We start from the raw sequence: 143,820 nt of genomic DNA, 5'->3' as shown, positions 1-143,820 counted from the left end.
GTCAGGATTGGAGTTTTTGGAGTTTTAGGAGTTAGGAGTTTGGAGTTTTTGGAATTTGGAGTTTTTGGAGTTTGGAATTTTTGGAGTTTGGAGTTTGGAGTTTTTGGAATTTGGAGTTATTGGAGTTTGGAGTTTTTGGAGTTTGGAGTTTGGAGTTTTTGGAATTTGGAGTTTTTGGAGTTTGGAGTTTTTGGAGCTTGGAGTTAGGAGTTCGGAGTTTTGGGATTTTGGAGTTTTGAGCTTTGGCGCTGTTGGAGTTTGGTGTTTTTGGAGTTTTTTGAGTTAGGAGCTTTTGGAGCTTTTGGAGTTTGGAGTTTGGAGTTTTCAGTTTTTGAAGTTTTTGGAGTTTTAGGAGTTAGGAGTTTGGAGTTTTTGGAATTTGGAGTTTTTGGAGATTGGAGTTTGGAGTTTTTGGTGTTTGGAGTTAGAAGTTTGGAGATTTTGGATTTTGGAGTTTTGAGCTTTTGGAGTTTGGTGTTTTTGGAGTTTTTGGAGTTAGGAGTTTGGAGTTTTTGGAGTTTGGTGTTTGGAGTTTTTAGTTTTTGACGTTTGTGCAGTTTTTCAGGTTTGGAGTTTTGGGAGTTTTAGGAGTTAGGAGATTGGAGTTTTTGGAATTTGGAGTTTTTGGAGTTTGGAGTTTTTGGAGTTTGGAGTTTGGAGTTTTTGGAATTTGGAGTTTTTGGAGTTTGGAGTTTTTGGAGCTTGGAGTTAGGAGTTCGGAGTTTTTGGATTTTGGAGTTTTGAGCTTTGGCGCTGTTGGAGTTTGGTGTTTTTGGAGTTTTTGGAGTTTGGAGTTTTTGGAGTTAGGAGTTTGGAGTTTTTGGTGTTTGGAGTTAGAAGTTTGGAGATTTTGGAGTTTTGAGCTTTTGGAGTTTTTGGAGTTTGGTGTTTTTGGAGTTTTTGGAGTTTGGAGTTTTTGGAGTTAGGAGTTTGGAGTTTTGGAGTTCTAAGTTTTTGGAGTTTGGTGTTTGGAGTTTTTAGTTTTTGAAGTTTGTGAAGTTTTTCAGTTTTGGAGTTTTTGGAGTTTTGTGAGTTTGGAGTTTTTGGAGTTTTTGGAGTTTGGAGTTCGGAGTTTGGAGTGTTTGGATTTTGGAATTTTGAGCTTTTGGAGCTTTTGGAGATTGGTGTTTTTGGAGTTTTTGGAGTTTGGTGTTTTTGGAGTTTTTTGAGTATGGAGTTTTTGGGGTTAGCATTTTTTGGAGTTTGCAGTTAGGAGTTTGGAGTTTTTGGAGTTTGGAGTTTTTGGTGTTTTTGGAGTTAGGTGTTTTTGGAGTTTTTGGAGTTTGGAGTTCGGAGTTTGGAATTTTTGGAGTTTTGAGTTTTTGGAGTTAGGAGTTTGGAGTTTTTGGAGTTTGGGGTTTTTGGAGTTTTGGGATTTATTGGAGTTTGGAGTTTTTGGAGTTTGGAGTTTGGGGCCTAGAAATTCGCTATCGCCGCACCAGGTCATTAGCGCCCGAAATTTAGCGCTCGCCCGGATTCCCGTAGCGCCCGCCTGAAATTCAGTTGCGGTGCCCCAAGACAGAGCGGGCGCTATTGCAGGGTTTGGCCACCTCGCTTGGGGTGATGAAAGTCAATTTCAGGCGTCCAGCTGCCGCTGCGGCACCCGATGCGGTGCGGCAGGCTGGGGTACTGCAGGCCTCCTCCTTCTCTTAAGGAGGAGCTGCCTGCAGCCGTGAGATCGCCGCTGGATTCCCCCGGTAAATGAGCCCGGCACCACGGAGAAGTGCCGGGCTCGCGGGAGTCAGACACCAATGCCGCGGGGGGGTGGTCCAGGAGTCCAGGGAGGGAGGTGCGGCCAGGCACCCGCCGGGAAAGCGGCCGCCCGCCCCTCCACCTTTATGCGCCGGCCTCTCGGAGCTGCAAGGCCCCGTTTTTCAAACGCTGTTTGCGGCCGCTACGGGCGAGGCGGCTGCAACTGAATTTGGCCGTCGGCACGGAATCGCGTTGGAACTGGGGCGCTGCGCACACCAATGACGTCATCGGTGCCGGCGCAGCGCTACCGGCTAACGCCGATTTTAGGGACCAACTGAATTTCGGGCACTAAAAAACTTTCTGCGCAAACCACTCTTTAGCCAATAAGTGGGCGCAAACGCGACTGAATTTCTAGGCCTGGATTTTTTAGAGTTTGGAGTTTTTGGAGTTTTTGGAGTTAGGAGTTTGGAATTTTAGGAGATAGGAGTTTTTGGAGTTTATTGAGTTAGGAGTTAGGAATTTGGACTTTTTGGTGTTTGGAGTTAGGAGTTTGGAGTTTTTGGATTTTGGAGTTTTGAGCTTTTGGCATTTTTGGAGTTTGGTGGTTTTGGAGTTTTTGGAGTTCGGAATTTTTTGGAGTTGGGAGTTTGGAGTTTTTGGTGTTTGGAGTTAGGAGCTTGGAGATTTAGGATTTTGGAGTTTTGAGCTGTTGGAGGTTTTGAAGTTTGGAGTTTTTGGAATTTTTGGAGTTCAGAGTTTGGAGTGTTTGGATTATGGAGTTTTGAGCTTTTGGATTTTTTGGAGTTTGGTGTTTTTGGAGTTTTTGGAGTTAGGTGTTTTTGGAGTTTTTGGAGTTTGGAGCTCGGAGTTTGGAATTTTTGGAGTTTGGAGTTATGAGTTTTGTGTTTTTGGAGTTTGTAATTTTTGGAGTTTTTGGTGTTAGGAGTTTGGAGTTTTGGAGTTTTTGGAGTTTTTGGAGTTAGGAGATTTTGGAGTTTGGAGTTTTGAGCTTTTGGAGTTTTTGGAGTTTGGAATTTGGAGATTCTGGAGTTTTTGGAGTTTGGAGTTTTTGGAGTTTGGAGTTTGGAGTTTTTGGAGTTTGTAGTTTTTCTGTTTTTGGAGTTAGGAATTTGGAGATTTTGGAATTTTTGGAGTTTTTGGAGTTAGGAGTTTTTGGAGTTCGGAGTTTTTGGAGTTTTGGGAGTTTGGAGTTAGGAGTCTGGAGTTGCTGAGTTTGGAGCTTTTGGAGATTTTGGAGTTTTTGGAGATTGGAGTATTTGGAGTTAGAAGTTTGGAGTTTTTGGAGTTTGGAGTTTGGAGTTTTTGGAGTTTGGAGTTTGGAGTTTATAAAGTTTTTGGAGTTTCTCAGGTTTGGAGTTTTTGGAGTTAGGAGTTTTTGGAGTTTGGAGTTCTTAGTTTTTGGAGTTTTGTGAGTTTGGAGTTAAGAGTCTGGAGTTTTTGAGTTTGGAGTTAGGAGTTTGGAGTTTTTGGATTTTGGAGGTTTGAACTTTTGGCGTTTTTGGAGTTTGGTGTTTTTGGAGTTTTTGGAGTTTGGAATTTTTTGGAGTTGGGAGTTTGGCGTTTTTGGTGTTTGGAGTTCAGAGTTTGGAATGTTTGGAGTTAAGAGTTTGGAGATTTTGGATTTTGGAGATTTGAGCTATTGGATTTTTTGGAGTTTGGTGTTTTTGGAGTTTTTGGAATTAGGTGTTATTGGAGTTTTTGGAGTTTGGAGCTCGGAGTTTGGAGTTTTTGGAGTTTGGAGTTATGAGTTTTGTGTTTTTGGAGTTTGTAATTTTTGGAGTTTTTGTAGTTAGGAGTTTGGAGTTTTGGAGTTTTTGGAGTTAGGAGATTTTGGAGTTTTGAGCTTTTGGAGTTTTTGGAGTTTGGAATTCGGAGATTCTGGAGTTTTTGGAGTTTGTAGTTTTTGGAGTTTGGAGTTTGGAGTTTGGAGTTTTTGGAGTTTGTAGTTTTTCTGTTTTTGGAGTTAGGAGTTTGGAGATTTTGGAATTTTTGGAGTGTTTGGAGTTAGGAGTTTTTGGAGTTTGGAGTTTGGTGTTTTTGGAGTTTTGGGAGTTTGGAGTTAGGAGTCTGGAGTTGTTGAGTTTGGAGCTTTTGGAGATTTTGGAGTTTTTGGAGTTTGGAGTATTTGGAGTTAGAAGTTTGGAGTTTTTGGAGTTTGGAGTTTGGAGTTTTTGGAGTTTGGAGTTTATAAAGTTTTTGGAGTTTTTCAGGTTTGGAGTTTTTGGAGTTTTTGGAGTTAGGAGTTTTTGGAGTTTGGAGTTCTTCGTTTTTGGAGTTTTGTGAGTTTGGAGTTAAGAGTCTGGAGTTTTTGAGTTTGGAGTTAGGAGTTTGGAGTTTTTGGATTTTGGAGTTTTGAACTTTTGGCATTTTTGGAGTTTGGTGTTTTTGGAGTTTTTGGAGTTTGGAACTTTTTGGAGTTGGGAGTTTGGCGTTTTTGGTGTTTGGAGTTAAGAGTTTGGAGATTTTGGATTTTGGAGTTTTGAGCTGTTGGAGTTTGGAGTTTTTGGAATTTTTGGAGTTTAGAGTTCAGAGTTTGGAATGTTTGGATTTTGGAGTTTTGAGCTATTGGATTTTTTGGAGTTTGGTGTTTTTGGAGTTTTTGGAATTAGGTGTTATTGGAGTTTTTGGAGTTTGGAGCTCGGAGTTTGGAGTATTTGGAGTTTGGAGTTATGAGTTTTGTGTTTTTGGAGTTTGGAGTTTTTGGAGTTAGGAGTTTGGAGATTTTGGAGTTTTTGGAGTTTTTGGAGTTAGGAGATTTTGGAGTTTGGAGTTTTGAACTTTTGGAGTTTTTGGAGTTTGGAATTCAGAGATTCTGGAGTTTTTGGAGTTTGGAGTTTTTGGAGTTTGGAATTAGGAGTTTGCAGTTTTTGGAGTTTGTAGTTTTTGGAGTTTTTGGAGTTAGGAGTTTGGAGATTTTGGAATTTTTGGAGTTTTTGGAGTTAGGATTTTTTGGAGTTTGGAGTTAGGAGTCTGGAGTTTTGGAGTTTGGAGTTTGGAGCTTTTGGAGATTTTGGAGTTTTTGGAGTTTGGAGATTGGAGTATTTGGAGTTAGAAGTTTGGAATTTTTGGAGTTTTGAGTTTTTGGAGTTTTTGGAGGAATTGAGGTTTGGAGCATTTGGAGTTTTGGGGGTTAGGAGTTTGGAGTTTTTGGAGATAGGAATTTTTGGGGTTATTGGAGTTTGGAGTTTGGAATATTTGGAGTTTTGAGTTTTTGGAGTTTTTGGAGGTATTGAGGTTTGCAGCATTTGGAGTTTTGGGGGTTAGGAGTTTGGAATTTTTGGAAATAGGAATTTTTGGTGTTTTTGGAGTTTGGAATTAGAAGTTTAGAGTTTTCGGTGTTTGGAGTTAGGTGTTTGGAGTTTTTGGAGTTTGGAGTTTTGAGTTTTTGGAGTTTTTGGAGATTGGAGTTTTTGAAGTTTTTGTAGTTTTTCAGGTTTGGAGTTTATAGAGTTTGGAGTTTTTGGAGTTTTTGGAGTTTTGAGTTTTTGGAGTTTTTGGATTTAGGAGTTTGGAGTTTTTGGAGTTTTTTGAGTTAAGAGTTTTTGAAGCTTTTGGAGTTCATAATTTGGAGTTTGGAGTTTTGGGAGTTTTGGGAGTTTGGTGTGTTTGGAGTTTGGTGTTTGGAGTTTTGAGTTTTTGAAGTTTTTGGAGTTTGTCAGGTTTGGAGTTTTTGGAGTTTTTGCGGCTTGGAGTTTTTGGAGTTTCTGGTGTTTGGAGTTTTTGGAGTTTGGAGCTTGGAGTTTTTGGAGTTTGGAGATTTTGGAGTTTTAGGAGTTAGGAGTGTGGAATTTTTGGAATTTTTGGAGATAGGAGTTTTTGGCGTTTTTGGAGTTTGGAGTTACGAGTTTAGAGTTTTTGGAGTTTTTGGAGTTTGGAGTTTTTGAAGTTTTTGGAGTTTTTCAGGTTTGGAGTTTTTGGAGTTTGGAGTTTTTGGTGTTTTTGTAGTTCGGAGTTTTTAGAGTTTGGAGTTTGGAGTTTTTGGAGTTTTTTGAGTTAGGAGTTTTTGGAGCTTTTGGAGTTTGTGGTTTGTAGTTTTGAGTTTTTGAAGTTTTTGGAGATTGTCAAGTTTGGAGTTTTTGGAGTTTTTGGAGTTTGGATTTTTTGGAGTTTTTGGAGTTTGGAATTTTTTGGAGTTGGGAGTTTGGCGTTTTTGGTGTTTGGAGTTAAGAGTTTGGAGATTTTGGATTTTGGAGATTTGAGCTGTTGGAGATTTTGGAGTTTGGAGTTTTTGGAATTTTTGGAGTTTAGAGTTCAGAGTTTGGAATGTTTGGATTTTGGAGTTTTGAGCTATTGGATTTTTTGGAGTTTGGTGTTTTTGGAGTTTTTGGAATTAGGTGTTATTGGAGTTTTTGGAGTTTGGAGCTCGGAGTTTGGAGTTTTTGGAGTTGGAGTTATGAGTTTTGTGTTTTTGGAGTTTGTAATTTTTGGAGTTTTTGGAGTTAGGAGTTTGGAGTTTTGGAGTTTTTGGAGTTAGGAGATTTTGGAGTTTGGAGTTTTGAGCTTTTGGAGTTTTTGGAGTTTGGAATTCGGAGATTCTGGAGTTTTTGGAGTTTGGAGTTTTTGGAGTTTGGAGTTTTTGGAGTTTGTAGTTTTTCTGTTTTTGGAGTTAGGAGTTTGGAGATTTTGGAATTTTTGGAGTTTTTGGAGTTAGGAGTTTTTGGAGTTTGGAGTTTGGTGTTTTTGGAGTTTTGGGAGTTTGGAGTTAGGAGTCTGGAGTTGTTGAGTTTGGAGTTTGGAGATTTTGGAGTTTTTGGAGTTTGGAGTATTTGGAGTTAGAAGTTTGGAGTTTTTGGAGTTTGGAGTTTGGAGTTTTTGGAGTTTGGAGTTTATAAAGTTTTTGGAGTTTTTCAGGTTTGGAGTTTTTGGAGTTAGGAGTTTTTGGAGTTTGGAGTTCTTCGTTTTTGGAGTTTTTGTGTTTGGAGTTAGGAGTTTGGAGTTTTTGGATTTTGGAGTTTTGAACTTTTGGCATTTTTGGAGTTTGGTGTTTTTGGAGTTTTTGGAGTTTGGAACTTTTTGGAGTTGGGAGTTTGGCGTTTTTGGTGTTTGGAGTTAAGAGTTTGGAGATTTTGGATTTTGGAGTTTTGAGCTGTTGGAGTTTGGAGTTTTTGGAATTTTTGGAGTTTAGAGTTCAGAGTTTGGAATGTTTGGATTTTGGAGTTTTGAGCTATTGGATTTTTTGGAGTTTGGTGTTTTTGGAGTTTTTGGAATTAGGTGTTATTGGAGTTTTTGGAGTTTGGAGCTCGGAGTTTGGAGTATTTGGAGTTTGGAGTTATGAGTTTTGTGTTTTTGGAGTTTGGAGTTTTTGGAGTTAGGAGTTTGGAGATTTTGGAGTTTTTGGAGTTTTTGGAGTTAGGAGATTTTGGAGTTTGGAGTTTTGAACTTTTGGAGTTTTTGGAGTTTGGAATTCAGAGATTCTGGAGTTTTTGGAGTTTGGAGTTTTTGGAGTTTGGAATTAGGAGTTTGCAGTTTTTGGAGTTTGTAGTTTTTGGAGTTTTTGGAGTTAGGAGTTTGGAGATTTTGGAATTTTTGGAGTTTTTGGAGTTAGGATTTTTTGGAGTTTGGAGTTAGGAGTCTGGAGTTTTGGAGTTTGGAGTTTGGAGCTTTTGGAGATTTTGGAGTTTTTGGAGTTTGGAGATTGGAGTATTTGGAGTTAGAAGTTTGGAATTTTTGGAGTTTTGAGTTTTTGGAGTTTTTGGAGGAATTGAGGTTTGGAGCATTTGGAGTTTTGGGGGTTAGGAGTTTGGAGTTTTTGGAGATAGGAATTTTTGGGGTTATTGGAGTTTGGAGTTTGGAATATTTGGAGTTTTGAGTTTTTGGAGTTTTTGGAGGTATTGAGGTTTGCAGCATTTGGAGTTTTGGGGGTTAAGAGTTTGGAATTTTTGGAAATAGGAATTTTTGGTGTTTTTGGAGTTTGAATTAGAAGTTTAGAGTTTTCGGTGTTTGGAGTTAGGTGTTTGGAGTTTTGGGAGTTTGGAGTTTGGAGTTTTGAGTTTTTGGAGTTTTTGGAGATTGGAGTTTTTGAAGTTTTTGTAGTTTTTCAGGTTTGGAGTTTATAGAGTTTGGAGTTTTTGGAGTTTTTGGAGTTTTGAGTTTTTGGAGTTTTTGGATTTAGGAGTTTGGAGTTTTTGGAGTTTTTTGAGTTAAGAGTTTTTGAAGCTTTTGGAGTTCATAATTTGGAGTTTGGAGTTTTTGGAGTTTTGGGAGTTTGGTGTGTTTGGAGTTTGGTGTTTGGAGTTTTGAGTTTTTGAAGTTTTTGGAGTTTGTCAGGTTTGGAGTTTTTGGAGTTTTTGCGGCTTGGAGTTTCTGGTGTTTGGAGTTTTTGGAGTTTGGAGCTTGGAGTTTTTGAAGTTTTTGGAGTTTGGAGATTTTGGAGTTTTAGGAGTTAGGAGGGTGGAATTTTTGGAATTTTTGGAGATAGGAGTTTTTGGCGTTTTTGGAGTTTGGAGTTACGAGTTTAGAGTTTTTGGAGTTTTTGGAGTTTGGAGTTTTTGAAGTTTTTGGAGTTTGGAGTTTTTGGTGTTTTTGTAGTTCGGAGTTTTTAGAGTTTGGAGTTTTTGGAGTTTTTTGAGTTAGGAGTTTTTGGAGCTTTTGGAGTTTGTGGTTTGTAGTTTTGAGTTTTTGAAGTTTTTGGAGATTGTCAAGTTTGGAGTTTTTGGAGTTTTTGGAGTTTGGATTTTTTGGAGTTTTTGGAGTTTGGAGGTTTTGGACTTTGGAGTTTGGAGTTTTTGGAGTTTGGAGTTTGGAATTTTTGGAGTTTTGAGTTTTTGGAGTTTTTGGAGGTATTGAGGTTTGGAGCTTTTGGAGTTTTGGGGGTTAGGAGTTTGGAATTTTTGGAGATAGGAATTTTTGGTGTTTCTGTAGTTTGGAGTTTGGAATTTTTGGAGTTTTGAGCTTTTGGAGTTTTTGGAGGTATTGAGGTTTGGAGCTTTTGGAGTTTTGGGGGTTCGAAGTTTGGAATTTTTGGAGATAGGAATTTTTGTGTTTTTGTAGTTTGGAGTTTGGAATTTTTGGAGTTTTGAGTTTTTGGAGTTTTTGGAGGTATTGAGGTTTGGAGCTTTTGGAGTTTTGGGGGTTAGGAGTTTGGAATTTTTGGAGATAGGAATTTTTGGTGTTTTTGGAGTTTGGAATTAGAAGTTTAGAGTTTTTGGTGTTTGGAGTTAGGTGTTTGGAGTTTTTGGAGTTTGGAGTTTGGAGTTTTTGGAGTTTGAAGTTTTTGATGTTATTGTAGTTTTTCAGGTTTGGAGTTTATAGAGTTTGGAGTTTGGAATTTTTGGAGTTTTTTGAATTTTGAGTTTTTGGAGTTTTTGGATTTAGGAGTTTGGAGTTTTTGGAGTTAGGAGTTTTTGAAGCTTTTGGAGTTCGTAGTTTGGAGCTTTGAGTTTTTGGAGTTTTTGGAGCTTGGTGTGTTTGAAGTTTGGTGTTTGGAGTTTTGAGTTTTTGAAGTTTTTGGAGTTTGTCAGGTTTGGAGTTTTAGGAGTTTTTGCGGTTTGGAGTTTTTGGAGTTTTTTGTGTTTGGAGTTTTTGGAGTTTGGACCTTGGAATTTTTGGAGTTTTAGGAGTTTGGAGTTTTTGGAGTTTTTTGAATTTTGAGTTTTTGGAGTTTTTGGATTTAGGAGTTTGGAGTTTTTGGAGTTAGGAGTTTTTGAAGCTTTTGGAGTTCGTAGTTTGGAGCTTTGAGTTTTTGGAGTTTTTGGAGCTTGGTGTGTTTGGAGTTTGGTGTTTGGAGTTTTGAGTTTTTGAAGTTTTTGGAGTTTGTCAGGTTTGGAGTTTTAGGAGTTTTTGCGGTTTGGAGTTTTTGGAGTTTTTGGTGTTTGGAGTTTTTGGAGTTTGGACCTTGGAATTTTTGGAGTTTTTGGAGTTTGGAGATTTTGGAGTTTGGAGTTTTTGGAGTTTTTGGAGTTGGGAGTTTGCAGTTTTTGGTGTTTGGAGTTAGGAGCTTGGAGATTTTGGCTTTTGGAGTTTGGAGTTTTTGGAGTTTGGAGTTTTTGGAGGTATTGTGGTTTGGAGCTTTTGGAGTTTTGGGGGTTAGGAGTTTGGAATTTTTGGAGATAGGAATTTTTGGTGTTTTTGGAGTTTGGAATTAGAAGTTTAGAGTTTTTGGTGTTTGGAGTTAGGTGTTTGGAGGTTGGAGTTTGGAGTTTTTGGAGTTTGGAGTTTTTGAAGTTTTTGGAGTTTTTCAGGTTTCGAGTTTTTGGAGTTTTTCAGGTTTGGAGTTTATAGAGTTTGGAGTTTTTGGAGTTTTTGGAGTTTTGAGTTTTTGGAGTTTGTGGATTTAGGAGTTTGGAGTTTTTGGAGTTATTTGAGTTAGGAGTTTTTGAAGCTTTTGGAGTTCATAGTTTGGAGTTTGGAGTTTTTGGAGTTTGGTGTGTTTGGAGTTTGGAGTTTTGAGTTTTTGAAGTTTTTGGAGTTTGTCAGGTTTGGAGTTTTTGGAGTTTTTGCGGTTTGGAGTTTTTGGAGTTTCTGGTGTTTGAAGTTTTTGGAGTTTGGAGCTTGGAGTTTTTGGAGTTTTTGGAGTTTGGAGATTTTGGAGTTTTAGGAGTTAGGAGTGTGGAATTTTTGGAATTTTTGGAGATAGGAGGTTTTGGAGTTTTTGGAGTTTGGAGTTAGGAGTTTAGAGTTTTTGGTGTTTGGAGTTAGGTGTTTGGAGTTTTTGGAATTTGGAGTTTGGAGTTTTGAGTTTTTGGAGTTTTTGAAGTTTTTGGAGTTTTTCAGGTTTGGAGATTTTGGAGTTTTTGGAGTTTGGAGTTTTTGGTGTTTTTGTAGTTCGGAGTTTTTAGAGTTTGGAGTTTGGAGTTTTTGGAGTTTGGAGTTTTTGGAGTTTTTGGAGTTAGGAGTTTGGAGTTTTTTGAGTTAGGAGTTTTTGGAGCTTTTGGAGTTTGTGGTTTGGAGTTTTGAGTTTTTGAAGTTTTTGGAGTTTGTCAGGTTTGGAGTTTTTGGAGTTTTTGGAGGTATTGAGGTTCGGAGCTTTTGGAGTTTTGGGGGTTAGAAGTTTGGAATTTTTGGAGATAGGAATTTCTGGTGTTTTTGGAGTTTGGAGTTTGGAATTTTTGGAGTTTTGAGTTTTTGGAGTTTTTGGAGGTATTGAGGTTTGGAGCTTTTGGAGTTTTGGGGGTTAGGAGTTTGGAATTTTTGGAGATATTTTTTTTTGGTCTTTTTGGAGTTTGGAGTTTGGAATTTTTGGAGTTTTGAGCTTTTGGAGTTTTTGTAGGTATTGAGGTTTGGAGCTTTTGGAGTTTTGGGGGTTAGGAGTTTGGAATTTTTGGATATAGTAATTTTTGGTGTTTTTGGAGTTTGGAGTTTTTGGAGTTTTTGGAGTTTGGAGTTTTTGGAGGTATTGTGGTTTGGAGCTTTTGGAGTTTTGGGGGTTAGGAGTTTGGAATTTTTGGAGATAGGAATTTTTGGTGTTTTTGGAGTTTGGAATTAGAAGTTTAGAGTTTTTGGTGTTTGGAGTTAGGTGTTTGGAGTTTTTGGAGTTTGGAGTTTGGAGTTTTTGGAGTTTCTGGAGTTTGGAGTTTTTGAAGTTTTTGGAGTTTTTCAGGTTTCGAGTTTTTGGAGTTTTTCAGGTTTGGAGTTTATAGAGTTTGGAGTTTTTGGAGTTTTTGGAGTTTTGAGTTTTTGGAGTTTGTGGATTTAGGAGTTTGGAGTTTTTGGAGTTATTTGAGTTAGGAGTTTTTGAAGCTTTTGGAGTTCATAGTTTGGAGTTTGCAGTTTTTGGAGTTTGGTGTGTTTGGAGTTTGGAGTTTTGAGTTTTTGAAGTTTTTGGAGTTTGTCAGGTTTGGAGTTTTTGGAGTTTTTGCGGTTTGGAGTTTTTGGAGTTTCTGGTGTTTGAAGTTTTTGGAGTTTGGAGCTTGGAGTTTTTGGAGTTTTTGGAGTTTGGAGATTTTGGAATTTTAGGAGTTAGGAGTGTGGAATTTTTGGAATTTTTGGAGATAGGAGGTTTTGGAGTTTTTGGAGTTTGGAGTTAGGAGTTTAGAGTTTTTGGTGTTTGGAGTTTTTGGAATTTGGAGTTTGGAGTTTTGAGTTTTTGGAGTTTTTGAAGTTTTTGGAGTTTTTCAGGTTTGGAGTTTTTGGAGTTTTTGGAGTTTGGAGTTTTTGGTGTTTTTGTAGTTCGGAGTTTTTAGAGTTTGGAGTTTGGAGTTTTTGGAGTTTGGAGTTTTTGGAGTTTTTGGAGTTAGGAGTTTGGAGTTTTTGGAGTTTTTTGAGTTAGGAGTTTTTGGAGCTTTTGGTGTTTGTGGTTTGGAGTTTTGAGTTTTTGAAGTTTTTGGAGTTTGTCAGGTTTGGAGTTTTTGGAGTTTTTGGAGGTATTGAGGTTCGGAGCTTTTGGAGTTTTGGGGGTTAGAAGTTTGGAATTTTTGGAGATAGGAATTTCTGGTGTTTTTGGAGTTTTGAGTTTGGAATTTTTGGAGTTTTGAGTTTTTGGAGTTTTTGGAGGTATTGAGGTTTGGAGCTTTTGGAGTTTTGGGGGTTAGGAGTTTGGAATTTTTGGAGATATTTTTTTTTGGTGTTTTTGGAGTTTGGAGTTTGGAATTTTTGGAGTTTTGAGCTTTTGGAGTTTTTGTAGGTATTGAGGTTTGGAGCTTTTGGAGTTTTGGGGGTTAGGAGTTTGGAATTTTTGGATATAGTAATTTTTGGTGTTTTTGGAGTTTGGAGTTTGGAATTTTTTGAGTTTTTTGAGTTAGGAGTTTTTGGAGCTTTTGGAGTTTGTGGTTTGGAGTTTTGAGTTTTTGAAGTTTTTGGAGTTTGTCAGGTTTGGAGTTTTTGGAGTTTTTGGAGGTTTTGAGGTTTGGAGTTTTTGGAGCTTTGGGGGTCAGGAGTTTGGAATTTTTGGAGATAGGAGTTTTTGGAGTTTTTGGAGTTTGGAGTTCGGAGTTTAGAGTTTTTGGTGTTTGGAGTTAGGTGTTTGGAGTTTTTGGAATTTGGAGTTTGCAGTTTTGAGTTTTTGGAGTTTGAAGTTTTTGAAGTTTTTGGAGTTTTTCAGGTTTCGAGTTTTTGGAGTTATTGGAGTTTTTGGTGTTTGGAGTTCTTAGTTTTTGGAGTTTTGGGAGTTTGGAGTTAAGAGTCTGGAGTTTTTGCGTTTGAAGTTTGGAGCTTTAGGAGATTTTGGAGTTTTTGGAGGTTGGAGTTTGGAGTATTTGGAGTTAGGAGTTTGGAGTTCTTGGAGTTTGGAGTTTTTGGCGTTGGTGTTTTAGGAGTTTGGAGTTTGGAATTTTTGGAATTTTGAGTTTTTGGAGTTTTTGGAGGTTTTCAGGTTTTGAGTTTTTGGAGTTTTGCGGGTTAGGAGTTTGGAATTTTTGGAGATAGGAGCTTTTGGAGTTTTTGGAGTTTGGAGTTAGGAGTTCAGAGTTTTTGGTGTTTGGAGTTAGGTGTTTGGAGTTTTTGGACTTTGGAATTTGAAGTTTTGAGTTTTTGGAGTTTTGGAATTTGGAGTTTTTGGTGTTTTTCAGGTTTGGTGTTTTTGGAGTTTTTGGAGTTTGGGGTTTTTGGAGTTTTTGGAGTTCGGGGTTTTTAGAGTTTGGAGTTTTTGGAGTTTTTGGAGTTTGGAGTTTTTGGAGTTAGGATTTTGGAGGTTTTGGAGTTTTTTGAGTTAGGAGTTATTGGAGCTTTTGGAGTTTGTGGTTTGGAGCTTTGAGTTTTTGAAGTTTTTGAATTTTGTCAGGTTTCGATTTTTGGAGTTTTTGGAGTTTGGATTTTTTGGAGTTTTTGGAGTTTGGTCGTTTTGGAATTTGGAGTTTGGAATTTTTGGAGTTTGGAGTTTGGAATTTTCGGAGTTTTGAGTTTTTGGAGTTCGGAGTTTTTAGAGTTTGGAGTTTGGAGTTTTTGGAGTTTGGAGTTTTTGGAGTTAGGATTTTGGAGGTTTTGGAGTTTTTTGAGTTAGGAGTTATTGGAGCTTTTGGAGTTTGTGGCTTGGAGCTTTGAGTTTTTGAAGTTTTTGAATTTTGTCAGGTTTCGATTTTTGGACTTTTTGGAGTTTGGATTTTTTGGAGTTTTTGGAGTTTGGTCGTTTTGGAATTTGGAGTTTGGAGTTTTTGGAGTTTGGAGTTTGGAATTTTTGGAGTTTTGAGTTTTTGGAGTTTTTGGAGGTATTGAGGTTTGGAGCTTTTGGAGTTTTGGGGGTTAGGAGTTTGGAATTTTTGGAGATAGGAATTTTTGGTGTTTTTGGAGTTTGGAATTAGAAGTTTAGAGTTTTTGGTGTTTGGAGTTAGGTGTTTGGAGTTTTTGGAGTTTTGAGTTTTTGGAGTTTTTGGAGTTTTTGAAGTTTTTGGAGTTTTTCAGGTTTGGAGTTTATAGAGTTTGGAGTTTGGAGTTTTTGGAGTTTTGAGTTTTTGGAGTTTTTGGATTTAGGAGTTTGGAGTTTTTGGAGTTATTTGAGTTAGGAGTTTTTGAAGCTTTTGGAGTTCATAGTTTGGAGTTTGGAGTTTTTGGAGTTTGGTGTGTTTGGAGTTTGGTGTTTGGAGTTTTGAGTTTTTGAAGTTTTTGGAGTTTGTCAGGTTTGGAGTTTTTGGAGTTTTTGCGGTTTGGAGTTTTTGGAGTTTCTGGTGTTTGAAGTTTTTGGAGTTTGGAGCTTGGAGTTTTTGGAGTTTTTGGAGTTTGGAGATTTTGGAGTTTTAGGAGTTAGGAGTGTGGAATTTTTGGAATTTTTGGAGATAGGAGGTTTTGGAGTTTTTGGAGTTTGGAGTTAGGAGTTTAGAGTTTTTGGTGTTTGGAGTTAGGTGTTTGGAGTTTTTGGAATTTGGAGTTTGGAGTTTTGAGTTTTTGGAGTTTTTGGAGTTTTTCAGGTTTGGAGTTTTTGGAGTTTGGAGTTTTTGGAGTTTTTGGAGTTTGGAGTTTTTGGAGTTTTTGGAGTTTGGAGTTTTTGGAGTTTTTTGAGTTAGGAGTTTTTGGAGCTTTTGGAGTTTGTGGTTTGGAGTTTTGAGTTTTTGAAGTTTTTGGAGTTTGTCAGGTTTGGAGTTTTTGGAGGTATTGAGGTTCGGAGCTTTTGGAGTTTTGGGGGTTAGAAGTTTGGAATTTTTGGAGATAGGAATTTCTGGTGTTTTTGGAGTTTGGAATTTGGAATTTTTGGAGTTTTGAGTTTTTGGAGTTTTTGGAGGTATTGAGGTTTGGAGCTTTTGGAGTTTTGGAGGTTAGGAGTTTGGAATTTTTGGAGATATTTCTTTTTGGTGTTTTTGGAGTTTGGAGTTTGGAATTTTTGGAGTTTTGAGCTTTTGGAGTTTTTGGAGGTATTGAGGTTTGGAGTTTTGGGGGTTAGGAGTTTGGAATTTTTGGATATAGTAATTTTTGGTGTTTTTGGAGTTTGGAGTTTGGAATTTTTGGAGTTTGGAGCTTTTGGAGTTTTTTGAATTTTGAGTTTTTGGAGTTTTTGGATTTAGGAGTTTGGAGTTTTTGGAGTTAGGAGTTTTTGAAGCTTTTGGAGTTCGTAGTTTGGAGTTTTGAGTTTTTGGAGTTTTTGGAGTTTGGTGTTTGGAGTTTTGAGTTTTTGAAGTTTTTGGAGTTTGTCAGGTTTGGAGTTTTAGGAGTTTTTGTGGTTTGGAGTTTTTGGAGTTTTTGGTGTTTGGAATTTTTGGAGTTTGGACCTTGGAATTTTTGGAGTTTTTGGAGTTTGGAGATTTTGGAGTTTTAGGAGTTAGGAGTTTGGAGTTTTTGGAGTTTTTGGAGTTGGGAGTTTGCAGTTTTTGGTGTTTGGAGTTAGGAGTTTGGAGATTTTGGAGTTTTGAGCTTTTGGAGTTTTTGGATTTTGGAGTTCTTGGAGTTTTCTGAGTTAGGAGTTTTTGGAGCTTTTGGAGTTTGGAGTTTTGAGTTTTTGGAGTTTTTGGAGTTTGGAGTTTTTGGAGTTTGGAGTTTGGAGTTAGGAGTTTGGAGTTTTGGGATTTTGGAGTTTTGAGCTTTTGGAGTTTTTGGAGGTTTTGAGGTTTGGAGTTTTTGGAGCTTTGGGGGTCAGGAGTTTGGAATTTTTGGAGATAGGAGTTTTTGGAGTTTTTGGAGTTTGGAGTTAGGAGTTTAGAGTTTTTGGTGTTTGGAGTTAGGTGTTTGGAGTTTTTGGAATTTGGAGTTTTGAGTTTTTGGAGTTTTTGGAGTTTGGAGTTTTTGAAGTTTTTGGAGTTTTTCAGGTTTCGAGTTTTTGGAGTTTTTGGAGTTTGGAGTTCTTAGTTTTTGGAGTTTTGGGAGTTTGGAGTTAAGAGTCTAGGGGCTAGATTTTCAGTTGCTTGCGCCAGCAGTTAGCGCCTTAAGAGAAGTGATTTTCGGGTGCTATGCGTGTAGCGCCCGGGCGCAGCGCAGTTTGCGCCCCGCCCCAAATTAAGTTGCCCGTTAGCGCCGGTGCAAAGTTTAGCGGCCGCCCGGATGCGCGCGCAGAAAATGACATCACATCCTCGTGCAACGCCCTTTGGCCGCCCCGAATCCAAACTTCAGTCGGACCGCCCCATTGTGCGGCTGGCGTCCAGAGCGTTTGTAAAATGGAACGCAACAGACTCTGGGGAGCGCAAATTAAAGGGCACTCCGCATGCACTATAAACGGCAGTCTGCATGTGTTGTGTGGAAGGATCCAGTGTGTTGTTCTGAACGGTGTATTTATGTTTCCGGGCACCACCACCACCACCACCACCACCTCCTCCTCCTCCTCCTCCTCCTCCTCCTCCTCCTCCTCCTCCTCCTCCTCCCCACACTCTGCTTTTGAAAAGAACACATGCACCCTTCCCCTTTAAGAGCTCAGTGGCACCAGAGTGTCTGCCGTGCGCTGCGCCCGAGCTCGGGCGTTGCGCTCTGCACCGCCGGCTTAGCGCCTAAAGATAGTAGTGGAACGCCTCTTTTAGCGCTCCACCAACCTCTTAGGGCGAAGCCACTGAATTTCTGGCAACGGGGCGCTACTTTGGGGCGGGCGCTAACTTCGGGCGGGCGCTAAGGTTAGCGCCCCAAAACTGTCTATACTGAAAATCTAGCCCTAGAGTTTTTGAGTTTGAAGTTTGGAGCTTTAGGAGATTTTGGAGTTTTTGGAGTTTGGAGTTTGGAGTATTTGGAGTTAGGAGTTTGGAGTTTTTGGAGTTTGGTGTTTTAGGAGTTTGGAGTTTGGAATTTTTGGAATTTTGAGTTTTTGGAGTTTTTGGAGGTTTTCAGGTTTTGAGTTTTTGGAGTTTTGGGGGTTAGGAGTTTGGAACTTTTGGAGATAGGAGCTTTTGGAGTTTTTGGAGTTTGGAGTTAGGAGTTTAGAGTTTTTGGTGTTTGGAGTTAGGTGTTTGGAGTTTTTGGACTTTGGAGTTTGAAGTTTTGAGTTTTTGGAGTTTTGGAATTTGGAGTTTTTGGAGTTTTTCAGGTTTGGTGTTTTTGGAGTTTGGGGTTTTTGGAGTTTTTGGAGTTCGGAGTCTTTAGAGTTTGGAGTTTGGAGTATTTGGAGTTTGGAGTTTTTGGAGTTGTTGGAGTTAGGAGTTTGGAGGTTTTGGAGTTTTTTGAGTTAGGAGTTATTGGAGCTTTTGGAGTTTGTGCTTTGGAGTTTTGAGTTTTTGAAGTTTTTGAATTTTGTCAGGTTTGGATTTTTTGGAGTTTTTGGAGTTTGGAGGTTTTGGAGTTTGGAGTTTGGAGTTTGGAATTTTTGGAGTTTTGAGTTTTTGGAGTTTTTGGAGGTATTGAGGTTTGGAGCTTTTGGAGTTTTGGGGGTTAGGAGTTTGGAATTTTTGGAGATAGGAATTTTTGATGTTTTTGGAGTTTGGAATTAGAAGTTTAGAGTTTTTGGTGTTTGGAGTTAGGTGTTTGGAGTTTTTGGAGTTTGGAGTTTGGAGTTTTGAGTTTTTGGAGTTTTTGGAGTTTGGAGTTTTTGAAGTTTTTGGAGTTTTTCAGGTTTGGAGTTTATAGAGTTTGGAGTTTGGAGTTTTTGGAGTTTTTGGAGTTTGGAGTTTTTGGAGTTTTTGGATTTAGGAGTTTGGAGTTTTTGGAGTTATTTGAGTTAGGAGTTTTTGAAGCTTTTGGAGTTCAGGGTCAAGGATGTCACTGAACGGCTGCAGGGCATTCTGAAGGGGGGAGGGTGAACAGTCAGAGGTCGTGGTTCACATTGGTACCAAGGTCATGGGTAGAAAGCGGGATGAGGTCCTGCAACAAGAATTTAGGGAGCTAGGTAGCAGATTAAAAAGCAGGACCTCAAAGGTTGTAATCTCTGGATTGCTCCCGGTGCCATGTGGTAGTGATTATTATAGGAATAGGTGGATAGAGCAGATGAATGCGTGGCTGAAGAGTTGGTGCAGGAGGGAGGGCTTTAGTTTCCTGGATCACTGGCTCTGCTTCTGGGGAAGGTGGGACCTGTACAAGTCGGACGGTTTGCACATGAATCGGAACGGAACCAACGTCCTTGCAGGGAGGTTTGCTAGTACTGTTGGGGGGGGTTTAAATTAACTTGGCAGGGGGATGGGATACGGAGTGGAGCTATAGTAGGGTGTGATGCAGAGCCAAATATAGAAGAAAAAACAAGAGCCTGGAAGGCAGAGCAAATATGTAATGGCACAAGGGAGTATGACAAGGCTGGATGGCATTTATTTTAATGCAATGAGTCTTGCGAGTAAAGCAAATGAATTGAAGGTGTTGATGAACACATGGGAGTATGATATTGTTGCTATCACAGAGACATGGTTGAGGGAGGGGCAGGACTGGCAGCTCAGTATTCCAGGGTATAGAATCTTCAGGCAAGACAGAGGGGGGGTGTTAAAGAGGAGTGGGTGTTGCAATATTAATCAAGGAGTCAATTACTGCTGTAAGGAGGGATGATATCTTAGCAGGTTCTCAATGATTTATCTCCAGAAGGTTCCTGAACACCGGCACTAGACTGATTCGCCTGTCGTTCATTGGTTTACCACACGCTCCATTTTTAAACGAGGGGGTAACATTTGTAAATCCCCAGTCCTGTGGCACCACTCCCCTATCCAAGGAGGATTCAAAGATTGTGGCCAGAGCCTTCCTTCTCTCAGTAACCCAGGATGCATCCCATCCAGACCATGACACTTCCACTTTGAGCGCTGTCAACTGTTTCACTACATCCTCTTGGTCTATTTATATCCTGTCCAATTTCACTACCACCCTCTCCTTCACTGTAACATTGGCAGCATCCTCTTCTTTAGTGAAGGCAGATGCAAAGTACTCATTCAGTACCTCAGCCATGCCCACTGCATCCACCAGAAGATTGCACTTTTGGTCCTTAATCATTGCACCTTTCCGTTGACTCTCCTTTGAGGCTTTACATGTTTAAGAAAGATTTTAATGTTCCCTATTATATTTCCACTAATCTTTCCTCAGTTTTTCCGTGCCCCTCTTAGTTTGTTTTTGATTTCTCCCCTGTACTTTCTGTATTCAGCTTGATTCCCTACGGTGCTGCTGTTGTTGTCGTGTGTTTATTATACCAGAGTCTGCGTGTGTCAAACAGCAGATAACTCCATCTTACAAGGTCTCAAATTGGGTTGTAACTTAATGCCGGCGAATAACATCAACTTAAGTTTGGAGAAATTGCTGATCCGGGACTGAATCGCTTTCACATTTCCACAGTGGGGAAAGGGAAGGACGCTGACTGAGTTTTTTAGACACACAGTGGGACACGCGCACATGTGGAGAATTATAATTGTAAAACAGCAGTCAGATCAAACCAGTTATGTATTTGACATTTCCAGATATTGTAAGACCACTAAAGATATTGCGTCACCAATCTGCTTAAAGTTACACCACTGTTAATATTAGTGGAGCAGTGGTGAATGTCCTCGCCTCCTACAGTGCTCATTAGTCAAGTGCTGACACCATGAGCGATGTCCTCGGCTTTATTACAAGAGGAATAGCGAATAACAGCAAGGAAGTGATGTTAAACTGTTATAACAGACTGGTTAGGCCTCAGCTGGAGTATGGTTTTCAATTCTGGGCACCGCACTTTAGGAAGGATATCAAGGCCTTGGAGATGGTGCAGAAGAGATTTGAGAGAATTGTACTAAGGATCAGGGACTTCAGTTCTGGGGAGAGACTGGTTTGTTCTCTTTAGAGCAGAGTTGGTTAAACGAAGATTTTATAGAGCTGTTGAAACTCATGATTGGTTTTGATGAGTAAATAAGGAGGAACTGTTTCCATTGGCAGAAGGGTCAGTAACCAGACGACGCAGATTTAAAGTGAGTGGAAAAAGAGCCGCAGGCGAGGTGAGGTAACATTGTGTTACACAGCGAGTTAGTGAGATCTGGAATGCATTGCCCGAAAGGGTGGTGAGGTAACATTGTGTTACACAGTGAGTTAGTGAGATCTGGAATGCATTGTCCGAAAGGGCAGTGAGGTAACATTGTGTTACACAGCGAGTTAGTGAGATCTGGAATGCATTGCCCGAAAGGGTGGCGAGGTAACATTGTGTTACACTGCGAGTTAGTGAGATCTGGAATGCATTGTCCGAAAGGGTGGTGAGGTAACATTGTGTTACACTGCGAGTTAGTGAGATCTGGAATGCATTGTCCGAAAGGGTGGTGAGGTAACATTGTGTTACACAGCGAGTTAGTGAGATCTGGAATGCATTGCCCGAAAGGGTGGTGAGGTAACATTGTGTCACACAGTGAGTTAGTGAGATCTGGAATGCATTGTCCGAAAGGGTGGTGAGGTAACATTGTGTTACACAGCGAGTTAGTGAGATCTGGAATGCATTGCCCGAAAGGGTGGAGGAAGCAGATTCTGTTGTAACATTGAAAAGGGAATTGGATAAATACTTGAAGGGAAAACATTTACAGGGCTATGGGGAAAGAGAGGGACAGTGGTAATAATGGGATAGCTCTGCCAAAGAGTCAGTGTGATGGGCTGAATGACCTCCTGTGCTGTATCATATTATGGGTCTATGATGCAGCCTTGCCTAGTCAATGGAGGTGCCTGATGAGGCGATCTCGGCACCGAGATTTCAATCCACCAGCAAATCCCAAGAAGCAGGTATTGAAACAATCCAATCTGCCTCCAGCGCTACAGTAATCGGTTACTGTGCACCAGAAGCAGCCTCATCGGTTCAATATTGGCCAAACATATAGGTGTGGATAGAAAGACAAAAGTTAACCCATTGCTGGAGATTTGCGATCTGCGGTCAGGGAGCTAGGACAGGAAGCACATGAGGATCAGTTTTATGGGAGGGACAGTGGAGGCCATGACATGGAAAAGGATGCCAGATGAGACTATATCGAATGCTGTGGGAAGGTGAATGATGGACAAGGAAGGGTTACACACCATGGTCACAGTCACAGAGATTGGAGTTTGTGACAGTTCGGGGCAGATTAGATTTACATCGAAACTGCAGCAGAGAAACAGTCCATTCGGCTCTAGTGGTCTATGCTGTGTTTATACTCCACGGGAGCCTCCTCCCACTCTCATTACATCTTGACACCGTATCCACATATACGTTCGAGGGTGTTAGACTCGCGACACCAATATTAAATAACATTCAGAACGCCGGAGAACCCACCCTCCTGGAATGGATTGAGCGAGTTTGTCGCACTCCCCTCACTTCAGGAAAAAATGAGCTCATTCACGTTGGACCTAAAAAGGATCGATCAGAGAATGTTCTAAATGGTTAGAAGTTAGGAACTGTGGATGGGCAGAGAGAACGAGGGGTCCACGTAACCTTAACCGCAGAGCGAGGCCGTTCAGGGGTGATGTTAGAAGTTAGGAACTGTGGATGGGCAGAGAGAACGAGGGGTCCACGTAACCTTAACTGCAGAGCGAGGCCATTCAGGGGTGATGTTAGAAGTTAGGAACTGTGGATGGGCAGAGAGAACGAGGGGTCCACGTAACCTTAACCGCAGAGCGAGGCCGTTCAGGGATGATGTTAGAAGTTAGGAACTGTGGATGGGCAGAGAGAACGAGGGGTCCATGTAACCTTAACCACAGAGCTCGGCCATTCAGGGGTGATGTTAGAAGTTAGGAACTGTGGATGGGCAGAGAGAACTAGGGGTCCACGTAACCTTAACCGCAGAGCGAGGCCGTTCAGGGGTGATGTTACAAAGCATTTCTTCAGACACAGTGTAGTGGAAATCTGGAACACTCGCCCTCAAGAAGCTGTTGAGTTTCGGTCAATTGAAAATGACAAAACTGTGATTGATAGATTTGTGTTAGGCAATGGTATTTAGGGATATGGAACCAAGGCGGGGAGGTGGAGTTAAGATACAGCTCAGCCATGATCGAATTGAATGGAGGAACAAGCTGGAACGAATCAGTGGCCTACTCCTGTTCCGATGTTCCTGGGCCTCTATTTATAAAGCCAATGCTCCCATATACATTTCTAAAAGCCTTATCGTCCTGTCCTGCCACTGTCAAAGAGTTCTGTATCTATACCCCCAAGGGTTACTGTTCCTGCAACCCCTTTAAATTGTCCCAGTTGGTTTAAATTGCATCGCCTCATTCTTCCTTCCAAAATGCAGCATTTCACACTTCTCTGCATTAAACTTCACCGGCCATGTGTCTGCCCATTTCACCAGTGTCTCTCTATTTCCTCCTGAAGTCTTCTGCTGTCCTCCTCATGGTTTACGACTTTTCCGAGATTCGTGTCATCGACAAACTTTTAACTTATGCCCTGTATACCTAAGTCCATGTCACTAAAATACATCCAAAAGAGCAGCGGTCCTAATCCCGACCCCTGGGAACACTGTAAACTTCCCTCCAGTGTGAACAATATCGGTTCACAACTACTGTCTGTTTTCTGTCCCTTCACCAATTTAGTATCCACGCTGCCACTGCTCCTTTAATATCATTGGCTCCAATTTTGTTCACCAGTCTATTATGAGGTATTTTATCAAAGGCCTTCTGAAAGTCCAGAAACAGAACATCAACTTCACTACCTTCATCAACCCTCCTATTTTATCCATTAGCTCATTCAAGTCAGCCAGATTTGATTTGCCTTTAAATAAAATCCATTTTGTTTGTCGCTAATTAACCCATGTTAATTTTGTTTCAGAAATGTTGTCCCGAGGAGTTTCCTCAACACCGATGTTAAGCTGAGTCGCCTGTAGTTATTTGGTTTATCACTCTCCACTTTTTTGAACAGGGAAGTAACGTTTGCAACCCTCCAGTCCTCTGGCACCTTTCCCATATCTAAGGATTGGAAGATTGTGGCAGAGCGGGTGACATTTCTACTTTGAGCCCTGCCAACCATTTTAGTACATCGTCCTGATCGATTTATATCCTCTCCAATTTCTCTACCACCTCCTCCTTTACTGTACGATTGGCAGCATCCTCTCCTTTAGTGAATATGGATGCAAAGTGTTAATTTAGTACCTCAGCCATGTCCTCTGCTTCCACAAGATGATTGCCTTTTTGGTCCTTAATCGGCCTCACCTTTCCTTGGACTATTCTTTCACTATTTATATGTTTATAAAAGGCGTTAGTGTTCCCTATTATGTTACCACTAATCATTTCTCACACATTGTCCCTGCCCCTCTGTTGCTTTTGTGTGTTTATTGGACTAGTGGCAGCGTTAGTGAAACAGCAAAGTACTGAATTTTACAAAGTCTCAAACTGGTACTGAATTAACAGAATCGCTTTTGCATTTCCACAGTGGGGAAAGGAAAGGCCGCTGATTGATAGTTTCAATGGACGCACGTGCGCGGGCTCACACACAAATGGAGAATTATGATTGTAAAACAGCAGTCACATCTGTAATGATATCAGCAAATAGTGATGGTATTTGCCTGTTTGATTATGATGCCTTACCAGCATGTTTGCATGTATTGATTACTTATGCCTGACCAGCAGAGGGCATGTGACAGAGACAAGCAGTTTAGTTTGGTTTCAGTTTCGTTCTAGATGGATCACTAGCATGATGTCTCCTGTAAATGCTGTTAAAAGAGTTGAACATACTTTAGATTAAAAGACATTCTCTTTCATAAATGTCTCGTCATTGAACCCACAAAGAAATCAATACAACATCCACCACTTGTATATTCATGGTGTTTTATGAGATCCCAGAGCCAGCAGCTGCTGTACTGATGGGGGAGGAGGGACTTGGTATCATGTTTAACAAGGCAGCGTTCTTCTCATTTTAATATTTCCCTCAAACCCTCCATTAATATATTTGTTACAGAGCATCAGAGCCTGGGAACATCTGTCACCGCCATGGCTGAAGGTCCAGAGAGGGGAGAAGATCCAACATCTTCAACAAGAATGAGAATGGACACAGGTAGGCTCACAAAGCTCTTTAAAATACAATTTCTGCCCCGACAAAAGGTCCAGGTCTGTTGCCTGAACCTGCAGCTCACACAGGTCGAGGGAGTAGGACAGGGGCTGAGTAGAAAGAGGGAAGTGAGTGACCATCTAGAGGGATACTGCAGTCCCAGGTGGAAGGAAGCCCCTGAGTACTGGAACTGTCCAATAGATACCTGGTATTGGGGACTGTAAGGTGGAGAGAGACAGTGACTGAGGATCGCAGTCACAGGTGGAGGGAGCCCCTGAGTACTGGAACTGTCCAATAGATACCTGGTATTGGGGACTGTAAGGTGGAGAGAGACAGTGACTCAGAGGATCACAGTCACACGTGGAGGGGGCCCCTGAGTACTGGAACTGTCCAATAGATACCTGGTATTGGGGACTGTAAGGTGGACAGACTCTTCTGCAGCCCTGAGCAGGTCAGGTATGATTAGTTGCCTCCCTGGTGCCAGAGGGAAGAACATCCTGAAACGTATGGGACCGTCTCGGGGAAGCAAAGGGGAGCAGAAAATAGCCATGGTCAGAACCAATAACACGGACAGAAATACGTTTATAGAGGGACTATTGAGACTGAGGCATTAAACTAAGAAACCAGGCCTCAAGCTGTTGATGTCCGGATTGTTTTGCACTGGGCTGCTTAAGGAGGGTAATATGAGGCTGGTCATTGTGCGGCTGCAGGGTTGGAGCAGGGGGAAAGGTTTACAATCTTGGGGCACTAGAGTGAGTTCAGTCAGAAGGGAAAGGACGGCCGTGATCTGAACCGACCAACAACAATGGATTTACAGAAAAGGTGAATGGTGCAGTGGGAGGGTATCAGCTGATATGACTGGAGGATGGGGAATGTCCGGATCTGAGGCTAGAGTGCAGAATGACTAAAACTGTTGAAACAGGAACACTTGGGTAGGGATTTCCATGATGTTGACCCAGCGATGATGATGAACGGCGATATATGTCCAAGTCAGGATGGTGTGTGACTTGCAGGGGAAATGAGAGCCGGTGGTGTTCCCATGCACCTTTTGCCTTTATCATCCTGGGTGCTGTGATCGATTAACTATGAGACAGCACTCAGGTTTGAATGGAACTTGGGGCGAAACGATCCTGATTATAACATTTTGAGAAGACTGAAAATATATTTGTGGATGCCAATGTTACTAAAGATTTCTATGTCTGCGCTGGATGTTCCCTGGAGCTATGTTAAGATAGAATCTATATGTATACAGCTAAGGAATAGGAAGGGAAATAGCACATTTTGTGGTGGGTTTTGCAGGCTATCGAGCAGTGGAGATGAGATAGAGAGGGAGGACTGTGTTGTGAGCAAACTCCTGGAATCTGTATGGGAACCTGTGCAGGGAGACAGAAGAAAGGGAAGCAAGGATAGAAGCAAAAGACAGGAAGGAGAAAAGCAAAAGTGGCAGTCAGAGAAGGCAAGTGTTTAAATCAAACATGGCCACTGTAAATAATCATTCTAAAAGGTCTAAGAGTGTTAAAAAAACAAGCCTGAAGGCTTTGTGTCTTAATTCCTGGAGTGTATACGGGATGGTTTCCTGGACCTATTTGTCAAGGAACCAACTAGAGATCAGGCCATCTTAGACTGGGTATTATGTACTTAGAAAGGATTAATTAGCAATCTTGCTGTGCGAGGCCCCTTGGGGAGGAGCGATCATAATATGATAGAATTTTTTATTAAGATGGAGAGTGACCTATTTGACTCATAGTTTCCTTTATTTAAATTCAGGACCTTAGTCTATGATAGTATGAGGCGCGAGTTGGCTAGGATGGATTGGGGAATGTTACTTAAAGGGTTGACGGTGGATAGGCAATGGCAAACATTCAAAGACCGCATGGATGAACGACAGAATTTGTTCATCCCTATTTGGCATAAAAGTAAAACTAAAAAGGTGACTCAACCGTGGCTAACAAGGGAAATTACGGATAGCATAAGATCCAAGGAGAGGACATATAATTTGGCCAGAAAAAGCAGCAAACCTGAGGATTGGGAGCAGTTTAGGATTCAACAAAGGAGGACAAAGGGATTAATTAAGAAGGGGAAAATAGAGTATGAGAGTAAGCTTTCAGGGAACATAAAAACTGATTGTAAAAGCTTCTATAGATATGTGAAGGGAAAAAGACTGCTGAAGTCAAGCGTAGGTCCTTTGCAATCAGAATCAGGGGAATTTATAATGGGGAACAAAGAAATGGCACACCAATTAAATACATACTTTGGTTCTGTCTTCACAAAGGAGGACACAAATAACCTCCGAGATGTCGTGGAACATAGGGTCTAATGAGTGGGAGGAACTGAATTAAATCAGTATTTGTAGGGAAATGGTGTTAGGGATATTGATGGGATTGAAGGCCAATAAATCCCCAGGGCCTGATAATCTACATCCTAGTGTACTTAAGAAAGTGGCCCTAGAAAGAGTAGATGCATTGCTGGTCATCTTCCAAAATTCCATAGACTCTGGAACAGATTGCATGGATTGGAGGGTAGCTAAAGTAATTCAAAAAAGGTGGTAGAGACAAAAAGTGGAATTATAGACCGGTAAGCCTAACATCGGTATTCGGAAAAATGCTACAGGCCATTATTATAAAAGATGTAATAGCAGAGAACTTGGAAAACAGTGACAGGATCGGAAGAATTCAACATGGATTTACAAAAAGTAAATCATGCTTGACTAATCTACTGGATTTTTTTGAGGATGTAACTGGTAGAATAGATAAGGGAGAACCAGTGGATGTGGTGTATTTGGACTTTCAGAAGGTGTTCGATAAAGTCCCGCATAAGAGATTAGCATGTAAAGTTAAAGCACATGGGAATGGAGGTATGGTACTGACTTGGATAGAGAACTGCTTGGCAGACAGGAAGCAAAGAGTTGGAATAAACAGGTCTTTTTCTGAGTGGCAGGCAGTGACTAGTGGGGTACCGCAGGGATCGGTGCTAGCACCCCAGCTATTCACAATATATATTAATGAACTAGACAAGGGAACTAGATGTAATATCTCCAAGTTTGCAGACGACACAAAGCTGAGTGGGTGTGCGTGCTGTGAGGAGGATGCCGAGAAGCTCCAGTATGATTTGGACAGGTTGGGTGATTGGGCAGATGCATGGCAGGTGCAGCATAATGTGGATAAATGCAAGGTTATCCACTTTGGTGGCAAAAACAGGACGGCAGATTATTATGTGATTGGGAGAAGGGGAAGTGCAACGAGACCTGGGTGTCCTTGTGCATCAGTCGCTGAAGGTAAGTATGCAGGTGCAGCAGGCAGTTAAGAAGGCAAATGGTATGTTGGCCTTCGTAGCGAGAGGATTCGAGTACAGGAGCAAGGATGTCTTGCTGCAGTTGTACAGGGCCTTGGTGAGACCACATCTTGAGTATTGTGCGCAGTTTTGGCCATCTTATCTGAGGAAGGATGTTCTTGCCATGGAGGGAGTGCAGCGAAGATTCACTAGACTGCTACCTGGGATGGCAGGAATGACGTATGAGGAGAGATTGGGTCGATTGGGCTTATACTCGCTGGAGTTTAGAAGAATGTAAGGGGATCTCATTGAAACTTATAAAATTCTGACAGGACTAGACAGACTAGATGCAGGAAGGATGTCCCTGATGGCGTGGGAGTCCAGAACCAGGGGTCACAGTCTAAAGATAAGGGGTAAGCCATTTAGGACAGAGATGATGAGGAATTTCTTCACCCAGAGAGTGGTGAACCTGTGGAATTCTCTACCACAGAAAGCAGTTGTGGCCAATTCATTACATAGAAACATAGAAGATAGGAGCAGGAGTAGGCCATTCGGCCCCTCGAGCCTGCCCCGACCAGAGCGAACCTGCGTGGGAACACTGAGCATCGGCAGCAGTTAAAAGCGGCGGCAGTGAGTGAGGAGCAGCCCGACCAGAGCGGACCTGCGTGGGAACTGAGCATCGGCGGCAGTGAGTGAGGAGCAACCCGACCAGAGCGGGCCTGCGTGGGAACACTGAGCATCGGCGGCAGTTTGAAATCGGTGGCAGTGAGTGAGGAGAGGCCCGACTAGTTCAACAGCCGGGGAGAGAGATGAAAAGTAATCCAAGTGTGACGTCACCAGGAAGCAGGTAAGTGATTGGTTGGTGAGTATTTCTTTCTCCTTTACATTACAAACTTAAATTCTGCGGTTTATATTTTCTTGGGTCCCTGTGGTGTAGTGGGGACAGTTGGTAAATAAGCGCCCTAGAGTATATCTTTTACTGGTGGTATTGAATTAATTTAAATTAATTAAAGGGGTAAGTCATGCCAGGAGAGCCCAGCCCCATGTTATGCTCCTCTTGCTCTATGTGGGAATTCAGGGACGCTGCCAGTGTCCCTGACGACCACGTGTGCCAGAAATGCATCCAGCTGCAGCTACTAACGGGCCGTATGGAGGCGCTGGAGCTGCGGATGGATGGGTTGTGGAGCATTCACGATGCTGAGGGGGTCGTGGATTACACGTTTGAGTTGGTCACACCGCAGGGTAGGGCTGCACAAGCAGCAGGGAAATGGGTGACCACCAGCAAGAGAAGCAGGCAGGTAGTGCAGGAGACCCCTGTGGCCATCCCCCTTTCAAACAGGTATACCAGTTTGGATACTGTTGAGGGGGATGACTCACCAGGGGAGGGCGGCAGCAGCCAATTTCCTGGCACCAGGGATGCTTCTGCTCAGGAAGGGAGGAAAAAGAGTGGGAGAGCAATAGTGGTAGGGGATTCTATCGTAAGGGGAACATTTCTGTGGCCGTAGACATGACTCCAGGATGGTTTGTTGCCTCCCTGGTGCCAGGGTCAAGGATGTCACTGAACAGCTGCAGGGCATTCTGAGGGGGGAGGGTGAACAGGCAGAGGTCGTGGTTCACATTGGGACCAACGACATAGGTAGGAAGAGGGATGAGGTCCTGTGGCAAGAATTTAGGGAGCTAGGTAGCAGATTAAAGAGTAGGACCTCAATTGTTGTAATCTCCGGATTACTCCCAGTGCCACGTGCTAGTGAGTATAGGAATAGGAGGATAGAACAGATGAATGCGTGGCTAATGAGTTGGTGCAGGAGGGAGGGCTTTAGTTTCCTGGATCACTGGGCCTGCTTCTGGGGAAGGTGGGAGTTGTACAAGTCGGGCGGGTTGCACCTGAACCAGAGCGGGACAAATATCCTTGTGGGGAGGTTTGGTAGCACTGTTCGGGGGGGTTTAAACTAAAATGGCAGGGGGTTGGGAACCTGAGCAGGGAGACAGAGGAAAGGAAAACAGGGATAAAAGCAAAAGATAGGAAGGAGAAAAACAAAGTGGCATTCGGAGAAATCAACTGTTTAAATCAAACGTGGCCACAGTAAATAATAATTCTAGTAGGTCTAAGAGCGTTTAAGACACAAAGCCTTCAGGCTTGTTTTTTTTATGCGAGGAGCATTTGTAATAAGGTGGATGAATTGGCTGCACAAATAGCGGTAAACGAATATGATTTGGTTGGGATTACGGAAACATGGCTCAAGGATGGCCAAGACTGGGAACTCAACATCCAGGGGTATTCGATATTCAGGAAAGATAGGCAAAAAGGAAAGGGGGAAGGGGTAGCATTACTGGTTAAAGAAGGGATTAACACAATTGTAATGAAGGATATTGGCTCTGATGATGTGGAATCTGTATGGGTAGAATTGAGAAATACTAAGGGGACAAAAACATTAGTGGGAGTGGTATATAGACCTCCAAACAGTAAGGCGGAGGTTGGGGATGGCATTAAAAGGGAAATTAAAGAGTGCAATAAGGGCACAGCAGTCATCATGGGTGACTTTAATCTACATATAGATTGGGCCAACCAAATTAGTAACAATACAGTGGAGGAGGAATTCCTGGAGTGTTTACGGGATGGTTTCCTGGACCAATATGTTGAGGAACCAACCAGAGATCAGGCCATCTTAGACTGGGTATTATGTAATGAGAAAGGATTCATTAGCAATCTTGTTGTACAAGGCCCCTTGGGTCGGAGCGATCATAATATGATCGAATTCTTCATTAAGATGGAGAATGAAGTAGTTGATTCAGAGACAAGGGTCCTCAATCAATTTAAATAAAGGAAACTACGATGGTCTGAGAAGCGAGTTGGGGAGGATTGATTGGGGAATGGCACTCAAAGGGTTGACGGTGGATAGGCAATGGCAAACATTCAAAGACCGAATGGATGAGCTACAGAATTTGTTCATCCCAGTTTGGCATAAAAATAAAACAAGAAAGGTGACTCAACCGTGGCTAACAAGGGACATTAGGGATAGCATAAGATCCAAGGACAGGACATATAAATTGGCTAGAAAAAGCAATAATCCTGAGGATTGGGAGCAGTTTAGGAGTCAACAAAGGAGGACAAAGGGATTAATTAAGAAAGGGAAAATAGAATATGAGAGTAAGCTAGCGAGGAACATAAAAACTGACTGTAAAAGCTTTTATAGATATGTGAAGAGAAAAAGATTGGTGAAAACAAGCGTGGGTCCCTTACAGTCAGAATCAGGGGAATTTATAATGGGAAACAAGGAAATGGCGAGGATGTTTCTGATGGCCGGGGAGTCCAGAACCAGGGGTCATAGTCTAAGGATAAGGGGTAGGACATTTAGGACTGAAATGAGGAGGAATTTCTTCACCCAGAGAGTGGTGAACCTGTGGAATTCTCTGCCACAGGTGGTGGTGGAGGCCAGTTCATTAAATATATTCAAGAAAGAGTTGGATATATTTCTTGAGGCTAAAGGGATATGGGGAGAAGGCAGGGACAGGGTACTGAATTTGGATGATCAGCCATGATCTCATTGAATGGCGGAGCAGGCTCGAAGGGCCGAATGGCCTACTCCTGCTCCTATCTTCTATGCTTCAATGTGATCATGGCTGATCATCCAAATTCAGTACCCGGTCCCTGCTTTCTCCCCATACCCCTTGATCCCTTTAGCCTTAAGAAATATATCCAACTTCTTCTTGAATATATTTAATGAATTGGCGTCTACTGCCTTCTGTGGTAGAGAATTCCACAGGTTCACCACTCTCTGGGTGAAGAAATTCCTCCTCATTTCTGTCCTAAATGGCATACGCTTTATCCTTAGACTGTGTCCCCTGGTTCTGGACTCCCTGACCATCGGGAATATCCTTCCTGCATCTAGTCTGTCCAGTCCTGTCAGAATTTTGAGTTTCAATGAGATCCCCTCTCATTTTTCTAAACTCCAGCGAGTACAAGCCCAATCGACCCAATCTCTCCTCATACATCATTCCTGCCATCCCAGGTATCAGCCTGGTGAATCTTCGCTGAACTCCTTCCTCAGATAAGGCGACCAAACTGCACACAATACTCAAGATGTGGTCTCACCAAGGCCCTGTACAACTGCAGCAAGACATCCTTGTTCCTGTACTCCAACCCCCTCGCTACGAAGGCCAACATACCATTTGCCTTCTTAAATGCCTGCTGCACATGCATGCTTACCTTCAGCGACTGGTGCACAAGGACACCCAGGTCTCGTTGCACTTCCCCTTCGCCCAATCTATTGCCATTCAGATAATCTGCCTTCCTGTTTTTGCCACCAAAGTGGATAACCTCACATTTATCCACGTTATATTGCATCTGCCATGCTTCTGCCCAATCGCCCAACCAGTCCAAATCATCCTGGAATTTCTCAGCATCCTCCGCACAGCACACACGCCCACCCAGCTTTGTGTCATCTGCAAATTTGGAGATATTACATCTAGTTCCCTTGTCTACATCATTAATATATATTGTGAATAGCTGGGGGGTCCAAGGACTGAGCCATGCGGTACCCCACTAGTCACTGCCTGCCACTCGGAAAAAGACCCGTTTATTCCAACTCTTTGCTTTCTGTCTGCCAACCAGTTTTCTATCCAAGTCAATACCTTGCCCCCAATCCCATGTGCCTTAAATTTACACGCTAATCTCTTATTCGGGACCTTATCAAAAGCCTTCTGAAAGTCCAAATATACCACATCCACTGGTTCTCCCTTATCTATTTTACCAGTTACATCCTCAAAAAATTCCAGTAGATTAGTCAAGCACGATTTACCTTTTGTAAATCCATGTTGCCCTTGTCCAATCCTGTCACTGATTTCCAATTGCTCAGCTATTACATCCTTTATAATGGACTCTAGCATTTTCCCCACTACTGATGTCAGGCTTACCGGTCTATAATTCCCCGTTTTCTCCCTACCACCTTTTTTGAATAGTGGGGTAACATTAGCTACCCTCCAATCCATGGGTACTGTTCCAGATTCCATCGAATGTTGGAAGATGATCAGCAATGCATCTACTATTTCTAGGGCCACTTCCTTAAGTACCCTAGGATGTAGATTATCAGGCCCTGGGGATTTATCGGCCTTCAGTCCCATCAATTTCCTTAACACCATTTCCTTACAAATACTGATTTCTTTCAGTTCCTCCCATTCATCAGACCCTATGTTCCCTGACATCTCTGGGAGGTTATTTGTGTCCTCCTTTGTGAAGACAGAACCAAAATATGTATTTAGTTGGTCTGCTATTTCGTTGTTCCCCATTACAAATTCCCCTGATTTTGACTGCAAGGGACCTACGCTTGACTTCACCAATCTTTTTCTCTTCACATATCTATAAAAGCTTTTACAGTCAGTTTTTATGTTCCCTGAAAGCTTACTCTCATATTCTATTTTCCCCTTCTTAATTAATCCCTTTGTCCTCCTTTGTTGAATCCTAAACTGCTCCCAATCCTCAGGTTTACTGCTTTTTCTGGCCAATTTATATGTCTTCTCCTTGGATCTTACGCCATCCCTAATTTCCCTCGCTAGCCATGGTTGAGTCACTTTTTTTTAATGCCAAACTGGGATGAACAAATTCTGTAGTTCATCCATGCGGTCTTTAAATGCTTGCCATTGCCTATCCACCGTCAACCCTTTGAGTGACATTCCCCAATCAATCCTACCCATCTCGCGCCTCAGACCATCATAGTTTCCTTTATTTAAGTTTAGGACCCTAGTCTCTGAGTCAACTACTTCATTCTCCATCTTAATGAAGAATTATATCATATTATGTTCGCTCCGACCCAAGGGGCCTCGTACAACAAGATTGCTGATTAATTCTTTCTCATTACATAATACCCAGTCTAAGATGGCCTGATCTCTGGTTGGTTCCTCGACATATTGGTCCAGGAAAACATCCTGTAAACACTCCAGGAATTCCTCCTCCACAGTTTATTGTTACTAATTTGGTTAGCCCAATCTATATGTAGATTAAAGTCACCCATAATGACTGCTGTGCCCTTATTGCACGCTTCTCTAATTTCCATTTTAATGTCATCCCCAACCTCCGCAATACTGTTTGGAGGTCTATATACCACTCCCACTAACGTTTTCTGCCCCTTGGTATTTCTCAGTTCTACCCATACAGATTCCACATCATCAGAGCTAATATCCTTCCTTGCAATTGTGTTAATCCCTCCTTTAACCAACAATGCTACCCCACCTCCCTTTCCTTTTTGCCTGTCTTTCCTGAATATTGAATACCCCTGAATGTTGAGTTCCCAGTCTTGGCCATCCTTGAGCCACGTTTCCGTAATCACAATCAAATCCTATTCGTTTACCTCTATCTGTGCAGCTAATTTATCCACCTTATTCCGAATGCTCCTCGCATTAAGACAGAAAGTCTTCAGGCTTGTTTTTTTAATACTCCTATATAACTGATATAGTTCTTAAGGCTAAATGGATCAAGGGATATGGGGAGAAAGCAGGGACAGAGTACTGAATTTGGATGATCAGCCATGATCTCATTAAATGGCGGAACTGGCTCGAGGGGCCGAATGGTCTACTCCTGCTCCTATCTTTTATGTTTCTATGTCTATGTTTCTATGTCTATGTTTCTATGAAAGTATACTTCGTGAACATTTACTGATACAGGGGATGATCGGGCCAGCTGGAACCAATAAGCTGTCGATAAGTCGTGCTTGACAAATTTGCAAACAGAATTGACTTTATAGATTGAGGAATGTAGCATATGCGATGTATGTGCGTTTTCAGGAGGTGTTTGTTAATGTGGTTCTTTGTGTTCACAGATCCGAACTCAACAATCAATAAGTTCTTGACAAAGTGTGACGATTACCAGCTGTTCCAGTTGACGAAATTCTACCGGGACAGACTGGAACAGGCGGTTGAAGAGGGTGTGGAGGGACTCGGTCTCTGGTTAACAGGTGAGGACCATTTCAGTGGAGAAGAGTATCACGTAAGTGGGAGGGACACAGAATGAGTTTAGTTTATTCTAACATCACAGAACTGACAGAATATCCTAAAATAGGAACAAAGGAATTACTCGATGAGGTGTATGTAATTCCCCTCCTAACATCCTGATAATCGAATGCTACAATGATAATGGAGTTGTTGACTAATCGATCTCTATTAATTAATCTGCAACAGACCTGGACATGAGGTGAGGAAAACCCCAGAGGTGGAGAGCTTCCAGAGGTCAAAGGTCACCTGTTCCTCCCAAGCATGCTACACTTACCACATCTCGTATCTCAAATTACTCATATACTGCATCCCAAAATGTGATTTTCTGAAATTAATCTCTCTAATTTGCCGTTTAATGAATCAATATTAACTGCTTCCGCCATCTCCCTAGGGAGCCTGTTCCCCAGATTGCTCACTCGCTCACTGAAATGTTTTTCCACAGACCAGTTTTGAATTTACACTCCAAGCGCAGGCCGTGTTCTCTTATTGTAATATACTGGACAAAGTGAATCAGCAATCATATCACCTCTCAACTGTAGTGTATGTAACCGTTCCACCTTTAAGAGAACTATTTTAAGGGTTGCACTACTTTATCTTGGCTGCTGTATACTGTAATACCGGTGGTGACCACACCGGTATATAAGTGCTGTGTAATGATTTATTGGGCAGTTCTGCCCTGACCTTCAACCAGTAAAGACCTGTCACATTTTACTCTTGTGGTCTGTGTAGTAATTCTCAATATAACACACAGACTTAACAGTGGCAACGAGTTCGATCTTACCCTGCGGCAGAGATACATCTAAGGCAGTCTTAACGGGCGTCGAGAAGAGGCATCCGCCCTCATCATTCTGCTGAGAGAGGACTCGGGTCTGCAGAGCAAAGGAAGAAGGAAGAATTCTGACACGAAGCCTTCCATCAGCAACAGGCAGTGATCATCCCTTCTATCATGGTGGTGGGTAAGCCGATCAGCGACGGGAAGCAAGTCGGCCACGTTGACTGTGAGTAAGGAAGCTGACCGACAAACTATCTGGGTCACACTTCAGATAGCAAGGGTCCAGGTGAAGATGGAAGTGGACACCGGATCGGCGTTGACGGTCATGAATAAGCAAGATTACAAAAGGTTATTCACACATATTCCCCTATGGAATACGAAGATAGTATTAAAGACATACACGGGGCAAAGAGTATACCCCATCGGAAGGATAAAAGTCAAGGTGAGACACAAGGGCAAAGAGCACCAAGGAATGGACTTATATGTACTACCTGAGGGAGGTCCACCACTTCTGGGACGGGAGTGGATCAGGAAAATAAATATGGACTGGCACCCCCTAAAAGCAATGACGGAAAGTCCAGAAAATGAGCGGGAAGTCCTGAGGTGTCCAACGTGCAACAAAGTCTACAAACAAAGGGTGAAAAACCTGTTTCAGAAGCACGTGCTGCAGTGTGGAAACCAGACTTCACAGGAGGATGGTGACGGGTACAAAGCCCAGGATAATGATTCAAACAAAAGGAGGTACCCCCGACGCAGTGCCCGGGCCCGCTCAACTACAATTTTCAGGTTGACTCCCTTTTATGGTGGCAAGTCATATGGTGAAGAGGATTTTCCATTCTACCGAGATCTTTCGGAGAAGCAAAGAGGAGAGCAGCCAACTCAAGGGCAGGTAGACGGAGCCGATGATCCAAGCACGTCTTCTGACGAGGATATGGAATACTACTACAACTCCACCAGAACTGTCATCACGTCCGATCGCGAGGGAAGACTCGAGCCGTGCAGTTTCTTTGACGGCGAGGAAGATTGCCGCCTACCCAGGATCAGCTCAGACTCTGGAACTGATGATGGTAAGATCAGCCCAGGTGCAAAAGACAAGTCTAAAATGGACTTGCAGTCTAATGATGGAAAAACGAAGGAGAGCATAAATGCTTCAGGAGAGAACAAAGTATCAGAACAGAATTCCACTGAACAACAACAACATAGTTTGACAGAGAATCCTGAGCCTGTCCAGTCTACAGACATGCACATTTCTGAGGAACACTGGGCTCGAACTCAACTCAATTTCAAATTACAACAGCAATTAGAACAAATGATTTGCCGTTTTGAGCAAGAGATGAATGCAAAGAAAAAGTTCTTTGACACAGAGTGGGAGAATCTGGAAAGACAACAGAAGCAGCTGATTGAGAAAATGGAACAAGAACACACAAACCGTCTGCGCGATGAGGCCAAACGAATCAAAGCTGAGCAAGAAAGGAAATATGTCAAATTCATCGATCAGTTGAAAGCTAAGAAGAAAGAGCACCCTTTTGTGAGCAGTGTCAGCAGTAATAAGCCACTCAGGGAATTGGTGGCAGAGGCAAAAACTGAAGATGCTGCAGAGATCAAATTTGTTGCTGAAAGCGCTACTTCCAGAGCTTTGCTTCGAATTAAAGAATTGCCAGTTAAAATTGTGAAACCCTTAAGAGAGAAGATTGGCATGGAGAAACATCGTGTCAATTTCGAATGCAAGGTTTCCAGGCCAAATGCTGCTGTCAAGTGGTATTACAAAGACAAAGAGATTCATCCCAGTAATAAATATGAGATTGTGAGTGAAGATGTGTACAGGAAGCTCGTTATTAATAATGTCACTTTTGAAGATGAAGGCAACTACATGTGCGATGCCATAGATGACCAAAGCACAGCAAAGTTATATGTAGAAGAGCAATCAATTGCCATCATTAAACCCATATGTGATGTGGAAGTGACAGAGCCAAGTGACGCCATTCTTGAGTGTGAGCTTTCAGTTGCGGACGTGAAGCCTCCAAAATGGATACTAAATGGTGAAATTCTTCATGCTTCTGAAGATGTGGACATTGAGCATCGTGGCACTATTCATCGTCTCACTCTGAAACAAACAACTTGTAAGATGACCGGCTTGCTGCAGTTTATCGCAGGGAAATCAAAATCTGAGGCGAGGCTGACTATTAAAGAGCCTCCGTCAAAGGTAGTCAAAGAACTACAGAACATTACAGTGGAAGAGAAGCAGTCTGCTACTTTGAGCTATCACGCACGTGGTCCCTCCGAACTGAGCCAAATCAGGCTGGAAGTAGAAAAACTTCCCAAGGTACTCGAGCCTTTAGAAGTCAGCAATGCTGGTTCTGCAGTTACGAAAGTTCAAGCTGTTAAGTCCAGTGAAGGACTATTAGATGAGTCACCCCAGCAACAAGAAACTACTACACCACCGAGGCGTTATCCGGACCGAGTCAGGAGGCGCCGCCTCAGAGACTGAATCTGTGAACTGTTTGTACATGAAGTCGTGTATATATGTTATGATATTATGTTTAATGGGGAATATATATGTTTAAGCTAAAAAGGGAGGATTGTAGTGTATGTAACCGTTCCACCTTTAAGAGAACTATTTTAAGGGTTGCACTACTTTATCTTGGCTGCTGTATACTGTAATACCGGCGGTGACCACACCGGTATATAAGTGCTGTGTAGTGATTTATTGGACAGTTCCACCCTGACCTTCAACCAGTAAAGACCTGTTACATTTTACTCTTGTGGTCTGTGTAGTAATTCTCAATATAACACACAGACTTAACATCAACCCTTTCTCTTCCAGTTAGAACAGGCCGTGTTCTCTTATTGTAGTATATACTGGACAAAGTGAATCAGCGAACAAACCGCCCATCAACCTTTTCTCTTCCAGTGAGAACAGGCCCAATTTACACTAGCTCCTCCTAATCCAACCCTCCACTCTCGAAATCACTCTAGTTGCTCTCTTCATTAGATGTGATAACCTTTTTGTACTGAGGCTAGCAGAACTGTACACAGTATTCCAAGTGTGGTCGCAACAATGATTAATAGAGTAGCGGGATTATCTCACTGCATCTGCTTAACATTGATCTGTTAGCACATCCAACATCTGATTTTCTTTCCTCACTGCCACTGAGAATTGCTGCAATATCAAATATTGGAATCTGAGAATGTTACAGAATGGAGTTGGCAAAATATCAAAAATGGATAAAACTGCAAATATTGTGAAACTGAAACAATGATACGAAGAGGTGAAAATACCCAGCAGATCCGTCTGTATCTGTACAAAGAACAGGGGAAAGGTTCAGGAATAACACTTGTGGACTGAAAACAAAGGGAAACGGTTTTAGTGGGAATAGGAAAAGGAGAGACCAAAGGCAACAGACAGGAGTTAGAGGGAAGGCAATGAGCTGAGTGACCAGGAATCATCTTAATAGTAAATCAGGGAAATGTCAGATGACACAAAAAAATCCCCGCTGGGTGAAAGAAAAGACATTAAAAAACAGAAGAGCTCATATGGTGAAATATTGAGAGACAAAGAAAAGAAACGAGCCAAAAAAGCAGTGAGGGGATGGAAAAACCGGACTGTCCCCATTCAATACAGTTGAGTTGTTTGTTTTCTCCTCTGAGTCACCGAGGTTAATCCCAACCTCCTGCTCACTACACATTACCGTTAATATCCCACCTAGTCTAATCCCAACCTCCTGCTCACTGCCAATTACTGTTAATATCCCACCTAGTCAAACAATGGGAACACTCTGCGGGCGGAGGCCTACCTCGGGAGTAAATTTGTCCCTCTGAACAAACAGTGGGAACACTCTGCGGGCGGAGGCCTACCTCGGGAGTAAATTTGTCCCTCTGAACAAACAATGGAAACACTCTGCGGGCGGAGGCCTACCTCGGGAGTAAATTTGTCCCTCTGAACAAACAATGGGAACACTCTGCGGGCAGAGGCCTACCTCGGGAGTAAATTTGTCCCTCTGAACAAACAATGGGAACACTCTGCGGGCGGAGGCCTACCTCGGGAGTAAATTTGTCCCTCTGAACAAACAGTGGAAACACTCTGCGGGCGGAGGCCTACCTCGGGAGTAAATTTGTCCCTCTGAACAAACAATGGGAACAATCTGCGGGCGGAGGCCTACCTCGGGAGTAAATTTGTCCCTCTGAACAAACAATGGGAACAATCTGCGGGCGGAGGCCTACCTCGGGAGTAAATTTGTCCCTCTGAACAAACAATGGGAACACTCTGCGGGCGGAGGCCTACCTCGGGAGTAAATTTGTCCCTCTGAACAAACAGTGGAAACACTCTGCGGGCGGAGGCCTACCTCGGGAGTAAATTTGTCCCTCTGTACAAACAATGGGAACACTCTGCGGGCGGAGGCCTACCTCGGGAGTAAATTTGTCCCTCTGAACAAACAGTGGAAACACTCTGCGGGCGGAGGCCTACCTCGGGAGTAAATTTGTCCCTCTGAACAAACAATGGGAACACTCTGCGGGCGGAGGCCTACCTCGGGAGTAAATTTGTCCCTCTGAACAAACAATGGAAACACTCTGCGGGTGGAGGCCTACCTCGGGAGTAAATTTGTCCCTCTGAACAAACAGTGGAAACAATCTGCGGGCGGAGGCCTACCTCGGGAGTAAATTTGTCCCTCTGTACAAACAATGGGAACACTCTGCGGGCGGAGGCCTACCTCGGGAGTAAATTTGTCCCTCTGAACAAACAATGGAAACACTCTGCGGGCGGAGGCCTACCTCGGGAGTAAATTTGTCCCTCTGAACAAACAGTGGAAACACTCTGCGGGCGGAGGCCTACCTCGGGAGTAAATTTGTCCCTCTGAACAAACAATGGGAACACTCTGCGGGCGGAGGCCTACCTCGGGAGTAAATTTGTCCCTCTGAACAAACAATGGGAACACTCTGCGGGCGGAGGCCTACCTCGGGAGTAAATTTGTCCCTCTGAACAAACAATGGGAACACTCTGCGGGCGGAGGCCTACCTCGGGAGTAAATTTGTCCCTCTGAACAAACAATGGAAACACTCTGCGGGCGGAGGCCTACCTCGGGAGTAAATTTGTCCCTCTGAACAAACAGTGGAAACACTCTGCGGGCGGAGGCCTACCTCGGGAGTAAATTTGTCCCCTCTGAACAAACAATGGGAACACTCTGTGGGTGGAGGCCTACCTCGGGAGTAAATTTGTCCCTCTGAACAAACAATGGGAACACTCTGCGGGCGGAGGCCTACCTCGGGAGTAAATTTGTCCCTCTGAACAAACAGTGGGAACACTCTGCGGGCGGAGGCCTACCTCGGGAGTAAATTTGTCCCTCTGAACAAACAATGGAAACACTCTGCGGGCGGAGGTCTACCTCGGGAGTAAATTTGTCCCTCTGAACAAACAATGGAAACACTCTGCGGGCGGAGGCCTACCTCGGGAGTAAATTTGTCCCTCTGAACAGACAATGGGAACACTCTGCGGGCGGAGGCCTACCTCGGGAGTAAATTTGTCCCTCTGAACAAACAGTGGAAACAATCTGCGGTCGGAGGCCTACCTCGGGAGTAAATTTGTCCCTCTGAACAGACAATGGGAACACTCTGCGGGCGGAGGCCTACCTCGGGAGTAAATTTGTCCCCTCTGAACAAACAGTGGAAACAATCTGCGGTCGGAGGCCTACCTCGGGAGTAAATTTTATCCCCTATGTACAAACAGTGGAAACACTCTGCGGGCGGAGGCCTACCTCAGGAATACATTCCGACCCGTGAAATAATTCCGGAAGTACCCGCTGGGGTCCAGGCCATGAACAGTTCCGGTCTTGGCCCTCCAGGTGGTGGCAGTGTCAGGGCCCACAGATCCCAGTGACACAGGTGGTTCAGAACCATCCCTGGGATCTCATACACCTGGTTCTCCAATGACAAAGGAGGATTCCGTTTCAATCATTTATGAACGGAATCCCCTGATAAGCAATGGAATCCCCAAATAATTATAAATGTACAGAATAATAATAAATGTACTGAACTGCAATTTTATGCAAAAGATACTTCGTTGCAGCAACCTCAATAAAAATTTAATTTTTTGATAAATAATTTTAAACATCTTAATCCGGGTCAATATTTGCATAAACTCATTTGACATGTGTGCATAATTTTGGATTTTTAAATGTTTTATTTAAGCCTTATATAAACCATTATGCTGATGCAAGCAGGCGCTGTGCCTGCCTTTAGCAGCCATAAGAGATGCGTGGGCAATTGCTGGGCAGTTGTTGGGCAAATAGCCCAACTCTGCTCCAGCGATGCTCATTTTACAGGCAGTTCAGATGATCTGTCAAGGCGTAAATTGATGGATCGCAAGTTCCGGCTCCAAAAGTTGCAAGGACTTTCAAATGGATTACAGAGACGGTAATTTCAGGGCTATTTATTTCACCATGTGCATTCAGAATCTTGAAGACTTCCCTCAAATCCTCACTTAATCTTCTCGTAGTGGCATGAGCCCAGATTATCAAATCCCCTCAAACACATGGCGTACCGTGGCTGCAGTATGTACCATCTACAAGATGCATTGCAGCAAGTCGCCAAGGCTTCTTCGGCAGCACCTCCCAAACCCACAACCTAGAAGGACAAGGGCAGCAGGCACATGGGAACACCACCACCTCCAAGTTCCCCTCCAAGTCACACACCAGCCTGACTTAGAAATATATCGCCGATCCTTCATCGTCGCTGGGTCAAAATCCTGGAACTCCCTCCCCAACAGCACTCTGGGAGCACCTTCACCACACGGACTGCAGCGGTTCAAGAAGGTGGCTCACCACCACCTTCTCGAGGGCAACTAGGGATGGGCAATACATGCTTTGCCAGCGACGCCCACATCCCATGAACGAATTTTAAAAAAGTAACACGTAACTCCATTTCTGATAACATCCCAGTGAATCCGTAAGACTGTTTCCCATTTGTTAAAATGTCCTCCCTATAAATGGAGTTTACACTACTGGGTAAATGACCTCCTCCTGTGTTCTGGGGCTGGAGCCTCACTCCCCAGAGGAACATCAGGAAATTGAGCTCATTCAGTCTGCAAATGTTAATTAAATTTAGTGGATGAATTTCCGCTCCACTTTGGTTACAGAGAGAATGACTAGTATATCCTGCTTTGTCTTGGGTCCATTGTCTGGTTCTGTCTCTGTGAAGGGCCTTGGGACATTCTTCTACGTTAAAGCCGCTATATAAATAAAAGTTGTTGATGATAAAGGTCCTGATTACATGCTGCACGTGTGCCTGGGTTACTGCGGTTTCATACTGGCAGCGGGCGAGCAAAATAATGGTTGTCAAACATGTCTATCATTGACGGACATGTAATTGGATTTTTCATTTTTTTGGTCAATTTATGTGACCGATAAATCAACAGTGGTTGGTTGTTTCGATTAGTCGATGTAATTCCTCAGGTAGTTTTCTAGCAGCTTCCCTCAGTTCAAAATTGTCCCTTCCCTGCCACTCGAGTTCCGATTCGCTGCTGGTTTAGTTCTCAGTAAATCACAGTGTGACAGCAGGAAGTAAGAGTGAGAAACGAGTGCATCATATTGTCAATCAGGAATCTGATGTCATGTTGGACACTGAAGCACAGAGAATACTAATCCCATTAAACCTATTGCAGATTCTCGGTGATTCCTCACTCTCCGAGAACAATATTCCTGATTTCTATTTTCCTTTTATCTCATTTATTTCCTGTTGAGTGAATCAAGATGTTTACCGAATATTCAGCCCATGTTCAGAATGGATCAGTACCCGGCCCAGTGACTGCTTTCTGTGCTCAACAACTGGGAGATCCCATCACTGAGCAGATCCTTTCCTTCTCATTCTCAGTGTTTGTCTTTCACTCCGCTCCTCAATATATTCATTACTATTCTTTACAGGAAGTCACTGAGCTCGCGGAGAAGGGAAACCAGGCGGAAAGTTCCAAACTTCTCCTAACTCTGGTGATGGAGAAAGGCTCTGGGGCCCGAAGGGTGATGTGGGAATCCTTGGTGAAAATGCGCCACAGGTTACCAAAGCTGAACAAACTACTGAAAGAAATAGAGGAACTTGGTACGGTAACATCACCCACTGAATTCAGTGACAGATTCAAACACTGCCGATTTTATTATAATATCACCCAGATCTGAATTGATGAAAGTTCATTGTTTTAAACAGGTTCCGATCCATTTGATTACATGAACATCGCAGAAGGTTTATCCGAAATACCCAGTAACCTGAAAGGTAAGTGATGAAATGGGGAGTTCAAAACTTTTATTGAATTTCTGTAGATCAGGATCAGAAAAAGACAACATGGATTTACAAAAGGTAAATCATGCTTGACTAATCTACTGGAATTTTTTGAGGATGTAACTGGTAGAATAGATAAGGGAGAACCGGTGGATGTGATGTATTTGGACTTTCAGAAGACTTTCAATAAGGTCCTGCATAAGAGACTAGCGTGCAAAGTTAAGGCACATGGGATTGGGGGTAAGGTATTGACTTGGATAGAGAACTGGTTGGCAGACAGGAAGCAAAGAGTTGGAATAAATGGGTCTTTTTCCGAGTGGCAGGCAGTAACTAGTGGTGTACCGCAGGGATCGGTGCTAGGGCCCTGTTGTGTCGGTGTATAATAAGACACAGACTGCAGGAGAACGGTACAACAGGTGTTTACTAAACGTGGCTCACACTGGAACTGATCTGTACAGATTACTACTCAGTGCTATATACAGGTGTGGTCACTACCGGTACTGCAGTATACATGAGCTGTAAAACATAGTTCCCCCCTTAAAGGTATATACATTACAATTCCTCCCCTTTTAGATTAACAGTACCAGATGGGTTGTGGAGCATGCGCGATGCTGAGAGGCTCGTGGATACCACGTTTAGCGAGTTGTGCACGCCTCAGGGTAGGGCAGCACAGGGAGTGACCATCAGGCGGAGCAACAAAGGCAGGCAGGTAGTGCAGGGAACCCCTGCGGACATCCCCCTTTCAAACAGGTATACCGCTTTGGATACTGTTGAGGGGGATGACTCACCAGGGGAAGGCAGCAGCAGCCAACTTCCTGGCACTGGGGGTGCTCCTGCTGCCCAGGAGGGGGGGAAAAAGAGTGGGAGAGCAATAGTGGTAGGGGATTCTATAGTAAGGGGAACAGATAGGTGGTTCTGTGGCCGCAAACGTGACTCCAGGATGGTTTGTTGCCTCCCTGGTGCCAGGGTCAAGGATGTCACTGAGCGGCTGCAGGGCATTCTGGAGGGGGAGGGTGAACAGCCAGTGGTCGTGGTCCACATTGGTACCAACGACATAGGTAAAAAGAGGGATGAGGTCCTGCATCAAGAATTTAGGGAGCTAGGTAACAGATTAAAGGGCAGGACCTCAAAGGGTGTAATCTCTGGATTACTCCCAGTGCCACGTGCTAGTAAGTATAGGAATGGGAGGATAGAGCAGATGAATGCGTGGCTAAAGAGTTGGTGTAGGGGGGAGGGTTTTACTTTCCTGGATCACTGGGCCTGCTTCTGGGAAAGGTGGGACTTGTACAAGTCGGACGGGTTGCACCTGAACCAGAGCGGGACAAATATCCTTGCGGGGAGGTTTGCTAGCACTGTCGGGGGGGGTTTAAACTAACTTGGCAGGGGGATGGGATACAGGGGGGAGCTGAAGTAGGGGGGGATGTGCTGCCAATTATGGAGGAAAAAACAAGTCAGCTTGGTAGGCAGGGCAAATATATAAGGGCAAGGCTGGATGGCATCTATTTTAATGCAAGGAGCCTTGCAAATAAGGTGGATGAACTGAAGGTGTTGATAAACACATGGGTGTATGATATTGTTGCTATCACTGAGACATGGTTGAGGGAGGGGCAAGACTGGCAGCTCAATATTCCGGGGTACAGAATCTTCAGGCGAGACAGAGGGGGAGGTATAAGAGGAGGGGGTGTCGCAATATTAATTAAGGAGTCAATTACTGCAGTAAGGAGGGATGATATATTAGCTGGGTCCTCTAATGAGGCCATATGGGTGGAGCTTAAAAACAAAAAGGGGGCAAGCACTTTGCTGGGAGTGTACTATAGGCCTCCAAACAGTCAGGGGGAGATAGAGGAACAGATATGTAGGCAAATCTCAGAGAAATGTGCAAATAATAGGGTAATAATAATGGGGGATTTCAACTTCCCCAATATTAACTGGGATAGTCAGAGTGTGAAAGGCTCAGAGGGTGTAGAATTCTTAAAGTGCATCCAGGAGAGCTTTTTGAGCCAGCATGTAGAAAGTCCTACAAGAGAGGGGGCGGTACTGGACCTAATTCTAGGGAATGTGGCCGGCCAAGTGGAAAAAGTGCTAGTAGGTGAGCACTTTGGTGATAGTGACCATAATATGGTAAGATTTAAGGTGGTCATGGAAAAGGACAGGGATGGGCCGGAAATAAAGGTTCTAAATTGGGGGAAGGCTGATTTTAATAGGATAAGGCAGGATCTGGCCAAAATGGACTGGGATCAGCTACTTGTAGGAAAATCCGCATCGGAGCAATGGGAGGCTTTCAGAAGGGAGATTGAGATCATACAAGGGCAACATGTTCCCGTAAAGGTCAAGAGTGGTTCCAAAAACCACAGGGAACCGTGGATGTCAGGGGATATACGGGAATGGATTAGGAAAAAAAGGAGGGCTTTTGGTAGATACAAAAGGCTAAAGACGGAGGAAGCCCTAGAGGAGTACAAAAAGTGCAGGGGGATACTTAAAAAAGAAATTAGGAGATCAAGGAGGGGCCATGAAATAACACTGGCGAGCAAAATAAAGGAAAATCCGAAGATGTTTTATAAGTATATTAAGGGTAAAAGGATAACTAGGGAAAAAATAGGGCCCATTAGGGACAAAAGTGGCAATCTGTGTGTGGAGCCGGAAGATGTAGGAGGGGTTCTAAATGAATTTTTTGCATCTGTTTTCACTATGGAGAAGGACGATGTAGACATAGAAATAGGGCGGGGGGACTGTGATATGCTCGAACATATTAACATCGAGAGGGAGGAGGTATTGGCGGTTTTAGCTGGCCTAAAAATGGATAAATCCCCAGGCCCCGATGAAATGTACCCCAGGCTGCTGTGTGAGGCAAAGGAGGAGATTGCGGGGGCTCTAACACATATATTCAGGACCTCTCTGGCCACAGGGGATGTGCCAGAGGACTGGAGAACCGCTAATGTAGTACCATTATTCAAGAAGGGTAGTAGGGAAAAACCGGGGAACTACAGGCCAGTGAGCCTAACATCAGTGGTAGGAAAATTACTGGAAAAAATCCTGAGGGACAAAATTTGTCTCCACTTGGAGAGGCAAGGATTAATCAGGGATAGTCAACATGGCTTTGTCAAGGGAAGATCATGTCTGACTAATTTGATTGAATTTTTTGAGGGGGTGACTAGGTGTGTGGATGAGGGTAACGCAGTGGATGTGGTATACATGGATTTCAGTAAGGCCTTCGATAAAGTCCCGCACAGGAGACTGGTCAAGAAGGTAAGAGCCCATGGAATCCAGGGTGCCTTGGCACATTGGATACAAAACTGGCTTAGTGGCAGAAGGCAGAGGGTGATGGTCGAAGGTTGTTTTTGTGACTGGAAACCTGTGGCCAGTGGGGTACCACAGGGATCGGTGCTGGGTCCCTTGCTGTTTGTGGTCTACATTAATGACTTGGATATGAATGTAAAGGGTATGATCAGTAAATTCGCGGATGATACTAAAATTGGTAGGGTGGTAAATAGCGAGGAGGGTAGCCTCAGTCTGCAGAACGATATAGATGGGTTGGTCAGATGGGCGGAACAGTGGCAAATGGAATTTAACCCGGAAAAGTGCGAGGTGATGCACTTTGGGGGGTCTAACAAGGCAAGGGAATACACAATGAATGGTAAGACCCTAGGCAAGACGGAGGGTCAGAGGGATCTGGGTGTGCAGGTACACAGATCCCTGAAGGCGGCGGAACAGGTGGATAAGGTGGTAAAAAAGGCATATGGGATACTTGCCTTCATTAGCCGAGGCATAGAATATAAGAGCAAGGAGGTTATGATGGAGCTGTATAAAACACTGGTTAGGCCACAGCTGGAATACTGTGTGCAGTTCTGGTCGCCACACTACAGGAAAGATGTGATCGCGTTAGAGAGGGTGCAGAGGAGGTTCACCAGGATGTTACCAGGGCTGGAGCGCTTCAGCTATGAAGAGAGACTGGGCAGATTGGGTTTGTTTTCCTTGGAGCAGAGGAGGCTGAGGGGGGACATGATTGAGGTGTACAAAATTGTGAGGGGCATAGATAGGATGGATGCTGAGGAGCTTTTCCCCTTAGTAGAGGGGTCAATAACTAGGGGGCATAGATTCAAGGTAAAGGGAGGGAGGTTTAGAGGGGATTTGAGAAAGAACTTTTTCACCCAGAGGGTGGTTGGAGTCTGGAACTCACTGCCTGAAAGGGTTGTGGAGGCAGAAACCCTCACAACATTTAAGAAGCATTTGGATGAGCATTTGAAATGCCATAGCATACAAGGCTACGGGCCAAATGCTGGAATATGGGATTAGATTAGACAGGGCTTGATGGCCGGCATGGACACGATGGGCCGAAGGGCCTCTATCTGTGCTGTATTACTCTATGACTCTATGACTCTATAACACTCATTTAACAATTAAATATCAAACTAATTACAATTAACACTTTTAACATGCAACATTAGCTGAAAATAGTCTATTTATATATTCAGTCTTTGGGGAGGCTTCCTGATCCTTTCTGGATAGCGCCTTTCCCGAGTGTCTTGCTCTTGGTGCGGAGGCGATTCTGGCCCCCTGTCGTCGGTTGGTTCATCAGCTTCCGATGCTACTGTTTCTGGGGTAGATGCGACCTGTACGTCGGGTTCATCACCAGGTACGTATGGGTGAGGCATTGGGGTTGATTTGTTCCTGTGACTCTAGGATCTGGTCAGCATGGCGTCTCACGATGCTCTCCCCAACATCCACTGTGTACATTAGTGGGCCCTGCCGTGTGCATATCGTTCCTGGCTGCCATTTTTCTGTTCGGTAGTTGCGGGCCAAGACTGGTTGCCCTACATTGAAGCTCCTTGTTGGCTTCTCATGGATGTGCTGGAATTGCTTACTCTCAACATCTCTTCGTACGTTTGGTCTGAGCAAATCCAGGCGAGATCTTAACCTTCGGTTAAAGAACATCATGGCTGGGGCCTGGTTGGTGACTGCATGTGTCGCATTCCGGTAGGCGAACAGGAAATTGTCCACCTTGTGCTGCAGCGGAATGTTGTCATTGTACATAGCCTTTATTGCCTTCTTAAAGGTTTGTACGAACCTCTCAGCCAATCCATTTGTGGCTGGATGATACGGGGCGGATGTGTAATGCCTTACCCCATTCTTTTTCAAGAACCTCCGGAACTCTTCGGACACAAACTGTGGCCCGTTGTCGGAGCAAATCTGTTCTGGCAAGCCATTCCTGGCAAAAATGGTCCGTAGGACTGCAATAGTTTTCTCTGTGGTGGTGGAGGACATTTTGATGACCTCAGGCCATTTCGCGTGCGCATCTGCGGCTATTGAAAACATTGAGTCCATGAATGGACCAGCAAAATCAATATGCACCCATTGCCATGGAGATGAGGGCCACTCCCATGGGTGTAGAGGGGCCTGTGGTGGTGCATTTTGGACTTTCTGGCATCCTGAGCAGCTCTTGGTCAGGTCCTCAATGTGTTTATCGATTCCCGGCCACCACACAAGCCCTGGCTAGGCTTTTCATTTTTACCCCTCCCAGATGACCCTCATGAAGCTCATTGAGCACTCTATCCCTTAACTTGGGTGGAATTACCACTCGGGATCCACACATCAAGGTCCCCCGGCACACTGACAGCTGTTCTCTCCTTGTTGAGAATGCTGCCAACAGTGAGTCGCCATGTGCTGGCCATCCCTTCACCATCAAATCATATACCCGAGACAGTGTCGGGTCATTTCGGGTTTCCTTTTCGATACAAGCGTTAGTTACCGGTAGGTATTCAACTATAGTCGAATGGAATATTTCGACAGGATCCACTGCTGGTGCTTCCTCCGCAGTAGGCAGTGGCAGGCATGATAGCCCATCAGCATTTCCATGCTGTTTCGTGCCCTTATATTCAATCTCATAGTGGTGCGCCCCTAGAAAAAGTGACCATCTTTGTAGTCATTGCGCAGTCATCATCGGAACGCCCTTCTTCGGATTAAAAATGGAGACAAGAGGCTGCTGATCAGTCAGCAAGGTGAATTGCTGCCCGTGCAGATAGTGATTGAACTTTTTCACTCCCCACACTAGGCTGAGGGCCTCCCTGTCAATCTGGGCATAGTTACGCTCGGCTGAGGTTAGTGATCGTGACGCAAAGGCTATTGGCCTCTCTGAGCCGTCCGAGAATTTGTGCGACAGCACCGCTCCAATGCCGTAGGGTGACGCATCACATGCCAACCGAATTGGTAATGCCGGGTTGTAATGGGCCACTGCCTCTTTCGATGTGATTAGTGTTTTGCTCTTCTGGAAAGCTCGTCTACATTCGTCACTCCACTTCCATGGCACCCCAGTTTGCAGTAGGGTGTTCAGTGGATGTAGTATTGTAGACAAATTTGGCAAGAACTTATGGTAGTAGTTTACCAGCCCGAGGAACAACCTCAGTTGTGACACATTTTCCGGTGCTGGAGCCTTGACTACTGCCTCAATCTTCTCTGGGGACTTATGTAACCCCTCTTTATCGATAACGTGGCCACAATACGAGATCTGTTTTCTAAAAAAACTCGCATTTGGGGCGGTTAGCTCGGAGCCCATATCCCTGCAATCTAGTGAGCACCTGCTCCAGGTTGGCAAGGTGATCACTGTCATTTTCGCCCGTGACCAGGATGTCGTCCAAATAACACTGGGTCCCTGGGATCCCTTGCAGGACTTGTTCCATTGCCCTCTGCCAAATAGCCAGAGCTGATGCTACCCCGAATACCAGCCGGTTGTATTGGTAGAGACCTTTATGGGTGTTGATTGTGATGTATTTTTTTGATGCTTCTTCTACCTCCATTTGCAGATACGCCTGGGCCAGATCAATCTTAGTGAAGCGTTTTCCTCAGATAGCGAGGTGAAAATATCTTCAATCCGCGGAAGTGGATATTGTACGGTGTGAAGGACCGGGTTCACTGTTACCTTAAAGTCCCCACAGATGCGAACCTTCATTGGTTCCCCAGGCATGCTGCTCAATGACTTTTTCATCACAGGGACGATGGGTGTAGCCCACTCGCTCCAGTCTACCTTGGACAGTACACCTGAACATTCCAGACTCTCCAGCTCTGCTTCGACGGCTGGGCGGATTGCCTAAAAAATTTTGGGCTTGCATTTTCTTCAATTTTAATCGTCGCTGTCATGCCTTTTAGTGTTCTGAGTCCTTGCTGGAACACCACTTTTGCGTCAGTTAGGATCTTTGACAGTCGCCCAGGTGTGACGTCGTCATCCTTTTTGTCAGCCACAGTCAGTGCCTGTATGGAATGCCAATCCAGTTGTATTTTCCGGATCCATTCACGTCCCAGTAAAGGTGGTCCTCCATCTTGCAATACATACAGGTCTAGTTTTGGTGTTTCCTTACCGTTATATATAACGGTCACCCTTATTTTTCCTTTGGGGTAGACTTTTTGCCCCGTGTACATCTTCAAAATAATTTTTGTGTCTCTCAAGGGTATGTGTGAGAATAGCCGCTCGTAGTCCCGTCGGTTTATGACTGTTAGGGCTGATCCTGTGTCCAATTCCATCTTTACCTGGACTCCTGCTATCTTGAGAGTGACCCAAATGGTTCGGTGATCCTCCGTTGTGATCACATTATGTAGTTTCAGACAACTCGGTTCCCTGCTTTCGGAGTAGTTATCACTCTTTTGTTCGTCTGAACTATTCCCTGTCATCTTATGTACCTTCTTGTACTTTGCTTTGGTAGGTTTCTTATTGCTGGTTTTCTTTCCCGACCTGCAGACTCGTGCTATGTGTCCTACTTTTCCACACTGCCTGCACACTTTGTCTTTGAACCAGCAATCATTCCGGTCATGTGTTGTTCTGCCGCAGCAATAGCACTTCTCTGTTCTATATGACATTTCGTTTGTGCCATATTCTTGCGGTCTCTGTTGTATCTCTGCAGCGCCCCGTGCTGCTGCTTCATATGATACCGCAATGCTGAAAGCCTTTTCCAGCGTAAGGTCCTTTTCAGATAAAAGCCGTTTCTGGGTTCCTTCACTTTGAAGCCCACACACAAACTTGTCCCTTAAGGTATCTGCCAGTCCCGCTCCAAACTGGCAGTGTTTCGATAGTTTGCGCAGTTCTGTTAAATAATCAGCATTGCTTTCATCCTTATGCTGGTTCCGTTTGTGAAACTTGAATCTTTCTGCTATCAGCAGCGGTGTGGGGTTTAAATGTTCCTGTAGTATCGTTACTATGTCTTCAAAACTCTTTTCCATTGGCTTCATTGGGGTTACTAGATTTTGTAATAAACCATACGTCTTTGCACCCATTAAACTTAACAATACCAACGCTTTCTTGTCATCTGATACCTCATTTGCCTTGCAGTATACTTCTATTCGTTCGACATATGTAGTCCAATCTTCGACTTCATTGTCAAATGCGGTGATACTGCCACTCTTCAGCATTTGGGGTGTGGTTTAAAATGGCATCTCCCAATGGCTTAAAATGGCGTCTCCCATGCTTTCCTTCCTCCCCCGCTGCTGCCAACACCGCTCCCGGCGGTTCTCATGGCAATGGCAGCGCCCTGTAGGTTTCGCGCGCTTCTCCTGCGCTGCTGCCAACGCCGCTCTCGGCGGTCCTCGTGGCAATGGCGGCGCCTCGCGGGTTTCTGCGCGTCTCTCTCCCTCTCTTTGACGCTGCTCGGCCCCTGAGCACCGGCTGTGCCCTGTGCACTCTGCCCGCTCTCTCTCTCTCCCCTGTCGACGCTGCTCGGCCCTTTGCTGTGCCGCGCGGTCGGACTCTAGCCCGCCGCTGTCCGGGAAGGGTCTGCGCACTACCTGTTGCCAGCCCATTTTGCTGGACCACCTCGACTAGAAAGCCAAGCCTGGCTCTCAACAGCCTCCCCCGCAATTCTCGAGTCTCTGCTGGATGACTGGGCGGTTGCCCGTGGTCGACGCCCAAGTCTCTGGCCTTGACCTCCAATCCACTGATCTCCAGGAACGAATCCCCGGGAGGTGATGCAGAGTTGCAGGTAGGTTCGAACTTGCCTTGTCGCCAATGTTGTGTCTGTGTCTAATAAGACACAGACTGCGGAGAACGGTACAACAGGTGTTTACTCAACGTGGCTCACATTGGAACTGGTCTGTACAGATTACAACTCAGTGCTATATACAGGTGTGGTCACTGCCGGTACTGCAGTATACATGAGCTGTAAAAGATAGTTCCCCCCTTAAAGGTATATACATTACAGACCCCAGTTATTCACAACATATAATGATCTAGACGAGGGAACTAGATGTAATATCTCCAAGTTTGCAGGTGACACAAAGCTAGGTGGGCGTGTGTGCTGTGAGGAGGATGTCAGGAAACTCCAATACGATTTGGACAGGTTGGGCGATTGGGCAGATGCATAGCAGATGCAGCATAATGTGGATAAATGCGAGGTTATCCATGAAATGAAGAGTAGATTGCCTTTCAAAAGCTAGGCTTTATTAACCTTAAAAACCAGCAGCACATCTTAAGCACGCAGTCTCAACCAAAACTGTGGAGAACTGAATTTAAGATGGCCACCACAGATCACATGACATCAACTACCAATGAGTTTACAGCATATATCTCAAGGCAGGAAAACAGGCAACCAATTACAATGCTTCTTATAAAACAAGAATAATCACCACATTCACCCCTCCTTTTAAAATATACTTCAACCTAGGTAGCCTTTACAATTTACAATTAGTTATTTATGACTAAAACAATACATATATAATGTTTCAACAATTTTAAAATTTTACTATCAAATTATTTTAAAAGTCCATTTTTAATCGGTCAACCGGATATCTTGTTCGTGTCGACCTTCTTAACCTTGGTGAAGTTCCTTGCCCTCCCACACCAGGAGACACAGAAATATCTTCTGCAGGGAGGCTATCAATATCCCGATTATCAACAGTTTCCGGATTGGAAGTCCCATTAGAAGGTAAACTGGGAGGGTCATGAGAATTGTAAGTGTCTGCAATAGGATTGGAAATATTCGTAGTATCTGTGACGACATCAACATTATCTGAATTATGGCTATTGTTAATGTCCTCAGGAGAGGGCTGGCCACCACAAGGAGCTAAGTCTTTAACTAAAACCGTACTTTCTTTCCCATCTTGGAATCGAATGTGAGCATATTGGGAATTTGCCTCCAATAGCTCCACCTCCTGCACTAAAGGATCATACTTTGACAGTCTAACATGGCGTTGGAGCAGCACAGGTCCCTGCATAGTAAGCCATGAAGGTACCGAATATCCCGTAGTGGATCTCTGCGGATAGTTGAAGAGCCTTTCATGGGGAGTCACATTAGTAGCCGTTGAAAGCAATGATCTAATGGAATGCAGGGCATCAGGCAGTACCATTTCCCACTGTGTATTCTTAAGGTTCCGGGATGTCAAAGCCAACATAACTGCCTTCCAGATCACCCCATTGTATCGTTCGCACTGTCCATTACCCTGGAGATTATACGGGGTAGTTCTGCTAGTAGAAATTCCCCGACTCTGGAGGTATTCCTTCAACTGGGAAGACATAAAAGAACTTCCCTGATCCGAATGGATATACGCAGGCATCCCAAAGATGACAAAAAGCTGAGTCAGACATTTGATAACTGTAGCAGCTGATACATCTGCACAAGGAAAAGCAAAAGGAAACCTTGAAAACTCATCCACAACAGTAAATATATATCGATTCTGAGTCGTTGAAGGAAGAGGCCCCTTAAAATCAACGCTCAGACGTTCAAAGGGAGAAGTAGCCTTTATAAGATGAGCTTATTGAGGCTTAAAGAAATTCGGTTTACACCGAGCACAGACAGAGCATGACGAAGTCACCCGCTTGACATCTTCAACTGAAAAGGGCAAATTCTTACTGCGTACGAAGTGTATCATCCTCGTAACACCAGGATGGCACAAAGCATTATGAAGATTAATAAGCGTATCTCCGTGAATCACAGAACAATAAGCCCTCGACAGCGCATCAGCGGCAACATTATCCTTCCCCGGACGATAGACTATATCAAAATGGTAGCATGCCAACTCAATCCTCCACCTCATTATTTTATCATTCTTAATCTTTCCAAAATGTTTGACATCAAACATGAAGGACACAGATTTTTGGTCAGTTACTAACGTAAAATGTCGCCCAGATAAATAATGTCTCCATTTACGCAGTGCTTCTACTATTGCATACGCCTCTTTCTCTATTGATGAATGTCTCTTCTCACTACTGTTCAGAGTACGTGAGAAAAAGGCCACAGGTCTTCCATTTTGGTTCAGAGTAGCCCCAATTGCAAAATCGGAAGCGTCCGTCTCAATCACAAAGGGAACCTGCTCATCAATAGAATGCACAACTGCTCCAAGGATATCCTTTTTAAGATTATCAAAACACATCCTGGCCTCCCATGATAGAGGATATGCCGTAACCCGAATAAGGGGCCGGATCTTCTGCGAGAAGTTTGCAATCCAATTAGAATAATAAGAAAACAGTCCAACAACTCGTTGCAAAGCCTTAGAATTAGTAGGACAAGGTAAATCAATCAGTGGTCGCAGCCATTCTGGATCTGGTTTAATCTTGTTTCCCGAGGTAATATACCCCAGTAAATTTACCTCGGTGGTCGAAAAGATACACTTCTCTTTATTAAAAGTTAAGCCAGCTTTTTCCGCAGCTTGAAGGAATCTTTCTAAATTAGAATCATGCTCCACCCTTGATTTGCCACACGCCGTGATGTCATCTAAATATGAAAAGGTGTCAGAAAGAGAGTTATCACTTTTAAAAGCATCCATTGCCCATTGAAAACAGGCGACACCGTTAGTAACACCAAATGGTACTCGACAAAACTGATACAGCTTTCCGCCAGCCTCAAAGGCCGTATATGGTTGGTCCCTCTTAACGATAGGAATCTGATAAGCACTCTTTAGGTCAATAGTGCTAAAAACCTTATAATGAGATACTTTATTGATAAGCTCATCAATCTTAGGCAGGGGGAACGCATCTAATTGAGTATACCTGTTAATAGTTTGAGAGTAGTCTATCACCATTCGCTTCTTATGTCTCTCATTAGTGGTGACAACTACCTGTGCCCGCCAGGGCGAAAAACTAGGTTCAATGATTCCTTCCGATAAAAGACGTTCAACTTCAGAATTAATAAATTCTTTATCCTGACTGCTATACCTTCTTGACTTGGTAGCAATTGGCTTACAATCCGGCATCAAATTGGAAAAAAGTGATAATGGAGAAATGGATAAAGAAGTTAATCCACAAATAGACAAAGGTGGCTTAGTTCCTCCAAAAGAAAGACTGAGAGACTCATGTAATTGAAGCACATCATGACCAATCAAAATATCCGCACAGAGATTAGGCAGAACAGATAGGCGTATATCAGTATACGTATTACCTAGGAGAATTAATTTCACAAGGCAACAACCAGCTACTTGTGAGGTGAGAGTCGTCTGAGCCATACACACCTGATAAGTAACAGGCGAAATTTTCAAACGCTTCTCCCTCACAAACTGAAGACTTATAAAGCTCTCAGTACTGCCCGTATCTATAAGGGCCTTCACTTCTAACCCATTAACTTGGGCCATAACTATAGCTTTGTTTAGGCCATGGGCAAAGGTGGCAGAAACTGATGCAATAAACGCCCTAAAGGCTGAATGGTCGCAGAGGAGGCAACCGATTTGCAAACACGTGCGTAATGACCTCCCTTGCCGCATTTACTACACACAGCCTCCCGGGTGGGGCACTTCAGATGGGGGTGCCGGGCGTTCCCGCAAAAATAACACTTCTGAATCCTAGAGGCAACAGCTGCCGAAGTAGAAACTGTTTCAGAATCTGGTAAACCACTCCTATTAAGTCCACATAATTCCTTTTCATCCGGAACAGCCAAAACCACGGTCACAGGCCGATCAAAAAGAGCATAAGAATCCGAACTTCTCTGAGCCAAATCCAATGTAGAGGCTTGTTCAAAAGCACTCTTGAGATCCAAGGTTTTATTTTCTAATAACCGCTGACTAATTGATCTAGACAGTAATCCATTAATAAATGCATCCCGTACCGACTCTTCCTTATATTCTTCTGCAGACACAGCCTTATAATTACAGTTAGCACCAAGGCGCCAGAGTGCTTGTAAATAAGCATCCAAGGATTCTCCCGCCTGCTGCCTACGGGCAGATAAAAGGTGACGTGCAAATACCTCATTTTTGGGTTTAACAAAAAAAAATTCCAACGTAGCAATAGCCAATTCATAAGTTTCACAGTCCAAAATATCCGGAGCAATGTAGTTGATTAGTATATCCAACTTATTCAGAGATTGCTGATCCAACACACCCAAAAAGTTTTTAAATGTACGATACCAATGTTTCCATTGATCATTCACTCCTGCAGAATTAGGGTCAGCATTAAATCATTCCGGTTGAAGATATCATTCCATTATAGCAAACGGTTAATAAATTGAAATGAAGAGTAGATTGCCTTTCAAAAGCTAGGCTTTATTAACCTTAAAAAACCAGCAGCACATCTTAAGCACCCAGTCTCAACCAAAACTGTGGAGAACTGAATTTAAGATGGCCACCACAGATCACATGACATCAACTACCAATGAGTTTACAGCATATATCTCAAGGCAGGAAAACAGGCAACCAATTACAATGCTTCTTATAAAACAAGAATAATCACCACAATCCACTTCGGTGGCAAAAACAGGAAGGCAAATTATTATCTGACTGGCAATAGATTGGGAAAAGGGGAAGTGCAACGAGACCTGGGTGTCCTTGTGCACCAGTCGCTGAAGGTAAGCATGCAGGTGCAGCAGGCGGTTAAGAAGGCAAATGGTATGTTGGCCTTCATAGCAAGAGGATTCGCAAACAGGAGCAAGGATGTCTTGCTGCAATTGTACAGGGTCTTGGTGAGACCACACCGTGAGTATTGTGTGCAGTTTTGGTCGCCTTATCTGAGGAAGGATGTTCTTGCCATGGAGGGAGTGCAGCAAAGATTCACCAGACTGATAACTGGGATGGCAGGAATGACTTATGAAGAGAGATTGGGTCGATTGGGATTGTATTCGCCAGAGTATAGAAGAATGAGAGGGGATCTTATTGAAACTTATAAAATTCTAACAGGACCAGACAGACTAGATGCAGGAAGGATGTTCCTGATGGCGGGGGAGTCCAGAACCAGGGGTCACAGTCTAAGGATAAGGGGTAGGCCATTTAGGACAAAGATGAGGAGGAATTTCTTCACCCAGAGAGTGGTGAACCTGTGGAATTCTCTATCACAGAAGGCAGTTGAGGCCAATTCATTAAATATATTCAAGAAGGAGTTAGATATATTTCTTAAGGCTAAAGGGATCAAGGGATATGGGGAGAAATCAGGGACAGGATACTGAATTTGGATGATCAGCCATGATCTCATTAAATGGCGGAACAGGCTCGAGGGGCCGAATGGCCTATTCCTGCTCCTATCTTCTATGTTTCTATACTCACCTGGCAGGTTCCTGAAACCCTAATACACACCTGGCAGGATCCTGATACACTGTGAAACCCCATACACACCTGGCAGGATCCCGATACACTGTGAAACCCCATACACACCAGGCAGGATCCCGATACACTGTGAAACCCCATACACACCTGGCAGGATCCCAATACACTGTGAAACCCCATACACACCTGGCAGGATCCTGATACACTGGGAAACCCCATACACACCTAGAACATAAGAACATAAGAAATAGGAGCAGCAGTAGGCCAATCGGCCCCTCGAGCCTGCTCCGCCATTCAATAAGATCATGGCTGATCTGATCCTAACCGCCAATGCACTATCACAGAACCATCTCCTGAATCTAACAGAATTAGACACACGAAATAGGAGCAGGATCAGGCTACAGGGCCCCTGGGCCCGCTCCGCTACCCACAGGGCCATGACCGGTCCAAACCTAGACTCATGTCCAAATTCCTGCCCGCTCCCCGTAACCTTTAATTCCCTTTACTTCTAGGAAACTGTCTATTTCTGTTTTTTAAATTTATGTAATGATGTAGCTTCTACAGCTTTTTGGGGCAACATATTCCATGGACCTACCACCCTCTGAGTGAAGTAGATCCTCCTCATCTCAGTTTTGAATGAGCAGCCCCTAATTCTAAGACTATGCCCCCTAGTTCTAGTTTCACCCATCATCGGGAACATCTTCCCCGCATCCACCCGATCCAACCCCTTCACAATCTTATATGTTTCAATAAGATCGCCTCTCATTCTTCTGAACTCCAATGAGTAGAGTCCCAATCTACTCAACCTCTCCTCATATGTCCATCCCCTCATCCCCGGGATTAACCGAGTGAACCACCTTTGTGCTGACTCGAGAGCAAGTATGTCCTTTCTTAAGAATGGACACCAAAACTGTATGCAGTATTCCAGGTGCGGTCTCACCAATACCTTGTACAACTGAAGCAATACCTCCCTATTTTTATATTCTATCCCCCTAGCAATGAAAGCCAACATTCCATTGGCCTTCTTAATCATTTGCTGCACCTGCATACTAACCTTTTGAGTTTCGTGCACCAGGACCCCCAGATCTCTTTGTACTTCAGTACTTTCCAGTTTCTTGCCATTAAGATAATAACTTGCTCTACGATTTTTCCTGCCAAAGTGCATAACCTCACACTTTCCAGTATTGTATTCCATCTGCCAAATCTCTGCCCACTTACTTAGCCTGTCGATGTCCCCTTGCAGGTTTTTAATGTCCTCCTCACTCACTACTTTCCCTCCCATCTTGGTATCATCTGCAAACTTTGATATGTTACACTTGGTCCCCTCCTCCAAATCGTTAATATAGATTGTAAAGAGTTGGGGACCCAGCACTGACCCCTGCAGAACACCACTAGTTACTGATTGCCAGTCTGAGAATGAACCATTTACCCCAACTCTCTGCCTTCTGTTAGATAGCCAATCCTCTATCCATGCCAGAATATTACCCCCAATCCCGTGATTTTTTATCTTAAGCAATAATCTTTTGTGTGGCACCTTGTCAAATGCCTTTTGGAAGTCTAAATACACTACGTCCACTGGTTCCCCTTTATCCACCCTATACGTTACTTCCTCAAAGAACTCCAGCAAATTTGTCAAACATGACTTCCCCTTCATAAAACCATGCTGACTTTGTCCTATTAAATTATGATTATCCAAATGTCCTGTTACTGTCTCCTTAATAATGGACTCCAAAATTTTATCTGCCACAGATGTTAGGCTAACCGGTCTATAGTTTCCAGCCTTCTGTCCACTGCCCTTTTTAAATAAGGGTGTTATATTTGCAGTTTTCCAGTCTGCCGGGACCTTTGCCGAGTCCAGGGAGTTTTGGAAAATTAATACCAATGCATCCACAATCCCTACCGCCACTTCCCTCAAGACCCTAGGATGTAAGCCACCAGGTCCAGATGATTTATCTGCCTTGAGTCCCATTATTTTACTGAGTACCACTTCCTTAGTGACTTTGATCGTGTTTAGCTCCTCCCCCCCCCTTTAGCCCCCTGTTTGTCCAGTGTTGGGATATTCTTAGTCTCTTCTACTGTAAAGACTGATGTAAAATATTCATTGTGTTTTTGCCATCTCCATATTTCCCACCATTAATTTCCCAGTCTCATCCTCTAAGGGACCAACATTTACTTTAGCCACCCTTTTTCTTTTTATATAACTATAAAAACTCTTACTATCTGTTTTTATATTTTTTGCTAATTTACGTTCATAATCTATCTTCCCTTTCTTAATCAATCTTTTTGTTATTTTTTGCTGTCTTTTAAAGTTTTCCCAATCCTCTATCCTCCCACTAGATTTGGCTACCTTATATGCCCTTGTTTTTAGCCGAATACTATCCTTAATTTCTTTACTTAGCCACGGATGGCTGTCTTTTCTTTTACACCCTTTTCTTCTCAGTGGAATATATATTTTTTGGAAGTTGTAAAATAACTCCTTAAATGTACACCACTGATCATGTATCGTCTTACCCTTTAATCTATTTTCCCAATCCACTCTACTCAATTCCGCTCTCATACCTTCATAGTCTCCTTTATTCAAGCTTAGCACGCTTGTTTGAGATCCAACCTTCTCGCCCTCCAATTCAATATGAATTCAACCATGTTATGGTCACTCATTCCAAGGGGATCCTTTACTAGGACATTTTTAATTAATCCCGTCTCGTTACACAGGACCAGATCTAAGGTTGCTTGCCCCCTGGTCGGTTCAGTTACATACTGCTCAAGAAACCCATCTCTAATACACTCAATGAACTCATCCTCAAGGCAGCCCTGCCCAATTTGATTTGTCCAATTAATATGATAGTTAAAATCCCCCGTAATTACAGATGTTCCCTTATTACAAGCCTCAACTATTTCCTGATTGATACTCCGTCCAACAGAGTTGCCACTGTTTGGAGGCCTATAGACTACGCCCACTAGTGTTTTTTTCCCCTTATTATTCCTTACCTCCACCCAAACTGTTTCATTATCCAGATCTTTTGACCTAATATCATTTCTCTGTATTACAGTGATTCCTTCCTTTATTAACATAGCCACCCCACCTCCCCTTCCTTCCTGCCTGTCCTTCCTGATTGTTAAATAACCTGGTATGTTTAATTCCCAGGCATTGTCACCCTGCAGCCATGTTTCTGTAATGGCCACAAGATCATACCCATATGTAGTTATTTGTGCCATAAACTTGTCTATTTTGTTACGAATGCTACGTGCATTCAGATAGAGAACTTTCAAAGATGTTTTGTGACACTTAGTTCCTGCTTTTGCCCTTTTTATTACTTTACCTTTTACTCCATACCTTCTGCCCCTTCCTGACACGCTCTGGTTTTTAATTTCCCCACTGCTACCTAAGTCTATGACCTTCCCTGTTGTCATTTTTATTATTTGCTCTCTAGGAACCTCCCCCCCACTAGTTAGTTTAAAGCCCTCTCTACAGCCCTAGTTATATGATCCGCCAGGACTCTAGTCCCAGCACTGGCCAAGTGAAGCCCGTCCCGACAGAACAGCTCCCTCCTGCCCCAGTACTGGTGCCAGTGTCCCAGGAAGCAAAACCCATTTCTCCCACACCAGTCTTTGAGCCACGCATTTAACTCTCTAATTTTATTTGTCCTAGCCAAATTCGCTCGTGGCTCAGGTTACCCTTGTGATTCTGCTTTTTAATTTGGCCCCTAGCTGCTCAAACTCCCTCAGCAGAACCTCCTCCCTTGTCCTATCTATGTCATTGGTACCAACATGGACCACGACAACTGGATCCTCCCCCTCCCACTCCAAGTTTCTCTCCAGCCCAGAGGAGATGTCCTTAACCCTGGCACCAGGTAGGCAACACAGCCTTCGGGACTCTCGCTCTCGGCTGCAAAGAACTCTATCTATCCCCCTAACGATACTATCCCCTACCACTACAACATTTCTTTTAACTCCCCCCACTTGAATGGCCCCCTGCTCCACGGTGCTGTGGCCAGGTTGCTCATCCTCCCTGCAGTCCCTGCTCCTGTCCCCACAGGGAGTAAGAGCCTCGAACCTGTTGGACAAGTGCAAGGGCTGCGGCTCCTCCAACACTACCTCCTGGATCCCCGTACCTGCCTCACTTCTAGTCACACCATCCTGACCCTGGCCACGGACTACATCTGCATTAATTAATCTAATTGGTGTGACTACCTCATGATACACAGAGTCCAGGTAACTCTCCCCCTCCCTGATGTGTCTCAGTATTTGATCCTGATACACTGTGAAAGCCCATACACACCTGGCAGGATCCCGATACAGTGTGAAACCCCATACACACCTGGCAGGATCCTGATACACTGTGAAACCCCATACACACCTGGCAGTGTCCTGATACACTGTGAAACCCCATACACACCTGGCAGGATCCCGATACACTGTGAAACCCCATACACACCTGGCAGGATCCTGATACACTGTGAAACCCCATACACACCTGGCAGGATCCTGATACACTGTGAAACCCCATACACGCCTGGCAGGAGCCTGATACACTGTGAAACCCGATACACGCCTGGCAGGATCCTGATACACTGCGAAACCCCATACACGCCTGGCAGGATCCTGATACACTGTGAAACCCCATACACGCCTGGCAGGATCCTGATACAATGTGAAACCCCATACACACCTGGCAGGATCCTGATACACTGTGTAACCCCATACACACCTGGCAAAATCCTGATACACTGTGAAACCCCATACACACCTGTCAGGATCCTGATACACTGTGAAACCCCATACACACCTGGCAGGATCCTGATACACTGTGAAACCCCATACACACCTGGCAGGATCCCGATACACTGTGAAACCCCATACACACCTGGCAGGATCCTGATACACTGTGAAACCCCATACACACCTGGCAGGATCCTGATACACTGTGAAACCCCATACACGGTGGCATAGTGGTTAGCACTGTTGCCTCACAGCGCCAGGGACCCGGGTTCAAATCCGGCCTCGGGCGACTGTGTGGAGTTTGCACATTCTCCCCGTGTTTGCGTGGGTTTCCTCCGGGTGCTCCGGTTTCCTCCCACAGTCCAAAGGTGTGCGAGTTAGGTTGATTGGCAATGATAAATTGACCCTTAGTGTTAGGGGGATTAAATGCATGGGGTTACGGGGATAGGGTGGGATATGTGTTGGTGTTGGGGTTACGGGGATCGGGTGGGATATGTGTCGGTGCAGGCTCGATGGGCCGAAATGGCCTCTATCTGCACTGTGGGATTTCTGTGATTTTCTGTGATTTCTGTGACACCTGGCAGGATCCTGATACACTGTGAAACCCCATACACACCTGGCAGCTTCCTGATACACTGTGAAACCCCATACACACCTGGCAGGATCCTGATACACTGTGAAACCCCATACACACCTGGCAGGATCCTGATACACTGTGAAACCCCATACACACCTGGCAGGATCCCGATACACTGTGAAACCCCATGCACACCTGGCAGGATCCTGATACACTGAAACCCCATACACACCTGGCAGGATCCTGATACACTGGGAATCCCCATACACACCTGGCAGGATCCTGATACACTGTGAAACCCCATACACACCTGGCAGGATCTAGATACACTGTGAAAACCCATACACACCTGGCAGGATCCTGATACACTGTGAAAACCCATACACACCTGGCAGGATCCTGATACACTGTGAAACCCCATACACACCTGGCAGGATCCTGATACACTGGGAAACCCCATACACACCTGGCAGGATCCTGATACACTGTGAAACCCCATACACACCTGGCAGGATCCTGATACACTGTGAAACCCCATACACACCTGGCAGGATCCCAATACACTGTGAAACCCCATACACACCTGGCAGGATCCGGATACACTGTGGAACCATATACACACTTGGCAGGATCCTGATACCCTGTGAACCCCCATACACACCTGGCAGGATCCTGATACACTGTGAAACCCCTTACACACCTGGCAGGATCCTGATACACTGTGAAACCCCATACACACCTGGCAGGATCCTGATACACTGTGAAATCCCACACACACCTGGCAGGATCCTGATACACTGTGGAACCCCATACACACCTGGCAGGATCCTGATACACTGTGGAACCCCATCCACACCTGGCAGGATCCTGATACACTGTGAAACCCCATACACACCTGGCAGGATCCTGATACACTGTGAAACCATATACACAGTTGGCAGGATCCTGATACCCTGTGACACCCCATACACACCTGGCAGGATTCTGATACACTGTGAGACCCCATACACACCTGTCCAGCATACCATTTGCCTTCCGAATGGCTTGCTGCACCTGCACATTCACTTTCAGTGACTTATAAACAAGGACACCCAGGTCCCTTTGAGCATCTGCATTCCCCAATCTTTCACCATTTAGGAAATACTCTGCCTTTCTGTTTTTTCTGCCAAAGTTTATAACTTCACATTTATCTACATTATATTCCATCTGCCATGTTCTTGACCACTCACTGAGCCTGTCGAGATCCCCTTGAAGCCTCTTCACATCCTCTTCACAACTGAAACTGCCACCTAGCTTTGTATCATCAGCAAATTTGGAAATGTTACATTTAGTCCCCTCATCCAAATCATTGATATAGATTGTGAATAGCTGGGGCCCAAGAACCGATCCTTGCGGTACCCCACTAGTCACAGCCTGCCATCCTGAAAAAGACCCGTTTATCCCTACTCTATGTTTCTGTCTGTTAACCAATTCTCAATCTATGCTAGTATAGTACCCTAATTTTGCTCACCAACATCTTGTGTGGGACCTTATCAAAGGCCTTCTGAAAACCCAAATACACCACATCTGCCGGTTGCCCTTGTATACTCCACTAGTTACATCCTCAAAGATGACAACCAGTGCGTCCACTATCCCAATGGCCACCTCTTTCAAAACTTTAGGATGTAGGTCATCCGGTCCTTGAGATTTATCGCCTTTTAGTCGTATTAATTTTGCTAGTACTGTTTTTTTACTAATTCTTTAAGTTCTTCATTCTCGTCACACCCTTGGTTTTCTCGTATTTCTGGGAGGTTTTCTGTGTCCTCCTCCGTGAAGACAGGAACTAAATATTTATTTAATTTCTTTGCCATTTCCTCATTCCCCATTATAAATTCTCTCGTCTCTGAATATAAAGGACCTACATTTACCTTCGCCAGTCTTTTCCTTTTCACATACCTATAGAAGCTTTTACAATCTGTTTTTATATTTTTCGCTAGTTTGTGCTCATATTCCATTTTCCCTTTCTTTATCAATTTCTTCATCCCACTTTGCTGATTTCTAAAAGGATCCCAATCTTCAAGTTGACTGCTTTTTCTGGCAACTTTATAAGCTTCCTCCTTTGATTTAATACGAGCTTTAATTTCTTTTGTTAGCCATGATTGGATCACTTTTCCTTTTGGCTTTTTATGCCCCAGAGGAATATATGTTTGTTGTAAATTAGGCAGCATTCCCTTGAGTGTTAGCCATTGTATGTCCACCTTCATACCTTTCAGTGTAGTCTCCCAATCTACCATGGCCAACTCATCCCTCATGCCCTTGTAGTTTCCTCTGTTTAGATTGAAGACCTTAGTTTCAGATTGGACTACATCACTCTCAAACCTCATGTAAAATTCAGTCATCGAGTAATACAGCACAAAAAGAGGCCCATCGTGTCCGCACCGGCCATCAAGCCCAGTCTATTCTAATCCCAGTTTCAAGCACTTGTTCCGTAGCCTTGTATGCTATGGCGTTTCAAGTCCTCATCTAAATGCTTCTTGAATGTTGAGGGTTCCTGCCTCTACCGCCCTTTCAGGCAGTGAGTTCCAGATTCCAACCACCATCTGGGTGAAAAGGTTTTTCCTCAAATCCTCTCTAAACCTCCTGCCCCTTACCTTGAATCTATGCCCCCTTGTTATTGACCCCTCTACTAAGGGGAAAAGTTCCTTTCTACCTATGCCCCTCATAATTTTGTACACCTCAATCATGCCCCCCCTCAGCCTTCTCTGCTCTAAGGAAAACAACCCCAGCCTGTCCAGTCTCTCTTCATAGCTGAAGCGTTCCAGCCCAGGTAACACCCTGGTGAATCTCCTCTGCACCCTCTCTAATGCAATCACATCCTTCCTATAGTGTGGCAACCAGAACTGCACACAGTATTCCAGCTGTGGCCTAACCAACGTTTTGTACAGCTCCATCATAACCTCCCTGCTCTTGCCCTCATTAGCTGAGGCATAGAATATAAGTATCCCATATGCCTTTTTAACCACCTTATCTACCTGTCCTGCTGCCTTCAGGCATCTATGTACATGCACACCAAGATGCCTCTGATCCTCTGTCCTTCCTAGGGTCCTACCATTCATTGTGTATTCCTTTGCCTTGTTAGTCCTCCCAAAATGTAACATCTCACACTTTTCAGGGTTAAATTCCATTTGCCACTGTGCTGCCCATCTAACCAACCCATCTATATCGTCCTGTAGACTGAGGCTTCTCCCCTCGCTATTTACCACTCCACCAATTTTCGTGTCATCTGCGAACTTACTGATCATACCTCCTACATTCATATCTAAATCATTAATGTAGACCACAAACAGCAAAGGACCCAGCACCGATCCCTGCTGTACACCACTGGACACAGGCTTCCAGTCACAAAAACAACCTTCGACCATCACCCTCTGCCTCCTGCCACTAAGCCAATTTTGGACCCAACATGCCAAATTGCCCTGGATCCCATGGGCTCTTACCTTATTGACCAGTCTCCCATGTGGGACTTTGTCAAAAGCCTTACTGAAGTCCATGTAGACTACATCAACTGGACTGCCCTCATCCACACACCTAGTCACCTCCATCAAAAAATTCAATCAAATTGGTTAGACATGATCTCCCCCTGACAAAGCCATGCTGACTATCCCTGATTAATCCTTGCCTCTCCAAGTGGAGACTAATTCTGTCCCTCAGAATTTTTTCCAATAATTTCCCTACCACTGATGTTCGGCTCACTGGCCTGTAATTCCCTGGTTTATCCCTACTACTACCCTTCTTGAATAATGGTACTACGTTAGCTGTTCTCCAGTCCTCTGGCACCTCCCCTGTGGTCAGAGAGGTTCTGAAAATTTGTGTCAGAGCCCCTGCAATCTCCTCCCTTGCCTCACACAGCAGCCTGGGATACATCTCATCTGGGCCTGGGGGTTTATCCACTTTTAAGCCCGCTAAAACCACTAGTACCTCCTCCCTCTCAATACTAATTTGTTCAAGTATATCACAATCCCCCTGCCTGATTTCTATGCCTACATCGTCCTTCTCCATAGTGAACACAGATGCAAAATATGCATTTAAAACCTCACCTACATCTTCCGGCTCTACATAAAGATTGCCACTTTGGTCCCTACGTGGGGTTACGGGGTTACGGGGATAGGGCTTGGGTGGGATGGCTGTCGGTGTAGGGACCGGGTGCTAGGGTTTGGATGATCAGCCATGATCTCGTTGAATGGCGGAGCAGGCTCGAAGGGCCGAATGGCCTACTCCTGCTCCTATCTTCTATGTTTCTATCTATGTTTCTATGTAATGGGCTCTACTCTTTCCCTGCTTATCCTCTTGCCCTTAATATACTTGGAAAATCCCAAGGTGTTTTATTTTATTTTGCAGGCCAATGTTTTTTCAAGCCCCCTCTTCGCTCTCCTATTTTTTAAGTACGCCCCCTGCACTTTCTATACTCCTCCAGGACTTCCACTGCTTTTAGTCCTTTGTATCTGCCAAAAGCCTCCCTTTTTTTCCTAATCCATTCTTGTATGTCCCTTGACATCCAGGATTCCCTGGGCTTGTTGGTCCCACCCTTGACCTTTACGGGAACATGTTGCCATTGTACTCTCCCTATTTCCTTTCTGAAAGACTCCCACTGCTCTGATGTGGATTTTCCTACAAGTACCTGATCCCAGTCCACTTTGGCCAGATCCTGCCTTATCATATTAAAATCGGCCTTCCCCCAGTTTAGAACCTTTATTTCCGGTCCATCTTTGTCCTTTTCCATGACTACCTTAAATCTCACCAAATTATGGTCACTGTCACCAAAATGCTCTCCTACTAACACTTCTACCACTTGCCCAGTTACATTCCCTAGAATTAGGTCCAGTAACGCACCCTCTCTTGTAGGACTTTCTACATGCTGGCTCAAAAAGCTCTCCTGGATGCACTTTAAGAATTCCGCACCCTCTTAAGCCTTTCACACTCTGACTAGCCCAGTTAATATTGGGGAAGTTGAAATCCCCTGCTATTAGTACCCTATTATTTCTACACTCCTACATATCTGTTCCTCTATCTCCCCCTGACTGTTTGATGGCCTATAGTACACTCCCAGCAAAGTGCTTGCCCCCTTTTTGTTTTTAAGTTCTACCCATATTATGGTCACTTGTCCCTGAAGGCCCCTTTACCACAAGATTATTGATAAGCCCATTCTCATTACACAGTACCAGATCCAGAATAGCCTGTTCCCTGGTTGGTTCCTCCACATACTGATCCAGGAAACCATCTCGCATGCATTCCAAGAATTCGTCCTCCACACCATTAGTGGTAATTTGATTTGCCCAGTCAATATGTAGATTAAAGTCCCCCATGATTACTGTATTGCCCTTGTTACATGCACTTCTAATCTCTTGATTGATACTGTGCCCTACATTACCACTACTGTTTGGTAGCCTACACACAACTCCCACCAATGTTTTCCGCCCTTTGCTGTTTCTTAGCTCCACCCAAACTGATTCCAGTTCTACATCACGATCTGCCGAGCCAAGATCTTTAATCTCCACCGTACCGATCTCATCCCTTATTAACAGCGCTACACCACCTCCTTTTCCTTTTTGTCTGTCCTTCCTAAATGTTGAGTACCCTGGAACATTCAGTTCCCAGCTTTGGTTACCCTGCAACCATGTCTCTGTAATGGCAATTACATCATACCCATTTACTTCTATTAGTGCCATTAATTCATCCACCTTGTTGCGAATGCTACGTGCATTTAGATAAAGTGCCTTCAACTTTGCCTGTTTAATATTTTTCTGCACTTTGACCCTCTTTACTGTTGGCCTTTGTTTCTGCTCCCTACTAGTTTTGCTGACTACTTTTCTAACTTGCACTTCCAGCTTTGTTTCTCCCCATTCTGGGCCCACACTTAGGTTCCCAGCCCCCTGACAAACTACTTTAAATCCTTCCCAACAGCACTAGCAAACCCCCTGCGAGGATGTTGGTCCCGGTTCTGCCGAGGTGTAATCCGTCCAGATTGTACGGGTCCCACCTTCCCCAGAATCGGTCCCAAAGACTCAGGAATTTAAATCCCTCCCTCCTACACCATCTCTCCAGCCACGCATTCATCTGGTCTATTTTCCTGTTTCTGCTCTTGCTAGCACGTGGCACTGGGAGTAATCCTCAGAATTGTACATTTTGAGGTCCTGCTTTTTAATTTATTTCCTAGCTCCCTATATACTGCTTGCAGGACCTCGTCCCTCTTTCTACTTATGTCGTTGGTACCGATATGGACCACGACCTCTGGCTGTTCACCCTCCCCCTTTAGAATGTTCTGCAGCCGCTTAGTGACATCCTTGACCCTAGCACCAGGGAGGCAACATACCATCCTGGAGTCACGTCTGCGGCCACAGAAATGTCTATCTGTTCCCCTTACGATAGAATCCCCTATCACTATTGCTCTCCCACTCTTTTTCCTCCCCTCCTGTGCAGCTGAGCCACTCCTAGTGCCACGGACTGGGCTCTTGCTGCATTCCCCTGAGAAACCATCTCCCCAGCAGTATCCAAAACGGAAAATCTGCTGGAGAGTGAGATGGACCCAGGGGACTCCTGCAATACCTTCCTAGTTCTTTTACTCTGTCTGGCGGTCACCCATTCCCTGTCTGCGTGTACACTCTTTACCTGCGGTGTGACCGCCTCGTTAAACATGCTATCCACGTAGATCTCAGCCTCGCGGATGCTCCATATTGACTCCAGATCCGAAAAGCGGAACAGCTAGTGGAGAATATTCCCTCCGTTTCGCATTGACTTCAGTTTTACTAGGGCTCCTTGATGCCACACTCGGTCAAATGCTGCCTTGATGTCAAGGGCCGTCACTCTCGCCTCACCTCTGGAATCCAGCTCCTTTGTCCATGTTTGGACCAAGGCTGCAATGAGGTCGGGAGCTGAGTGGTCTTGATAGAACCCAAACTGGGCATTGGTGAGCAGGTTATTGGTGAGTAAGTGCTGTTGATAGCACTGTCGATGAGACCTTCCATCACTTTGCTGATGATTGAGAGTAGACTGATGGGGTGGGTAGTTCTGGGGCACAGGTCTTCTGCACGACAGCCAGGATGTTGTCAGGGCCCATAGCCTTTGCTGTATCCAGTGCGCTTTCTTGATATCTGGAGTGAATTGAATAGGCTGAAGACTGGCTTCTGTGATGGTGGGGTCCTCAGGAGGAGGCCGGCCCCAAAGTTCTTGTCACACAAGATTCTCGGGATCACTGTCGAGAACGTTGGGTTTTCCGAACTTTAATTCAGATCAAAATTTTTTAAAATTAGTTTATGGGATCAGGGCGCTGCTGGCAAGGCCTGCATTTATTGCCCATCCCGAGTTGCCCTTGAGAAGATGGTGGTGAACCGCCTTCTTGAACCGCTGCAGTCCGTTTGGTGAAGGTGCTCCCACGGTGCTGTTTGGGAGGGAGTTCCAGGAATTTGATCCAGCGACGATGAAGGATCGGCAATATACTTCCAAGTCAGGATGGTGTGTGACTTGAAGGGGAACTTGGAGGTGGTGGTGTTCCCATGCGCCTGCTGCCCTTGTCCTTCTAGGTGGAAGAGGTCGCGGGTTTGGGAGGTGCTGCCGAAGAAGCCTTGGCGAGTTGCTACAGTGCATCTTGTAGATGGTCCACACTGCAGCCACGGTGCGCCGGTGGTGGAGGGAGTGAATGTTTAAGGTGGTGGATGGGGTGCCAATCAAGCGGGCTGCTTTGTCCTGGATGGTGTCGAGCTTCTTGAGTGTTGTTGGAGCTGCACTCATCCAGGCAAGCGGAGAGTATTCCATCGCACTCCTGACTTGTGCCTTGTAGATGGTGGAAAGGCTTTGGGGAGTCTGGAGGTGAGACACTCGCCACAGAATACCCAGCCTCTGGCCTGCTCTTGTTGCCACAGAATTTATGTGGCTGGTCCAGTTATTTTCAAAATAAATATTTTAATATTTGCCCATCTTTATATCAGGTTTGGTTTTCCCCCTTGAGAGCCCCAAGCTTTGTTTTGCTCTCGCTAACATTTTTAATTATTACAATTTTAACGGCTTGTTCACTTCCTTGTTTGCTGTCTGTGAGAAGTTAATGGGGATTCCCTTTTGTGAACTGCTGTGACCTCAACAGTCTGTCTAAGCAGCCAATCTAAAGTCAGAATTCTCACAGTGAACAAGGAAGTCAACAAGCCCTTAAAATTATAACATTTAAAAATGTTAGAGAGCAAAACAAAGCTTGGGGCTCTCACAAGGGGGAAAACCAAACCTGATATAAAGATAAGCAAACATTAAAATATTTCTTTTGAAAATCTTCAAACAAATATTTCTATTAAAATGGAGAAATTTCACACTGCGCAAAAGTAAAATTAGTTTCCAGACCCTTAACAGTTGTTTACTAGTAATAACGCTTTAATTCCCCAGTTTCAGCAATTCCTTTCTATCTAACGTTTTGTGAGGAATTGGACAGTGTACATACTGTGGAAGAGCTGAAGTTCTCTTCAGTTTCCCTGATCTGGTATTTACACTGATTCCCGGCTCTGTGGGGGTAGGTGGTGAGGGCGCACAGTGCAGCTAGTTTCGGAGCTGTCAGTGACAAGACCGCAACTTCAGGATTTTCGCATGCACCTGCTCATGTGCCAAAATCCCGAAGTTGCAGTCAGCTCAAAGGAGGAATCTTGGCGATTCCGACCGCAAATTCTGGGTTCACAATTTCTGAAACTCAATATAACAGGATATGATTTCAAAAGGCCTTCGATAAGGAACCCCATAATAGACTGATGAACAAGGCCAGGGAATGCGGAGTCAGGGGACAAGTAGCAGAATGGATTGCTGGCTGGCTTCAGGACAGAAAGCAGAGAGTAGGAGTAAAGGGGAGCTATTCACAGTGGCAGAAGGTGGGTATTGGTGTTCCACAAGGATCAGTGCTGGGACCAGAAAGCAGAGAGTAGGAGTAAAGGGGAGCTATTCACAGGGGCAGAAGGTGGGTATTGGTGTTCCACAAGGATCAGTGCTGGGACCACTGCTGTTCACAATTTACATTAACGATTTAGACTTAGGAATCAAAAACACAATTTCTAAATTTGCAGATGTCACCAAATTGTGTGGGGAGGATAGTCAATACTGAGAAGGACTGCAACAAGTTACAGGAGGCCATTAATAAACTTGCAGAATGGGCAGATGAAGTTCAACACAGATAAATGTGAGGTATTACATTTTGGTAGGAAGAATAGGGAGGTCACTTATCACTTGGAGGGTGCGAGTCTGAGTGGGGAAGAGGAACAAAGGGATCTCGGAGTACAAATACACAAATCACTAAGTTGTGACACAGGTTAGCAAGGCCATAAAAAAAGCAAACCAAGCACTAGGGTTTATTTCAAGAGGGATCGAATTGAAAAGTAGGGAAGTTATGCTAAACCTGTATCGAACCTTGGTTAGACCACACTTACAATTCTGGTCACCATATTATAAACAGGATACAGAGGCACTGGAGAAGGTGCAGAGAGGTAAGGGGCAGGAGGTTTAGAGGGGATTTGAGGAAGAACTTTTTCACCCAGAGGGTGGTTGGAATCTGGAACTCACTGCCTGAAAGGGTGGTAGAGGCAGGAACCCTCACAACATTCAACAAGCATTTGGATGAGCACTTGAAACGCCATAGCGTACAAGGCTATGGACCAAATGCTGGAAAATGGGATTGAATAGACAGGGCTTGATGGCCGGTGCGGACACGATGGGCTGAAGGGCCTCTTTCTGTGCTGTAAAACTCTCTGACTCTATGAGAAGATTTACAAGGATGATACCAGAAATGCGGGCGTTTACATATCAGGAAAGGATGAACAGGCTGGGTCTCTTTTCTCTTGATAAAAAGAAGGCTAAGGGGTGACCTAGTACTGTATATCTCTTTAAAATGATGAAACATTTTGATAGAGTGGATACAGAGAGAATGTTTCCACTTGTGGGGAAGAGCATAACTGGAGGCCTCAATATAAGATCGTCACCAAGAAATCCAACAGGGAATTCAGAAAAACTTCTTTACCCAGAGAGTGGTGAGAATGTGGAACTCGCTACCACAGGGAGTGGTTGAAGCGAATAGTATCGATGCATTTAAGGGGAGGCTGGACAAGCATACGAGGGAGAAGGGAATCGAGGGTTATGCTGATAGATTTAGACGAGGAAAGACGGGAGGAGGCTCGAGTGGAGCATAAACGCCGGCATGGACTGGTTGGGCCGAATGGCCTGTTTCTGTGCCGTATATCCGATGTAATGATTAGGGACAGCAAATGGCCATTTGCCCCAAATGAGCGTTTCTCTATTATAGAGGTGAACCCAACTAGCCCTCCTCTCAGTGTATCCAGAGAATCGCATTTACTTGTCTCCGTACTCCACTAACACTGCCCCTTTAGTGTCCTTCCCTGATAACTGTTCCCCGCTCTATTACCCTTTGGGTAAAAAAGCTAACTTGGTTTCCCTTCCTACTTCTGACATTCAATTTTCTCGGTTACTAATTAATTTGTAAATGTGAGCCTGTTTCCTGCAGTAATGTCATGAATTCCATTAAAACGTTTCAATTCCGAAGTCTCTTGCCCAAACAAAGCACAACTAACCCCCTCAACCCCACCTGGACTCGCACCCTCCAAGTGATAGGCGACCTCCCCATTCTTCCTGCCAAAATGTAATACCTCACATTTTTCTGTGTTGAACTTCATCTGCTAATTATATGCCCATTCTGCAAGTTTATTAATGGCCTCCTGTAACTTCTCAGTATTGACTATCCTCCCCACACAATTTGGTGACATCTTTCTCATTCCCCTCTGTACCTTCAGAATGACAGTAACCTTCACCAGTGATCAGGTGACTGGAGGTGGAGTTAATACACCAGATAACCAGAGTCCTGAAGCAACAGCAAATGACCTCCTGTCCTTTCACAGCTTGTCTCGCTCAGTGCACACAATACCACAGATAACATGTACGAGTCCTGATATAAGGACAGTGAATTTCTGTTAAGGATGGGAGAGGATTAAAGAGGGAATTCCAGAGCTTAGGGCCGAGGAATCTGAAAAAAGGCTGGCAATGATGGAATGATGAAAATTTGGAACGCGCAAGAGGCCAGAATTGGAAGAGTGCAGAGATCTCGGGTTGTAGGGCTCGAGGAAGCTACAGGGATTGGGAGGGTGAGGTTATGGAGGGATCGGAATGCAAAAATGATTATTTTTAAAACGAGGCATTGCCGGATGCGGAGCTGATGTAGGTCAGCGAGGAATGGGGTGAGGGGTGAACGGGACTTGGGGCAAGTTAGGTTCAGGGCAGCAGAGTTTTGAATGACCTCAAGTTTCCGGAGGGTGCAAGGTGGGAGGCTGACCAAGAGCACTTTGGAATAGAGAGGCTGAGCAAGAGAGGGTTGGAGTTGTTCACTCTGGAGGTAATGAAGATATTGGTGTGGGTTTCAGCAGCAGATGAGCTGAGGCAAGGGCGAAGACGGCCAATATTATGGAGGTGGAAGTAGGCGGTCTTGGTGATGGAGAGGATATGGGGTTGGAATCTCAGTTAAGGATCAAATAGTCTGCCGATTGGAACTTACTTCTCTTCCCAGCCTGTCCATCACCCTGTGTGGAGTTTGCACATTCTCCCCGTGTTTGCGTGGGTTTACTCCAGGTGCTCCGGTTTCCTCCCACAGTCCAAAGATGTGCAGGTTAGGTTGATTGGCTATGATAAATTGACCCTTAGTGTTAGGGGGATTAAATACGTGGGGTTACAGGGATAAGGTGGGATATGTGTTGGTGTAGGGGTTACGGGGATCGGGTGGGATATGTGTCGGTGCAGGCTCGATGGGCCGAAATGGCCTCTATCTGCACTGTGGGGTTTCTGTGATTCTTCTGTGATTCAATGTACACATTATCATAGATAACGTGCCCACGGTCTAATAAAATAATAGTGGGCTTCTGACCATTCACAGTCTGTCCCTCTTCCACAGATATCCAATGTCCTATTTCCCATTTCTGAAGATTGTAAGCACCACTGACTGTGTGAATGATTGATCCACTAGAAGTCTACTGTCTTATAACCAGGATCATGTGTGGATTTGTAATGAACATAAGAAATAAGAAATAGGAGCAGGAGGAGGCCATTTGGCCCCTCGAGCCTGCTCCGCCATTCAGTGAGATCATGGTTGTTCTTCTACCTCATCTCCACTTTCCTGCATTATCCCCATATTCCTTGATTCCCTTAATATCCAAAAATCTATCAATCTCTGTCTTGAATATACCCAATGACTGAGCCTCCACAGCCCCCTGGGGTAGAGAATTCCAAAGATTCACCACCCTCTGAGTGAACAAATGTCTCCTCATCTCAGTCCTAAATGGTCGCCTCATATTCTGAGACAGTGACCTCTGGTTCTAGACTCTCCAGCCAGGGGCAACAGTCTCCCAGCATCTACCCTCTCAAGCCCTGTAAGAATTTTGTATGTTTCAATGAGATCACCTCTCACTCTTCTAAACTCTGGAGAATATAGGCCTAGTCTACTCAATCTCTCCTCATAGAACAGTCCCCCCATCCCAGGAACCAGGCTGGTGAGCCTTCGTTGCACTCCCTCTATGGCAAGTATATCTTTCCTTTGGTAAGGAGACCAAAACTGTACACAATACTCCAGGTGTGGTCTCACCAGGGCCCTATATAATCGCAGTAAGACGTCTTTACTCTTGTACTCAAATCCTCTTGTAATAAAGGCCAACATACCATTTGCTTTCCTAATTTCTTGCTGTACCTGCATGTTAACTTTCAGTGATTTGTGTACAAGGACACCCAGGTCCCTCTGAACACCAACATTTCCCAATCTCTCACCATTTAAAAAAAATTCTGCTTTTCTATTTTTCCTACCAAAGTAGACAAATTCACATTTCTCCACGTAATATTCCATGTCCCATGTTCTTGCCCACACACTTAGCCTATCTATATCCCCTTGAAGCCTTCTTGCAACCTCCTCACAACTTACATTCCCACCCAGCATTGAATCATCAGCGCACTTAGATATATAACATTTGGTCCCCTCATCCAAATCATTGATGTAGATTGTGAATAGCTGAGGCCCAAGCACTGATCCTTGCGGTACCCCACTAGTTACAGCCTGCCAACCCAAAAATGACCCGTTTATTCCTACTCTCTGTTTTCTGTCCGTTAACCAATCCTCAATCCATGCTAGTATATTACCCCCAATCCCATGAGCCCTAATTTTGTTTAACAACCTCTTGTGTGGTACCTTACTGAATGCCTTCTGAAAATCCAAATGCACCACATCTACTGGTTCCCCCTTATCTATTCTGCTAGTTACAACCTCAAAAATCTCTAACAGATTCGTCAAACACGATTTCCCTTTCATAAATCCATGTTGAATCTGCCCAATCCTATTACAGGAAAGTTTCTGGTATCCGGCACAGGCGGGACCGAGCTGGTGCCGGTCGATCAACAATGCCGGAGAACCGAGCGCTATATTTAAAAGATACGGAGCTCAGCGCTCCGTCTAAAGCAACAAACCCTGTTGCTTTTCAAAACAATCGACATGGCTTGCAAGCGTCTCTGTAGCTTAGCAACAGCTTCAGCTAGCCACAAATGAGTAAAAAAAATAACTAAAAGTAAAAAAAAGTTATCTGAACCGACTCCTGAATTTTGCCAGTGGATAGAGCATTCCGGTTATTTAGTGGCCGGTTAATCGAAAGTTTCCTGTATTATTTTCTAAGTGCCCTGTTATCTCTTCCTTAATAATAGATTCTATCATCTTCCCTACGACTGATGTCAGGCTAACCGGCCTGTAGTTCCCCATTTTTTTTTCTCTCTCCCTCCTTTCTTAAATAATGCGATTACATTTGCTACCTTCCAATCCGTGGGGACCGTTCTAGAATCAAGGGAATTTTGGAAAATGTCATCCAATGCATCCACTCTCTCTATAGCCAACTCTTTCAAAACCCTATGATGTAGGCCATCAGGTCCAAGGGATTTGTTGGCTTTCAGTCCCATTAATTTCTCCAGTACTTTTTACTAATACTAATTTCTTTCAGTTCCTCATTCTCGCTGGACCCTTGGCTCTCCACTATTTCCAGGAATTTTTTTGCATTGTTCTTCCGTGAAGACAGACACGGTGTATTTATTTAATTTACCTGCCATTTCCTTATTCCCTGTTATAATTTCCCCTGTCTCAGCCTGTAAGGGACCCACATTTACTTTCACTAATCTTTTCCTTTTTACATAACTATAGCAGATTTTGCAGTCTGTTTTTATGTCTCCTCTCGTTCTATTTTCCCTTTCATTATCAGTTTCTGGTCCTCTTTTGCTGAATTCTAAAATACTCACAAACCTCAGGCCTACTCTTTTTGGCAACAATATAAGCATCTTCCTTTGATCTAATACTATCTTTAATGTCTCTTGTTAGCCACGGTAGGAACACTTTTCCTGTGGAGTTTATGTGCCTTAAAGGAATTTGCTGTAAATTATGTATTAATTCTTTAAATGCTCGCCATTGTTTGTCTACCATCATAGCTTTTAATGTAGTTTCCCAATCTATCTTAGCCACCTCGTCCCTCATAACTACATAGTTTGCTTTGTTTAGATTTAAGACCCTAGTTTCAGATTTAATAAATCACTTTTAAACACAATGTAAAATTCTATCATATCATGGTCACTCTTCCCTAAAGGCCCCTTTACTACAAGGTTATTAATTAATCCTTTCTTCTTGCACAATACTAGATCTAAACTAGCCTGTTCCCTAGTTGGTTCCTCAACATACTGATCTACAAACCTAACTTGTATACATTCCATGAATTTGTCCTCCACAGTATTACTGTAAATTTGGTTTGCCCAGTCTATATGTAGATTAAAGTCCCCCATGATTATTGTATTACCCTTGTTACATTCGCCGCTAATTTCCTGATTTATACTCTGCCCTACATTACAACTACTGTTTGGGGGTCTATAAACATCTCCCACCAATGTTTTCAGCCCCTTGCTGTTTCTTAGCTCCACCCAAACTGATTCTATTTCTTGATTTTCGGAGCTAAGATCCTTTCTCTCTACTGTCTTTATCCCATTCTTTATTATCAGGGCTACCCCGCCTCCTTTTCCATTTTGCTTAACTCTTCTAAAAGTTAAGTATCCTGAAATATTTAGTTCCCAACCTTGGCCACTTTGCAACCATGTCTCCGTTATGGCTATTAGATCAAACCTGTTAATTTCTGTCTGCAGTATTAATTCATCTATTTTGTTGCGAATGCTTCACCCATTCAGATATAGGGCCTTTAGCTTTATCTTATTTCTATTTTCCCTGATGTCACCTCAGTCACTGATGCCTTATTACCTTTGTTAGTCTCTCTGTCCCATCCTGACGCTCTCTGCTTATTTTTACCCAAAACTCTACTCTGCTCTCGAGCCTTGACATTTCTCTCACTGCTTTTAAATTTACTCTTTCCTGAACCCTCCCACCCCCCAGCCATTCATTAGTTTAAAGCCCTGTCTACTGCCCCAGTTATTCGGTTCGTCAGGGCACTGGTCCCAGCCCCGTGGAGCCTGTCCCAAAGGAACAGCTCCCTCTTTCCCCAGTACTGGTGCCAGTGCCCCATAAATTGAAAGCCCTTCCTCCCACACCACTCGTTGAGCCACACAGTTAAACCTCTATTCTGTTTGGCCCTGTGCCAATTTGTGCGGGGCTCAGGTACCAATCCAGAAATTATTACCTTTGAGCTTCTGATTTTTAATTTGGATCCTAGCTCCTCAAACACCCTCAGCTGAACCTCTTTCCTAGTTATACCTCTGTCTTTGGGTCCTACGTGGACCACGACAACTGGATCCTCCCCCTCCCACTCCAAGTTCTTCTCCAGCCGTGAGCAGATGTCAATAGTGAAGGGCAGGCCGGAAAGTATTAAACATCAGAGGTAAAAGTCATATCATTGAAACCTGCATGTTCAGTGAATATTAGAATCAAGTGAGGATTTGAAACTTTTCTCGGCCACTGTTCGCTTTCAACACGCACCTCTATTGAAGCTGTGAATTAAATCTTGCAACATTTTACTGAATAATGAAATGTTATTGAGAAGTTGTCTTTATGTCAATACAACTAACATTGAGACCACTTTCTGCCTGTTCTAATTGAAGATCTTCAACAGAAACACAAGGAAACACTCCGGGTACAAACTGAAACACTGAGAGTGAACACTATCCTAATAAGGGGGAAGGTTAAGATTTTCCAGCTGGTTGATCGATACGCTGAACTAACGGTCATTTCTACTGTTCGAGATCGGACACTTGTAGAACATGAACTGCTGGCAAGAGGCCAAGACCATGAAAAGTGGAGAGAGGAACATCTCCGGGGAGTGCTGGAAAAAATCCGAGCTGATCAATTGTTCCACAGCAGTTTTTCTCAGAGAAAATCGAAATCTGGGAGTTCAGGAGCAGTGAGTGGAGTCCCGGGGATTGGAAAAACAACAATGGTACAAAAGATTGTTCATGACTGGGCCACTGGGAAAATATACCCACACTTTCAATTTGTTTTCAGTTTTAAATTCCGGGATTTGAACGCTATTAATTGTAGAATAAACCTGAGGAATCTGATACTGGATCAGTATCCTTACTTTGGGAATATTCTTAGGGAGCTCTGGAAGAACCCAGAGGGATTGCTGTTTATATTCGATGGTTTGGATGAATTCAAGGACAGGATCGATTTTGCTGACAATCGGAGAAATACTGAACCTCAGCACATGTGCACGGATCCCGAATGCCGATGTAAAGTATCTGACATTGTGTACAGTTTAATACAGCACAAGCTGCTCCCAAGATGTTCAGTGCTAGTGACCAGCCGCCCCACTGCATTACATTTATTGGAAAAGGCTGAGATCAGTATCTGGGCTGAAATCCTGGGATTTGTTGGTGAAGAACGGAAGGAATATTTCAACAAGTTTTTTGAAGATCAGACGGTGGCAGCAGCTGTTTTCAAACACGTGGAGGAGAACGAGATCCTGTACACAATGTGCTACAACCCTTCCTACTGCTTGATCCTCGGTCTGTCACTGGGTCCCTTCTTTACACAAAGAGACAGGAATCGGCAGCAAGTTCCCAAGACCATCACCCAACTATATTCCTACTATATTTACAACATTCTGAAAAACCATGGCCGAGAGATTGCAAGCCCCCGTGATATGTTACTGAAGCTTGGTGAGATGGCCTTCACAGGAGTCTCCGAGAAGAAGATTGTGTTTGGAAATGGAGATTTGATCCAGTACAATCTACAACCTTCCCAGTTCCTATCTGGGTTCATGATGGAACTTCTGGAGAGAGATGAATCTGTCCAGAGCGTGGTGTACACATTCCCGCACCTCACCATCCAAGAGTTTGTAGCCGCACTCGCACAATTCCTGAGCCCTGATCCCGAGGACACCCTGAAACTCCTCAGAGAAGCCCACAGCAAGAAAGATGGGCGATTTGAGATATTTCTCCGTTTTGTTGCTGGTCTCTCCTCCCCACAGGCAGCTCGGCCCCTGGAGGAGTTTCTGGGTCCATTTCTTCATCAAACCACCTGCCGAGTGATTGACTGGGTGAAGGAGAAGGTTGAAGGACAGATTGAAGACACAGAGAATGAAACTGGTGAAAGGAACCTCCTGAACACATTCCACTACCTGTTTGAGTCTCAGAATAAAGCACTGGCTCAGACCACAGTGGGATCAGTGGAAACACTTACATTTCGTGGATTGACATTGACCCCGATTGACTGTGCGGTCCTGTCTCACGTCATTGGACTCTGTGATTCAATAAAGGACCTCGATCTAGAGAGCTGCTACATTCAGTGTGAAGGACTCCAGCGGCTGGGACCCGTACTGCACAAATGCCGGGTGTTGAGGTAACTGTTTATTTGTCTCTAACTGTTGGGTGAATTGTAGAACAGTCACGGATTGTGTTGTTGCTCCGTAATGTAGGGAAACAAACAGTTCAGTTAAACCAGGGAGAAGCAGATTCAACACAAATATGACCAATAATAAGAGGATCGGTCAGTAATTCCCTAAGGACTGGAGAATCTAAAATGGATCCTTGTGAACAAGTAGGGATTTTACAGTCTTTATCGGATCAGCGGATACAGGTCACAGAGAGTCTGATAATTTAATTACAATAAATCATATTTAATAAGGCTGGACAGCGGAATGTAAACATAAAATATATTCCGACAGTAAAGATAAAATTAATTTAAAATGTTTTCCACATCTACCATTTCAACTGGAAACAGGAGAGAAACCCAAGTTTAAATCACTAACAGTTCGATATTTACTCCAATACCGTGCAGGTTGTGTCCTGTCGAGGGGGTAGTTTCCTGGATTGGGAATATTGGAGATTTGGGAATTCTTTCAGCTGTAAATGTTTACAATTATTCACAGTCCTGAACATTGAGTAAAGATTGATATTCAGGATCTTAAACCTGCCGGTGAAAAGGCTCCAATCTAACCGGAGTACAGACACACACCGGCCAGCGGTGGGGCCTCGCACACAGCGGGCGGCTCCTGAGTAAACCAGGGGCAGTGAACCCGGGAATTCCCCATAATCCACACCTTGTGTGTGAGGCCCCGCTCGGGGAGGGAACTTCTGAAAATTCCCCAAAAACTTCGTGCCAGTTACACCTGAAATAAACGTAGAGTCAGTTTAAACATAGAAACCTAGAAGATAGGAGCAGGAGTAGGCCATTCGGCCCCTCGAGGCTGCTCCGCCATTCAATGAGATCATGGCTGATCATCCAAATTCAGTACCCTGTCCCTGCCTTCTCCCCATATCCTTTGATCCATTTAGCCTCAAGAAATATATCCTACTCCTTCTTGAATATATTTAATGAACTGGCCTCCACCGCCCTCTGTGGCAGAGAATTCCACAGGTTCACCACTCTCTGGGTGAAGAAATTCCTCCTCATTTCAGTCCTAAATGGCTTACCCCTTACCCTTAGACTATGACCCCTGGTTCTGGACTCCCTGGCCATTGGAAACATCCTTCCTGCATCTAGTCTGACCAGGCCTGACAGAATTTTATAGGTTTCGATGAGATCCCCTCTCAATCTTCTAAACTCCAGTGAGTATAAGCCCAATCGACACAATCTCTCCTCATACGTCATTCCTGCCATCCCAGGTATCAGCCTGGTGAATCTTCTTTGCACTTCTTCCATGGCAAGAAAGCCCTTCCTCAGATAAGGCGACAAAAACTGCACACAATACTCAAGGTGTGGTCTCACCAAGGCCCTGTACAACTGCAGCAAGACATCCTTGTTCTTGTACTCGAAACCTCTTGCTACGAAGGCCAACATACCATTTGCCTTCTTAACTGCCTGCTGTACCTGCATGCTTACCTTCAGCGACTGGTGCACAAGAACACCCAGGTCTCTTTGCACTTCAACTTCTCCCAATCTATTGCCATTCAAATAATAGTCTGCCTTCCTGTTTTTGCCACCAAAGTGGATAACCTCACATTTATCCACATTATAGTGCATTTGCCATGTTTCTGCCCAATCAACCAGCCTGTCCAAATCATACTGGAGTTTCCCGACATCCTCCTCACAGCATACCCTCCCACCCACCTTTGTGTCGTCTGCAAATTTGGAGATATTACATCCAATTCCCTCGTCCAGATCATTTATATATATTGTGAACAGCTGGGGTCCTAGGACCGATCCTTACGATACCCCACTAGTCACTGCCTGCCACTCAGAAAATGATCCATTTATTCCAACTCTTTGCTTTCTATCTGCCAACCAGTTCTCTATCCAAGTCAATACCTTGCCCCCAATCCCATGTGCCTTAATTTTGCACGCTAACCTCTTATGCGGGACCTTATCGAAAGCCTTCTGAAAGTCAAAATACACAACATCCACTGGTTCTCCCTTATCTATTTTACCAGTTACATCCTCAAAAAATTCCAGTAGATTAGTCAAGCATGATTTACCTTTTGTAAATCCATGTTGACTTTGTCCGATCCAGTCACTACTTTCCAAGTGCTCTGCTATTACATCTTTTATAATGGACTCTAGCATTTTCCCCACTACCAATGTCAGTCTTACTGGTCTATAATTTCCCACTTTTTCTCTACCACCTTTTTTGAATAGTGGGGTAACATTAGCTACCCTCCAATCCATGGGTACTGTTCCAGAGTCTATCGAGTTCTGGAAGATGACCAGCAATGCATCTACTATTTCTGGGGCCACTTCCTTAAGTACCCTAGGATGTAGATTATCAGGCCCTGGGGATTTATGGGCCTTCAGTCCCATCAATTTTCCTTACACCATTTCCCTACAAATACTGATTTCTTTCAGTTCCACCCTTTCATCAGACCCTATGTTCCCCGGCATCTCTGGGAGGTTATTTGTGTCCTTCTTTGTGAAGACAGAACCAAAATATCTACTTAGTTGGTCAGCCATTTCTTTATTCCCCATTATAAATTCCCCTGAGTCTGACTGCAAGGGACCTATGCTTGACTTCAGCAATCTTTTTCTTTTCACATATCTATAAAAGCTTTTACAGTCAGTTTTTATGTTCCCTGCTACCTTACTCTCATATTCTATTTTCCCCTTCTTAATTAATCCCTTTGTCCTCCTTTGTTGAATCCTAAACTGCTCCCAATCCTCAGGATTATTGCTTTTTCTGGCCAATTTAAATGTCCTCTCCTTGGATCTTATGATATCCCTAATTTCCCTTGTTAGCCACAGTTGAGTCACCTTTTTTGTTTTATTTTTATGCCAAACTGGGATGAACAAATTCTGTAGTTCATCCATTCGGACTTTGAATGTTTGCCAATGCCTATCCACCGTCAACCCTTTGAGTGACATTCCCCAATCAATCCTACCCAACTCGCTCCTCAGACCATCGTAGTTTTCTTTATTGAAAGTTAGGACCCTAGTCTCTGAGTCAACTACTTCATTCTCCATCTTAATGAAGAATTCGATCATATTATGATCACTCCGACCCAAGGGGCCTCGTACAACAAGATTGCTAATTAATCCTTTCATAATGCCCAGTCTAAGATGGCCTGATCTCTGGTTGGTTCCTCGACATATTCGTCCAGGAAACCATCCCGTAAAACTCCAGGAATTCCTCCTCCACAGTATTGTTACTAATTTGGTTAGCCCAATCTATATGTAGATTAAAGTCACCCATGATGATTGCTGTGTCCTTATTGCACGCTTCTTTAATTTCCATTTTAATGCCATCCCCAACCTCCGCATTACTGTTTGGAGGTCCATATACCACTCCCACTAACGTTTTCTGCCCCTTGGTATTTCTCAATTCTACCCATACAGATTCCACATCATCAGAGCTAATATCCTTCCTTACAATTGCATTAACCCCTTCTTTAACCAGTAATGCTACCCCACCTCCCTCTCCTTTTTGCCTATCTTTCCTGAATATCGAATACCCCTGGATGTTGAGTTCCCAGTCTTGGCCGCCCTTGAGCCACGTTTCCGTAATCCCAACCAAATCATGTTCGTTTACCTCTATTTGCACAGCCAATTCATCCACCTTATTACAAATGCTCCTCGCATTAAGACACAAAGCCTTCAGGCTTGTTTTTTTAATGCTCTTAGACCTATTAGAATTATTATTTACTGTGGCCACATTTGATTTAATCTGTTGATTTCTCCGACTGCCACTTTTGTTTTTCTCCTTCCTATCTTTTGCTTTTATCCTTGTTTCCCTTTCCTCTGTCTCCCTGCTTAGGTTCCCAACCCCCTGCCATTTTAGTTTAAACCCTCCCCCACAGCACTAGCAAACACTTCCCCGAGGACATCGGTTCCAGCACTGCCCAGGTGCAAACTGTCCGGTTTGAACTGGTCCCATATCCCCCAGAACCAGTTCCAGTGTCCCAGGAACTTGAATCCCTTCCTAATGGGAATATAGTGAGAGACTCCCCTCCCCTATAAACTAGGAGCAAAGGGACATTTAAAACTTGTAAAAGGGCAGAATAAACTCTGTTGCTGCTATTGACAAACATTCACGATAAGCCCTCTGACTCCCACAGCTACCTGGAATACACTTCCTCCCACCTCGCTTCCTGTAAGGACGCTGGTCCATTCTCCCAGCTTTTCTGTCCCTGCCGCACCTGCTCCAATGATGCCACCTTCCATATTAGTGCTTGGAAGGGGAGGGTAAACAGCCAGTTGTGGTGGTGCATATAGGCACCAACGATATAGGTAAAAAGCGGGATGAGGTCCTAAAAGCAGAATATAGGGAGTTAGGAGGTTAATTAAAAAACAGGACTTCAAAGGTAGTAATCTCAGGATTGCTACCAGTGCCACGTGCTAGTCAGAGTAGAAATAGAAGGATGCTTCAGATGAATACGTGGCTAGAGGAATGGTGCCAGGGGGAGGGATTCAAGTTCCTGGGACATTGGAACCGGTTCTGGGGGTGGTGGGACCAGTTCAAACCGGACGGTCTGCACCTGGGCAGGGCTGGAACTGATGTCCTAGGGGGAGTGTTTGCTAGTGCTGTGGGGGAGGGTTTAAACTAAAATGGAAGGGGGTTGGGAACCTGAGCAGGGAGACAGAGGAAAGGGAAACAAGGATAAAAGCAAAAGATAGGAAGGAGGAAAACAAAAGTGGCAGTCAGAGGAATCAATGGATTAAATCAAATGTGGCCACAGTAAATAATAATTCTAATAGGTCTAAGAGCATAAAAAAAACAAGCCTTGAAGGCTTTGTGTCTTAATGCGAGGAGCATTTGTAATAATGTGGATGAATTGGCTGCGCAAATAGAGGTAAACGAATATGATTTGGTTGGGATTACGGAAACGTGGCTCAAGGACGGCCAAGACTGGGAACTCAACATCCAGGGGTATTCGATATTCAGGAATGATAGGCAAAAAGGAAAGGGGGGAGGGGTAGCATTACTGGTTAAAGAAGGGATTAACACAATTGTAATGAAGGATATTAGCTCTGATGAGGTGGAATCTGTATGGGTAGAATTGAGAAATACTAAGGGGAAAAAAACATTAGTGGGTGTGGTATATAGACCTCCAAACAGTAAGGCGGAGGTTGGGGATGGCATTAAAAGGGTAATTAAAGAAGCGTGCATTGAGGGCACAGCAGTCATCTTGGGTGACCTTAATCTATATATAGATTGGGCTAACCAAATTAGTAACAATACTGTGGAGGAGGAATTCCTGGAGTGTTTACAGGATGGTTACCTGGACCAATATGTTGAGGAACCAACCAGAGATCAGGCCATCTTAGACTGGGTATTATGTAACGAGAAAGGATTAATTAGCAATCTTGTTGTATGAGGCCCCTTGGGTCGGAGCGATCATAGTATGATCAAATTCTTCATTAAGATGGAGAATGAAGTAGTTGACTCAGAAACTAGGGTCCTCAATTTAAATAAAGGAAACTACGATGGTCTGAGGAGCGAGTTGGGTAGGATTGATTGGGGAATGGCACTCAAAGGGTTGACGGTGGATAGGCAATGGCAAACATTCAAAGACCGAATGGATGAACTACAGAAGTTGTTCATCCCAGTTTGGCATAAAAATAAAACAAAAAAGGTGACTCAACCGTGGCTAACAAGGGAAATTAGGGATAGCATAAGATCCAAGGAGAGGACATACAAATTGGCCAGAAAAAGCAATAATCCTGAGGATTGGGAGCAGTTTAGGATTCAACAAAGAGATTAATTAAGAAAGGGAAAATAGAATATGAGAGTAAGCTTGCAGGGAACATAAAAACTGACTGTAAAAGCTTTTATAGATATGTAAAGAGGAAAAGATTGCTGAAGTCAAGCGTAGGTCCCTTGCAGTCAGAATCGGGGAATTTATAATGGGGAGCAAAGAAATGGCAGACCAACTAAATACATATTTTGGTTCTGTCTTCACAAAGGAGGACATAAATAACCTTCCAGAAATACCGCGGAACATAGGGTCTGATGAAAGGGTGGAACTGAAAGAAATCAGTATTTGTAGGGAAATGGTGTTAGGAAAATTGATGGGACTGAAGGCCGATAAATCCCCAGGGCCTGATAACCTACATCCCAGGGTACTTAAGGAAGTGGCCCTAGAAATAGTAGACTCATTGCTGGTCATCTTCCAGAACTCGATAGACTCTGGAACAGTACCCATGGATTGGAGGGTAGCTAATGTTACCCCACTATTCAAAAAATGGTGGCAGAGAAAAAGCGGGGAATTATAGACCAGTAAGCCTGACATTGGTAGTGGGGAAAATGCAAGAGCCCATTGTAAAAGATGCAACAGCAGAGCACTTGGAAAGCAGTGACAGGATCGGACAAAGTCAACATGGATTTACAAAAGGTAAATCATGCTTGACTAATCTACTGGAATTTTTTGAGGATGTAACTGGTAAAATAGATAAGGGAGAACCAGTGGATGTGGTGTATCTGGACTTTCAGAAGGCTTTCGATAAGGTCCCGCATAAGAGGTTAGCGTGCAAAATGAAGGCACATGGGATTGGGGGCAAGGTATTGACTTGGATAGAGAACTGCTTGGCGGACAGAAAGCAAAGAGTTGGAATAAACGGGTCGTTTTCCGAGTGGCAGGCAGTGACTAGTGGGGTACCGCACGGATCGGTCCTAGGACCCCAGCTGTTCACAATATCTATTAATGATCTGGACGAGGGAATTGGATGTGATATCTCCAAATTTGCAGACGACACAAAGCTGGGTGGGAGGGTATGCTGTGAGGAGGATGTCGTGAAACTCCAGTACGATTTGGACAGGGTGGGTGATTGGGCAGAAACATGGCAAATGCACTACAATGTGGATAAATGTGAGGTTATCCACTTTGGTGGCAAAAACAGGAAGGCAGATTATTATTTGAATGGCAATAGATTGAGAGAAGGGGAAGTGCAAAGAGACCTGGGTGTTCTTGTGCACCAGTCGCTGAAGGTAAGCATGCAGGTGCAGCAGGCGGTTAAGAAGGCAAATGGTATGTTGGCCTTCGTAGCGAGAGGGTTCGAGTACAAGAACAAGGATGTCTTGCTGCAGTTGTACAGGGCCTTGGTGATACCGCACCTTGAGTATTGTGTGCAGTTTTGGTCGCCTTATCTGAGGAAGGACGCTCTTGCCATGGAGGGAGTGCAGCAAAGATTCACCAGGCTGATACCTGGGATGGCAGGAATGACGTACGAGGAGAGATTGTGTCAATTGGGCTTATACTCACTGGAGTTTAGAAGATTGAGAGGGGATCTCATTGAAACCTATAAAATTCTGTCAGGTCTGGACAGACTAGATGCAGAAAGGATGTTTCTGATGGCCGGGGAGTCCAGAACCAGGGGTCACAGTCTAAGGATAAGGGGTAAGCCACTTAGGACTAAAATGAGGAGGAATTTCTTCACCCAGAGAGTGGTGTACCTGTGGAATTCTCTGCCACAGAGGGCGGTGGAGGCCAGTTCATTAAATATATTCAAGAAAGAGTTGGATATATTTCTTAAGGCTAAAGGGATCAAGGGATATGGGGAGAAGGCAGGGACCGGGTACTGAATTTGGATGATCAGCCATGATCTCATTGAATGGCGGAGCAGGCTCGAGGGGCCGAATGGCCTACTCCTGCACCTATCTTCTATGTTTCTAGGTTTCTATGTCTTCCTTTTTCCTCAACTGAGGATTCCCCTCTACCGTGGTTGACACGGCTCTTGACCGTGTCCATTCTATTTCCTGCACTTCTGCTCTCACCCCTTCCCATTCCACCTGGAACTATGATAGGGTTCCCCTTGTCCTCACCTTTCAACCCACCAGCCTCCCTATTCAATGGATCATCCTCCGCCATGTCCGCCACATCCAGCGTGATCCCACCACCAAACACATCTTCCCCTCACCTCCCCTTTCAGCGTTCTGAAAGGACCGCTCCCTCCCCGACACGCTGGTCCACTCCTCAATCACCCCAACACCCCTTCCCCTTCCCACGGCACCTTCCCATGCAAGCGCAGCAGATGCAACACCTGCCCTTTAACCTCTTCCCTTCCCATTGTCCAGTGCCCAAAACACTCCTTCAGGTAAAACAGCGATTTACTTGTTCTCCTTGCAATTTAGTATACTGTATTCACTGTTCACGATGCGGTCTCCTCTACATTGGGGAGAAATATGCAGATTGGGTGACCGCTTTGCGGAACAGCTCCGTTCAGTCTGTAAGTGTGACCCCGAGCTTCTGGTCGCCTATCGATTTAATTCTCTGCTCCACTCCCACTCTGATCTCTTCATTCTCAGCCTCTTACACTCTTCCAACAATGTACAACATACGATCGAGGATCAGCAGCTCATCTTTCAATGAGGCACTTTACAGCCTTCTGGACTCAACATCGAGTTCAACAATTTCAGACTATAAACTCGGCCCCAAATTTATTTGTTTCATTCTTGTTTTTCCGTTTCCCTTGTTTTTCTCTCGCATGACAGCTGTTGATGATTCTGTCATTGACATTCACACCTCATCTAGATTCATCTTTTGTTACTTCACTTGTCCCATTACCATCTCCTTTTTCTTGCACCATCATCCCTTTTGTCTTTAATCTCTCCTGTCTTCCACCCTATCACAGACCTTCCCTTTTGTTCTGTCCTCCGCTCCCCCCGCCTTTCCCGGCCCCGACACTTGCTTAAACATCTGTGACATCTGTAACTTGTTCCAGTTCTGACGAGGGGTCCTTGTCCTGAAACATTAACTCTGTTTCTCTCTCTCTAGATGCTGCCTGACCTGCTGGGTATTTCCAGCATTTCCTGTTTTTATTTCAGGATAAATTCTCCTTATATAAAATCCTGGGGGATGGATTTTACAGCAGCAGTTAGTGTTTCACAATATAACTCACCCCGAGATATTATACAGATTAATATAATGCACAGAGTAGAAAGCACAGGGAATCACCGCTTTATCATTTAATTCTGGGAAAATCGCCCCATTCCCTAAAGTCCGGGATTTAAGGAGCAGCAGAAAAGAGACAAGTTTCTCCAAACATGACGAGGCCGGTCACTGAGCTTCAGGAGGGTAATTCTGATCATCAGGGAATGAGACCGGACTGAGGGACATTTAAAGGCTTCACACAGACAGCACTTTATTTAATAAATACATTTACGGACAGTCCCTGAATATATGGGCAGTTGGACAGAGTGAGGTACATTCCCAGTGAGGGGGGAATTTCACAGGGGTCAGCGGGCGCGATCAGTGGTGGGTCGGGTGGGTCCCTGACCTTACCCGACCTCGGTCCCACCCGACCTCTCCCAACCCCATCCTGGCCCTCACCCGACCCGACCATACCCCCCCCCACCCACCCCGCCCCACCGCCGACCCCGGCCCCTCCCGACCTCTCCCAGCCCCATTCTGGCCCTCACCCGACCCCGACCTCACCCGACACCGACCCGACCATACCCGCCCCGCCCCACCACCGACCCCGGCCCCTCCCAGCCCCATTCTGGCCCACACCCGGCCCCGCCCGACCCCACCCGACCCGACCATAACCCCCCACCTGCCCCGCCCCACCACCGACCCCGGCCCCTCCCGACCTCTCCCAGCCCCATTCTGGCCCTCACCCGACCCCGACCTCACCCGACACCGACCCGACCATACCCGCCCCGCCCCACCACCGACCCCGGCCCCTCCCAGCCCCATTCTGGCCCACACCCGGCCCTGCTCGACCCCGACCCCGCCCGACCCAACCATACCCCCCCACCCGCCCCGCCCCACCACCGACCCCGGCCCCTCCCGACCTCTCCCAGCCCCATTCTGGCCCTCACCCGGCCCCGCCCGACCCCGACCCGACCATACCCGCCCCGCCCCACCACCGACCCCGGCCCCTCCCAGCCCCATTCTGGCCCACACCCGGCCCTGCTCGACCCCGACCCCGCCCGACCCGAACATACCCCCCCACCACCGACCCCGACCTCTCCCGACCTCTCCCAGCCCCATTCTGGCCCTCACCCGGCCCTGCTCGACCCCGACCCCACCCGATCCGACCATACCCCCCACCCGCCCCGCCCCACCACCGACCCTGGCCCCTCCCGACCTCTCCCAGCCCCATTCTGGCCCTCACCCGGCCCTGCTCGACCCCGACCCCACCCGACCCGACCATACCCCCCCACCCGCCCCGCCCCACCACCGACCCTGGCCCCTCCCGACCTCTCCCAGCCCCATTCTGGCCCACACCCGGCCCCGCCCAACCCCGACCCCACCCAACCCGACCATACCCCCCCATCCGCCCCGCCCCACCACCGACCCCGGCCCCACCACCGACCCCGGCCCCGGCCCCTCCCGACCTCTCCCAGCCCCATTCTGGCCCTCACCCGGCCCTGCTCGACCCCGACCCCACCCAACCCGACCATACCCCCCCCCCACCCACCACGCCCCACCACCGACCCTGGCCCCTCCCGACCTCACCCGACCCCGACCTCACCCGACCCGACCCGACCATACACGCCCCATCACCGACACCGGGCACCCCCCAGCCCCGCCCCCCCGACCCACCACCAACCCCGGCCCCTCCCTCCGCCCTCCCGACCCACCACCAACCACGGCTCCACCCGACCTCACCCGACCCCCCGACCCACCACCGACCCCAGCCCCTCGCTCCACCCGACCCGCTCCCCCACCTGACCCTGACCCGTCACCGACCCTGGCCTCACCCGAACCGGCCCCGGTCCCACCCGAACTGACCCCGACCCGCCCAGGTGGGAAATCGCAGGGGGAAACCGGGTGATTAATGTCCTGAATACTTTCAGTGATTGCTGTAATATCCCAGAGAGAAAATTACATCAGCTCCGGGCTTTGATTCAGTTTGTTTCTCTCTCTCTGTTTGTGCTTAGACTGAGCGGCAATAATCTGGGAGATTCAGGAGTGAAACTAGTGTCTGTGGCTCTGAGGAACCCGGACTGTAAAATACAGGAACTGCAGTACATAGATACATAGATACATAGAAGATAGGAGCAGGAGTAGGCCATTCGGCCCTTCGTGCCTGCTCCGCCATTTAATGAGATCATGGCTGATCCTTTAATTCAGTATCCCGTCCCCGCCTTCTCTCCGTAACCCTTAACCCCTTTTGCCCGTAGAAATATATCTAATTCCCTCTTAAATATATTTAATGAGCTGGCGTACACTGCCCTCTGTGGCAATGAGTTCCACAGGTTCACCACTCTCTGAGTGAAGAAATTCCCCCTCATCTCTGTCCTAAATGGTTTAGCCCTTATCCTTAAATTATGTCCTCTAGTTCTGTTTTCACCCGCCAAGGGAAACATTCCTTCTGCATCCAGTCTGTCTAGACCTGTCAGAATTTTATACACTTCTATGAGGTCCCCTCTCAATCTTCTAAACTCCAGTGTGTACATCCCTAAACTACATAGTCTCTCCTCATAGGTCATTCCCGCCATTCCTGGTATCAGCCTGGTGAATCGCCGCTGCACCCCCTCCATGGCAAGAACATCCTTCCTCAGATGAGGCGACCAAAACTGTACACAGTACTCGAGGTGTGGTCTCACCAGTGCCCTGTACAGCTGCAGCAAGGTATCCCTGTTCCTGTATTCTAACCCTTTTGCTATGAAGGCCAGCATACCGTTTGCCTTCTTGACCGCCTGTTGCACCTGCATGCTCGCCTTCAGTGACTGGTGTACAAGAACACCCAGGTCTCTCTGTACTTCCCCCTCTCCCAATCTATTGCCATTTAAATAATAATTTGCCCTCCCGTTCCTGCACCCAAGGTGGATAACTTCGCACTTGTCCACATTATAGTGCATCTGCCATTTATCCGCCCAATCGCCCAGTCTGTCCAAATCGCTCTGGAGCTTCCTGGTCTCTTCCTCTGAGCCCACCCCACCTCCTAGTTTAGTGTCGTCTGCAAATTTGGAAATGCTGCATCCGACTCCCTGATCCAGGTCATTAATGTAAATTGTGAACAGCTGGGGGCCCAGGACAGATCCCTGTGGTACCCCACTTGTTACTGCCTGCCATTCAGAAAATGAGCCGTTTATTCCAACTCTCTGTTTTCTATCTGACAGCCAGTTCCCTATCCACGCCAAAACTTTCCCCTTTATCCCATGAGCCTCAATTTTCCATGCTAATCTTTTATGTGGGACCTTATCGAAGGCCTTTTGGAAGTCCAGGTACACCACATCTACTGGCTCTCCCCCATCTATTCTACCAGTTACTCCCTCAAAAAATTCCAATAGATTAGTCAAGCACGATTTACCCTTTGTAAATCCATGTTGACTCTGTCCTATCCTGTCCCCATTTGCTAAGTGCTCCGCTATTTCATCCTTAATGATGGACTCCAGCATTTTGCCCACAACTGATGTAAGGCTTACAGGTCTGTAATTACCTGCTTTTTCCCTACCCCCCTTTTTGAATAGTGGGGTAACGTTAGCTACCCTCCAATCCATCGGCACTGTTCCCGAGTCTAATGAATTCTGAAAAATCATCCTTAGTGCATCCGCTATCTCTAGGGCCACCTCCTTCAGTACCCTAGGATGCATGTTATCAGGCCCTGGGGATTTGTCCACCTTCAATCCCTTTAGCTTCCTTAACACCATATCCTTAGAGATATTGATTTGCGTCAGTTCCTCCTTTGCCAATGTCCCTATTTTTCCCGATATCCCAGGGAGGTTTTTTGTGTCTTCCTTCGTAAAGACTGACCCAAAGTATGCATTTAGTTGATCTGCCATTTCCTTATTTCCCATTATATATTCCCCCGTATCTGACTGCAATGGACCAACTTTGGTTTTCACCAGTCTTTTCCTTTTGATATATTTATAAAAGCTTTTGGAGTTAGTTTTTATATTTTCCGCCAGCTTGTTTTCGTAAGCTATTTTGCCCCTCTTGATCATGCCCTTTGCCCTCCTTTGCTCTATCTTAAACTGTTCCCAATCTTCCGCTCTGGCGCTTTTTTTGGCTATTTTATACGCCCTATCTTTGGATTTTATGCTGTCTCTAATTTCCCCTGTTATCCACGGTTGAGTCACCTTTTTAGATTTCCTTTTATGCCAGATTGGTATAAACAATTTTTGCAATTTTGTCATTCTATCTTTAAATGTTTGCCATTGTTTATCTACCTCCAGTCCTCTCAGGAACGTTGTCCAATCAGACCTACTCAGTTCCCGTCTCATGGCATCATAATTCCCCTTGTTTAAATTCAGGACCTTAGTCTCTGAGTCAATTTCTTCGCTCTCCATTTCGAGTGAGAAATCGATCATGTTATGATCGCTCTGACCCAAGGGTCCCCGTACAACAAGATTACTGATTAGTCCCTTCTCATTGCACAGTACCCAGTCCAATATAGCCTGTTCCCGAGTTGGTTCCTCGACATATTGATCCAGATAACCATCCCTTAAACACTCAAGGAATTCCTCCTCCTCATTATTTTTACTGATTAGGCTAGTCCAATCTATATGTAAGTAAGTACCAGACTGTGTGAGATTGTGTTTATAATAACTGGATGTCTGACACTGAACATTATTATTAGTATCAGTAATAGTGTTATTAATAAACTCTGGGGATTTACTCTGATTCCTGTTATTTCTCTCTCTGATCCCCAGCCTGGGTAATGTCGGTCTCACAGGTTCTTGTGCCGAGGATCTCGCCTCCGCTCTCAGTACAAACCGCTCACTGACGGATCTGAGCCTGAGTAATAATAAACTGGGAGATTCAGGAGTGAAACTAGTGTCTGCGGCTCTGAGGAACCTGGACTGTAAAATACAGAAACTGGAGTAAGTACCAGACTGTGTGAGATTGTGTTTATAATAACTGGATGTCTGACACTGGACATTATTATTAGTATCAGTAATAGTGTTATTAATAAACACTGTGGATTGACTCTGATTCCTGTTATTTCTCTCTCTGATCCCCAGGCTGGATGATGTCGGTCTCACAGATTCTTGTACCGAGGATCTCGCCTCCGCTCTCAGTACAAACCGCTCACTGACGGATCTGAACCTGGGTTATAATAAACTGGGAGATTCAGGAGTGAAATCACTGTCTGTGGCTCTGAGGATCCCAGACTGTAAAATACAGAAACTGGGGTAAGTACCAGACTGTGTGAGATTGTGCTTATAATAACTGGATGTCTGACACTGTACATTATTATTAGTATCAGTAATAGTGTTATTAATAAACTCTGGGGATTTACTCTGATTCCTGTTATTTCTCTCTCTGATCCCCAGGCTGGAGTCTGTCGGTCTCACAGATTCTTGTACCGAGGATCTCGCCTCCGCTCTCAGTACAAACCGCTCACTGACGCGTCTGAACCTGGAATCAAACTCCTTCACAGACCGATCTGTCCCCGCTCTCCGCCGCCTCATACTGACCTGCCGGAGTCTGGAGCGGATCAAGTGAGTGTTTGTGTTAATGTTTAATGTGATAAATAAATAATCAATGGGATTCAGTCACTGTTTTGGGTAATATATGCCTGTAATTATTATTGAAATATTAACCCCTGTCTCGCGGTTATTTACACTGATGTTCAATCTGTTTATTTCCTGTTTAATCTTTAATCTGTTTCAGGCTGTGGGGGAATCAGTTCAGTTTAACCGGAAAAAAACAGCTGGAGTTACTGCGGGGAACAAGACGCGGACTGAGAGCGACAGTGTGAACATTCCAAGTGATGACATCACTGCTCCCATTGTGTGACCATTCCAAGTGATGATGTCACTGCTCCCATTGTGTGACCATTCCAAGTGATGACCTCAGTGCTCCCATTGTGTGACCATTCCAAGTGATGACGTCACTGCTACCATTGTGTGACCATTCCAAGTGATGACCTCACTGCTCCCATTGTGTGACCATTCCAAGTGATGACCTCACTGCTCCCATTGTGTGACCATTCCACGTGATGACGTCACTGCTCCCATTGTCTGACCATTCTAAGTGATGACCTCACTGCTCCCATTGTGTGACCATTCCAAGTGATGACCTCACTGCTCCCATTGTGTGAACAGTCCAAGTGATGACCTCACTGCTCCCATTGTGTGACCAGCCCAAGTGATGACGTCACTGCTCCCATTGTGTGACCAGTCCAAGTGATGACGTCACTGCTCCCATTGTGTGACTATTCCAAGTGATGACGTCACTGCTCCTGTAAGATTCGCAATTTCCAGCAAAAATCACGCAAGAAAACTGGATAAAATAAGACTGTTTATTGACCAAAGTAAGCTTGCACAGAAAAACCTTTGATAAAAGGGCATACAAAATGGCCGCCAGGCCCCGTGATCAGTTTATGAACCATTTTATTTCTGTTACTGCAAGCCAGACAGGCTTGTGGATTGAAGACAGTGAGCCCGCGAAAGCCAGTATCTGGGAACCGAAACTCAGAGCAACAGCATACATATTCAATGGATTATAAGTACAGGATGGGGCCCATCAAGATATGGGCGGACAATGTAAAAACACTTATACCCATTTATCGTACAAAGGAAAAACCGTTTAGCAGCCATCAAGGAAAATGTCCGGACCGATCAATATGCGAACCGAGCCGCGGTGACAATGCAAAGGACATTAAAAGACATTATCGGCCAGGAAGGCCAGTTTAAGTTATCACCGGCTCCGTTACAAGACAAAGCGCCCCTGCAGAGATTTCTGCCCGCCAAAATTAATACAAAGACAGGACTATGATTTGGCGGGAGATAAGACTGTCCCAAAAGAGTATAACTATGGATTGAAAGTCCATCTAAGTGACTTCTTCACTGCTACGGCTTCTTGTTGGGCGACTTCAGGCTTCCATTTCTTCAAGAACTTTCTTCTACGAGGAACGAACGAAGGGCGGACAGTGCCCGGATCGGCGCCTCTTCCACTTCGGCAGATCGATGAAAACGTTTTCGTCTTTTTAAAACGGACGGTTTCGGAAAAAGGACAACGTGGCCGGTGTTCAGCCAAACAAGGCTCGGCCACGACGAGAAGACGACAAGGGTGGCCGGGGTACTGGGGTCGGGAGATCATCGACGACCCAGGCCGACGGAGAAGAAACCCTCTGGAGAACCGGCGATCGATGCCACAAGATTCTCCCATGTGCATAACCTGCATCTAGGTCTACTCCACGAACAAAAATCCACGACAGGCCTAGTGGATCTCAACCTTGACGAGCGCTCATCGAGGCTGGGTCTACCCCACCGCCTCGAGGGAGGAGAGAATATCGACTGCGCCAGAAGCTTCCAATCCACGTGACGACGGGAAGCGGTGTCAAAAAGTCTGCGAACCCCTTTTCGCGATTTCGAGAGTGGTGAGCATGATCCCAAGTTCCCCAGGTCGAAACTTAGTTTAGGTATAGGGGAGGGAGTTAAGGGAAATCGTAATGTGTTTCCCCTTTTACGATGTGCCGTGTGTTCCCCATTTCCATAGAGTCAAGTTCATAAATTTGTGCATGATTGTAGTTACTTTAATCTGTGCCTATGACATGTATTTTGTAATGCTTCAAACTGTTTAAAAATAAAAGCATCCATTTCGTGCTACTCAGCCTGGTCTATTGAGTCCTCTTCTCTGCACTACTGTTCTCTGCATCTAAGTCCAAGGTCTAGAACCGTAGGGGGGGGTGGGTCGAACCACTCAAGGGTAATTCTTGCACGAAGCCTGGCAGGGGGCCAGAACGGGCAAGAGAGCAGAAGAAAAAAAAACCTACAGAAATGGCGACCGCGGCAGGACCTTGGCAGCAGGAAAGCAGTGTGTTAGATCAAGATCTGAATAAACGAAATGTGATGGATGAAAGAATAGCAGATTATGTTTTCGGAAAAGTCAACCTCACAAAACAATGGATATCTGATCTACTAAGGGATAGGCGCCCGCTAGACGCAGCCATCAAGTGGACAGCGGGTAGAGAGCATAAGAAATCTGTAGAAAAGGCGGTCTGGCTGATGTGCTACAAGAAGCAAGTCCAGCTTTTGGACCAGGTAGTTGCAGCACAGACAGTCCAGATCAACGGCTTGCTTAAAGACGTGGAGGAAAAGGTTGCGGGAGGTCAAAAACTGATTGAATCGCTTGACGCGCTGAATCAGGAACGCCGCTCTGTAATTCGCTGCCACGAAACCCGGGTAGAATATTTAAAATGTCAGGTCGTTGAGGCCAAGGCCAGTGAAGGTAAAATGAGAGAGAGGTGTTTCCGTCTAGCCAAACAAGTAGATGCCCAAGAGGAAAAGCTCCTGGGAGCCAGGGCAGCATATAAGATGGCCATGGAGGATAGATCTGAGAACACCGACCACAGCGCTTGCCGCCGGGAGCTAGAGGACCTGAGAAAGGCCCTAGCGAAGGCAAACGGGTTGGTGTGTCTCATAAATCCACCAGCGAGTCAGCTGTTGCTAGCCAAGGAATCCAAAAGACCGATTCCACAAGAGGCAGTTGGGGTACCAACCCCCGAACCTTCTGCGCCTCCTGCCTATGAGGAGTCTTGGACTCCGGGACAGGAGACGGAGACGGTAGAGGAAGAGAGCCCTGAGGTAGGGCAACCCCAGACAGTAGAGTCGGGGCCGGCGCCAATGTGTCCAACGAGACACCGGAGGATCGGTCCAAATGAAGAAAATGGCGATGACGGACCCCTTGAGAGTCAGATCATAATGCCTCATAGCGCACGACAGCTAAGAGAGATGATAAGTCACATCCCAAAACTCTCCGAGTCAGGAGATCCCTCCGTGCATTTCAGGGACGTGGAGCAGACCGCAGCAGTCAATGACTGCGACGGGGTTGAACAGTCTAAAATGTTGCTGTTCTCCCTGGACAGTTCGCTCCTCCAGTGTCTCCCTGACGAGAGCAAGAGAGGGCACAGGGACTATGAGTTGCTACGGGATGAGATTCTGGAGATCATGGGAGAGGGGGACGGAACTCCGTTCCTCCGTTTAGAAAAGACAGTGCAGCTAGAGGGAGAACCCCCACGGGTTTTCGCCGACAGGTTGTGGCCAGTGTATCGGCGCAGCTGCCCGGGCGGGCCGGCCCGGGCCGGGCTGGATGGCGAACAAAGGGCTCACTGGCTTCGGTGCCTGGTAGCAGGTTGCCTGCCAGTAGTGAAGGAACAGGCCAAAGCATGGTTTGACCCCACTAACGCCCGCTCCACGGAGGAAACATAAACATAAACATAGAGATAGGAACAGGAGTAGGCCATTCGGCCCTTCGAGCCTGCTCCGCCATTCAATGAGATCATGGCTGATCTTCGTCTGAGATCATAGCTGATCTTACCAGTTCAGTACCCCGTCCCCGCCTTTTCTCCGTAACCCTTAATCCCCTTAGCCTTCAGAAATATATCCAATTCTCTCTTGAAAATATTTATTGAATTAGCCTTCGCAGCCCTCTGTGGCAGGGAATTCCACAGGCTCACCACTCTTTGAGTGAAGAAATTCTTCCTCATCTCTGTTTTAAATGATTTGCCCGCTATTTTTAGACTGTGGCCCCTGGTTCTGTGCTCCCCGGCCATTGGAAACATTCTCTCTGAATTCAGCCTGTCCAGGCCTGCCATAATTTTATATGTTTCGATGAGATCCCCTCTCAATCTTCTAAACTCCAGTGAGTACAAGCCCAAACTATTTAATCTCTCTTCGTAGGTCATTCCCGCCATTCCAGGTATCAGCCTGGTGAATCGCCGTTGCACTCTTTCCATGGCAAGAACATCCTTCCGCAGATGGGGCGACCAAAACTGTACACAATACTCCAGATGCGGTCTCACCAGCACCTTGTACAGCTGTAGTAAGGTATCCCTATTCCTATACTCGAACCCCCTTGATATGAAGGCCAACATACCATTTGCCTTCTTAATCGCCTGTTGCACCTGCATGCTCTCCTTCAGTGACTGGTGCACAAGAACACCCAGGTCCCTCTGCACTTCCCCATCTCCCAATCTATTGCCATTTAGATAATAATCTACCCTCCTGTTTTTACCCCCAAAGTGGATAACCTCGCATTTATCCACATTATAGTGCATCTGCCACGTATCCGCCCATTCCCCCAACCTGTCCAAATCGCACTGTAGCCTCCTGACATCCTCATCAGAGCCCACCCCTCCTCCTAGTTTAGTGTCGTCAGCGAATTTGGAAATATTGCATCCAATTCCCTGATCCAGATCATTTATATATATTGTGAACAGCTGGGGTCCCAGGACAGATCCTTGCGGCACCCCGCTGGTCACTGCCTGCCACTCCGAAAACGAGCCGTTTATTCCAACTCTCTGTTTTCTATCCGCCAGCCAGTTCTCTATCCACGTTAATACTTTGCCCCCAATCCCATGAGCCTTAATTTTGCATGATAATCTTTTGTGTGGAACCTTATCGAAGGCTTTCTGGAAGTCAAGGTACACCACATCCACTGGCTCTCCCCCATCTATTTTACCAGTTACTTCCTCAAAAAATTCCAGCAGATTAGTCAAACACGATTTACCCTTTGTAAATCCATGTTGACTCTGTCCGATCCTTTCCCCATTTGTCAAGTGCTCCGCTATTTTATCCTTAATAATGGACTCTAGCATTTTGCCCACAACCGATGTAAGGCTTACTGGTCTATAATTCCCTGCTTTCTCTCTACCCCCCTTTTTAAATATTGGGGTAACATTAGCTACCCTCCAATCCACGGGTACTGTTCCCGAGTCAATGGAGTTCCGGAAGATGATCCTTAGAGCATCTGCTATCTCCAGGGCCACCTCCTTAAGTACCCTAGGATGTAGTTTATCAGGCCCCGGGGATTTGTCGGCCTTCAGTCCCCTCAACTTACCCAACACCATATCCCTAGAGATACTAATTTCTGTCAGCTCCTCCCTCTCATTAGTCCCTATGTTTGCCGATATTCCTGGGAGGTTATTTGTGTCCTCCTTTGTGAATACAGAACCAAAGTATGAGTTTAATTGGTCTGCCATTTCCTTATTCTCCATTATATATTCTCCCGAATCGGACTGCAAGGGACCGACTTGGGATTTTACCAGTCTTTTCCTCCTGATATACCGATAAAAGCTTTTGCAGTCTGTCTTTATGTTTGCTGCAAGTTTACTTTTGTATTCTATTTTCCCCTTCCTGATTAATCCCTTTGTCCTCTTTTGCTGTATCCTGTACTGCCCCCAATCTTCCGGTCTGGTGCTTTTTTTTGCCAGTTGATATGCCCTTTTTTTTAATTTTATGCTGTCCCTAATTTCCCTCGTTATCCACGGTTGAGTCACCTTTTTAGGTTTATTTTTATGCCAAACCGGTATAAACATGTTCTGGAATTCTTCCATTCTATCTTTGAATGCTTGCCATTGTCTATCCACTGTCAATCCCCCCAGAAACACCACCCAATCAATCTTACCCAATTCCCGTCTCATACCCTCGTAATTCCCTTTATTTAAGTTCTGGACCTTAGTCTCTGATTCAATTTCCTCACTCTCCATCTCGACTGAGAGCTCGATCATATTATGATCGCTCTGACCCAAGGGGCCTCGTACAAGAAGATTGCTGATAAGTCCCTTCTCATTGCACAATACCCAGTCTAAAATGGCCTGATCTCGAGTCGGCTCCTCGACATATTGGTCCAGATAACCGTCCCGAAAACATTCCAGGAATTCCTCCTCCTCAGAATTTTTACTAATTTGGGTAGTCCAATCAATATGTAAATTAAAGTCACCCATGATGACAGCTGTGCTCTTATCGCACGCTTCTCTAATTTCCCTTTTTATGCCTTCCCTCACCTCCATATTACTATTTGGAGGCCTATATATCACACCCACTAACGTTTTCCTCCCCTTGCTATTTCTCATTTCTACCCATACAGATTCCGTTTCATCCGAGTTAATATCCTTCCTTTCCATTGCATTAATCCCCTCCTTTACCAGCAATGCTACCCCACCTCCCCTACCTTTTTGCCGATCCTTCCTAAATATTGTATATCCCTGGATGTTAAGTTCCCAGCCTTGCCCACCCTGCAGCCACGTTTCTGTAATCCCAATCAAATCATACTTGTTTACCTCTATTTCCACAACTAATTCATCCACCTTGTTCCTAATGCTTCTAGCATTAAGATACAAAGCCTTCAGGCTTGCTTTTTTCACACTCTCATTATGAATTAGTTTGGCCCTTTGTGTTTCTCTCCTTTGCTTATTGCTTCTCACCTTTCTACCATCTATTTCTGACTTCATATGACTTCCCTCTTTTCCACTACCTAGGTTCCCATCCCCCTGCCAAATTAGTTTAAATCCTCCCGAACCGCCCTAGAAAATATTACCCCGAGGACATCGGCTCCCTCACAGTTCAGGTGTAGACCGTCCCCTTGGTACAGGTCACTCCTCCCCAAGAACTGGTTCCAATGCCTCAAGAATTTAAATCCCTCTCCCTTGCACCACTGCTCAAGCCACGTATTTAGCTTATCTATCTTACTCTCTCTAAACTTATTAGCTCGTGGCACTGGTAGCAATCCAGAGATTACTACCTTTGAGGTCCTACTTTTCAATTTAGCTCCTAACTCCCTAAATTCAGCTTGTAGGACCTCCTCCCTCTTTTTACCTACATCGTTGGTACCTACATGTACTAGATCAGCTCACGATCAGTTATAGAAACAACAAGGGCAAGAAAACGCCTGTTGTGAAAGGAAAGGTGCATGAGGTGAGACCCGCAGCCTCTGCTAAAAAGGTATGGCGTCAGGAGGGAAATCGCCATCCCCAAGCCAATAGCAGTTGTTACGGGTGTGGGAAGGAGGGTTATTGGCGCAAGGACTGTAGAAATCCTTGGAAGGATAAGAGGGAGAGAGCGTTCGCCGCAGCCCAAGATCAAGCCCAAGCCCGAGTCGCCAACGGCCCGAGAGTTTACCCAACACCAGCACAACCACAAGTGCAGGCCGCTGCCCCAACACCAGTCCAGAACCCAACCGTAGCCTTTGCCCCGAATAAAGGGGGTGGTGCAGCTGTGGACCCCGCTGCGATCGAGTCAGTCTTGGAGACTATGCGGTCTCTGATGACCTGGCAGGGGAAGGTAGCGGTTGCTAACAGCCCTATCGCCCCCGAGACCCCAGCCGAAACACCTAAATGACTGACGCCCGCGCAGCCCATCTACTTGTGTCCGCTCCGCTATGACGCTTGGAGAAGACCTGTGGTGGAGATGGAGGTGGAGAAACAAAGGGGTAGTTACCTGTTGGATACGGGAGCTTCGTGTACCGTGATCCACACGGACAAACCTTTTGCCTCACCTCTGTCCGCCCAGGCTCCATATTTAGTAGCGGGTTTCACAGGTAGAGAACAGGCTGGCGCGTACTCCCTCCCGCTCTCCATTCAGTTGGGAGCGCTCCACACCACATGGGCGTGCATCCTATTGAAGTGGAATGAGGGGGGGGGAAAGGCATCCTCGGGGCTGATTTCTTGGTGGAACACGGGATCCTCGTGGACCTGAGAAATCACTGTCTCTGGGGAGCCGAGGGCGGTTTAGGTAAGGTAGTCGTAATCCCGGGGAAGGAAGAAAAGGGGGCCCTGTGCACTATGAAGCCGTCAGGAGGTTACGATCTCGAGCTCATGGTAACAAACGTCCCAACGGACTTGCAGGCGCGTGTGTCAGAAAATCTGACCGCGTTCGCCACCCACAAGCACGACTGCGGGAGAGTCACTGGGTTCGAAGTCAGCGTAGACGGGGACCCCATGATCCGACCCCAAAAGCAGTATAATTTCCCCAAGGAGGCAGAACCCGACATGGAGACAGCAATATCTTCATTGGTACAGCAGGGCGTGTTGAGGACGATAGCCACCCACGTGAACTCCCCATTATGGCCGGTAAAGAAACCGGACAATTCGTGGAGAGCCACGGTGGACTACAGAGTCCTCAATAGTAATATCCCAGCCTGCGCGCCCACGGTAGCAGCAGTTGCAGACTTAATAGGGAGTATTCCAGCATCGGCGACCACATTCACGGTGCTGGACATCTCGAACGGTTTTTGGTCCATTCCGCTGCGGCGGGAGGACCAGTACAAGTTTGCCTTTACTTTCAAAGGGCAACAGTACACTTGGAACTGCTTACCACAGGGTTTTCACAACAGCCCCAGCATTTTCCATCAGTGCATGGCGGGGAGTTTGAAAGAGTTCAGCCAGCCCAACCAGATAGTGCAGTATGTGGACGACTTACTCCTGTTCACAGATACAAGGGAGCAGCACGGCCCACTGTTAGCCGAATTGTTGGAACTGTTAGAAAGGAAGGGTTTCAAAGTAAACCCAAAGAAAGCCCAGATCGGCCAGCAGGAAGTTAAATTCCTGGGTCTGGCCATCCGCGCTGGGGAAAGAGCCATAGATAAGGCCAGACGGGAATCTATACAAGATCTGCCGATTCCCAACACAGTAACGGGTGTAAGGTCCTTTTTGGGATTGACCGGGTACTGCAGAGATTTCATCGAGGACTATGCTGCCACAGCGGCCCCGCTACTTCGACTCTTACACAAGGGAGTCGAGTGGTCTTGGGACGAGGGGTGCCAGGCAGCATTCGAGAAGTTGAAAAGAGATCTGCAGACCGCGCCAGCCCTAGGGGCCATAGATGGGGGAGAGGAGTTCTTTCTGGAGGTAGCCGCTAGTGGGGACAGCCTGAGCGCAGTGCTGCTCCAAGAGCGGCACGGCAAGCTAAGACCAGTAGTTTATTCCTCCAGGGTGCTCACGGATGTGGAGAGGAGTTTCTCCAATTGCGAACGGCATCTCCTGGCCACGCATTGGGCTGTGAACAGATCAGTGATCTTCACAGGGACCTCTCCCATTACGCTCCTCACCCATCACACCCCCACGAAGATGCTTCTGGACGGGAGGATTAAGGATGGGACCGTAAGCAGCGCTCGGATTGCGCGCTGGACCCTCCTCCTTTCCCAGATGGATCTCAAAGTTAAAGGCCTCTGCGCGCCAAGGCTCGCAGCCAATATGGCATATCCCGGGACAGCCCATCAATGTTCCGTAGAAGGGGTATGGGAAGTTAACATAGGTTTACGGGCCGGGATACATCCCACAGGCCGCGAGATCTACGTAGACGGTTCTAGCACTGTAGCTGACGGCAAGCGACTCACAGGGTGTGGAGTTTATGACCCTGCGGCAAACATTGCCCTGGCAATTAAGCTCCCCAGCACTATGAGCGCGCAGCAGGCTGAACTGTCCGCGGTGGCGTACGTGGTTACCCACCCCGAGATTTTCCCAACCCCATACACGATTTGCTCAGACAGCATGTTCACGTGCAATTCGTGTACAGAGTACCTCGCCATCTGGTCCCGACGCGGGTACACCTCCGCGGACGGGCGGCCTTTACCAGTTAAGCCCTTGCTGGAGAAGATCCTAGCAGCTGTGGGGGAGAAAGGAGAGGTGTTCATCCATAAGGTGAAGGCTCACTCCACTACAGAACCCCGCAGTCAGGGCAACCAGCAGGCGGATGCGCTAGCCAGGGAGGGTGCCCGCAACGGCATTCTCTGGGACCCATACGAACCCGGACCCGTGGCGGCGATCCAAGGCAGGGAGGGAATTCCCGGGAACACAGGGGTGACACCGCCCCCAGACCTAAAGACCGTCCAAACCCTGGATCCCGCCCTAAAAGCAGTCCTAAAAGCCATCACAGAGGGCAAACAGGTAGAAGGTCCGTACAGTACGGCAGCCCTCACAGTCAAAGAAGGTATGCTGTTCCGAGAGGAGCAGTGGGTTGTGCCGCAGCAGCACCGAAGGGAATTCCTGCAATTGGCCCACGAGGGTCCAGGAGCGGGACACCCCGGACCTGAGGTCACCTGGCAACGGGTGGAGCAGGCGGGATGGTGGCCGGGACTTCGGGACGATGTCCGCGAGTTCTGCGCAAGCTGTCTTGTGTGTGCTGCTAACAACCCAGACCCCCACAAAAGGAAGGTGCCCATGGGGCACATCAGGAGGGTAGAGGGACCATGGCAGTCAATTCAGGTCGACTACATAGGGCCCCTGCCCGCCGCCCAGGGAGGCTATAAGTACTGCCTTGTCCTGGTAGATGTGTTCACCAAATGGGTAGAAGCCTTCCCGTGCAGAACAGCTACGGCACTGGGTACTGCTAAGATCTTGATTCGGGAAGTGTTCTCACGGTGGGGACTCCCCCGTTTTGTAGAGTCCGACCAAGGGAGTCAGTTCACCGGTCAAGTAATGCAGAACGCCCTCATGCTCTTGGGCATTGAGGGAAAGTGGCACGTAGCATACAATCCCCAGTCATCCGGGATTGTTGAGCGTATGAATCGGACCCTCAAGGAAAAGCTGAGGAAAGAGACAATGGGCTCGCCCCAGAAATGGGCGGAGGTCCTGCCTTTAGTCCTCATGGGGATCCGAGCCAGCCAGTCCAAAAGCACGGGGTATTCCCCGCACGAGTTAATGACTGGAAGGATCATGCGAACACCCACCCATGTGCTAGCCCCGGTGCTCACTGAGGGCCAGCTCCGAGAGGTGAAACGGGACAAATTCGCCCAAACCCTCTTGGAGCGCCTGAGACAGATTTATGGGCAGGCGGCTGGGAACATGGGAAGACAGCACCAGGGAAATAAACTGTTGTTGGAACCTCGGAAACAACAAGAGTGGGTAGTCGGAGACCAGGTCATGGTCCGAAACTACGCCAGGATAGGGAGTTTTGAACCACTGTACATGGGGCTATACAGCATTGTAGACAAGGCCAGCCCCATGGTTTATGCAGTGAAGACGCCCCGACGTACCAAATGGTTTCACATCAACCAGTGTAAACTGTTTAAACCGGGTACACAAGGGCCACCAAAGGGGACCAGGTCTGAGAACAAAGATCCTCAGCCTGTAACAGAGTCACAGACCACACAGGCTGGAGCAGTAGCCTGCGTGAAGGGAGAGGCCATCCCATTGGAGTGGGAGGTCTCATCTTTTGAATGGGATTTAGGCAGGGGAGAGCCCGAACAGCTCAACCTCGCTTTAGACCCAATCGCGGAGGAGGAAGAGTCAGAGGACGGCAGTCCCGCCCTCGACTCAAGCTTGGGGGAGGTAGGGAGTGGGGGTGGAGACTCGTTACCTGTAGGGACAGGTGAGGTGGAGTCGGAAGCCACAGATCCCGACCCCGGGGGGGCGGAGCCTGAGGGAGGGGAGCTGGAGCCGGCAGCTGTGGAGGAACCACAGGCTGTAACGGTAACAGTCACAACCCCCGGTCCATCGGCCCCGGGAGCCCAACCCAAAGCAGCCCCTCGTAGGTCGGCTCGAGCGCCCCAGCCCAGAAAATTTTGGCCAGATTCTCCCCATCCTTCCCAACCACGGTTTAAAGCAGCCCCAGGAAGACATGATCCCCGTTCAGCAGCGACAGGCTGCGGGGGATCAAAGCCAAAGATCAATGCAGCCCCACCGCAGGGTGTGGCACACGACAGACCTCACAGGGATTCGGAAAGCCGCCCCACGGAGGGCGGCGCTGTACATAAGTTAAGTTAGGTAATTATGGTCATAGTTTAAGGAATGTAAAGTATATGGTGTTAAGAGTACAATTTTGAGGTCTGCCCGGTATGTGTGTTTGTTAGGGAGCGGGGTCCAGGAACCCGCGCGTCCAATTAATTTAGGCCAGCACCTATCGGGAGCCCGGCTACATCATTTTGTTGGTTACAGAAACCTGGGATACGATGGAAAGGATTGTCGTCGCGTTCATGGCGATCGGGTGCGGGTGGGCCTACCGAGGCCGCACCAAGGACGTCATCATTTTCGGGTGCTCCGGGGACACGGCCCCCATCGCAACGGATGGGACGGGGGAGCGAGAGGTAGAGGAAACCGCCACCTACTTCCACCAAGGGAGATGGCCAGGTTGGCTGGGAACGAATTCTACGGAATATTCCAGCAATTTCGGTTTTGCCTACCAAGAGACTTCATTAACGTGCCCTCGAGTGAGGATCCTAGCGCCCAGAGTCAGCGTCACCGTGGGAAAGAGGATTTGTCTGGTGTGCAATGGGAACGTACCACCAAGGCGATGGTGGTGGCTACGAAAGCTGGGAAAGGACATGAGAAACTCTACGGTCGAGTGGGAGCGACTGGGTAATAATACCCATCGGACTACTATGGGAACTCACGGACAATTACGTGTGTGTTGGGACAAATGGTGGGAACCAGATGAGGGAACATATGTCTGTATGTGGGGTTCGAGACACGTCTGCCCCAAGGGCATGTCCATCTTCTTCCAGAGGCAGTGGCAGGATGAAGGGAAGGGGATGAGATGGGATGTTAGCACTCGAGCGTGCGGAGCCCCATACTCCCCTATTCCGGTGAACGCCACTGAACTCATCACCCGCCCACGCAAGCCCCTGCCCACGCTTCCGGTAGCAGTAGCCCAGAAAGGAGGGTGCCCAACCACCACCAAGGGACCCGGGAACGGTTTAGTATTGGTACCCACCGGTCAGGTGCTGTACCAAGGGGTACACTACGCGGTGGCCTCAGTGATTTTAAATCTCACTGAGGTAAGATTGCCGGAGTGGTGTCCCAAAGAAACGGAACAATTATACCAGGTCCTGTTAACCCGTATGTTTAGACAATTTTACGAATTTGACTTTGCCGACATCGACAGAGACAAATTATACACCACACCGCCAGAAGTTTTGGATCGAGTCGGGAGGCAAAGAAGGGGTACTGTAAATGACATATTCACTGCTTTTAATACCGGGACATCTGTTGTCAACGCTCTAGATAACGTGGAGCTGCAGACACAGATCAACGGTTTAAAAGCCCAGTTAAGGAACATATTGACAGACGAAAACAAGGTAGTGGGTTCTGAGTTGCATGAGGACCAGGCCATGACACTACACTTTAAGGACATAATTGCTGAGCTGGAGAAACACGCGAGAACGGTAAATGCACTCATTAAGGAGGATCGGAATGCGTCCGATCAAGCTGCGCAAAACGAGGCCTGTGTGCTGTATGGGGCGTGGTTATTGGGCGAGGGCCGCAGTAATCTTGAGGATTTAAAACAGGGTTTGGTCCCGTCCTGGATCAGCAACAAGCACTTGCAAGCGCTCCACCCTTTTGAGAATGCATTAAGCCCGTGCCAGCTCAGGCTAGCCGCAGAAGCATACCCAGTTCCAGTGGACTGCGGACATTCGAATCACACTATTATGGGAATAGTAGTAAGAATGCCGGTGTTGGGTCCCGCAGCAAAGCCCGCCCCGGTGTACAGAGTAGAGAACATTGGAGTCATTCAGGGGGGCGCACACATTCGTTACGCAGTGGTCCTGCCTTACGTCATCAGATGGGAGCGTACGATGACAGGCACTGACCTCTCGGGATGTCGGAGCCGGGGAGCACACGTCATCCTGTGTCCCCAGCACTTGAACGCCTTTCTGAAACCGCAGTGCGGGTTCAGGACTGCTAGCGCAAAGCCGGTGAATTGCACCATGGAGGCAATGGCAGAGGACCATGTGCCCCCACAGGTAGCATATATCGGGGGTGGGACATACTGCGTCACCACTGCAGCGCCTCAGTACCGATATGGACAACACGAGTGGTGTTCGGTCGGTGATAGCAGTTTCTGTTTCAAACCCAGGGCCGAGGTTCAAGTGCCACAACAACGAATTGTCCCCATTCCTGCGCCCTCCACCGTACACATCACTATCAAAGAGAATTTCACAGACTTACAACGATTTGTCGCACATTTTGGTTATGTCATTCCCCCTCTTCCCGAACACCTCACCAAGATTTTAAAGGCCGTTATAATTTCACAGAAACATTTCTACACACTGGAGCAGAAGACTTTAGAGATAGGAAAAGACATATTGGACATAACCATCCCGCCATGGTGGGACTTGTTCACCAACATAGAGGTCCCCACCTGGATTAGAATAGCATCCCATATCCTAGTAGTATGTCAGGTTTTGATTGTGATATTTTTGCTCTTCGTGCATTGCAAAAGAGGCAAACGCCTCCAGAGGCACGAGAACACAGGAGAATGGAGAGAACGCTATGTGCGAATGGGGGAAGCAGACACCCCACTTTAAGCTGCTAGGATAAGATTAAGCGTCCCTCCATTTAAAAAATTTTTGTGATTTGGTTTGGGTTATAAGGAATTAAGTATTGTTATGTTATTAGTCGTTATTAAGTTTTGATTAATAAAAGGTGTATGCAGATGGCGCAAAAGGGTATCAACCCCTGCCCATCTGACAGGTGAAGGTGTTATAGTTTAAGATTTGCTGTCTGTGATTCCAAATGTGCATGAGGTAATTTTCATTTTCTCCGGAAATGGGAACTGCATGTGTCGTGAGGGGCATAGATAGTTAAGTGCCAGGAATGTTTGGATGTGGGGAATCAGGGAAAATTTGCTCATCAAGGGTTGATACTTTAAGCAAGCTATCAGTATCACAGGGGGGCCTGTAAGATTCGCAATTTTCAGCAAAAATCACGCAAGAAAACTGGATAAAATAAGACTGTTTATTGACCAAAGTAAGCTTGCACAGAAAAACCTTTGATAAAAGGGCATACAAAATGGCCGCCAGGCCCCGTGATCAGTTTATGAACCATTTTATTTCTGTTACTGCAAGCCAGACAGGCTTGTGGATTGAAGACAGTGAGCCCGCGAAAGCCAGTATCTGGGAACCGAAACTCAGAGCAACAGCATACATATTCAATGGATTATAAGTACAGGATGGGGCCCATCAAGATATGGGCGGACAATGTAAAAACACTTATACCCATTTATCGTACAAAGGAAAAACCGTTTAGCAGCCATCAAGGAAAATGTCCGGACCGATCAATATGCGAACCGAGCCGCGGTGACAATGCAAAGGACATTAACAGACATTATCGGCCAGGAAGGCCAGTTTAAGTTATCACCGGCTCCGTTACAAGACAAAGCGCCCCTGCAGAGATTTCTGCCCGCCAAAATTAATACAAAGACAGGACTATGATTTGGCGGGAGATAAGACTGTCCCAAAAGAGTATAACTATGGATTGAAAGTCCATCTAAGTGACTTCTTCACTGCTACGGCTTCTTGTTGGGCGACTTCAGGCTTCCATTTCTTCAAGAACTTTCTTCTACGAGGAACGAACGAAGGGCGGACGGTGCCCGGATCGGCGCCTCTTCCACTTCGGCAGATCGATGAAAACGTTTTCGTCTTTTTAAAACGGACGGTTTCGGAAAAAGGACAACGTGGCCGGTGTTCAGCCAAACAAGGCTCGGCCACGACGAGAAGACGACAAGGGTGGCCGGGGTACTGGGGTCGGGAGATCATCGACGACCCAGGCCGACGGAGAAGAAACCCTCTGGAGAACCGGCGATCGATGCCACAAGATTCTCCCATGTGCATAACCTGCATCTAGGTCTACTCCACGAACAAAAATCCACGACAGGCCTAGTGGATCTCAACCTTGACGAGCGCTCATCGAGGCTGGGTCTACCCCACCGCCTCGAGGGAGGAGAGAATATCGACTGCGCCAGAAGCTTCCAATCCACGTGACGACGGGAAGCGGTGTCAAAAAGTCTGCGAACCCCTTTTCGCGATTTCGAGAGTGGTGAGCATGATCCCAAGTTCCCCAGGTCGAAACTTAGTTTAGGTATAGGGGAGGGAGTTAAGGGAAATCGTAATGTGTTTCCCCTTTTACGATGTGCCGTGTGTTCCCCATTTCCATAGAGTCAAGTTCATAAATTTGTGCATGATTGTAGTTACTTTAATCTGTGCCTATGACATGTATTTTGTAATGCTTCAAACTGTTTAAAAATAAAAGCATCCATTTCGTGCTACTCAGCCTGGTCTATTGAGTCCTCTTCTCTGCACTACTGTTCTCTGCATCTAAGTCCAAGGTCTAGAACCGTAGGGGGGGGGTGGGTCGAACCACTCAAGGGTAATTCTTGCACGAAGCCTGGCAGGGGGCCAGAACGGGCAAGAGAGCAGAAAAAAAAACCCCTACACTCCCATTGTGTGAACATTCCAAGTGATGACTTCACTGCTCCCGTTGTGTTACCAGTCCAAGTGATGACCTCACTGCTCCCGTTGTGTGACCAGTCCAAGTGATGACCTCACTGCTCCCATTGTGTGACCATTCCAAGTGATGACGTCACTGCTCCCGTTGTGTGACCATTCCAAGTGATGACCTCACTGCTCCCATTGTGTGACCATTCCAAGTGATGACCTCACTGCTCCCATTGTGTGACCATTCCAAGTGATGACCTCACTGCTCCCATTGTGTGGCCATTCCAAGTGATGACCTCACAGCTCCCATTGTGTGACCATTCCAGGTGATGACCTCACTGCTCCCATTGTGTGACCATTCGAAGTGATGACCTCACTGCTCCCATTGTGTGACCATTCCAAGTGATGATCTCACTGCTCCCATTGTGTGACCATTCCAAGTGATGACCTCACTGCTCCCATTGTGTGACCATTCCAAGTGATGACCTCACTGCTCCCATTGTGTGACCATTCCAAGTGATGACCTCACTGCTCCCATTGTGTGACCATTCCAAGTGATGACCTCACTGCTCCCATTGTGTGACCATTCCAAGTGATGACTTCACTGCTCCCATTGTGTGACCATTCCAAGTGATGACCTCACTGCTCCCATTGTGTGACCATTCCAAGTGATGATCTCACTGCTCCCATTGTGTGACCATTCCAAGTGATGACCTCACTGCTCCCATTGTGTGACCATTCCAAGTGATGACCTCACTGCTCCCATTGTGTGACCATTCCAAGTGATGACCTCACTGCTCCCATTGTGTGACCATTCCAAGTGATGACCTCACTGCTCCCATTGTGTGACCATTCCAAGTGATGACCTCACTGCTCCCATTGTGTGACCATTCCAAGTGATGACCTCACTGCTCCCATTGTGTGACCATTCCAGGTGATGACCTCACTGCTCCCATTGTGTGACCATTCCAAGTGATGACCTCACTGCTCCCATTGTGTGACCATTCCAAGTGATGATCTCACTGCTCCCATTGTGTGACCATTCCAAGTGATGACCTCACTGCTCCCATTGTGTGACCATTCCAAGTGATGACCTCACTGCTCCCATTGTGTGACCATTCCAAGTGATGACCTCACTGCTCCCATTGTGTGGCCATTCCAAGTGATGACCTCACTGCTCCCATTGTGTGACCATTCCAAGTGATGACCTCACTGCTCCCATTGTGTGACCATTCCAAGTGATGACCTCACTGCTCCCATTGTGTGAACATTCCAAGTGATGACCTCACTGCTCCCATTGTGTGACCATTCCAAGTGATGACGTCACTGCTCCCATTGTGTGACCATTCCAAGTGATGACCTCACTGCTCCCATTGTGTGACCATTCCAAGTGATGACCTCACTGCTCCCATTGTGTGAACATTCCAAGTGATGATGTCACTGCTGCCATTGTGTGAACAGTCCAAGTGATGACCTCACTGCTCCCATTGTGTGACCATTCCAAGTGATGATGTCACGGCTCCCATTGTGTGACCATTCCAAGTGATGACTTGACTGCTCCCATTGTGTGACCATTCCAAGTGATGACCTCACTGCTCCCATTGTGTGAACATTCCAAGTGATGACCTCACTGCTCCCATTGTGTGACCATTCCAAGTGATGACGTCACTGCTCCCATTGTGTGACCATTCCAAGTGATGATGTCACTGCTCCCATTGTGTGACCATTCCAAGTGATGACCTCACTGCTCCCATTGTGTGACCATTCCAAGTGATGACCTCACTGCTCCCATTGTGTGAACATTCCAAGTGATGATGTCACTGCTGCCATTGTGTGAACAGTCCAAGTGATGACCTCACTGCTCCCATTGTGTGACCATTCCAAGTGATGATGTCACGGCTCCCATTGTGTGACCATTCCAAGTGATGACTTGACTGCTCCCATTGTGTGAACAGTCCAAGTGATGACCTCACTGCTCCCATTGTGTGACCATTCCAAGTGATGACCTCACTGCTCCCATTGTGTGACCATTCCAAGTGATGACCTCACTGCTCCCATTGTGTGACCATTCCAAGTGATGACCTCACTGCTCCCATTGTGTGACCATTCCAAGTGATGACATCACTGCTCCAATTATGTGACCATTCCAAGTGATGACCTCACTGCTCTCATTGTGTGAACATTCCAAGTGATGATGTCACTGCTCCCATTGTGTGAACATTCCAAGTGATGATGTCACTGCTCCCATTGTGTGACCACTTCCAATTGATGATGTCACTGCTCCTTCACCCCGCCCGGGGCCGGTAGCGGTGGGGCTCCTTCACCCTGCCCGGGGCCGGTAGGGGTGGGACTCCTTCACCCCGCCCGAGGCCGGTAGCGGTGGGGCTCCTTCACCCCGCCCGGGGCCGGTAGCGGTGGGGCTCCTTCACCCCGCCCGGGGCCAGTGGCGTTGGGACTTCTTCACCCTGCCCGGGGCCGGTAGCGGTGGGGCTCCTTCACCCCACCCGGGGCCAGTAACGTTGGGACTTCTTCACCCCGCCCGGGGCCGGTAGCGGTGGGGCTCCTTCACCCCGCCCGGGGCCGGTAGCGGTGGGACTCCTTCACCCCGCCCGGGGCCGGTAGCACCTCTTCACCCTGCGCGGGGCCGGTAGCGGTGGGGCTCCTTCACCCTGCCCGGGGCCGGTAGCGGTGGGGCTTCTTCACCCTGCGCGGGGCCGGTAGCGGTGGGACCTCTTCACCCCGCACGGGGCCGGTAGCGGTGGGGCTCCTTCACCCCGCCCGGGGCTGGTAGCGGTGGGGCTTCTTCACCCCGCCCGGGGCTGGTAGCGGTGGGACTTCTTCACCCCGCCCGGGGCTGGTAGCGGTGGGGCTTCTTCACCCTGCCTGGGACCGGTAGCGGTGGGGCTCCTTCACACCGCCCGGGGCCGGTAGCGGTGGGGCTTCTTCACCCTGCGCGGGGCCGGTAGCGGTGGGGCTCCTTCACCCTGCCCGGGGCCGGTAGCGGTGGGACTTCTTCACCCTGCCTGGGGCCGGTAGCGGTGGGGCTTCTTCACCCTGCCCGGGGCCGGTAGCGGTGGGGCTTCTTCACCCTGCCCGGGGCCGGTAGCGGTGGGGCTTCTTCACCCCGCCTGGGGCCGGTAGCGGTGGGGCTCCTTCACCCCGCCCGGGGCCGGTAGCAGTGGGGCTTCTTCACCCCGCCCGGGGCCGGTAGCGGTGGGACTTCTTCACCCCACCTGGGGCCGGTAGCGGTGGGACTTCTTCACCCCACCCGGGGCCGGTAGCGGTGGGGCTCCTTCACCCCGCCCGGGGCCGGTAGCGGTGGGACTTCACCCTGCCCGGGGCCGGTAGCGGTGGGGCTCCTTCACCCCGCCCGGGGCCGGTAGCGGTGGGACTTCACCCCGCCCGGGGCCGGTAGGGGTGCGGCTCCTTCAATCTCTTTGACACAACTTGCCACAATTGCCAATCACACATGTTTCCTCAAGGATAGTCGGTGCTTCACCATTTCATCCTCCCTTAATCTCTCCCTCCATATAAACTACCCTACCCATATTCACAACCACCCCCTTGACCTCGCCATCTCGTGTGTCCTTGCTACTCCCATCGTGTCAATCACAGATAAGGCCATCTCTGGTCACTTCCTTGTATCACTCTCCACCCAAACACTCCTTCCCAAACCTCCTTCCTTCTGTTTCCGCCCCTGGAAAATATTCTCTCCCAATTCACTTTCAAAATTCCAACTGCCTAGCCTTTGGCCCTCCATTCACCTCAACATTTCTGCAGCTACTGATCTGCTCAACCACACCCTCACCTCCACCTTTGATGCCCTAGTTCCTATTAAAACCATTGCTCTCTCTCACCCCATCATTCCCCCTGGTTCGACCCTCATGTCCAAGGGACGCAGACTTCAACGTATATTGTGGACAACTGGTTTAGCCATTCATCGCCAGATCTGGCTGGACCACATAAAGCACTATCCTGGGTTGGGTGATTGGGCAGATGCAGTAAAATGTGGATAAATGCGCGTGTGAAGGAATAGCCTTGATTCAGAGAAATACACGATACCATGAACAGATTTCTAATATTACAGAACATACTGGGTTTAAAAGACACATGTCTCAGCAGACACAGGCTGTAAACAGAAATACAGGCTTCTGAGAAAGAATCAGTTGATAACAAAGTTGTAAACAAGCTTTGAAATGGGAATTAGTTAAATATTCTAAAACAATGAAAGATTGAAGCAAACCATTGGTGCTTCCGAAAGGTCGACGGTTTGCAATGAACACAATGAAAAGACCCAGTTTAAATTGTGAAGAGCTAACGCGTAAAACAGAAACACAAACATTGAAAGAGGCATGTGCCTTTGAAAACATGACATCAAGTAAAAGAAACATCTGCTGGTCAAATAGTTTTATGTTAAACTTGGAAAACAGGAACCATAAGATTAAATATGCAACCAATTGAGATAGCTAGAAAACAAGTAAACACACAGTTAAAGTGGTTTTGATTTACATATTATAAATATAATACCAAAAAGAAGGCTTTGAAGATATGACTTCAATAGAGACACCAAGCAATCGCATTGTGTTTGTATTGAACTTGGAGAATGAGAGTCAAAATGGCTGCTAAGAACCAGTAAAGCCAATATTAAGAATTGAATGAAGAATCTTCGATAAGAATGGCATTAAACAGAAACCATTGCTGTCATTGTTTTTATGATGGTTTTTGGAACACCTAAAAGGAGAGAAATAATTATTCATGCAATAGTTGAATTGATAGTAAGAATAGAAAGCATTCAAAAGAGGTATCAATAAAGACAATTAGCTGACATCAGCAGAGAACATCAAAGAAGAAACCACTGCCAAAAGGGTATAAAAATAAGAACATGCTGAACGGGCAAAACGTTTCTCAACTCTACGGAGGCATCTCTAAGTTTTTAACTTTGAGTCTCGGGTAAATCAAAGTGATTGATTTTGGTGGATGTTCTGGATTTAGAAATAAGTGAGAAATAAATGTAACGAAAGCAAAGATATGAGAATAAGGATCTCTGAGAAATGTAAGCTAATTGTATTTTGAATTGTTAATGTTGCGACTGATTCAACAGATGTTAACTGAATGTCGGCTCTTAAATAAAACTATATTTTTAGAATTGTCTGAGTAATTCTGTATAGACTTGCGAACACAAATTCTGTATACTCTTTTGTAACGAGGTGCAGAATTCTGGGGGGTATTCCGGACCCTCATAATATCCGGACGGTTACAGTCTAGTTCAACTTATTAAAAGTACTATCTGGTGGATGGTAACATCTTTAGTCGTTCCTTTCCTTTAGGGAGAGATAGCCTGAATCTTTAGACCCATTTAAGCATCTTATGGATTCCAGCTATCTCTAACTTAAGTTGAGGGTGAACGTCTGGGGAATACGCCTGATCTGGAATAGCCCAAAAGGGCTAGGACTGTAATTATTCCTTCACGAGGTTATCCACTTTGGTGTCAAAAACAGGAAGGCAGATTATTATCTGAACGGCAATAGATTGGGAGAAGGGGGAAGTGCAACGAGACCTGGGTGTCCCTGTGCACCAGTCGCTGAAGGTAAGCATGCAGGTGCAGCATGTGGTTAAGAAGGCAAATGGTATGTTGGCGATTGTTTTATTGTTATTGTTGGCGAGCATGCTCTCTGGGAATCTGACCCCTGTTCCTTCTCCGTGAGGAATTCAAGCTCTGCTTTAAACTTGCGCCCTCCGTCAGATTGCACTTTTATCACAGCTGATGTGTAGGCTCCTGACGATGACGTGGGCAGCAAACCCTTCTGCACCCCAGCCATGGGACTTCTTCACCGGGGCCGGTAGCGGTGGGACTTCTTCACCCCGCCCGGGGCCGGTAGCGGTGGGACTTCTTCACCCCGCCCGGGGCCGGTAGCGGTGGGACTTCTTCACCCCACCCGGGGCTGGTAGCGGTGGGACTTCTTCACCCCGCCCGGGGCCGGTAGCGGTGGGGCTTCTTCACCCCGCCCGGGGCCGGTAGCGGTGGGACTTCTTCACCCCGCCCGGGGCCGGTAGCGGTGGGACTTCTTCACCCCGCCCGGGGCCGGTAGCGGTGGGGCTTCTTCACCCCGCCCGGGGCCGGCAGCGGTGGGACTTCTTCACCACACCCGGGGCCAGTAGCGGTGGGACCTCTTCACCCCGCCCGGGGCCGGTAGTGGTGGGACTTCTTCACCCCGCCCGGGGCCAGTAGCGGTGGGACTTCTTCACTACGCCCGTGGCCGGTAGCGGTGGGACTTCTTCACTCCGCCCGGGGCCAGTAGCGGTGGGACTTCTTCACTACCCCGGTAGCGGTGGGACTTCTTCACTCCGCCCGTGGCCGGTAGCGGTGGGGGTTCTTCACCCCGCCCGTGGCCGGTAGCGGTGGGACTTCTTCACCCCGCCCGGGGCCGGTAGCGGTGGCACTTCTTCACCCCGCCCGGGGCCGGTAGCGGTGGGGCTTCTTCACCCCGCCCGGGGCCGGTAGCGGTGGGGCTTCTTCACTCTGCCCGGGGCCGGTAGCGGTGGGGCTTCTGCACCCCGCCCGGAGCCGGTAGCGGTGGGGCTTCTGAACCCCGCCCGGAGCCGGTAGCGCTAGGGCTTCTTCACCCTGCCCGGGGCCGGTAGCGGTGGGACTGCACCCCGCCCAGGGCCGGTAGCGGTGGGACTTCTTCACTCTGTTCGTTCGCCCGGCGCCGAGACTGTCCCTGCTCCTCGCGCGCTGCCTGGCTGGGCCGCCTTGGTGGCCGGCTGCTTGCGGGGAGCTTTGCCCGTGGTGGGCTTTCTCCTCGCCATTCTCCTCTCTTTAACTCCTTTCTCCTCCAACTGCTCCTCCGGGCTCTGGGCTGAGCTTTTATAGCAGCCGCCAGCCGAGCCGAGCCGCGCCTTCTCATTGGCTGCAAACCCAGCAAATCTCTGCTTCTGATTGGTGCATTTTTCAATCCACTCCAACCTCGGACACCAGGCGCCAGTGCGGACCGGCGCGTGACAAGGCTGAGCGGCGGCAGTTTATAAAGGGCGCCAGAGTTCAGGTGAGGCCCCACAACATGGTTCAGAGTCACTGCTCAAATAACCAAAGATACCTGCCCGCTGCCCGTTTATATACAGTGTGAGCGGACCTGGGTGAAGAACCGCTGAAGGGGCAGCGCCGGCGTTCATCACGTGACTTCCTTTCCGCCACCCATCCATTTCAAACCAATCTATCCGAATGTAAATTAAAATGTAAGGCTGTGGCAGAGCCACTAAGGGACTCTAATCAACTGTACATAATTCCCTTTAACAATTTATTAGCTACAGACTGAATCTGTATCTTTGTTTATATTGTTGCATGTACATAGCGCGGTCCCTTTAAGAGCGAGACCAAACGCGATGATGTCATCACGTTGATCACGTGATCCTCCAGCGGCGGGAAAATGTGATGACGTCATGACGTCAACCTGGGAAGCCGCCCCAGTCCGTCCTCGTGGAGCCATCGAACTGTACAGACCTGTAACCTAAGTTCTCCTGCACTTGCATGTTAAACCCTGTTGAACAGTATTAAACATCGTTTGTTTGATAGACTGACTCGACCTCAGTCCTTTAGTTAGGAATCCGGGCATTCCTACAGTGGTGACCCCGAATTTTTGCGAACAACATTCGCAGAAGAAGCGAAACGAAGCATGGAAGCGAACTTCGTTGCGTTGAAGCTGCCACAGTTTTGGGGAACAACAGGCGACCTGGTTTGTTCAAGCTGAAGCCCAATTCGAACTCCGGAACATTGTTGCGGATCAGACCCGTTACCTTTACGTGGTCTCCGCATTCGACAGCTCCACTGCCTCGCGGATCATCAGCCTGCTCGCAAACCCCCCGGACGACAGCAAGTATGACACACTTAAGGCACGTTTAATACAGGTCTTCGGGCTTACAAAGTCACAGCGCGCCCGCCGACTGCTCGCTATGCTCGGGCTTGGAGATTCCAAGCCTTCTGAGTTAATGAGCCAGATGCTCAAGCTCCTTGGTTCCGAACCGCAATGCTTCCTCTTCAGGGAGTTATTACTTAGCCAACTACCCGAGCAGCTTCAAGCTGCCCTGGCCAGATCAGAAGCCACAGATTGTGCAGCGCTTGCTGCCGAAGCTGATAAGATTTTTGCGGTCACGCAGCAGTACTGCGCTACCAAGAGGCGCCCCTCCCCCGCAGACACCACCCCGACGCCTCCACCCACGGGCTTGTGCTTTTACCACGCCCGTTTCGGTGCAAAGGCCAGATGCTGCCGCCCTCCGTGCAGCTTCGCGCCTAAAAAAAAACACCAGCAGCAAATCTGGCAAAGGAGGACCGAATCTGAGGGATGTCCTGCGGCCGCGATGGCGATTGGGAATTTCAGGGAAGCTCCTCTATATCACAGATTACCCCTCTGGTCGGCGGTTTTTATGTGACACCGGGGTGCAGTGTAGCATCCTTCCCGCGTCAGCACTGGATATACAGGCTGGGAGGCACGGCCTCTCCCTCGAAGCAGCTAATGGCAGGGCCATTCGTACCTTTGGCAAATGGCGGGTCCAGGTGTGCTTCGGCGGGCAACGGTTTCATTGGGAATTCATCACAGCCAAGGTCTCGCAAGCCATCCTTGGTGCGGATTTCTTATGTGCCAAAAGCCTCTTGGTTGATGTAAGGAACTGACGGTTAATTAATGCGGCCACTTTCCACTCCATTCCTTGCTTCCGCAGTACCGCCATGTCGTGCCCTGTCTCCTGCACATTGCCCTCTCCGGACAATTTCACTCGCCTGCTAGGCGAATTCCCGGACCTGACCAGGCCCACCTTCTCCTCCTCGACCACTAAACATGGTGTCGAACACCACATCACTACGACTGGCTCCCCGGTCTACGCACGGGCTCGGCGTCTGGAGCCTGGCAAGCTCGCGGCTGTGAAGGTGGAGTTTGCCACGATGGAGCGGCTGGGGATTATTCGCCGGTCGAATAGTCCCTGGTCTTCGCCTCTCCACATTGTCCTGAAACCCAGCGGCGGATGGCGGCCATGCGGCGACTACCGATGCCTTAATGACGCCACTACTCCCGATCGGTACCCGATCCCTCATATTCAAGATTTCTCTGCCCACTTGGCGGGAAATTCTATATTCTCCAAGGCCGACCTCGTCCATGGCTACCACCAGGTCCCCGTACACCCGCAAGATGTCCAGAAAACTGCAGTTATTACCCCCTTTGGCCTGTTCGAGTTTCTACGGATGCCATTTGGGCTGAAGAACGCTGCACAGGCTTTCTGGCACCTGATGGACTTGGTACTGCGGGACCTTAAATTTATATTCGTCTACCTCGACGATATCCTTATCGCCAGCCCTAACAAAGAGGAGCACATCTGCCATTTACGCACCCTCTTTCGACACCTCAGCCAACACGGCCTGATCATTAACCCAGCCAAGTGTCAGTTCGGCCTGCAGCAGATTGATTTCTTGGGCCACCGCATTACTTCGGAAGGTGCAATTCTGTTGCAGACGAAGGTAGAGGCAGTCACGGCGTTCCCACGGCCGCAGACCATCAAGGCCCTGCAGGAATTCCTCAGCATGGTAAATTTTTACCATCGCTTTGTACCTAAGGCAGCACGGCTAATGCAGCCCCTCTACGAGGCCCTCAAAGGCAAGTCTGACAAGGATTCGGTAACCTGGACAGTTGAAATGGACAATGCCTTCGACAACACAAAAACTGCTTTGGCCAACGCGACCATGCTGGCGCACCCACTGCCAGGTGCCACCATCGCACTTACCACCGACGCTTCCGACTACGCCATCGGCGCCGTACAGGAACAGTGGGTCAATGGGACGTGGCAACCACTGGCGTTTTTCAGCCATCAACTACGGCGCAACGAACGAAAATACAGCACTTTTGACCGGAGTTGCTGGCACTCTTTCTGGCTATCCGCCATTTCCGCGTCTTGTTAGAGGGACGTCCATTTACTGCGTTTGTGGACCACAAACCACTAACCTTCGCCATGGCCAAGACCGCCAAACCGTGGTCAGCTCGACAACAACGTCAGTTAACGTTCATATCAGAATTCACGACAGATATCCAACACGTAGCTGGCAAGGACAACTTGGTAGCAGATTGCCTCTCTCGCGCGACCGTCCAAGCACTCCAGCTGGGCATCGACTATGCCCTCATAGCTGCCGACCAAGTATCCGATCCTGAAACACAGGCATACGGCACCGACATCTCCAGCCTCCAACCGGCTGATGTTGAATTCCATGCAGCAGGCACCACACTATTCTGTGACGTCTCCATGGGAGACCCTCGCCCGATCGTTCTGGTTGCCTGGCATGGCAAAGTTTTTGATGCCATACACGGGCTTTCGCATCCTGGAATGAAGGCCTCCCAAAAATTAATGTCTAAATTTGTCTGGAAATGTATGCATAAGGATATCCGCGACTGGGCTAACACCTGCGTTGTCTGCCAAAAATCTACGGTACAGCCTCATGTCAAGGCTCCATTGACCACTTTTACAGTACCAGAGCGTCGGTTTGACCATGTAAACGTGGACCTCGTTGGGTCGCTTCCACCATCACGGGTTCACACACCTCCTCACCATAGCAGACCGCACTACTAGATGGCCAGAGGCGGTTCCTTTGTCATCTACCACTTCCGCTAACGTCGCCCGTTTGGGCATTCTGGCGGACATTTCTTCAGACCGCGGTCCAGTTTTCTTCTGAACTTTGGAACGCTGTGGCCCAGGGTCTCGGCACCAAGCTACACTGCACCATGGCCTACCATCCACAGGCGAACGGCTTGTGCGAGCGTTTTCACAGGTCGCTAAAAACATCGCTGAGGGCCAGCCTCCAAGGCGCCGGATGGGTAGATAAGCTTCCGTGGGTCATGTTGGGTCTTCGCACGGCACCCAAAGAAGATCTTCAATCATCTTCTGCTGAGCTCGTGTACGGTCAGCCACTCCGCGTACCAGGAGACTTCCTTCCGATTCCAACAGCGCCATGGTCTGCATCCGACCAACTCAGCAGCCACCGCGAAACAGCCAAGTCTTTTGCGCCAATCCCAACGTCGCATCATGGCCTCCCAACCTCACACGTCCCAGCAGAGCTAAAGAACGCCGAATTTGTGTTCATCCGACATGACTCCCATCAGGATCCGCTCAAGGCCCCTTACACAGGCCCTTTTCGTTTGTACTGGAGGCAGGTGACAAAAGTTTCTCCGTTGACATCGGTGGTAAACCCGACCACGTTTCCATTGACCGTCTCAAGCCGGCACACCCAGACCTCAGCCGTCCTGTCGAGACCGCACAGCCGCCACCACGTGGTCGACCGCCTGCAGCAGCCGCGCCAAACCAAATGCTTCCACCCGCCAGCCCGCCCACCGTCCAACAGCTTCCACTCCAGGAATATAGAAGTCGCTCCGACAGGCTTGTCAGATCTCCTAGTCGATTGACTTTTTCTGTTAAAGATAATTCTGGGGGGGCGCATGTGGCAGAGCCACTAAGGGACTTTGATCAACTGTACATAATTCCCTTTAACAATTTGTTAGCTACAGGCTGAATCTGTATCTTTGTTTATATTGTTGCATGTCCATAGCGCGGTCCCTTTAAGAGCGAGACCAAATGCGATGACGTCATCACGTTGATCACGTGATCCTCCAGCGGGAAAACGTGACCTGGGAAGCCGCCCCAGTCAGTCCTCGTGGAGCCATCGAACTGTACAGACCTGTAACCTAAGTTCTCCTGCAATTGCATATTAAACTCTGTTGAATAGTATTAAACATCGTTTCTTTGATAGACTGACTCGACCTCAGTCCTTTAGTTAGGAATCCGAACATTCCTACAAGGCAAAACTGGGTAGGAAAAAGGGAAACATGTTCCTTTGTGCTTATATGTTGTTTCTGCAATTAATTTATGAATTAATTAAAACAAAAAAATCGTTTCTGTTGAATTATAAGTTATTTCAAGTAACCTTCAATGACATGGGAGAAAAACGAATCATTCTTGGGAACCAAGTATATTTACTTAATCTATTAAAAATGAATTTAATTTCGATTGAATTGCAATAACACTGGGACCAAACTCACTGCAAATATCTCCCCATGATAAAATTAAAATCTCCCAGCAGTAATGTGATGCAACAGGAGCCTCATTTGCTTAAGCGGATTGAAAATAACAGCCCGGCCACAACCAATCAGAAATCAGCATAAGGTGACTGCCTTTTAACCAATGGCGTCAAAGTACCTATTAGTCCCGTGGTGAGGTTAATCTCATTTCACCAGACACTGACTGAACTATCCCCAAACTGTTGGGAGAATGTGAGAGCATGGTATTCAAAATTATTATTAGAGACTGTCCCCACTCCGCTCCTCCAGCTCCGGCCCTGCTCGCGGCCGTCCCGGCCCGTCCCGACCCGACCAGTCCTGATGTCCGAGACTGTCCCCACCCCTCCCCCGACCCGACCCGACCAGTCCTGATGGCCGAGACTGTCCCCGCCCCTCCCCCGAACCGACCCGACCCGACCAGTCCTGATGGCCGAGACTGTCCCCACCCCTCCCCCACCCCTCCCCCAACCCGTCCCGACCCGACCCGACCAGTCCTGATGGCCGAGGCTGTCCCCGCCCCTCCCCCGACCCGACCAGTCCTGATGGCCGAGACTGTCCCCGCCCCTCCCCCGACCCGACCAGTCCTGATGGCCGAGACTGTCCCCGCCCCTCCCCCGACCCGACCAGTCCTGATGGCCGAGACTGTCCCCGCCCCTCCCCCGAACCGACCAGTCCTGATGGCCGAGACTCTCCCCGCCCCTCCCCCGACCCGACCAGTCCTGATGGCCGAGACTGTCCCCACCCCTCCCCCGACCCGACCAGTCCTGATGGCCGAGACTCTCCCCGGCCCTCCCCCGACCCGACCCGACCCAACCAGTCCTGATGGCCGAGACTGTCCCCGCCCCTCCCCCGACCCGACCCGACCCGACCAGTCCTGATGGCCGAGACTGTCCCCGCCCTTCCCCCGAACCGACCCGACCAGTCCTGATGGCCGAGACTGTCCCCGCCCCTCCCCCGAACCGACCAGTCCTGATGGCCGAGACTCTCCCCGCCCCTCCCCTGACCCGACCAGTCCTGATGGCCGAGACTGTCCCCGCCCCTCCCCCGACCCGACCCGACCCAACCAGTCCTGATGGCCGAGACACTCCCCGCCCCTCCCCCGACCCGACCAGTCCTGATGGCCGAGACTGTCCCCGCCCCTCCCCCGACCCGACCAGTCCTGATGGCCGAGACTGTCCCGGCCCCTCGCCCGACCCGACCAGTCCTGATGGCCGAGACTGTCCCCGCCCCTCCCCGACCCGACCAGTCCTGATGGCCGAGACTGTCCCCGCCCCTCCCCCGACCCGACCAGTCCTGATGGCCGAGACTGTCCCCGCCCCTCCCCCGACCCGACCAGTCCTGACGGCCGAGACTGTCCCCGCCCCTCCCCCGACCCGACCAGTCCTGATGGCCGTGACTGTCCCCGCCCTTCCCCCGACCCGACCAGTCCTGAACGGCCGAGACTGTCCCCTCCCCTCCCCCGACCCGACCCGACCAGTCCTGACGGCCGAGACTGTCCCCGCCCCTCCCCCGACCCGACCCGACCAGTCCTGACGGCCGAGACTGTCCCCGCCCCTCCCCCGACCCGACCCGACCAGTCCTGATGGCCGAGACTGTCCCTGCCCCTCCCCCGACCCGACCAGTCCTGACGGCCGAGACTGTCCCCGCCCCTCCCCCGACCCGACCCGAGCAGTCCTGATGGCCGAGAGTGTCCCCGCCCCTCCCCCGACCCGACCAGTCATGATGGTCGAGACTGTCCCCGCCCCTCCCCCGACCCGACCAGTCCTGATGGCCGAGACTCTCCCCGCCCCTCCCCCGACCCGACCAGTCCTGATAGCCGAGACTGTCCCCGCACCTCCCCCAACCCGAGCAGTCCTGATCGCTGAGACTGTCCCCGCCCCTCCCCCGACCCGACCAGTCCTGATGGCCGAGACTCTCCCCGCCCCTCCCCCGACCCGACCAGTCCTGATGGCCGAGACTGTCCCCGCCCCTCCCCCGACCCGACCAGTCCTGATCGCTGAGACTGTCCCCGCCCCTCCCCCGACACGACCAGTCCTGATGGCCGAGACTGTCCCCGCCCCTCCCCCGACCCGACCAGTCCTGATGGCCGAGACTGTCCCCGCCCCTCCCAGTCCTGATGGCCGAGACTGTCCCCGCCCCTCCCCCGACCCGACCAGTCCTGATGGCCGAGACTGTCCCCGCCCCTCCCCCGACCCGACCAGTCCTGATGGCCGAGACTGTCCCTGCCCCTCCCCCGACCCGACCAGTCCTGATGGCCGAGACTGTCCCCGCCCCTCCCCCGAACCGACCCGACCAGTCCTGACGGCCGAGACTGTCCCCGCACCTCCCCCGAACCGACCAGTCCTGACGGCCGAGACTGTCCCCGCCCCTCCCCCGACCCGACCCGACCAGTCCTGACGGCCGAGACTGTCCCCGCCCCTCCTCCGACCCGACCCGACCAGTCCTGATGGCCGAGACTGTCCCCGCCCCTCCCCCGACCCGACCCGACCAGTCCTGATGGCCGAGACTGTCCCCGCCCCTCCCCCGACCCGACCCGACCAGTCCTGATGGCCGAGACTGTCCCCGCCCCTCCCCCGACCCGACCCGAGCAGTCCTGATGGCCGAGAGTGTCCCCGCCCCTCCCCCGACCAGACCAGTCATGATGGTCGAGACTGTCCCCGCCCCTCCCCCGACCCGACCAGTCCTGATAGCCGAGACTGTCCCCGCACCTCCCCCAACCCGAGCAGTCCTGATCGCTGAGACTGTCCCCGCCCCTCCCCCGACCCGACCAGTCCTGATGGCCGAGACTCTCCCCGCCCCTCCCCCGACCCGACCAGTCCTGATGGCCGAGACTGTCCCCGCCCCTCCCCCGACCCGACCAGTCCTGATCGCTGAGACTGTCACCGCCCCTCCCCCGACACGACCAGTCCTGATGGCCGAGACTGTCCCCGCCCCTCCCCCGACCCGACCAGTCCTGATGGCCGAGACTGTCCCCGACCCGACCAGTCCTGATGGCCGAGACTGTCCCCGCCCCTCCCCCGACCCGACCAGTCCTGATGGCCGAGACTGTCCCCGCCCCTCCCCCGACCCGACCAGTCCTGATGGCCGAGACTGTCCCCGCCCCTCCCCCGACCCGACCAGTCCTGATGGCCGAGACTGTCCCCGCCCCTCCCCCGACCCGACCAGTCCTGATGGCCGAGACTGTCCCCGCCCCTCCCCCGACCCGACCAGTCCTGCTGGCCGAGACTGTCCCCGCCCCTCCCCCGACCCGACCCGAGCAGTCCTGATGGCCAAGACAGTCCCCGCTCCTCCCCCGACCCGAGCAGTCCTGATGGCCGAGACTGTCCCCGCCCCTCCCCCGACCAGACCAGTCCTGATGGCCGAGACTGTCACCGCCCCTCCCCCGAACCAACCAGTCCTGATGGCCGAGACTGTCCCCGCCCCTCCCCCGACCAGACCAGTCCTGATGGCCGAGACTGTCACCGCCCCTCCCCCGAACCAACCAGTCCTGATGGCCGAGACTGTCCCCGCCCCTCCCCCGACCCAACCAGTCCTGATGGCCGAGACTGTCCACGCCCCTCCCCCGACCAGACCAGTCCTGATGGCCGAGACTGTCACTGCCCCTCCCCCGACCCGACCAGTCCTCATGGCCAATACTGTCCCTGCCCCTCCCCCGACCAGTCCTGATGGCCGAGACTGTCCCCGCCCCTCCCCCGACCCGACCAGTCCTGATGGCCGAGACTGTCCCCGCCCCTCCCCCGACCCGACCAGTCCTGATGGCCGAGACTGTCCCCGCCCCTCCCCCGACCAGTCCTGATGGCCGAGACTGTCCCCGCCCCTCCCCCGACCCGACCCGACCAGTCCTGATGGCCGAGACTGTCCCCGTCCCTCCCCGACCAGTACTGATGGCCAAGACTGTCCCCGCCCCTTCCCCGACCCGACCCGATCATTCCTGATGGCCGAGACAGGCCCCGCCCCTCCTCCGGCCCGACCCGACCAGTCCTGATGGCCGAGACTGTCCCCGCCCTCCCCCGACCCGACCCGACCAGTCCTGATGGCCGAGAATATCCCCGCCCCTCCCCCGACCCGATCAGTCCTGATGGCTGAGACTGTCCAAACCCCTCCCCCTCCCCCGACCCGACCAGTCCTGATGGCCGAGACTGTCCCCGACCCTCCCCCGACCCAACCAGCCCTGATGGCCGAGACTGTCCCCGCCCCTCCCCTGACCCGACCAATTCTGATGGCCGAGACTGTCCCCGCCCCTCCCCCGACCTGACCCGACCAGTCCTGATGGCCGAGACTGTCCCCGGCCCGACCAGTCCTGATGGCCGAGACTGTCCCTGCCCCTCCCCTGACCCGACCAGTCCTGATGGCCGAGACTGTCCCCGCCCCTCCCCTGACCCAACCAGTCCTGATGGCCGAGACTGTCCCCGACACTCCCCCGACCAGTCCTGATGGCCGAGACTGTCCCCGCCCCTCCCCCGACCAGTCCTGATGGCCGAGACTGTCCCCGCCCCTCCCCTGACCCGACCAGTCCTGATGGCCGAGACTGTCCCCGCCCCTCCCCCGACCAGTCCTGATGGCCGAGACTGTCCCCGCCCCTCCCCTGACCCGACCAGTCCTGATGGCCGAGACTGTCCACGCCCCTCCCCTGACCCGACCAGTCCTGATGGCCGAGACTGTCCCCGCCCCGACCCGACCCGACCCGACCAGTCCTGATGGCCGAGACTGTCCCCGCCCCTCCCCCGACCCGACTAGTCCTGATGGCCGATACTGTCCCCGCCCCTCCCCCGACCCGACCAGTCCTGATGGCCGAGACTGTCCCCGCCCCTCCCCCAACCAGACCCGACCAGTCCTGATGGCCGAGACTGTCCCCGCTCCTCCCCCGACCCGACCAGTCCTGATGGCCGAGACTGTCCCCGCCCGTCCTCCGACCCGACCAGTCCTGATGGCCGAGACTGTCCCCGCTCCTCCCCCGACCTGACCAGTCCTGCTGGCCGAGACTGTCCCCGCCCCTCCCCCGACCCGACCAGTCCTGATGGCCGAGACTGTCCCCGCCCCTCCCCGATCCAACCAGCCTTGATGGCCGAGACTGTCCCCGCCCCTCCCCTGACCCGACCAGTCCTGATGGCCGAGACTGTCCCCGCCCCTCCCCCGACCAGTCCTGATGGCCGAGACTGTCCCCGCCCCTCCCCTGACCCGACCAGTCCTGATGGCCGAGACTGTCTCCGCCCCTCCCCCGACCCGACCCGACCAGTCCTGATGGCCGAGACTGTCCCCGCCCCTCCCCCGAACCGACCAGTCCTGATGGCCGAGACTGTCCCCGCCCCTCCCCCGACCCGACGAGTCCTGATGGCCGAGACTGTCCCCGCCCCTCCCCCGACCCGACCAGTCCTGATGGCCGAGACTTTCCCAGCCCCTCCCCCGACCAGTCCTGATGGCCGAGACTGTCCCCGCCCCTCCCCCGACCCGACCTGTCCTGATGGCCGAGACTGTCCCCGCCCCTCCCCCGACCCGACCAGTCCTGATGGCCGAGACTGTCCCCGCCCTCCCCGACCAGTCCTGATGGCTGAGACTGTCCCCGCACCTCCCCCGACCCGACCAGTCCTGATGGCCGAGACTGTCCCCGCCCCTCCCCCGACCCGACCAGTCCTGATGGCCGAGACTGTCCCCGCCCCTCCCCCGACCAGACCAGTCCTGATGGCCGAGACTGTCACCGCCCCTCCCCCGAACCAACCAGTCCTGATGGCCGAGACTGTCCCCGCCCCTCCCCCGACCAGACCAGTCCTGATGGCCGAGACTGTCACCGCCCCTCCCCCGAACCAACCAGTCCTGATGGCCGAGACTGTCCCCGCCCCTCCCCCGACCCAACCAGTCCTGATGGCCGAGACTGTCCACGCCCCTCCCCCGACCAGACCAGTCCTGATGGCCGAGACTGTCACTGCCCCTCCCCCGACCCGACCAGTCCTCATGGCCAATACTGTCCCTGCCCCTCCCCCGACCAGTCCTGATGGCCGAGACTGTCCCCGCCCCTCCCCCGACCCGACCAGTCCTGATGGCCGAGACTGTCCCCGCCCCTCCCCCGACCCGACCAGTCCTGATGGCCGAGACTGTCCCCGCCCCTCCCCCGACCAGTCCTGATGGCCGAGACTGTCCCCGCCCCTCCCCCGACCCGACCCGACCAGTCCTGATGGCCGAGACTGTCCCCGTCCCTCCCCGACCAGTACTGATGGCCAAGACTGTCCCCGCCCCTTCCCCGACCCGACCCGATCATTCCTGAAGGCCGAGACAGGCCCCGCCCCTCCTCCGGCCCGACCCGACCAGTCCTGATGGCCGAGACTGTCCCCGCCCTCCCCCGACCCGACCCGACCAGTCCTGATGGCCGAGAATATCCCCGCCCCTCCCCCGACCCGATCAGTCCTGATGGCTGAGACTGTCCAAACCCCTCCCCCTCCCCCGACCCGACCAGTCCTGATGGCCGAGACTGTCCCCGCCCCTCCCCCGACCCAACCAGCCCTGATGGCCGAGACTGTCCCCGCCCCTCCCCTGACCCGACCAATTCTGATGGCCGAGACTGTCCCCGCCCCTCCCCCGACCTGACCCGACCAGTCCTGATGGCCGAGACTGTCCCCGGCCCGACCAGTCCTGATGGCCGAGACTGTCCCTGCCCCTCCCCTGACCCGACCAGTCCTGATGGCCGAGACTGTCCCCGCCCCTCCCCTGACCCAACCAGTCCTGATGGCCGAGACTGTCCCCGACACTCCCCCGACCAGTCCTGATGGCCGAGACTGTCCCCGCCCCTCCCCCGACCAGTCCTGATGGCCGAGACTGTCCCCGCCCCTCCCCTGACCCGACCAGTCCTGATGGCCGAGACTGTCCCCGCCCCTCCCCCGACCAGTCCTGATGGCCGAGACTGTCCCCGCCCCTCCCCTGACCCGACCAGTCCTGATGGCCGAGACTGTCCACGCCCCTCCCCTGACCCGACCAGTCCTGATGGCCGAGACTGTCCCCGCCCCGACCCGACCCGACCCGACCAGTCCTGATGGCCGAGACTGTCCCCGCCCCTCCCCCGACCCGACTAGTCCTGATGGCCGATACTGTCCCCGCCCCTCCCCCGACCCGACCAGTCCTGATGGCCGAGACTGTCCCCGCCCCTCCCCCAACCAGACCCGACCAGTCCTGATGGCCGAGACTGTCCCCGCTCCTCCCCCGACCCGACCAGTCCTGATGGCCGAGACTGTCCCCGCCCGTCCTCCGACCCGACCAGTCCTGATGGCCGAGACTGTCCCCGCTCCTCCCCCGACCTGACCAGTCCTGCTGGCCGAGACTGTCCCCGCCCCTCCCCCGACCCGACCAGTCCTGATGGCCGAGACTGTCCCCGCCCCTCCCCGATCCAACCAGCCTTGATGGCCGAGACTGTCCCCGCCCCTCCCCTGACCCGACCAGTCCTGATGGCCGAGACTGTCCCCGCCCCTCCCCCGACCAGTCCTGATGGCCGAGACTGTCCCCGCCCCTCCCCTGACCCGACCAGTCCTGATGGCCGAGACTGTCTCCGCCCCTCCCCCGACCCGACCCGACCAGTCCTGATGGCCGAGACTGTCCCCGCCCCTCCCCCGAACCGACCAGTCCTGATGGCCGAGACTGTCCCCGCCCCTCCCCCGACCCGACGAGTCCTGATGGCCGAGACTGTCCCCGCCCCTCCCCCGACCCGACCAGTCCTGATGGCCGAGACTTTCCCAGCCCCTCCCCCGACCAGTCCTGATGGCCGAGACTGTCCCCGCCCCTCCCCCGACCCGACCTGTCCTGATGGCCGAGACTGTCCCCGCCCCTCCCCCGACCCGACCAGTCCTGATGGCCGAGACTGTCCCCGCCCTCCCCGACCAGTCCTGATGGCTGAGACTGTCCCCGCACCTCCCCCGACCCGACCAGTCCTGATGGCCGAGACTGTCCCCGCCCCTCCCCCGACCCGACCAGTCCTGATGGCCGAGACTGTCCCCGCCCCTCCCCCGACCCGACCAGTCCTGATTGCCGAGACTGTCCCCGCCCCTCCCCCGACCCGACCAGTCCTTATGGCCGACACTGTCCCCGCCCCTCCCCCGACCCGACCAGTCCTGATTGCCGAGACTGTCCCCGCCCCTCCCCCGACCCGATCAGTCCTGATGGCCGAGACTGTCCCCGCCCCTCCCCCGACCCGACCAGTCCTGATGGCCGAGTCTGTCCCCGCCCCTCCCCCTCCCCCGACCCGACCAGTCCTGATGGCTGAGACTGTCCCCGCCCCTCCCCCGACCCGGCCAGTCCTGATGGCCGAGACTGTCCCCGCCCCTCCCCCGACCCGAACAGTCCTGATGGCCGAGACTGTCCCCGCCCCTCCCCCGACCCGACCAGCCCTGATGGTCGAGACTGTCCCCGCCCCTCCCCCGACCCGACCAGTCCTGATGGCCGACACTGTCCCCGCCCCTCCCCCGACCCGACCAGTGCTGATGGCCGAGACTGTCCCCGCCCCTCCCCCGACCCGATCAGTCCTGATGGCCGAGACTGTCCCCGCCCCTCCCCCGACCACACCAGTCCTGATGGCCGAGACTGTCCCCGCCCCTCCCCCGACCCGACCAGTCCTGATGGCCGAGACTGTCCCCGCCCCTCCCCCGACCACACCAGTCCTGATGGCCGAGACTGTCCCCGCCCCTCCCCCGACCCGACCAGTCCTGATGGCCGAGACTGTCCCCGCCCCTCCCCCGACCACACCAGTCCTGATGGCCGAGACTGTCCCCGCCCCTCCCCCGAACCGACCAGTCCTGATGGCCGAGACTGTCCCCGCCCCTCCCCCGACCCGACCAGCCCTGATGGTCGAGACTGTCCCCGCCCCTCCCCCGACCCGACCAGTCCTGATGGCCGACACTGTCCCCGCCCCTCCCCCGACCCGACCAGTGCTGATGGCCGAGACTGTCCCCGCCCCTCCCCCGACCCGATCAGTCCTGATGGCCGAGACTGTCCCCGCCCCTCCCCCGACCACACCAGTCCTGATGGCCGAGACTGTCCCCGCCCCTCCCCCGACCCGAACAGTCCTGATGGCCGAGACTGTCCCCGCCCCTCCCCCGACCACACCAGTCCTGATGGCCGAGACTGTCCCCGCCCCTCCCCCGACCTGACCAGTCCTGATGGCCGAGACTGTCCCCGCCCCTCCCCCGACCTGACCAGCCCTGATGGCCGAGACTGTCCCCGCCCCTCCCCCGACCCGACCAGTCCTGATGGCCAAGACTGTCCCCGCCCCTTCCCCGACCCGACCAGTCCTGATGGCTGAGACTGTCCCCGCCCCTCCCCCGACCTGACCAGCCCTGATGGCCGAGACTGTCCCCGCCCCTCCCCCGACTACACCAGTCCTGATGGCCGAGACTGCCCCGCCCCTCCCCCGACCCGACCATTCCTGATGGCCGAGACTGTCCCCGCCCCTCCCCCGACCCGAGCCGACCAGTCCTGATGGCCGAGAATATCCCCGCCCCTCCCCCGACCCGACCAGTCCTGATGGCCGAGACTGTCCCCGCCCCTCCCCCGACCGATCAGTCCTGATGGCCGAGACTGTCCCTGCCCCTCCCCCGACCCGACCAGTCCTGATGGCAGAGACTGTCCCCGCCCCTCCCCCGACCCGACCAGTCCTGATGGCCGAGACTGTCCCCGCCCCTCCCCGACCCGACCAGTCCTGATGGCTGAGACTGTCCCCGACCCTCCCCCGACCCAACCAGCCCTGATGGCCGAGACTGTCCCCGCCCCTCCCCCAACCCGACCAGTCCTGATGGCCGACACTGCCCCCGCCCCTCCCCCGACCCGACCAGTCCTGATGGCCGAGACTGTCCCCGCCCCTCCCCTTCCCCCGACCCGACCAGTGCGGATGGCCGAGACTGCCCCGCCGCTCCCCCGACCCGATCAGTCCTGATGGCCGAGACTGTCCCCGCCCCTCCCTCGACCCGACCAGTCCTGATGGCCGAGACTGTCCCCGCCCCTCCCCCGACCAGACCAGTCCTGATGTCCGAGACTGTCCCCGCCCCTCCCCCGACCCGACCCGACCAGTCCAGATGGCCGACACTGTCCCCGCTCCTCCCCCGACCCGAACAGTCCTGCTGGCCGAGACTGTCCCCGCCCCTCCCCCGACCCGACCAGTCCTGATGGCCGAAACTGTCCCCGCCCCTCCACCGACCAGCCTTGATGGCCGACACTGTCCCCGCCCCTCCCCCGACCCGAGCAGTCCTGATGGCCGAGACTGACCCCGCCCCTCCCCCGACCCGACCAGTCCTGATGGCCGAGACTGTCCCCGCCCCTCCCCCGACCCGGCCAGTCCTGATGGCCGAGACTGTCCCCGCCCCTCCCCCGACCCGAACAGTCCTGATGGCCGAGACTGTCCCCGCCCCTCCCCCGACCCGACCAGCCCTGATGGTCGAGACTGTCCCCGCCGCTCCCCCGACTCGACCAGTCCTGATGGCCGACACTGTCCCCGCCCCTCCCCCGACCCGACCAGTGCTGATGGCCGAGACTGTCCCCGCCCCTCCCCCGACCCGACCAGCCCTGATGGTCGAGACTGTCCCCGCCGCTCCCCCGACCCGACCAGTCCTGATGGCCGAGACTGTCCCCGTCCCTCCCCCGACCACACCAGTCCTGATGGCCGAGACTGTCCCCGCCCCTCCCCCGACCCGACCAGTCCTGATGGCCGAGACTGTCCCCGCCCCTCCCCCGACACGAGCCGACCAGTCCTGATGGCCGAGACTGTCCCCGGCCCGACCAGTCCTGATGGCCGAGACTGTCCCTGCCCCTCCCCTGACCCGACCAGTCCTGATGGCCGAGACTGTCCCCGCCCCTCCCCTGACCCGACCAGTCCTGATGGCCGAGACTGTCCCCGACCCTCCCCCGACCAGTCCTGATGGCCGAGACTGTCCCCGCCCCTCCCCCGACCAGTCCTGATGGCCGAGACTGTCCACGCCCCTCCCCTGACCCGACCAGTCCTGATGGCCGAGACTGTCCCCGCCCCTCCCCTGACCCGACCAGTCCTGATGGCCGAGACTGTCCCCGCCCCTCCCCGACCCGACCCGACCAGTCCTGATGGCCGAGACTGTCCCCGCCTCTCCCCCGACCCGACTAGTCCTGATGGCCGATACTGTCCCCGCCCCTCCCCCGACCCGACCAGTCCTGATGGCCGAGACTGTCCCCGCCCCTCCCCCAACCAGACCCGACCAGTCCTGATGGCCGAGACTGTCCCCGCTCCTCCCCCGACCCGACCAGTCCTGATGGCCGAGACTGTCCCCGCCCGTCCTCCGACCCGACCAGTCCTGATGGCCGAGACTGTCCCCGCTCCTCCCCCGACCTGACCAGTCCTGCTGGCCGAGACTGTCCCCGCCCCTCCCCCGACCCGACCAGTCCTGATGGCCGAGACTGTCCCCGCCCCTTCCCGATCCAACCAGCCTTGATGGCCGAGACTGTCCCCGCCCCTCCCCTGACCCGACCAGTCCTGATGGCCGAGACTGTCCCCGCCCCTCCCCCGACCCGAACAGTCCTGATGGCCGAGACTGTCCCCGCCCCTCCCCCGACCCGACCAGCCCTGATGGTCGAGACTGTCCCCGCCGCTCCCCCGACCCGACCAGTCCTGATGGCCGACACTGTCCCCGCTCCTCCCCCGACCCGACCAGTCCTGATGGCCGAGACTGTCCCCGCCACTCCCCCGACCCGATCAGTCCTGATGGCCGAGACTGTCCCCGCCCCTCCCCCGACCACACCAGTCCTGATGGCCGAGACTGTCCCCGCCCCTCCCCCGACCCGACCAGTCCTGATGGCCGAGACTGTCCCCGCCCCTCCCCCGACACGAGCCGACCAGTCCTGATGGCCGAGACTGTCCCCGGCCCGACCAGTCCTGATGGCCGAGACTGTCCCTGCCCCTCCCCTGACCCGACCAGTCCTGATGGCCGAGACTGTCCCCGCCCCTCCCCTGACCCGACCAGTCCTGATGGCCGAGACTGTCCCCGACCCTCCCCCGACCAGTCCTGATGGCCGAGACTGTCCCCGCCCCTCCCCCGACCAGTCCTGATGGCCGAGACTGTCCACGCCCCTCCCCTGACCCGACCAGTCCTGATGGCCGAGACTGTCCCCGCCCCTCCCCTGACCCGACCAGTCCTGATGGCCGAGACTGTCCCCGCCCCTCCCCTCCCCGACCCGACCAGTCCTGATGGCCGAGACTGTCCCCGCCCCTCCCCCGACCCGACTAGTCCTGATGGCCGATACTGTCCCCGCCCCTCCCCCGACCCGACCAGCCCTGATGGTCGAGACTGTCCCCGCCCCTCCCCCGACCCGAACAGTCCTGATGGCCGAGACTGTCCCCGCCCCTCCCCCGACCCGAACAGTCCTGATGGCCGAGACTGTCCCCGCCCCTCCCCCGACCCGACCAGCCCTGATGGTCGAGACTGTCCCCGCCGCTCCCTCGACCCGACCAGTCCTGATGGCCGAGACTGTCCCCGCCCCTCCCCCGACCCGACCAGTCCTGATGGCCGAGACTGTCCCCGCCCCTCCCCTGACCCGACCAGTCCTGATGGCCGAGACTGTCCCCGCCGCTCCCCGACCCGACCCGACCAGTCCTGATGGCCGAGACTGTCCCCGCCCCTCCCCCGACCCGACTAGTCCTGATGGCCGATACTGTCCCCGCCCCTCCCCCGACCCGACCAGTCCTGATGGCCGAGACTGTCCCCGCCCCTCCCCCGACCCGATCAGCCCTGATGGTCGAGACTGTCCCCGCCCCTCCCCCGACCCGAACAGTCCTGATGGCCGAGACTGTCCCCGCCCCTCCCCCGACCTGAACAGCCCTGATGGCCGAGACTGTCCCCGCCCCTCCCCCGACCCGACCAGCCCTGATGGTCGAGACTGTCCCCGCCGCTCCCCCGACCCGACCAGTCCTGATGGCCGAGACTGTCCCCGCCCCTCCCCCGACCCGGCCAGTCCTGATGGCCGAGACTGTCCCCGCCCCTCCCCTGACCCGACCAGTCCTGATGGCCGAGACTGTCCCCGCCGCTCCCCGACCCGACCCGACCAGTCCTGATGGCCGAGACTGTCCCCGCCCCTCCCCCGACCCGACTAGTCCTGATGGCCGATACTGTCCCCGCCCCTCCCCCGACCCGACCAGTCCTGATGGCCGAGACTGTCCCCGCCCCTCCCCCGACCCGACCAGCCCTGATGGTCGAGACTGTCCCCGCCCCTCCCCAGACCCGAACTGTCCTGATGGCCGAGACTGTCCCCGCCCCTCCCCCGACCCGAAAAGTCCTGATGGCCGAGACTGTCCCCGCCCCTCCCCCGACCCGACCAGCCCTGATGGTCGAGACTGTCCCCGCCGCTCCTCCGACCCGACCAGTCCTGATGGCCGACACTGTCCCCGCCCCTCCCCCGACCCGACCAGTGCTGATGGCCGAGACTGTCCCCGCCCCTCCCCCGACCCGATCAGTCCTGATGGCCGAGACTGTCCCCGCCCCTCCCCCGACCACACCAGTCCTGATGGCCGAGACTGTCCCCGCCCCTCCCCCGACCCGACCAGTCCTGATGGCCGAGACTGTCCCCGCCCCTCCCCCGACACGAGCCGACCAGTCCTGATGGCCGAGAATATCCCCGCCCCTCCCCCGACCCGACCAGTCCTGATGGCCGAGACTGTCCCCGCCCCTCCCCCGACCCGACCAGTCCTGATGGCCGAGACTGTCCCTGCCCCTCCCCCGACCCGACCAGTCCTGATGGCCGAGACTGTACCCGCCCCTCCCCGACCCGACCCGACCAGTCCTGATGGCCGAGACTGTCCCCGCCCCTCCCCCGACCCGACCCGACCAGTCCAGATGGCCGACACTGTCCCCGCTCCTCCCCTGACCCGAACAGTCCTGCTGGCCGAGACTGTCCCCGCCCCTCCCCCGACCCGACCAGTCCTGATGGCCGAAACTGTCCCCGCCCCTCCACCGACCAGCCTTGATGGCCGACACTGTCCCCGCCCCTCCCCCGACCCGAGCAGTCCTGATGGCCGAGACTGACCCCGCCCCTCCCCCGACCCGACCAGTCCTGATGGCCGAGACTGTCCCCGCCCCTCCCCCGACCCGGCCAGTCCTGATGGCCGAGACTGTCCCCGCCCCTCCCCCGACCCGAACAGTCCTGATGGCCGAGACTGTCCCCGCCCCTCCCCCGACCCGACCAGCCCTGATGGTCGAGACTGTCCCCGCCGCTCCCCCGACTCGACCAGTCCTGATGGCCGACACTGTCCCCGCCCCTCCCCCGACCCGACCAGTGCTGATGGCCGAGACTGTCCCCGCCCCTCCCCCGACCCGACCAGCCCTGATGGTCGAGACTGTCCCCGCCGCTCCCCCGACCCGACCAGTCCTGATGGCCGAGACTGTCCCCGTCCCTCCCCCGACCACACCAGTCCTGATGGCCGAGACTGTCCCCGCCCCTCCCCCGACCCGACCAGTCCTGATGGCCGAGACTGTCCCCGCCACTCCCCCGACCCGATCAGTCCTGATGGCCGAGACTGTCCCCGCCCCTCCCCCGACCACACCAGTCCTGATGGCCGAGACTGTCCCCGCCCCTCCCCCGACCCGACCAGTCCTGATGGCCGAGACTGTCCCCGCCCCTCCCCCGACACGAGCCGACCAGTCCTGATGGCCGAGACTGTCCCCGGCCCGACCAGTCCTGATGGCCGAGACTGTCCCTGCCCCTCCCCTGACCCGACCAGTCCTGATGGCCGAGACTGTCCCCGCCCCTCCCCTGACCCGACCAGTCCAGATGGCCGAGACTGTCCCCGACCCTCCCCCGACCAGTCCTGATGGCCGAGACTGTCCCCGCCCCTCCCCCGACCAGTCCTGATGGCCGAGACTGTCCACGCCCCTCCCCTGACCCGACCAGTCCTGATGGCCGAGACTGTCCCCGCCCCTCCCCTGACCCGACCAGTCCTGATGGCCGAGACTGTCCCCGCCCCTCCCCGACCCGACCCGACCAGTCCTGATGGCCGAGACTGTCCCCGCCCCTCCCCCGACCCGACTAGTCCTGATGGCCGATACTGTCCCCGCCCCTCCCCCGACCCGACCAGCCCTGATGGTCGAGACTGTCCCCGCCCCTCCCCCGACCCGAACAGTCCTGATGGCCGAGACTGTCCCCGCCCCTCCCCCGACCCGAACAGTCCTGATGGCCGAGACTGTCCCCGCCCCTCCCCCGACCCGACCAGCCCTGATGGTCGAGACTGTCCCCGCCGCTCCCCCGACCCGACCAGTCCTGATGGCCGAGACTGTCCCCGCCCCTCCCCCGACCCGGCCAGTCCTGATGGCCGAGACTGTCCCCGCCCCTCCCCCGACCCGACCAGTCCTGATGGCCGAGACTGTCCCCGCCCCTCCCCTGACCCGACCAGTCCTGATGGCCGAGACTGTCCCCGCCGCTCCCCGACCCGACCCGACCAGTCCTGATGGCCGAGACTGTCCCCGCCCCTCCCCCGACCCGACTAGTCCTGATGGCCGATACTGTCCCCGCCCCTCCCCCGACCCGACCAGTCCTGATGGCCGAGACTGTCCCCGCCCCTCCCCCGACCCGATCAGCCCTGATGGTCGAGACTGTCCCCGCCCCTCCCCCGACCCGAACAGTCCTGATGGCCGAGACTGTCCCCGCCCCTCCCCCGACCCGAACAGCCCTGATGGCCGAGACTGTCCCCGCCCCTCCCCCGACCCGACCAGCCCTGATGGTCGAGACTGTCCCCGCCGCTCCCCCGACCCGACCAGTCCTGATGGCCGAGACTGTCCCCGCCCCTCCCCCGACCCGGCCAGTCCTGATGGCCGAGACTGTCCCCGCCCCTCCCCTGACCCGACCAGTCCTGATGGCCGAGACTGTCCCCGCCGCTCCCCGACCCGACCCGACCAGTCCTGATGGCCGAGACTGTCCCCGCCCCTCCCCCGACCCGACTAGTCCTGATGGCCGATACTGTCCCCGCCCCTCCCCCGACCCGACCAGTCCTGATGGCCGAGACTGTCCCCGCCCCTCCCCCGACCCGACCAGCCCTGATGGTCGAGACTGTCCCCGCCCCTCCCCAGACCCGAACAGTCCTGATGGCCGAGACTGTCCCCGCCCCTCCCCCGACCCGAAAAGTCCTGATGGCCGAGACTGTCCCCGCCCCTCCCCCGACCCGACCAGCCCTGATGGTCGAGACTGTCCCCGCCGCTCCTCCGACCCGACCAGTCCTGATGGCCGACACTGTCCCCGCCCCTCCCCCGACCCGACCAGTGCTGATGGCCGAGACTGTCCCCGCCCCTCCCCCGACCCGATCAGTCCTGATGGCCGAGACTGTCCCCGCCCCTCCCCCGACCACACCAGTCCTGATGGCCGAGACTGTCCCCGCCCCTCCCCCGACCCGACCAGTCCTGATGGCCGAGACTGTCCCCGCCCCTCCCCCGACACGAGCCGACCAGTCCTGATGGCCGAGAATATCCCCGCCCCTCCCCCGACCCGACCAGTCCTGATGGCCGAGACTGTCCCCGCCCCTCCCCCGACCCGACCAGTCCTGATGGCCGAGACTGTCCCTGCCCCTCCCCCGACCCGACCAGTCCTGATGGCCGAGACTGTCCCCGCCCCTCCCCGACCCGACCCGACCAGTCCTGATGGCCGAGACTGTCCCCGCCCCTCCCCCGACCCGACTAGTCCTGATGGCCGATACTGTCCCCGCCCCTCCCCGACCCGACCAGTCCTGATGGCTGAGACTGTCCCCGCCCCTCCCCCGACCTGACCAGCCCTGATGGCCGAGACTGTCCCCGCCCCTCCCCCGAACACAGCAGTCCTGATGGCCGAGACTGTCCCCGCCCCTCCCCCGACCCGAGCCGACCAGTCCTGATGGCCGAGAATATCCCCGCCCCTCCCCCGACCCGACCAGTCCTGATGGCCGAGACTGTCCCCGCCCCTCCCCCGACCCGATCAGTCCTGATGGCCGAGACTGTCCCCGCCCCTCCCCCGACCCGAGCCGACCAGTCCTGATGGCCGAGAATATCCCCGCCCCTCCCCCGACCCGACCAGTCCTGATGGCCGAGACTGTCCCCGCCCCTCCCCCGACCCGACCAGTCCTGATGGCCGAGACTGTCCCTGCCCCTCCCCCGACCCGACCAGTCCTGATGGCAGAGACTGTCCCCGCCCCTCCCCTGACCCGACCAGTCCTGATGGCCGAGACTGTCCCCGCCCCTCCCCGACCCGACCAGTCCTGATGGCTGAGACTGTCCCCGCCCCTCCCCCGACCCGACCAGCCCTGATGGCCGAGACTGTCCCCGCCCCTCCCCCAACCCGACCAGTCCTGATGGCCGACACTGCCCCCGCCCCTCCCCCGACCCGACCAGTCCTGATGGCCGAGACTGTCCCCGCCCCTCCCCTTCCCCCGACCCGACCAGTGCGGATGGCCGAGACTGCCCCGCCCCTCCCCCGACCCGATCAGTCCTGATGGCCGAGACTGTCCCCGCCCCTCCCTCGACCCGACCAGTCCTGATGGCCGAGACTGTCCCCGCCCCTCCCCCGACCCGACCAGTCCTGATGGCCGAGACTGTCCCCGCCCCTCCCCCGACCCGACCCGACCAGTCCAGATGGCCGACACTGTCCCCGCTCCTCCCCCGACCCGAACAGTCCTGATGGCCGAGACTGTCCCCGCCCCTCCCCCGACCCGACCAGTCCTGATGGCCGACACTGTCCCCGCCCCTCCCCCGACCCGACCAGTCCTGATGGCCGAAACTGTCCCCGCCCCTCCACCGACCAGCCCTGATGGCCGACACTGTCCCCGCCCCTCCCCCGACCCGAGCAGTCCTGATGGCCGAGACTGTCCCCGCCCCTCCCCCGATCCGACCAGTCCTGATGGCCGAGACTGTCCCCGCCCCTCCCCCGACCTGACCAGTCGTGATGGCCGAGACTGTCCCCGCCCCGACCTGACCCAACCAGTCCTGATGGCCGAGACTGTCCCCAACCCGACCAGTCCTGATGGCCGAGAATGTCCCCGCCCCTCCCCCGACCCGACACGACCTGATGGCCAAGACTGTCCCTGCCCCTCCCCCGACCAGACAAGTCCTGATGGCCGAGACTGTCCCCGCCCCTCCCCCGACTCGACTAGTCCTGATGGCCGAGACTGTCCCCGCCCCTCCCCCGACCCGACCAGTCCTGATGGCCGAGACTTTCCCCGCCCCTCCCCCGACCAGTCCTGATGGCCGAGACTGTCCCCGCCCCTCCCCCGACCCGACCTGTCCTGATGGCCGAGACTGTCCCCACCCCTCCCCCGACCCGACCAGTCCTGATGGCCGAGACTGTCCCCGCCCTCCCCGACCAGTCCTGATGGCTGAGACTGTCCCCGCACCTCCCCCGACCCGACCAGTCCTGATGGCCGAGACTGTCCCCGCCCCTCCCCCGACCCGACCAGTCCTGATGGCCGAGACTGTCCCCGCCCCTCCCCCGACCCGACCAGTCCTGATTGCCGAGACTGTCCCCGCCCCTCCCCCGACCCGACCAGGCCTGATGGCCGAGACTGTCCCCGCCCCTCCCCCGACCCGACCAGTCCTGATGGCCGAGACTGTCCCCCGCCCCTCCCCCAACCAGACCCGACCAGTCCTGATGGCCGAGACTGTCCCCGCTCCTCCCCCGACCTGACCAGTCCTGCTGGCCGAGACTGTCCCCGCCCCTCCCCCGACCCGAGCATTCCTGATGGCCGACACTGTCCCCGCCCCTCCCCTGACCGACCAGTCCTGATGGCCGAGACTGTCCCCGCCCCTCCCCCTCCCCCGACCCGACCAGTCCTGATGGCTGAGACTGTCCCCGCCCCTCCCCCGACCCGACCAGTGCTGATGGCCGAGACTGTCCCCGCCCCTCCCTCGACCCGATCAGTCCTGATGGCCGAGACTGTCCCTGCCCCTCCCTCGACCCGACCAGTCCTGATGGCCGAGACTGTCCCCGCCCCTCCCCCGAACCGACCAGTCCTGATGGCCGAGACTGTCCCCGCCCCTCCCCCGACCCAACCAGTCCTGATGGCCGAGACTGTCCCCGCCCCTCCCCCGACCCGAGCCGACCAGTCCTGATGGCTGAGTATATCCCCGCCCCTCCCCCGACCCGACCAGTCCTGATGGCCGAGACTGTCCCCGCCACTCCCCCGACCCGACCCGGCCAGTCCTGATGGCCGAGAATATCCCCGCCCCTCCCCCGACCCGACCAGTCCTGATGGCCGAGACTGTCCCCGCCCCTCCCCCGACCCGACCAGTCCTGATGGCCGAGAATGTCCCTGCCCCTCCCCCGCCCCGACCAGTCCTGATGACCGAGACTGTCCCCGCCCCTCCCCCGACCCGACCAGTCCTGATGGCCGAGACTGTCCCGGCCCCTCCCCCGACCCTACCAGTCCTGATGGCCGAGACTGTCCCTGCCCCTCCCCCGCCCCGACCAGTCCTGATGGCCGAGACTGTCCCCGCCCCTCCCCTGAACCGACCAGTCCTGATGGCCGAGACTGTCCCCGACCTGACCCGACCAGTCCTGATGGCCGAGACTGTCCCCGCCCCTCCCCTGACCCGACCAGTCCTGATGGCCGAGACTGTCCCCGACCCGACCAGTCCTGATGGCCGAGACTGTCCCCGCCCCTCCCCCGACCCGACCCGACCAGTCCTGATGGCCGAGACTGTCCCCGCCCCTCCCCCGACCCGACTAGTCCTGATGGCCGAGACTGTGCCAGCCCCCTCCCCCGACACGACCAGTCCTGATGTCCGAGACTGTCCCCGCCCCTCCCCAACCAGACCCGAACAGTCCTGATGGCCGAGACTGTCCCCGCTCCTCCCCCGACCCGACCAGTCCTGATGGCCGAGACTGTCCCCGCCCCTCTCCCGACACGACCAGTCCTGATGGCCAAGACTGTCCCCCGCCCCTCCCCCGACCAGACCAGTCCTGATGGCCGAGACTGTCCCCGCCCCTCCCCCAACCAGACCCGACCAGTCCTGATGGCCGAGACTGTCCCCGCTCCTCCCCCGACCTGACCAGTCCTGCTGGCCGAGACTGTCCCCGCCCCTCCCCCGACCCGAGCATTCCTGATGGCCGACACTGTCCCCGCCCCTCCCCTGACCGACCAGTCCTGATGGCCGAGACTGTCCCCGCCCCTCCCCCCTCCCCCTCCCCCGACCCGACCAGTCCTGATGGCTGAGAC

At 49.8% G+C, this 143,820-nt stretch overlaps 1 protein-coding gene across 2 annotated transcripts; it reads left to right on the top strand.

The window, feature by feature from the left end:
* The first annotated feature begins 23,688 nt into the window (after positions 1 to 23,688).
* On the top strand, positions 23,689 to 97,468 carry LOC147105443 (NACHT, LRR and PYD domains-containing protein 3-like). Of its 2 annotated transcripts, XM_086009809.1 has the most exons (6): positions 79,246 to 80,722; positions 91,635 to 91,721; positions 94,353 to 94,523; positions 94,665 to 94,835; positions 94,977 to 95,144; positions 95,317 to 97,468. In XM_086009809.1, the coding sequence occupies exons 1-6, from the start codon at positions 79,317 to 79,319 to the stop codon at positions 95,402 to 95,404; spliced, it is 2,091 nt and encodes a 696-aa protein (XP_085865935.1). In that variant the 5' UTR covers positions 79,246 to 79,316; the 3' UTR covers positions 95,405 to 97,468. The 2 variants fall into 2 exon arrangements, with proteins under 2 accessions (XP_085865936.1, XP_085865935.1); XM_086009810.1 differs by lacking the exons at positions 91,635 to 91,721; positions 94,353 to 94,523; positions 94,665 to 94,835; positions 94,977 to 95,144; positions 95,317 to 97,468 and adding exons at positions 23,689 to 23,857; positions 33,934 to 34,100; positions 42,791 to 42,962; positions 43,068 to 43,133 and having other exon boundaries at positions 78,985 to 80,726.
* Positions 97,469 to 143,820: the final 46,352 nt, after the last annotated feature.

This window comes from Somniosus microcephalus, chromosome 17 (genome assembly GCF_052327205.1).
Source record: "Somniosus microcephalus isolate GS21.2 chromosome 17, FLI_Smic_1.0, whole genome shotgun sequence".
Taxonomy (NCBI): domain Eukaryota; kingdom Metazoa; phylum Chordata; class Chondrichthyes; order Squaliformes; family Somniosidae; genus Somniosus; species Somniosus microcephalus.
This window is presented reverse-complemented; position numbering and strand designations above follow the sequence as displayed.

Bases quoted from the DNA above. Each gene is read 5' to 3' on its own strand.
- LOC147105443 (XM_086009810.1), top strand. From the start codon at position 23,794: ATGGCTGAAGGTCCAGAGAGGGGAGAAGATCCAACATCTTCAACAAGA. The intron at 23,858-33,933 runs GTAGGCTCACAA...TTGTGTTCACAG, and splicing joins AAGAATGAGAATGGACACAG to ATCCGAACTCAACAATCAAT. The intron at 42,963-43,067 runs GTACGGTAACAT...TGTTTTAAACAG, and splicing joins GAAAGAAATAGAGGAACTTG to GTTCCGATCCATTTGATTAC.